Below are 144,179 nucleotides of genomic sequence, written 5' to 3' on the forward strand. Positions count from 1 at the left end.
ACCAGCGAGTAGTCTCCTGATATGAATCATCATTACCTGTTCTTTTGTTTTTCAGAGGTGGCCTCCACTAAAAAGCACTTCTATATCTGTACTGTATTTATATGTTTGTCTCTGCTTATTTATTTGTTGTTGTTTTTATTTTTACTGTGATGATGTGGAGTACTGCTGCTGCGCCACTACAATTTCCTTTTTAAGGATTTTTATATTACGCTGAATCTTGAATCAAATCGTTTACTTTGAGTCGTGTCGTGGTGCAGCTGTTACATGTTTCCTCGGGTAGTATTTAACTAGTAACGAAGTACTAGCGGGTTAAATCTGGTTAACGTCAATCACGTCCTCGTCCATGGTCACTGACCAGTTGTTCTTTAGATCTGTTCTCATGAGCATGCGTGGAAGTTTTGCAGATTAATGCCAGAGCAGAGACGATCCATCATTTTATCGGCATGCATTCGCAAAGTCTGTAGATTTTTTTTCTCGAAAAGAAAAGGGGCCAACAGTGACGCGAGCTGTGGAGATGTTGTGTATTATTAACGCCGCGCTGAAGCCAACGGGCTCTGGTAGTTAGGGTCGCTTCCCTCCGTGTGTGTGTGTGTGTGTGTGTGTGTGTGTGACTCTCCGCCCCTCTGCGCGGTGACTTTATGATAATAACATGGTAATGGCGAGGCTCAGCACCACGGACAGCTCCACAGCGTAGCCCCGCCCCTTCCAACCAATAGCCGCGTCCGCCTCCACTGAGCTGTGGATACAACAGAGGGAGCTCCAAAGAGCCTGTCCACCCAGAGAGGAGAGGAGCACTCCGGCTGAGATTGCTACTAACGGGGCTGCGGGCTGAACCTCACTTCCATGGGATAAAACCTGACTCTCGCCTTCAAAACCGTTAATTGTGCGTGTGTGTGCGCGCGTGCATCTCGGACTGAGATGCAGTTGTAGCGCGGCTGACATTATCGCCTCTTGCTTCACAGACACATATATTCAAACTTGGAGCCGTCTGGACGCTGAACAAGTTTTCTTTTTGTATTTACTTGAAATCCACTCGAGCCGTTTACTCGGAGCCCAAAACCCACGACAAGATGGGGAGCGAAAAGTACTTGCCGGAGCTTATGGCAGAGAAGGACACGCTGGATCCGTCTTTTCAGCACTCCCTGCGGCTACTGGATCAAGGTAAATGTCCGTGTTTAAATGCTGGAGTAAACACTTCAGGTGTGTGAAAGCTGTTGGAAGTGTGGCTCACAGCGTTCAGGTTTAACGCTCGGCGCTGGGCTGCAGGCTACGTGACACCACCAAGCCGCCTACTTTGAGTTATTTATATATATATATATACTGTATGTATATATATATGTGTGTATATATATATATATATATGAGGTTTGTGGGTCTACTCACAATTTCCTGTTTGTTAACAGTAAACTAGCGAAGTCCTTTCAGCATTATGGCTGTTGAGCTAAGTTGCTATGCAAAAGAGGTGCCTCAGCCTCCCTGTTACAGTGTAGAGATCAGTGAAACAGGACAGGTTAGGATGCACCTCCAGCCCAGAGGTTAACAACTTTTCATTTCAGATACACATGGATGCTGGCAGTCTGACTAGTGGGACTTCTACATTGGGTTCTCTTCTGTTTCTGACCTGGCTGTTTGTGAATAGAAGCAGCAGGGGAACATTCCAGCGTTGCAGGCTGCACTCACCTCTATCCCGTTCAGACACGTGTAAGCTGCGGTGCAAGTGTAGGAATAATCACTCTCTTATTGAAACGTACATGTGTTTCCCGCTTTGAAGAAGTGGATGTGACTGAAATGGAATTTTGAGCGGATGGAGAGGGAGAGGCAGAGGCAGCAGCACTCGCAGCCGCTTTAATTAATCCGTCGCGCAGCCTTCCGCTTTGAAGCTGTTGGAATTTTGTGAACAGTTCTTGAGACGTGGCCTCGTGCAGCTCATTGTGTGGGAAGTGCACTGTTTCAGCATCCAAGTGCATCCTTCAAGCACCACTCACGGGCTTTGTGAACAGTCTAGGAGGCTGTTGTTGGCTTTAAAGGTAACAGACTAAGAGGGCTGGTCTGTAAAGAGGTTTGTCTGTTTTTATTCTGACAGCTTTGTCTCTTCTCAAACTTAGGGAGCTCAAGTGGCTCCCTCAGAGTGAGGCATTATTTAATTATGTTTCACACAAAATGATTGTGTCCCCTTCTTAGTGTTTTCTCAGTTCTGTTATATGCTGGTGTGTAAAATGGCAGTTTCTGAAGCCAAATGATTTGTTTCGCCTGGCTACAGTCTAAAACACAAAGCATAAAATTTACAATGGTACATATATATAAAAAAAGAAAGTGACAAATTCTAATATTTGGATATTTTGGATTATTGATAAAGCATCAATTTCAGCTCTGCTTTATCAGGTTATTACAAATATAAATAAATCTAAATCTTGTGCATTTTAGCCACTTCAGTGCTTTTTGGAATCGTGTGAAAGAGTTTGGCACTCTGGATGTGACCTTAGATAGCCAGGTGACTAAAAAAAATCATAGGTTTATACTTCTGTAACTGCAGATAGAGGACTTTAATATAGTGGTGAGTTAAATGATGTGCTTCTAGACTGTCCTCTGTTCACTTACCGAATACCAGAGTAATGGATGTAATGACCCCGGCAATATCGCCTGCTGATTGGAGTTTGAAAGGACAGGCTCCGGCTAATGCATCCTTCTTTTTACTGAGCTGATTCACGTACAGTGAGGTAAATTCACTCCAGCGCGCGAGGCGGATAAGGCAGTATTTTTACTCAGCAGTTTTACATTTTCGGCCACTTTTGTTGCTTCAAATCTGGGTTATAGTTTCTTTTTCTTTTCTTTTGAGGACACACATTCCCCTCACTGAAAGAGAGAGGAAGCAGAGCGCTGAATGCTTAATGCCAGTCAAAAGACACCTACCAGCCAGTACCTTGACAGAGTCTCTCTCAAAGTCCTTGATCCACATGGCAGGTTCTGTGTAGAGTTATAGAAAATATTGTCTCCAAAAAGGAATGAAACTGATGGATAAGACAGGAAAGAGCCATGGAGTAAACGCTTCCACTACGTTGTGCGTTCACACTGTTTTCTGTTTTCCAACTTACTCAAGTTCCCAGCACGACACTTCCAATAAAAGTTAGTTTGTGATATTTCCAGTGAGGGCAAAGACTGCAGTTGGACACCATCGCTGTGCAGAATTAATCGTTGACATTTTATGGAGTAAGCATAACTCTGCGGTGCACAAAATTTGGCTGAAACAGTCTGCCTCAACTCCAAAACTGTAAATACTGTTATCTCCCCCTTACACAACAGATGGAACACGATGCAGCTTAATAGAGCACTTCTTCTGCCATCTTGCTGATGAGTTCTGGACTTGATTATGCAATTGGCAGGGGGATGAAGGGAACCAGAGTAACTGGAGTTACGGCGTGCGAACGGCGAATGTATGAGATTACTCCAGGTCTGCGGAGACTTCCATTCAGGAAAAATTAGGAGGGGTATTGTGTGGGAAGCTGGGGGACAGGGCGAGCTGCTTTGATAAGTTTGGGCCATTCACGGAGCTCTTCTCCCTCAAGGGCCGTATCTCTGCCCCTGTGACAAGCCTCATACAGTCAGCAGCAGGCACCATGAGCCTGAGGAATATCTTAAGCCAAAATAAGAGGCAAGCAGGACCAGCGGGCTACATGGAATGAAAAATCCTCAGCTGCATGCTAATGAGGAGCGTCCAGTTAAAAAAATAAAAATAAGACCCCCCTCTTGTGGCTTGAAGTGCATTTGTTATTTATAATAAATCACTTTTGCCTCCTTAGAAGACAAGTAGCACCTTTTTCTTGTGTATATTTAACGTTGTTTTGAGTATGTAAGTTCACTCGCAACCTTGGGAGCAACAGTTTGACGGAAAAGCAAACTTTCAAATTCAAGATGATTGGATGAAGTGGAACTTTCTTTGTTAGAGAATGAGATAATAAATATTCAGTCAGGCCCACTGCTCACCTTGCTCCCCGCTGTAAACAAGGCCTTTGTTGTTCCCTTCGTCAATGAAAAATGAAGAAAGCCAGTAAGCCATGCTAACAAGTCCTAACACCGGAGCATCTGAGGAGTAACCTGTGGAAAGAGTGAGGCCGTTTGCTGATTCTGTAAAATACCATAAGCTGTGTCTGCACAGCAGGCGTAGCATGCAGCGTCTGTGTCTACACAAGAGGCATTCAGGTGCAGTACTCAGAAGTGGGTCACCTGTGTTTTGGAAGTGCTCAGGGTCCAACATTTAATGTAGAAATGCCCATACACACAGGAACGTAGACGTGAAGTGTAAGAATACACTTGCGGCTACATTTAATCTGCAAAATTTGACCTGTCACAGCAGCACTTATGCTAATATTATAGTAAAGTGAACAATATAGTATAGGTTACATGGATTGTGTTTCAATTTATTGTAGTTATAGCTGAGGATGTATGTAAAATTTCCACAAAAAGTATTTTTTTGGGATTGATATATTTAGTTAAAGATTTCTTCATTTGTTTGGCTTCAAATATATTTCATTTAAAATGTCCTTTAAAGTGAAGAAAAACAGTTTGTTTGAGTTGAAAATGAGCAATAAACACTTTTTTTTTTCCTTCTGGTGGCGTCATCTTTGGTAATCTAAACCTCGAACTTGGAAAATGGAACTTGCGACCCCATGCTGACAGGCGCCGCGGTCGTACGCTGACGTCTCAAAATAAACTGCGAACGAAAATGCAACCCTGAGGAGTGGGAGTACAGAGGCAATGATACGATGACTCAAAGAAGTGTCTCAACTATCACAGCTGTACTAAAATATCTGGGGCAGATTTGTAAGCTAATTGCAAGTTACATGAAAGGAAAAAGCCATAAAGGCCTTAATGACATAACACATTAAAGGCAGGTTTTTCGCATGCAGTTGGCAGCGTGATTGATATTCTCGGCCACATTCCCTTTTAATATCGCATACATATCTTCGTCTTGGACTCGGCGTGAAGGCATTACTCTTTTCATCCATGCTTACCTCCGACAGTCTTGCACTTCCATCCATTGTTCTCACATTGTTCCCCCCTCTAATTATTTTTTTCCGTCAACTAATCACTGTCGTTTCTGCTTGAGACCTAAAAGTTAAGTTTGTGCGACGGATAAGCAGCGGACTCAATTACAGATTTGCTCATGATTTGTTTGATAATGCACTTTTAATGTATTTTCACTGTGACTCTTTACCCACTGATGTAAAAACATTTTTCGTGTCGCCGTCAGGATTGTGGATCATTAAAGTGGGGTTTGCTTTGATAGAGAGCGGGGCGATCCTTGTTTCCCGTGTCCAGTCATATGTCTGCGTTCACCAGATGTATTCTGTTTGTTCAGGATGTCGATGCAGAGCAGCGTGCAGCTCTGTCTGAATGTTTCAGGACCTCTGCCCCAGTTTGGACGTTGTACCCTCACTTCTGTACATAAGCTCCGCAACTAGTGCTTTTTAATTGGATATTGCACAGCATGAGTCCAGTACAATATTTGCATTACATTAACAGGCTCTGCTGGCTTAGCCGCAAACAATAACAACAGCGAAAAAAAGCAAATAATATACATTATTTACACAAATGCAGACATGATGCCCCATCGTTAATTCCGGCATCATCATGTTCACATCATCAACAGAAAAGGAGGGTATTTTTAGAAGCGCTCGAGTTTTGCCCCTGGTGAGAGCGGTTCCTGGGTTAGAATGCCCAGAAGTGAACGAAAATAAGCTTTGGCATGGGATCAAAGGCAGAGATATCGTTTTGTTGGGGAAACAGGGCCTGATGGCGATAATGATCTGTGGAACTGCGGCTGAGCCACACAGTGAGGTGGAGGTGGAGGCAGAGGTGGAGCCGCAGCCACAGCCACAGCCACAGCCACAGCTCTGAATCTGGCTGAGGCTGAGACCTGACTGGTGATATGACCCACAAATGTAGTGAACTTGCAAGTGAACTGCGAAAGGGTAGACCGGGGAGCTCCAGAAACTGACTTGGCATTCAGATAAGCAGCAGAAATCGGCCGAGCGGCGCTTGTAGCTGAGGTTTGTTTGGAGAGCTCTGTCTCCTGCTCCCACTGGAATCCAGGGGTGACATGTAGGCCAGGACTAACTCAGGCAGGCCCCAGCTATGACCCCCAACAGACAAGTCAGGCGGCTTCTTTGATTTTACTACTAATGTGGAGCGCGTGTTCTCACTCATTATGGCAGCAATAATGAGCTAATGGTTGCGTGATTACACTCTGTTCTCTCTCTCTCTCTCTCTCAGCCACACCACCAGGAAAGGCTTTAATACAGTTAAAATGTCAAAGCTGAAGTGTTGAGCCATCTGTGTGCTTCCTCATGTAAACAAACATACCCACACTAGTTATCAATAAAAACGAATCAAATGCGCAATAACAGCGCTGGATGAAAGCCATATGTGCTAGGGCTCTGGCTTCAACAGGATTAGCATAATTGAACAACGACTGGAAAATAGCCAAGGAACAGGAATACAATAAACACGTAGCCTGAAATGTACTGTGAGCATAAATAAAGCAGCTGTAATCAATAATTTTCTAAGAACATGGCTCTCGAATGCTATGGAAACAGAATATTATCGCTATTATGAATCGTTTAGCTCGATAGGTTGTTTTAGTGTCTCATCTGTCCTGGTTTTAAAACTTAATGAATTTGTTTCACTCTCATTGCGAAGGCCCTGTTTTTCAAACCGTTTCCCATAGTTTCATATTTTTCAGCCCAATGGCTTTGAAAAACCCACTGTACAGATGTTTTATTTGGGAAAAAGTAGTTCCACAAAGTTGAATATAGGAAAGCAACATGTCCATGAACGTTTAGACACAGTAGACTTGTTGGCTTTTCTAGAAGATGTCTCGCCACCCATCCAAGTAGATTCCTCATGAGCTGGTAGGTTTTTATTCGGAACATGTGTCGCCCACCTGACCAGACAGAGTTAGACCAGACCTGACCAGGCAGAGTTAGAGGGATTTGTAAATCAACCAAAGGGTACATTTTTGGGGGGTTCATTTTACTGATGTTGCTTTGAGTTTGCCATTTTTAATAAGTAGCCAGAACGGTAACAGTAGCTGATAACGTCAAACCCAAGTCTTCTCAGTGAAAGACATACATGTGTCTGAAGAAGATAGAAAACAAGTGTTCAAAAGTTAGCATTTAAAGCCAGACCAGATATTTCTTTCTTTCTTTTTACCTTCTCTGAAATGTTAAAGTGGGCAAGAGAGCTCTTTCTTGTGCTACTCCTGCCAGCAACTTCACGGTCAGCACTGCACAATACACCTAACATGAGAAAGCTGCACTAGTTGCAATGCTAAACCCTGACCTTGCTCTAAGTAAAACCTTTACATAATAACAATCATTTTGCTCATACTGCTGCTGTAGGCCGAGGAACCCATGTGACAGCCTCCATGGCAGCCGTGAGAGCCAACGGTGGGATAGTTGACAGTGACCAAAGAAAACCTCCAAAACTAGCTGACATCAGGCAGTAAAAAGTTTGAAAACATCGACAGAAGGCCAGCAATCACCGGCCAGGAAGCTAGAATTGTCAATGCAATAGTTCACTGACAGAGTGGTGTTCACTGCGGCTGTCACATACTGAGACACTGTTGCAGAATGCAGTTTTTCAGGCCTTGGTTGGGGGTGCTCCTAATGACTCAGGGCTCCATGCAGAGATTTACAGGAAGAGTTTTGTTTGTTTTCTCGAAATATCAAACCTCAACTTTTTTTCCAAATATCATGTTGGAATTGTTACTAAAAGTCAGAAGCATTTTGGCAGAAGCATTTAACAACACTGTGAGCATCATGCTCTGGTGTAAAGGAATTTCCAGGCTTGTTTTCTGTTAAGCTCATGCCAGAAGACAGCTCTTAATAATTATCCTCTCCAGCTGTTGGCTAGGTGGTCTTTCCTTTGCATCTCCATCATTTTCCGGGCCGTCCCGTCACCATATTGTAAAGCATACAGCCTCCACCTGGCGCCGAGCTCGCCCCGGGCTCAGCTTGTTTGATTTAACGTGGAGGCTGTCACATTTCCATGTTGAACACGCCGCTCCGGCATAAATTCTGTGTCCATTTTTCAAGTGGCGGCAAGAAACGTGCGCGTTTCCTCCTCCACTCTTATGCATACATCGCTGAGGGCCGGCCTCGAGCTGCCTGCTTGGACGGCTATCCCGGACCAGACTCAATTAAGGCGGTGAGCCGGGGCACCTTTAATAATGCAGACTGCACTTGTTTAGGCAGGAGTGTGCTGAAAGCTGATATTCCACCTCTCTGGTACGGAGATCATTTAGAGGAGGCGTGATGCGAGGTCTTTGGAGGCACTGGGTGGTAGAGGTCTTGTAACCATACAAGAGCAATGATATTAAATGAAAGACAAATTATCTTTATGCATTCTATACAAATCAGCCAGGACAGATAATCACAGGAGCTCATGTTATCACCTCAACAGTATAGGCACAATTTTGGCTCCCCTAAATAGCTTACGGGATCCATTAATCATCATTTTATTGGATGATAATTTGCTCCGCAGTGTTTCCCAAGACAGGATATAGACTGGCCAGGATTACGCTGGATTAGTTTGAAAAGCAGTGGAAACTCCCAGACTGTATCAATCTGTTTGCTGTGCCTGAGGCGGAGAAGACAAAAGGGAGACGGGGATATAAAAGAAAGAGAGGCTGGGAGTGGGTTGGCGGGGTCTCGACAGAACGCGACGAGTCTCTTTCCCCAGGGAAAGGTTATTTGTAAGGGGATTGTACCAAAGTCACTTACAAAAGGGAAAATGCAATTTGTGGATGGTGGTGGCCAAAAAAAAAAAACAGAAAAAGAAAAAAATGGATGAGTGGAATGGAGTTGAAATTGAAAAAAGTAGATGTGTTGGTGATAAAAAAAAGATCTCTGCTGGTGCTGTGTTTCATGACAAACTCATTTTCTATAGCTAAAACACAAGAAGCTAGAACGAGTGGCTCATCACAGCCGTGACTAAATGTTTTGTTGTTATTGATGTGATGAAAAATGTATATTTCTTCCCCACTTTTTAAACGGAACATGTAATTTCATTCAGCCGTGTCTTTTTATGATGAAAGTGTCTTGTGTTTGTGCGAGATCCAGCAGATAATCCGATGCGTTTAAAGCCCAGTTTCTTTTTCCCCACTCTAAAACTGCACTGTTAAAGTTTCTATTTGACTTTGGAGCTCCTTCTCTTTACTCTGGGTCCTTTCTGTGCCCCTGCCTTGCCTTGATCTCCCCGCGACAGCCAGCGCTTCCCTTTTCCTACTTCTTTATTTATGTCGTTTTGTGTGCCTGGCACCTCTATAGAGAGGATTGCACTGGATTAGCTTCTCCGCCTTCCCAACTGATCCGATCCATTTTGTGTAATCCAACTCAATTTAATTATGTTTATCGTTCCACCTCGCCGGTGCCGAGGAGCAGCAGCAGCACACCTCTACAGAGATAAGCCCGGGGACCTTGTGCCTCTTCGTTGGCAGAGCATCTGCCTGAGCCTGTTGCTTTATAAACAGATGGTGTAAGTCACCTACACTATCGGTAAATAGTGTTAGGTGCAATATTATGTTTTGGAGCACCTCTCTAACATCAGTGTGAGGTGTAAAAAATATCCGAGGTTGGAGATCATAACCTGTTTTTTTGTTGTGGTTGCTGTTGTACAGTTTAGCACGCTCTCCGCTCTCCGCCCCCCTCTGATATTGTGAGAATGAATGTGCCCACTATGCATATGGTCCCCTTTGCCCGTTCTGTGAGTCTAATCCTTAGTGTGGAATATCAAAGGCTCACAATAAAAGCCTAAAAATAGACTTGACCATGCTGAAAATCTTACTTTTCCCCTGAAAGGAGCAATTGTGCGGCGTGTTGAGCTGCAGCGACTCTGGGTACTCGTGCCCTTCGGCTACTATTTCTATACGGGCTTCCCATCCGGACTGAGACACTGAGTGTATTTGACTCTAATTAACAGCAAATGTTTCAGCCCAACAGGTCGCGGGGATGAAAGAAAAGACTCTACGTCGTCTGCAGCACCTCGGCACAGACGCGGGTTTAATACGCCGGGACCAATCTGTTATTTGACACTTGCTGTGTTGTCAGGAAAACACTTTGCTGTGTAATATCTTTTTTTTATTTTTTACTTAAAATTGAACTGAAATATTGCTCGAGCGCAGGCCATGAGGAAAACAGAAAACTCTGCAAGCCATACAAAGTCCAAAGCAATAAAAACAATAAAACGGGGCCAGATCACATCCTTCCGTCGCCCCGCATTTTGCGTTCGGCGTCGGTTTGATGTGATACAAAGAGGCAACATGTGTCCAAACGTCATCCTCCCCCCCATAAGTGGCTGTTAGCGGCATTCATCTCCGAAGCCGCGTTCGGTATCAAATGTCCTCCTCACCTTTTGAAAACAGATAAAGAAGGATAGGCTTTGTCGGCGGGCGGGCATGAATCTTTGATGAGCGAGGGCGGTGGGATATCAGTAAATGAAAGTTAAGTGCATTTTCTGGGTTTTTGGAGAAGGAAAAGTTAGCCTGGAATGAGAGAGGGGGAGGTTGGGTAGTGGGGGGGTAGGAGAGACGGAGGCTCATTTACCACCAGTGCCAAGAGACCTTTTCCTCATGTCCTGCTGGGCTGCTTGCTTCCCTGTGTCTCCCGTCTCTATTTTAGGAGCCTGATATTAAAGCCTAATTGTGTTCAGAGTTTTTAGGGACATCTCCCTTTTGTTTCCTGTGCTCCCCACTCTCTTTTTTTATTCTCTCACATGGCATGCCTGGAAAAATAAAAATAGAAAGCCCGGATTGCGGTTTGCGTTCCGAAAAGGCTTCTGTTGAACTGAATTATCTCACCTCCTTAGGTTGATTGGTACGGTGCGTGGACCAGCATGCAGCATGCACGCTGTTGTCTGTCAGCGCGTTAACATGTCACTACTGCTCCAGCTGGCTGCAAAGCATTCATTAAATGTTACAACGAAACCGTAAACAAAGGGTCAGCTCAGGCTATACGACCCTCATAACAAGCCCAGTTATCCACTCTCTCCTTGGTAATGAAATTGTCCTAGTTGCTGCTGTTTCTCTGACACCCCGGCTGACGGCTGGTGCCATTTGGCAGCACTTCTTGTTAAAGTTTGACCTAGGATTTGCCCAATAAGAGGCTTGTTAAAGTTTGACCTGGAAGCGGATCCCTGTCTATCCGCTTGTTAACTTTCTGTCTCCCTCGGTGGCCATCGTTAGTCCACCGGAGATGTTTGTAGCTTCTGTGGAGGTGTTTTCATCTGCAGCCCCAACAAAACAAAAGGCCTTGAAGTACACTGCGTGGGGTGCACGCCTCTCACAAGATTTTTAATTATACAAACCCTATTAAGAGGCACAGCTGAGGTCTTAACCATATAATTATCTTTCGCATTTGTATGGAGATTTATACAATTTTAATTTAAGAACTTAGCAATACTTGAGGAAATATGATTCTTTAAAAATAAGTATCCTATAATTGTTCCTGGACAATCAGTCAGCACTCAAGACTCAATAAAGAAGATTCTTCAGCCAAATCCACCCGGAGATGCTGCATTCTTGGCAAATTCTTGAATATTAAACTATTGTATTGTACATTGGTGACATGTTTTGGTGTATATTGGTATTGTGGTGAACCATTCAGTTTGGGACAAATACAAGTCATCAAACTGTGACTGCTGTTACGCTGCCTTAACAAGCCTCAGTTACAGTCAAAATAAATTGACGTAGTGATGATTTAACTCACCTGACTGATCAACTGTTTTAGCTTCAGCGTATGATCTTTGCTGCTACTAGCTAACATAAAAGAATAACAATTGCCACTTTCTCAGATGGTTCGATTTTCTTGTAGATAGCTAATCTTTTTTTTGCATCTACTTGTCATACTCTAGTGAGTTGAAGGAAAGGCCAAATTACCAAAGGTGGCTTCAAATCTGCTGAATAGTTTTACGTGGATAGTGTGGTTCATTGTTCAAAACCTCTGTGCATCAAAACCCCGGTGCCACAGAGGAATAACTGAAATCCACCTTTGTTTGCGCACACAATGTTACCATTGGAATGGGCCTATTTGTGTAATTTATTGTCAATAAGAAAAAGAAAGAATATCTCTATAGCTGCAATAACTGTTTTTCCGTGTGTGGCGCCTGTGCCAGTAAAACCTCCAGTCAGCACAGCTGCAGCTATTTAGCAGGCAGCTCATTCATTAGTGACGGGATCACAAGTATCACAGCTCAATTCTTTTCTGTCATATGTAATGCATCTCTGGCAAAGATGACTGTAATTACCGCGAGCATGCAGTCCACACAGCCGTCGCCTCCCGAGCTGGCGTGTCGATGGGAGGCTGCGAGAGGTGAATGGATAGAAATCAAGTTTATAGATCTGTGGTTCGGGCTCGCCCACCCCCCCTCACCCCACCTCCACCAGAGGGCCGGGCTTTTAATTGCTGTCTGACCAGGGCCTGTGTGAAGATGCGGCTCGTTGATATGAGAAGTAGGGGGAAGGAATGGTTTTCTTTCTCTGTGGTTGTTGTATTGACAGCTCCTCATCCTGGAGCAGCTGATAAGAACACAGGATCCAGGGGAGACGCGCAGAGGAGTGGATTGCATTTCAGGACTAGTGAGCCGCGCAAGTCATCGACAGTCGTGTCTGACGTCTGGAGGGCACAAAAGCAGCTCGAATCTCTCCCAGGATAACTGTATTATTGTTGAAGAAGTCCACAGCTGTGGGAGGAATGCCAGAGCAGGTGGCACGCATGAGCAAAGAGCGTGTAACCTTGTAGCATAAATGAAACACCTGCACGCACGAGGAGCATCGTATTCAAAATCAATGAGGGAAAGTGCATTGATTTACAAAACAAAACACAAACACTGGGGACCTTGCTGCATTCTTTATGTTAGGTCACAGTTTAGCCGCCTCTTTATTTCCCCGAGCTCTGATCAGACTCGTTTATATATAAACAATGGAGTATTTATGGGCCTGCGTGCAGAGCTTTTGTATCTGTTATACTGTAATTAACTTTTACAATGATCGAATATAATTAATTACTGTGTTAATTAAAGTTTTAGAGGCAGAAGCATGCAATCTTGGCATTTTTTATTTTTGTTTCCCTGCGACGTCATATCTCTTGTTGATTATATGTTGTGTTCAATCTGTGAATTTGTCTCCTGTGCCAAGAAAATTAGATATTCACAGTTTTGTTCTTTTCCGTGTGAGAAAGGCTCTGAAGCCGCCTTTAGAATATTTTAACACAGTATAATTAATTTACTGGTCTATTTTTAAAAACTATATGACATGAGCTGAAGAAAATGAAATTCCCTGCAAATTCAGCTGATCGGAGAGACGAACCCCTCGTGTGTGAGAGCGGGATCACATCACCGATCAATACGTGATGTGTAACAAAAGCCAAATATCGGGACACGTGGACACATGAACCTAACCCCGGTGCAAAGTGACATCACTCCAAACACTTGACTTATTGCTCCTTTTACTCCTCCTGAACTGTGCCTTTGAGGCCGGAGAATCTACAGCGCTGCAGGACAAATTGCGCTAGTATACGTGTCATAGATCTCACTGTCAGAAGTACATTACCCCCACTGAGCTCCTCGCGTCGCCCAGTGAGAGATAATTGCGACTCCTGCTGAGAGGGAAGAGTCCAATTTACAGGAGCCACCCAGCGTTCGTCACCAGCCGCTCAGCGGAAGCGCTTCCCCTCAGAGTTGATAATCCTGGGATCGTTCTTATGATGCTTTCCTTGTATCCTCTCTTCGTCTTTTGGTGGTTGTTACAGTTAGCTGCGGGGGCCCTTGGCAGATTTCCAGTTGATTTTCCCCCTCCGGGCTTTCAAATCTTGGTATGCTGAAAGTTAAGTCTGGTTCAAATGACAGTTACTACTGCTGTCTGGTTTGGTTTTGCTTCAATTATGAAGAAAAAATGCAAAACTTCTGCTTCGGCTTTTTTTCCTAATACACCTTCTTTTCTGCATTAATGAATAGCAGCAGTTCCTCTGAATAAGACTAGTAAATACTGGTGTGTTTTGAGGGTGAATTAAGCCAACAATAACTAACAATAACTGGCTTTGTCATTCTTAACCCCCTACTGAAGTATGTGGAACTGGATCTTAAATGCCTAAATCTTACCCACAGATTAATGACAATTGGTGTTCTTTGAACCTAGATATGCATATATTAAAATAACACACTGTTTCAAGCAGTAAAAAAGCCCACACACTCATGATGTTTCTTCTGCAATAATGAAACATGTGTTTTGAAATTTAGAATATTAAACATTTTTTGGGAATCATCATGTGAACATATATTGAGACACTTACAGGCTAGCGCAAAAAGCTCAATCGCACGCGGGAAACTCACCCCCATCTCGACTCGTGCTGCCAGAGACCTCTCTCCATTCGCTACTGTACATATCCACTGTAGCTGTGCTATTCAGTTCCAGTCTGCCAACTGTTCTCTCCATACAACGCAAATAACCCCTCTGGCAATCGGTAGTGTCTGCCTCATTATCATATTTATTTAAAGTATCGCATGACCCATTTCATTCCAACATCGGTTCCTCTCGTCATGATTGAGTAGTCCCATATTTAAGGGTAGTCTCCAGAGATGCTGCTGTGCATAATGGGAACGTTACCATTAAGCATAGTCAAGCATAGCCTTGTCCTTGTCATTAAAATGGAAAGAGAAACACTTCTTCTGTTCCTAACTAAGCATAGTTTTAGCTTTCAATTCCTGTGTCATTACAGATATGTAAAAAAAGATCTTCTTATGGATGGAAATCCAACCGAGACGATCAATGATCTGTCATGTAAGCAATAGGAGAAGAAATACACGTTTGTTCCTGGTGATATAGTATATAGAGTCCATGGTGAAAGGAAAGGGCTGCGGTGGCTCCCTTTGTAACGTGACCACTCTAATGGACCACATCTGATGAATGGGCATGATTGCGCCAATAATACGCGGAGAAGTCCGCCTGATTGCCAGGCATAAACATCAGCCCAAGCTTTAATGGTTGAATCTGTCACTGAACGTCAACGGGCTCGCACAAAACGACGCTGGCCTGCCCGTGGCTGGTAATGGCAGATAAATAGCAGGCTACCGGTCCACCTCTGATCGGAGTTATCGAATGGTTTCCCTTGGATGCGTTTGTCAGGTCCTGGCTGAGTCTTGGTTGCATTGATCCGCCCCGTGCAAATTTATGGTTATGTTTCTTCAATTTACACAAAGGCGGGGACGTTGTTGTTGTTGCCTCTGCTGGCATCAGTCACTGGCATCCTGCAGATGTGACTGCAGCAGTTCTTCTCAACCATCCCTCGATCCCAGAGGGTCGACCCCTCTCCTTTAGTGTCAATCTGAATGTCATGACTGTTATTCTTTGCATTTACTTGCCTCTCAATAACTGGTATCATCATCCTCTGATGCTTTAAATACTTCACATGCTGATGATATGACTGCTGTGGATGTTTAAAGCAAACCAGCCGATGTCAAGTATGTATTGTCCAGACTGTAAAGCTCCATTTGAGTCAGGGTCATGACTGTCTTATAAGAATGTCTTATAGATTTTTGGAGATCAAAGCTACAGTCCTTTCTCCGGAGTCGTAGCCTAACCCACTGGCCCTGCACTGTCAAACTGTAGCTTGAAATAGATTCAACCTCAGCAGAGGCTTTAGCCTTAGATTTAGCTCCCCTCTCAACCTGGCTACCCCCTCCCACCCTCTGTCCCAGCTCTGTCTGGTTTAGCTTCAGTGCACGGGGTTTCATTACCTCTGCCTTAGTCAAATGGCTGGGAGCTCTGGACTGATATTTCAACTGAGACATAATTAATGAGATGTGCAAGTCTGGTTCTCGCTCCTCTGAGCAAAGCACCGTGAGACGTCTGCTGGCTCTAAGAGCAGCAGGAAGAGGAGCCAGCTCTTTCTGCAGAGCCACGATAATAAGACATTTCATGTTTGTTCCTCGACACACGCTCAAAAACATGCTGACTGCACTTACATTGACTTTGCTACACTGACTCCGTATTACTGAACACAGTAGCTGCGCATGTTTAATGAGGACATCTATCGGTCTAGGGCCCTGGACTCATAGAATGAGATGAGATTGCCTTAAGCAGAGGCATTTTTAATGATGATCTGCTGTTGTACCGTCTGCTTATAAATGTGGAATCACATTCAAAAATCAAATTCCATTACCCAATGAAATGGTCAACCTATGCAGAGAAAGAATGGCATCATTAAGACCTGTTGTCTATAAAATAAACCAAGCTATTAGTCAAGCATAACAATCAGCACCACATATGAGTACTATGTGTAATGAGGGCTGTGGCATTGCAGTTTCATAAATTGGATCCATTTTCTCAAGTATGAGTTTGACCTGGTTGTCTTTGTCTTCTCTACAAGTAAACTGGATGTCTCTGGATCTTTGGGATTTCTCTGTTCGTTCTCTGTTCATCTGCTAATAGGGTGATAGTGAATTAAATATACAGCTTTTTGGTATAAACATTATCATTCCAGTGAACCTTAAAATTCTCTGTGTGTGGATTGAGCACTTGCCCCCTGCATCATTTCAGTAGAACGTTTCTCATCACTGCTTCAATGTTTTTGCACTCACAAGTCTGAATGTTTAAAATTGCTCTCAGATGTTCAGAGCCACGAACAAAAGCTGTGATACCTGGCATCGCGTTTCCCGAATTTAAAACCAGCCTCCGAGCTACCAGGTGGAAAAGGAGAGAAATAACCGTCAAATCCATGCTTTGACGATGGTGTTTTATTCTGTATACTAAGCGTTCTGGGTGTTTTGCTCGTGTTGTTGTTTCATCAGAAGCTCTGGAAAGCACAAAACACAAATACAACAGGGCCACTTTTTCACAGTGTGCAGCAACGCTAAAATCATTAGGAGCAGGATGCGGCGCGTCTTCGCAGAACAGTGTGTAACGACGGCTGTGGCACTGCATCGGAATGGAGTTTTATTTAGAACCTGGTCCTTGATCAACACTTTTCAATTTTACCACTTGACACAGTGGCTTCAAATGAGGGAACCTGACACAGAATTAACTTCCTCCAATTGCTTTCACACTCGTTTGCCGTCACTGCTTTTAAGGTGACTTCATTATTTTTGAATGGGTTAGATGTTTCAAATGCTAGGTGAGTGTTAATACGTGTTTTTTTAGAGTCTACTTGAAAAGGTTTTGCTGCTATGTTTTCGTTTCACGGTCCCCAACAGTCACACGCTGAACAACAAAAGACGCATGTATAACCTTTAGTTGCTGAGATTCCATCCTATTATCACCTGCCCACAGTTGGCGCGTATGTGCTTCACAGGCGCGTTTCACACCCAGACTTTCACAGCCGTCATTTAATGGAGCATTTTCACCGCCAACTCTTGTGCAAACTCACTTTCTATTATCTGCCAATGTTGCAGCACAACAGTCCAGATGATTTGATGCAGATTTAGAAATAGCCCATTAACCCTGGAAGGTGAAATTTAATCCTGACCGTCTCCAAGCGCTAACTCAGCCCTAAAATGCTTAAACTTGATGACAGCAGTGGACAGCTGCCTCCTATATTTTTCAACTTGGAGCTGCCATGCTAATGATGTGCAGTGGGTGGTGATGCACTGAGGCACTACACATGCCTCTGCCATGGTGTGAGAACGGGTTCTCACTTTCAGATGACATAAAGCCACGTCTACAGTGTGTAACACTGTGAACTGTCATCCTGAAGTGTATGCATACCCTTCACAGTCCCTTGTTTTTTTCTCCCCCCCTCATTTTCACCGCTGCCTTATTTGCTCATACGTCTCATGTCGCAGGACTGACATTGACAAGATTAGTGTCAGACAATATACCCAGAGCTAGAGTGCCAGCCTACAGCTCTAAGATGAAGGACACTGCAGGGAAGGATGCCTTTAACGGCAATGCACTTTGCACGCTCCGTAATTGGGAAACAAACCATGTTACTTCAGCTTTTCCTCCCCTTGAATTTTTACTCCTTGTTGTTTTCCCGGCTCGGGTTGCCTGACTGTAGCAGGATGTCAGCGGCTGACAACACGCAGTAAAATATGGTTAACATGTTTCATGTGACACTTCAATTTCCTCTCTGTCAATCAGTACAGCTGCTGTATCTCTCTTATTGCTCGGCTAGACTGACAGCTCATCATAGATCTGGTTCTCGCTTAGCTGCAGAAATGTACGATTGCACAAACAAGCCCATGTTGGAACCCATGCACATATGCAAGTAAGACCTACTTACACCTGCAGCATGTATGAACACATGCGACGCAAGTGAGATCTGAAAAAGTCATATAGGGGAGGAAGGTTTGATACTTTTATATTTTTTTAAAAAATATAACTTACACCCATCAGCCACAACATTAAAACCACTCACAGGAGAAGCATTAATCCCAAACTAAATGACTTGTTTGCAGGGCAAAAATGAGAGCAAGCCCACATGATTTATATCAACACAGCTGCTTCTAAACTATTGCGAAATTGCCCGAAAATTGATTTTGTTTACAGTAAATCCTGGGCACTAAGGTGATGGCTCCATGGCCCCCGTATGCCTGCTGTGGCCTCGGAGAGATTGTCATAAAAATGGTGCCTCCTGGAGAGACAGCCGGCGGCGTTGCTGAGTCGACAGCCCCGCTGTGTCCTAGAGTAGTCCATTAGCTCTACCTGCCCCTTTTCTCCACAGGATCCCCACAGCACTAAATGAAGCCAGGCATATTTTCATCTTCTTGACAGCCTGGCTGCGGCTGCAACCGCTGGGAGATGGAGGTCTGTGTCAGCCTGCACATTCTGCCGCATTTCTGTGGCAGGATTGGCCCAGATGCTGATGCACAGACAGCTGTATCACTCATGCAGGACTTACGTTTTTGTTGCTTCTTTAGAGACGCAGATTTTATAACATTGATATGTTTGATGCGCATCTCCCCACGGAGGTTCTATTCCATAGAATGTTTGCAAAGTATTATTCCCCAGAAGCCGGGGGAAGTGATCTGAAAGCAAAATTATGTTATTTGTCAAAATTCAGTTTAACAGGAGTTGCCAATCAACAGCAGTTACCTTCATTGCCTTCACTGTCATTACAAATGTCAAATTGAGCAAAAGGTTGCCGGTTTTTAAGCCCTACACCCTTGCTAGGAAATGAAAAGGGATAAAAAAAAAGTCACATCCCACTGTGCCAAGTTGTGCAAGTTAGCTAGTTAACCTCTAAGTTCAAATGGAGCGTACCAGCCTGGATCTGGTATCTAGGCAACATCAGAAAAACCTCGGTGGTACATGAGATAGTCACTGCACAAATCTACACTTGCACATATATTCTGAAACCACCTACAGTCTCTCTGACGAAGTGAATCTCAGTAATTGTGTGACTCCAGAGTAGAGCAGTGTAGAATGTGTTTTCATTAAAACAGAAAGCAGCTCCAGCAAAACAATCCTGATATGAATCACTTTTTGGAGCGCTTATTTCAATCACCAGTCTACCATAAAAAGTATCTGGTTCTTTGATACATTATTAAGGATACAAGCTCATGTTCATGAAAAATTCAGGGAACAATTTAACTAGGACTCCCACTACGCATCAAGAAAACATCAAATGCACTTAACTTCAAGTTTTGTCATGCGTCCCGCTAATTGTGAGACAAAGAGAAAAGTGAGTTTTCTTTATGTAGCATGAGTCAGTTAACAAACCAGCTGTTAACCAAAAAATTTCAAAGTGCTATCCTTCTTCATTTTTTCTTTCATCTGACTGGCCTCCTCTCCAAAGCAATGGGGACTGGGTATCATAAGTATTGTATGACTACATGTTTTTTATATATATATGTGTAAATAACATAAATCTTTAAAATTAGTATTTGTTACATTCTAATCAGTGCCAGATCTAGTTAACCTTACTGGCAATGATTGACTAGAACTGAAGAAGGGAGCAACCCACAGCAAGTACAGGGTAACTATGGTGAAAAAACGATAGTTATGGATGTAACTTGGGTTCGTGATTTCACTGTATCTGATCAAGGAGAATGGAACAGAACCCAGGACCAGATAAAGAAGAACTCCTTTGTTCAGAACAGGGATTAAAGTCTAAAAAGAAATTGCACAGATAACAAATAGTGTGTCTCTTTATCGTTGATGCAACGCTGAAATAAGAGGAGTGACTGAGGGCCTGTACGCAGCAGTCGTACGTAACAGGCACCCGCCAGCATTCATTTGAAGTGGTATAGCTAAAAACAAAGCTATAAAAGCAAGTCAGCTCTCTACCAGCCATTTAAAACTGAGGAAGCCACATGGATGAGAGGCGGCACATCTTCAAGAAAACGCAAACAATTCAAGTTGACTTTGTTTTAGCTTTGTTTTTAGAGACACGGGTTATGTCTCTTAGCCTGGAGTAGCAGGTTATTTGATTGGCCTCCAGAGCATAATCAGCTCCTAATGGAACAGCTCCAGACTGAGTTTCAGCTGAGGTTACATGTCTCTGCTGAATGCTCAATGTATTCTGAAAAAGTAAATAGTATACTACACTTAACACAGTTTCATACACTCCAGGTAAGAATGAAAAACCAAGTTGTATTTTTGTTTACAGTCTTTTACTACCATTTAACTTTCCTGCACATATAACCCCCAAACATTGCTCTTTTTTTTTCGTTTTTTTTCGTAGTCGTGCACTCACAGAGCTAACCAAGCCATCTGCCTGCCGAGTAGCTCTGCTGGTGAAAAATGTTTGCAGAACAAAAACTCCAATCTGTAGAATGAATGCTGCCCCATAATACCGGCTCTACCCTGGATATTTATGTGTATTTTGAAGCAGCAGATGCCAGGGCAGAGAGCTTTCGGTGGTGTGGAGGAGCTGGTGCTGCAGCCTAGTCTCGGTGGACTATACGGATAAAACCACCTACTCATGTAAGAGATGCATTTAAGTGTCTCTGTTTGCCAAAGTGACTAAGTGAGAAGGTGAATGTATGATATGATTTGAACGTGAGCAAGAAAGAGCCATACATTCACTCTTTGAAATGCAACACAGCCAGCCGCACCATTTTTGCTAATAGCTCTCCTGAAAATGTGTTGATTATCTTTCCCATATTGCATCTCCGTGCACAGCTATTACTTGCGATGTTTTGTGGAGGGGGTTATGAACGCACACAAACAGATCGGAGATGTATGGCGGCTACAGACGTTCACATCCACTGCGGGTTTCCACCCTCCATTCAAGCTCTCAGTCGGTGGAGCGAACGACTTGGAGCCGGGTGCTGCTGTTAAAGCCTTCTCCTCCTGCCACCGCTCCCCTGCTTCGTTCGGCTACAGCTTTAATTTTCTCCAGCGAGGCGCCGTCTGGAGTCACGGAAAAGTTAGCGCGGCCGAGAGGGCGCAGGTGCTGAGAGCCAAGGTGTCATCCACTCTGGTGTGTGGTCGATAATGAGACTGGGAGAGCGACATGAATAACTCCATGAACTCTTTTTCATTTCCTTAATCTCTGCCCACAGGCCAGTCCAGTAACACTGAGTCATTATTTTCCATCACTCGCTACTTGATCACACATATCACCTCCTATGGGGTGAAATGAAGGGAAGGAAAATCCACTGGCCCAAATGAAAAAAAAAAAAGGAGTAATTCAATATCTTTAATAAAGATGGTAAGCAGATCTTGTTAAGCTTCATGTTGGATGATTAATTGCATACTTCCTGGCAACCTCAAGCCCGCAAGCAACTTGTAACCTCAGGCTACCAGAGCACAGAGCATAAGCAGCACTTCATCCTCTTCAGGGTTTGACTGAGCACAATGAGCCTCACAAAGGCACATATTCTTTTTGACTTTTTTTTTTCTCATTTTCATCCCGCTGATCTGTCTCCCCATTGTGGTTCTCTGCGGTATCCCCTTTCATAAAATCCCAGGTTTGATGCGCTTCCCAGGGATCTGGTAAGTGCTTGGCGGCGCGCGCCGGGTGACTCAGCGAACAGGGAATCAGCAGGCCGACGCTATCGCTTCTACTGCGAGGGTCTGAAGCGAGGCTAAGCACTCACAATTGATTTAATCACTTAGAATGGGAGCAGAATGTAGGCAGGCTCTGTTCATGCCTCCCCCTGCTTTTAAAGGCTTGGACATGTACAGAAGGTTAATCAGATATGGTGACCCGCTGAAGATTGTGTTATCAAAGGAGCTAGGGTTGTTTTCAAAAAAGGGACTGCAGATTAATCAATCAATAACGCCACCCCTTGGGTCACCCCAACACATAAACTCCATTTGCTTTGAAATCCATGTCAACATGTGCTGTCAAAAATACAGAGTGATGTGAGAAATAGAAGTTAAAATGGTTGGTCTAAAGTGTCGGATATATTACTTTGTATACTTTGTATACTAGGAGTAATAAAATAACTGACTGACAAAAATGTCATCATCTGTAGAAAAACAACATATCCAACGACAACGTGCATACAGTGTGAAAGGTTTCTCTGGTGAACCTACTGAGAGTTATCACCTGAATCTTCATTTCTCTCAAGAGTTACACAGGTTTATCCTGAGCTTCTCCTCAGTGCTTAGCTGTACAGCCCATAAATATTTTGGACCACTCTCATAGCGTAGTTTTTATTCAGCTGGTTGTTTTCTGTGAAAAGGCTCTAAAAGCCCGTCACACTCCCTAGCAACAAACACAAAGAGACACAGTTAGACACTAGCTGGTGAGAAAAGTGGAGCATTTAGCAGTTAAATAGACATGTATTTTCTCTTAGGAGTTGGAGAGAAAGAGGGAGAGAGAACGTTGGCTTTCAATACTGAGAAGTCCAAATAAATGCTGAGTTTTCTTTAGAATTGCAAGATGGGTAGGTGAGCAACTGTTTGCTACATGGCCCCACAAATCATCACAGGTTTAAAGTAACATTAAGCAAAAATACCAAAAAAACAAACACATTTTTTTTTTTTGTCTCTATATTATATTTATTAAAGAGAAAAATCTTGATTTTGTTTTGTCTCTGTTTGAGAGATCAAATAAGCAATGCAACAAGATCCGGCAAACTGGGACGGCATTTGTGACCTATCCAAAGATAAGAAACAAAATGAATTTGTCAGAGCTGGAGCAGAAGAAGCACGACTTTACTACAGAGGTTGAGGCTGGACTGTTGGGCCATCAGAGCATGTTGCCTTTTTCATTTTCTTAAATCCTCTGACAACCAATCTTCCTTAACCTTAATAAAATGCACACTTTAACCCAAATCCAGTTTTGTGAGGCACACATTAACAGGTGGAACACGCTTGCAGGACATCTCTCCATACGATGTCTGCACGGTCATTCCAGCTCATAATCACAGGGTTCTATGTGGCATTCAGGAAACGTTCGTCTGGCTCAGGAGAGAACAATGACAAGAAAACTGAAAGTGACAAATAGGCCTCTTTTCGTACAGTTAAACCTATAATGAAAACGTATGGATATGTCATTATTTTTACCATAAAGCATTCCTGCTATGGTTAAATGCCATCTCATCTGAGCAGTGAGCTACAATTAACAGTGGCGGTGAAGTGGTTGACTGTTGTTGAGGTCTCCCTGGTCACAGTTTTAATGGACACTTCCTTTTTAGAGTATTCTACATTAAAAGGGTCTATTGCAGCCGTTATTTGAATGACATTACAAGCTATTTGTAGCCATAATTGTCTTAATTTTGTCTATTTGTCTTTATAGCTCAATGCACGATTTCTAGAGTCCTAAACAGCTGTTTTCTTTTTCTAAAGAAACTTTTTTTCACTTTTTTCTTTATTTTTTTAAATATTTGGGTAGCTACTGTGTAACGTTGGTATTTAACTGCAACTGCTATTGGATTTCAAGGCTTGATGAAGTAGTTGCGAAAATGTCAAGGGCTTTACTGAGGGCTGAGTTAGTACCTGTGTAACGTGGGGACGTCCCCTCGACATCGACACTATGAGAGGAAATGTGAAAGTGCCTGTGAGTGTGTTTAGTAGGGGGTTAATTTGCACTGCTTTGCTCTTGTACATTCCCATTACTCATTATTTATTTAGCCACAGTACACTCTTAAGCAGTGTGACCTTTAAGCTAAAGTCCTAAATTGCTTCCTTCATTCCAGGGGAGGCAGCGGTGATCCCTGGTGTCATAACCTGAAAAACCACATGCCAAGCTGCGGCAAAGTAGTCACTCCACTCAGAGCTGCACTGCAAATGACAATGAGGAAATATGTATGAAAACAATATGGGCTTCTTTCCCGGCAATTAGTCTTGACTGAATCGATGAACGGCTGGATTGTCTTGTTTTTCAGCACTGCTCTCGGTTCTTGGCGGATGATATTGGTATTGGTAGGCAAGTTATTTCTGCGAAAATGATATCAGATTTGTTTAGAAAATATCTTTTGCAGGGGTCTCTCAAATCTACTGCTTGTGGTAGAAATGTAGCCCCTCAGATTAAGTGGCTCAGCTGCATGTTCCCCTCCATCTTTGGAGACATTTCAATGACGATACAGGCTGAGACATTGTTAAAAGGGGAGGGGTGGCGGTGTCCGTTTACCCAGGAGAGAGCCGGTGTAATCCATCAGCCTGGCTGCTGCCCATTCAGCACTGCCGGCCCCAGCTGCCTACTGCTAACCACCCCTCCACCCCTCTTTCTCCGGCTTCCCTTCTTCACCCCTCGATCAACATCTCTCTCTCTGCCATTCTCTGCCCCGGTAGACTTGCAGTCTAGCGATGCAGCACACTAAAAGCTTCTCCAGATCATATAATTTATCTGATCATCTGCAGCTGACCTCACCACTAACAGACGCAGATTGAGAAAACATACAAATATTTAATGTTAAGTGATGCATTATTAGTGATGCAGGCAGGTTTGAAGAAGGTCTCAATATAATAGCAACAATGTGTGAAGACAATACCAAATAGAAATGAATGTGGTGGTTTCCCTACCTTGTCTGCCCATTTTCTATTGCCAACACTTTGTTCCTACTGTGGATAAATGAAAACGTCCACAAATGACTAAAACAAAGGCGGGGACATTCACTTTGAGGAGCTAGTGAATATTTAACTTAAATTTTAGACCTATGGTTCTGTCTGAAAGTCAGTGATGAAGCTAAACACATGGGCTAACACACATTTGGTGGGCTTTTACTTTTAACGGCACCATGGAAACCATGCAGGATTAACTCCAAATAAGATCATCATTACCTTTAAGAGGCACTTGACATTTTGAAATCTGGTGAGATTTTCTTTGTTTCTCAGAGTTCAGTCGAGGCTTACATCTATATGTGAGAAATAAAAATTAAGGAGGAGAAAATGTGTTTTTCCCCTTGTCCTGCTAACGCCTAAAGCTTACTAGCTCATCATGCATTACTTGGTTAATACAGCATGGCTGTCATGTCAGAGTCATGCGAGCTAATAGCAGGAAAACTCCAAACTTAGGTAGGTGTTTCAAGAATTAGCAGTTCAACAATGAGGTGAAAATATTGTAAAAATGTACAAGTTGATAGCCATCATAATAATATTTAAAATCTCACCGGTTTTAGTTGGAAGCCTAAGCAGAACCCAAAGCCAACTCTCCATATTTGCAAGTAAAACAAGCAAAATGAATTAAGCTACTGAACTACAGTAATTAGCATGAATGTAATTCCACTCCTGAATTAATGATTCATGGGCTAATGTTTAGCGTCTTAATTTGCTACTGCAAATTAAATCCGTATTTCCCCCCACCTCGGATGTAATCTCTTTGGTTTCATGGCCTGGTGAGAGTCTGCCACCCCAGCCCTCTGCTAAATTTAGCACCTGTGTGCCATTCTTAGTACTCTTAGTCTCAAAGTGAAAGGTGCACGGAAAAGTAAAAGTGAAGAATGCTTTCAGTGTGTGTGCCTGAAAATTAGAAAGCGGCGTGTATCAGTTTCTCGCCTATTGAAGGATATCGCTTACTGTAACCCTATATGTCGTCATGGGACACTGAGTAGGCGCTGAAGTACTTTTCGCTGTTGTCCAAACTGTGGCCAAGGCTGTGAGGAGAACATGCAAGCACTAATGTAGTGTTTTCCACAAAATCAGTTAAAATGGACCTAAATTGTAACTGTACCTGTACCTGCTGTATCTCCAGTAAGTCATCCCTGGATTTTCACGAGGTCAAGTCTCCTTGCAGGCTAATGATATGTGATTAAAAATATCTTACACAAGTCAACTTATTATAGTAGGGCCAAGAGAAATGACCGTATTGGATGTATTAATATTTGATCCTCGAGAAGTCATTTTAATCTCCTTTTGTAATTAAAGGTTTGACAGTCATGTAATGAAGGTCCAGCAAAAGAAATGTGGAAAATACGTCTCACATAACTATTTAATTAGTTCCTGGAGTCATTAGAGGATTTTTGCATATACATTGCTTTTAATTTTGAATAGTCATGAGGGACTGACATTGTGGGTCATCTCAAATCTGGAAAAGAAGAATCTAATTGTTTTGCTTTCTTTTAAATAGTGCGACCTGAATAATTAAGGAAAATGCAAATAAATCAATTCATATGTATTGATTCGCTGCAACGAAAACAACCTAACAGGCAGATGGATATGCATTTACTAGCTTACCGATCTTTCATCCTCCTCTGCACAAACTCCTGCAGCAGTCTCAGTAGGGACAAAGTGTCACAGGGCAACCGGAAAAGAAATGGAGTGTATTCAACAAACACAAAACAGAGCTGTTAGTTTTCCCTCCCCTGCTGAGCTGAGTTCATGGTCAAAGCATTTTCTTTCAGCGTAGCAGCTACCCACTGTAAGCTCGAGATTTGTCCCGCTGTGCATATAAGGTCTCGGATCGTGGTGTCTTAATGGCCAATGGCGTTTTGCATTTTCAGCCTTCATCCTGTGAGTAACATTAGAGCACGCTCCAGCAAAGAGCAACAAAAATAAAGAGTCCAAGGCCTTTGGATCCTTTGTCGCCTTAAAATGTTCTCATGGCCACAGAAAGCTAATCTCAGCGCAAAGTAAAGGTGTGACTCAGGTAAAGTAAATGCGGAAGGAAGAAATAAAATAAGGGCAAACAAGGGATTGAAGGACTTTTTTTCCCTTTGAGGAAAGGTCTCAGCACCTGGCCTAAGAAACTCTGTTAATGCAGTATAGAGTCACTGTTCTTTCTTCAGGGCCTCCTGAGACTCATTAGGACCACCCTCATAACTGTAAAATTCATTATGGAAACTCGAGCAGGAAGACCAGAACCTTTATAGGTATCTGTCTGACCCCGGCTTAATCAAGATGTTTTCTTTCTGATCTAATGTCTCATTCTTCATTGCTTACATGCTTCTCAGTCTGCAGCAGCCATTCTCTTTCCTCCAGAGGTCATTGTCAAGTAGACAGACGGCGCTAAGTGGTATCTAGTTTGGAGCAATTAGGAATTCTTCACGCCCCATTATGGTAAAAAAAAAAATAATAATAATTAATTAATTTAAAAAAATGCTATAATGTGTTAATGTCACAAGTGGTACTAAAATATCAATGGGACAATTGAACTTAACAGTAGTGCTAATAGCTGGTTTGGCTGGAAGACGTTAGTTAGTTTTCTAATATCAGCAATTTACTGAAAAACATTTGTTGAAAACCCGTGAATAATGAAGCCACATGCAGTCCATTAGCACTAAAAAGTAGCCGCAGTATAGCATTAAATTTCTAAAGAACTGCGCTTGAGCTACATTGGGAAGTCAAATAAAATGTAAACATCTCATCCCATCTCATCTTCTACTACCACTTTTCCTCACTAGGCTGCTGGGGGTTGCTGGAGCCTATCTCAGTTGTCATTGGGCGAGAGGTGGGGTACACCCCGGACATTTCTCCAGTCCATCACAGGGCTAACACACAGAGACAAACAACCACTCACACTCACACCTAGGGTCAGTTTATAGTCACCAATCAGCCTTACGATCATGTCTTTGGAGGTGGGAAGAACCCAGAGAAAACCCACACAGGGGGAACATGCAAACTCCACCCAGAAAGGCCCAAGCTGGAGCATCCCCACTTTGGTCCATTGCATTATGACAATATTTGATTAATTGGGACAAATAATTGTCCCAATTGATTTTTTCATTAAATTTTCAAATACTTGGATTTGGGTATTTGCTATAATCAAGTACAGACTTTGTAACATTACTTATTTCTTAAACCTCCTGATATCCTGTGATCCCGTGTTGCATTCTGATCTTCCTCGAAATTCCAAATGATGTCTCGTAGTGTAAGTTTTTCAGTTGTTTCCAAATGTTGTAGTGTGCTCAACGTTGAGATTAGGCCGACAAATGTCTGGGAAGCTTCTCCCCAAGTGTGTGATGCAACTTGATCGAAAAGCTGCAGTCTGAGCCCAGTTTCAGTCCAACCTCAGAGAGCTGCTAGCCTTTAAAAGACTGATCATTCTCAGCTTGCATCTGATCCAGATGGTGTTTTTTTTAGCAGAATAAAAAAAAATAGCTTCTCTAGACACAACTCTGCCTCGCTTAACTTGTTATCGCAACCAGCCTGCTAGCTACAGGCTAAACATCCACTGACTTTCCACTGAGCTGAAATCAAACACATTTCTTGAAGCTGTTGGCTTTTAATTCATGAATGAGCTTATGAGCAATTGTTGATGCAGCTTAAAGGAAAACAAGTGGGTTTACATTGCAGGCATATTGCTATCCCAGCTGGAGTCGGCATGCTGTCCTGCATATGTAAAGAATGCAGAATCATACAGTATTCATGTTCCACTTAAGGCTTTCAGACAGCAGCTGTTTCTGTTGATGCAGTAGGCACTGAGCGATGAGGGGTAGAACATCTCACTTTTTTTCATCACAGTACCATAACTACCAATTATAATATAAAGGTTGCAAACCAACCTTAAATAGCCGTATTCCACAAACCTCACATTGAATGGGTAGCTTGTGATTAGGATTATGGTCATTTTTTTCTTCTCAAACCAAAACTCCCTTGACAGCTTCAAGTCTCACGCAAAAAGTATACTTCTGCTACAGGAGACTGTACTGTATGCTGTAGCGTCGATCTAAAAACTAAATTAAGTAGCAGTTCCTTAAATGACTACTTGAGGTTAACCCATAGACACCCATGTTGAAATACTCAACAACTTTACAGCAAAAATAAATATATGAATAGATTGGTAAGGTTCTGGGCTGTGCATCTAATTTCCCAATTCATGACAACTGTAAGAACTGACAGTAATTTGTATGTAACCCACACACTGAAATGATATCAAGGCTGTATTTTATATTGTAGGCTAGTGGTTGGAAAAGCAGTCCAATCCCCTACGTCCATTACTGAGATGCCTTGAGTAACCATCTAACTTTGAAACAGCTCCCTTGGCGCCACAAACATGGCAGCCCACAGCTCTAATTGTAGACACTTCCATGTAAAGGAATGTCATTTCTGTTTAAATAAATCAATAACTAAAGATAAGCATCTTTTAAGGTGAGGGTCAATTTGAATGGTAGGTGGGCGCTGACTTCCTTTGTTAGTGGAATTAGCCACTAGCAAGATGGTGATAGCTAGTGTCAGCCACATTATGCCTCTTTAGGAATCCTGTGTGATCCTAGGTGATGCTGTTACCAAGATGGCGACTGTTGACACCAACAACATTGAGCTTCTTTAGGCATCTTATAGGCAATGTCACTGCCAAGATGGCGATGACTGACGCAAATCTCATTGTGCTTCCTTAGGAAGCCTAGGGGTGATGTCACAGAGGGGTTGCCACCTTTTCATGCAGTCAATACGACGGAGGTGCCCTTCACCAGAAATACAATAAACAACCTATGCACAGACTGTGATTTGTCCGATTTGTTGTAAATGTATTTCCTCGCCATCGTCTCTCATCGGCTTCGGCAGATGTACACACCATCTCCTCCAACATCTTCTTTCTTTTCCGTTGCACTTTTCGTCAGAAGTGACTGCTGTTCAATGTTAATTAGCTCCAACATGATCAGCTCAGCTCCACTCGCCGTGGTTGAGACCCAACAACAGTAGCACAGAAATCACATGACATGACAGGCTTTCCGGTGGCATAATTAACACACGAATGGTGCACTCGATCATTTAACACATGATGATATTAGCAACAGTGCTCATTTAACTTGCAGCTAAATACAGGATTGTTGCCTCTGGAAGTCGACTGATATGTTTGCAACTTTTGCAAAGTGAACAAATGTGAGATACTCTGTGCATCTGTGTGAGGTTGCTTCAAGATTCGTAGGCAGATTTAGTGAGACATTTTTATATCAACCACTGTTTTATTAAGTATTAGTAGTGTGTAATGGGTTTATATAAACTGGATAGACGCAGTGCACAGCACCTACTGTGTGATCATTTATTCACTGGAATCGACTACTAAACCCAAATACAAAACTGTCAGGTGATCTGTGGTAATAAAACAACGGAGGATATATTTGTAGAGCTGATCTGAGTCTTTGCCAGTCCCTCGCAGTTAATGCCAAACGCCGTCTCTGTCTCTGTGTAGAAGAGAGTGTGTCTCCGCTGGAGAACATCGAGTGCCGTGTTTCATTTGCAATATTGATCTTTTTTTCTTCTTGAATTGTTTGATGCTTACCACCGTGAACAGACGACAAACTGCAATCTAATTGATTTGGCTCAGTTAGGAACAGGGGTTGACTGAGCTGTTTGTTGCGATCAGAGGACAAACGATGCCAAGAGGCAACGTGTTAGCTCCGCGCCACGCAGGAAAATGTTGGAAAATAATTTGCCCATGATGATATCGTAAACACGCACTCTCCCTTTAATGCATCCCTAATGCTTGCTGACTTAGTGTGGAAATGAATTTCTCTATTTGCCAGAATCTCAGACGCAGTGTGTGTGAATCCAATGCTTTTAAGAGGCACTTACACGCTTTCAAGCATTTGTCTGCGGTGTTAATTGACACGCGATGAGTAATTGAAATAAAAAATGAAGGTGGTCTGGCGGTGATGAGTTACGATGATTCAGTGTCTTTTGATAATGCAGCCTGAGATGAGTCCCAGATAATGATGTACATTAAGCGGTGCAGTTTTATCCTCAAATCCCTTCTCTTCGGTCCGCCCGCCCTTTCACAGCCTAATGACAGTTTTATGGGAAACTTCATTAGGAAAAGGGATGTCGAAACCGATAAACATCAGCTTATAATTGTGGGATAAAGTGGCTGTGCTGGGCTTCCTACATGGTGGGGTCAATCAAAAATAATTTTTAAAAGGGTTTTGGGTGTGACCAGATGATTTATTGTTCATTTATCGTTAATTAATAGTTGTTTAAGTTGATAAATCTTTTTTGCCTCCCCGTTCATTCACGTTCTGTTGTACTCAGTGGTCTGCAGATAGCCTAATGAAGAGAAAGCATTACAGCCTCTGCTATTACTGCGGACTGCTAAACAAAGACAGTGATTCATCTGAGCTGTAATCTGAGCAGGGAACAGTGAGTGGGTGTCTCTTAGTGTTAGACTAACGTATTGGAATCATACAGAACCTTTATCACATCTGTCATGTGGGCCACCTTTGCTATAAGGGAGCTTCCCCGTGCCATGGTTCGTGGATACAGTGATCCTGCAGTGACTCTGCGTTCTCATTACTAGTGTATTTATTCACTTATTTGTTGTTTTTGTAAATGCATTCCTCCTTTGCCACCCTTATTTATCTCAGTTTCCCCTGTAGGTGCAAGGAGTCACCCTCCATTAGGCTGGTGTTATACTTCCAATTTATCAACATACACGCTGAACTACAACCTTCAAAATAAGCACAACTGTTGTGCTCCAGGTACACGGGAAGTTAATATTACCTGCCTAGAGTTACCTTACTTCACATCCTGATGTACGGCTCCCACTCTTTATCTGCTTAATTGCCTCTTGTGGACTTGTTAAAGCAGCCGGTACTCCGAACTAATTTAGGGTATGGATGGTAGTGATAATGCGTACACAATCGCACTGAGTGTAGATAGCAAGGATTTCAAAATGTTGCTCCTTAAAGGTGCCCTGAGGTGTTTTCTTGTAAACAAAGTTTCTGTTAACATTTAGCATTAATTCTTTAGAGTGTAGGTACATTACTAATTCAGATTCATCTTCTTTATACAAGCTGACTTGCAAAGAAGATACGTCTTTTAACATGCATGTGTATTCATTTTATTTGCCTCTGCTGGTACAACACTGCATTTCCTGTTGTGGGTTTTTTGCGTCCTACTGCATTAAATAAGCAAATTGGGGAACCACTCATACCCCCCAAAAAAAGAAAAAAAAACAAACAAACAAAAAACAGTGTAACTATTGTACCGTCTTGTTGCGTTGCTACAGAGGTCTGGGTTATAGTTAAAAGCTGTTCACCTTTGAGTGTAGCCAGGCTGAACGCAGAGGCTTATTTTGAATCTAAACTTAAGTCCAGCATGACTGGTTCTTGTTTATCCCCAAACTCTCCAGTCATCACATTATTTATGAACCAACACATACACCGATCAGTATTAATGATCAATGTTCTGCTGGGAAACTCCTGGACCTGGCATTCATGTGGATGTTACTTAGACATGTAGCACCCACCTAGACCAGACCAGACACCCCCACCCCATAGCAGTGACACTCCTTGATGGCAGCAGCCATCCCCAGCAGGATGCAGCTGGATGCTGACACAGACACACACACAACAACGGATTAGGAACAACTAAAAAAAAAACATGAAGAAAGCACAAGTGCCTGAGCTCCAAATTCACTAAATCCCAAAATGATCAAGTATCTGTGGGATGATCCACAGAGGCCCCTCCCCTCAACTCATAGGACCCAAAGGCCCATCATGATGTTAAGCCTACTCGATCTATGTAAGAGAGGTAAAAAATAAAATACAAAGAAAGAAAGAAAGAAAATCTCTTCTCTGTGGTCAACAAACCTGAACACTAATACAGGGCTGTGGTTTGGTGAAGATCTGGCCTCCTGCTACTTTTAGGACCGTGATATTTCCTAAGCTATTGTGTGAAGACAGAATATTTATGATGAGAAATTCATTGAATTATGTATGGTGGAATATCATTAACCTATATACAGTAGGCTGTTTGAGGATCAAACTCATTCCATATTCAGCATTTTTAGGTTACGGCTTTGAATGTTCTATAAATTTGCTTTGGAACTTACATCCGCTGTATAAAGCATGAACAGCAAGGTACAGGCTTTCAATAATGCAATAACAAATAGTTATTAGCCTTTTTTTCTTGTAATTTTTGATGCCAAGCTCAGAAGTATTTGTTTTTTATTGACATAAAGGCTCAGAAGCAGCTGTATCAGGCATAATGTCTGTTTATCATAAAAGTTTTGTGATAGGGAAACTTTTTCTTAGTCATTGTGTCCTGTGTGCCGCTGACATATTTATCATCAGAGGAGCAGGAGGTGGATCTCAGCATTCAGCCGGGTCATGGCTTAAAAGCGATGCCCACACAAAGGCATGCAGATTCTTTTATGTCTCAGGGTTGTCTGAACCTCCCTACATCTGCCTCCCTGGACTGCTCGGGGAAAACATAAAGGCTAATGTGTATTTAAAAAGCACAGTCATGAGAGATTTCACCGCAGCCTTTTCTTGTCTCTCTTTCTCTGGCTTATTCATGTTTAAAACTTTTTTTAAAGACAAAAAAAGAGTTATATGTGATGCTAAAAAAATAAATAAAAAAACATCAACAAAAAGTGAAACTTCTGCATCTACTATCTTGGAAAACTTCCATGCGTTACGCCCGGATAAGGGCAAATTTGTAAAGCAAAATCCTCCGGCGGGTTGAGAACACTCGGATAATCTCCCCATGAGCAAGTCTCTAAATGAACAGGTGCCCAGATAAACACGCCCTCCAACTATCCTAATGATAAACAAACACAGGCCGGAAGTATTGTATGCTGTCACACGAGTTGGAAGCCTGTGGCGATTCTGGCATCTACACGGCATTAAACAGGCCTTAAAAAACAAGCTCATGCACTTTGAACAACCCTGCCACCCAAGGGGATCTGGAGGGAACTTTAATGTTCTTAACACAACCATTTTAAATTGGTAACTCAGCCCAGGGGTGACAAGAGCATCCCTAAAGATTTTACCATGATCTTTGCAGTGAATATGTTCTTTTGTAACTCTTAAATGCTGCAGCCAGTTTCGGATTCGGATGATGCGCTAACATTCAGTTCCAGACAGAGTTTGGTTTCCAGAGATCCACAGTGGAGTGGAGTCTAGGACTGTCTGGGTGTATTTATGATGTTTCACAGGGCCGATACTGAAATGAAAGAGGCACCACTCGAGGGGCTCTCTGTCTTAATCCGTGGACATTATCTCTACACTGTAAGCAGGTCTTGGCTCGTTACCTCGCTGTAGAGAGCCAGGCTGGCAGGGTTGCAGGGAGAGAGCCAGAAAGGGAAAGAGGGAGGGCCCTGCCTGGCCGCCGAGAATGTAATCTCCAGATTAGGGGGCGAGACGAATTCCTGCTGCCAGCCTGACCTTGTCAAGGCAATGGAGGAGCCAGAGTGAAATTGAGATTTCAGGACAGGAGCAAGTCGGGGCATTTTTTTTTCTTTTTTTTTTTTTCTTTTCGTTAGCGTTTCTCTTTCAAGGGTCACAGCCCTGACACCATGATTCACGCAAAATGTGTGTGGTCACACTGGTAGCACACATGAAATGTGTGTGGGGCAAACTGTTTCTGGCAGCGACCATACTGCCTGAAATCCTCGGCAGTCAGTCAGTCTACTGGGGAGCTTTTATGGGACAAGCAGACAACAGAAAAAAATGACCAAATCACTGTGGTCTCTTGTAATTTACTGACACTGGGAACCAGCGGTGTGTTCTCATGTGTCAAGGCGGACACTTTTTTTCTAATCCAATGCTGCTTTGCAGGGCTGAAACAATTACTTGATTTTAAAAAAGATGATCGTGACTACGACTTCCAGTGCCAACACTAGTGACAGCCTTCCAAGTAGCTGTCTCTAATTTGTTTCCCGTGTTTTTATCCTATTTGATTTTTATATTTTTTTAATTGAATTTTTTTATCCTCTATTTACACACTTGTCATATATTGTACCTCAGCTTTATTTTATTTTTGTCCCCTTTGTTCACTATAGTTCCTCCTGTCTCTGTGTAATGATACTACTAGACACCATATTTGCTAAATGAAGTATCTACATATCTCTATCTATCAGTTCATGGTTTTCAATTGAAACAGCACAGCAACTATCTCCAAAAGCACTTATTGTATATCTTTGTGATTGTTCTAATAGAAAATATATAGATAGATCTTGCGACCATGATCTCTGTATCCAACCTGCAGGTAATGGGCACACCAACCCAATACCTGACTAATGGGAAAATGAATCGTCATCAGACATTTGTGAACTACTACCATTATCATACCAGTGATATGGGTCACCAGTGTTTAAGATCCCAGATTTAAAATCTGGACCTTGCCACAGAAAACACTGCAATCCTAAAGAGCTGCAACTGTATAACAGCTGCAATGTAGCAATGTTTTGATAAATAATGAACCTCTAATGCACTGTAAGTGAATTTAAAGCCCCCGAGAGTCCCTGTAGAACATGAAATAGCTTATTCTACAATTATTGATTGATTATTGATTAAAAGTTAATAAGCAATAAAACACATTCTATTCAATTCTCCTGCATCACCTGCTTGGTCTGTGACCCAAAGCTTATTGTGGCTGTGGTCAGTGAATACAGAATTTGAAATTTAAGGCTGCTTTCATAGCTAGTTTGTTAGAAAAGTCAGGGAACTAAGCTGAACTTTGATTGGCCTCTGTGCATGAACTAAATTGAGGTTAAACGCAACATTGCAAATCAGTAGAACAAGGTGTGAAAGTCTGCCACTGAGTCAATTGTAGCCACATTTGAACAAACCGTAAATTGGCCGTAGGTGTGAGTGTGAATGGTTGAGTGTGATAAACTGGAGACCTGTCCAGGGTGTAGTTAGGTGGATAGGCTCCAGCCCCCCGCAAACCTCTGGAGGACAAGCGGTTACAGAAGATGAGAGTGTCTAAGCTAAGCTCTAAAACTGATGCATTGAAATGCGTGATCTCATCCTTTTCTACTGAAGCTCCGTCACACAAACTGATAAGGAGAGGCACAGCAAAGCCACAAATAGAAACAACAGCTTAAACTCCTGTTCATGCTAGATCCCTTACAGTAAGGAGCTGAGGCTAAGGCTTCCATCTTGAATACCCGTCCATCCGATTTCAATTGCTGTAAATTTTTGAATGACTTCAGTGTGTCGTTTGATTACGTTTCTATTAGCATGTTCTTGTAGATAGAAACTAGGAAATGAGAAAAACAATGTTCCATTCCTGTTTGAGCATTGCATTCATTCGACCCGTAATTGGAAAACAACAAAATAATGACACTGTCTACGACTGATGGCGACATACACCGTCAGCTGCGCTAAGTAAGTGGCTGAAAGCCACCAATACACTGTGCTATTTATAAACGTATATATACATACTTTTTTATTGCTGGAGCAGAAGAAAACTGACTGACTGCCCATCTTCAATTCAATTATTTACGGAAGGAGGGGACAAGAACTAAGCTGTTTTTATGCAGGTGCATCCTGTCTGTGCTCTGGTGAAAGCCATAGTGGTATAAATGATAATAACACAAAGAAGAATAATTGTCAGTTTTGCTGGTATTTCACGATAAGGAACGAGAGCTGTATCGCCTAGAGATAACAAATATAACTCAACACATAACGTTTTACATCAAGCACAACAAAAGATACCAGTGTTGTCTAATTGAAATGTCAGATGTTTCTGCTCTTATTTGAGACCAAAGGATGCCTATTATTAGTATATAAAGGCTGATGTACCTCCAGCTAAAAGCTGTCTGTAAGAAGTGTACATTGCCCAGGGGCAACATAGTTAGATATATCCCTTTGTTAGCTGAATACCTAAAGTTTGAGGTGGCATGAACGGCTTTTTATGAACAATTTATTCCAAAGCACCAGTCAGTTCTGCTAAATTGAACCAAAATGTGGGGTTATGTACCTGGTTTCTGATTCATTGTTATTCCACTTTACCCTCATCCACAGCCTTCCCTTATAAGAACGTGTCATTAGATCCATAATTCAAAGTCTGCTTAGCGTTAATTCAAAGTTTAGGACACAAACTCGCGTAAGAATACCCTCGAACATCCAATGCCACCGTGAGCTCTCGGGTAATTAGTGTTAGAATCAGCGTATACACTAGGGAGAATGTACTTCTCATTATATGTGTTTGCAGTGAACTTTTGCTTCATACATATTGTTTACCAGAGTGGCGCCAATAAGGGCACCCACACTGTCTTATTAGAGAACTGCTGACCCGGTGCTGTTTTTCACGTTCAAATTAAACAAGCGCTGGATCTCACCACTTTCACGTTAATCAGGTAATCAGTTATGGGAAATGAAGCTAAAAGTATCAGAGAATTAAAAAGTAAACATTCCCATATATGTGTGTGTTTATATATATACAGAGTAAGGCTATTATTCTCAGTAGTGTTACCCGTTAATAGACTGACATTCTCGGCAATGCATTCATTCTAATGCGTATCAGCCCTTTCGCTTTCTGAATTTTGTGAAATCTGTCTAAATGTGGTGGGATGAAAAACGATTATTATTAACATTGTTATCATGCCCTTGCATTAACTAGCGAGCTCCAGTTGGAACTCAGCTAAGTTAAGCTTGCAGGCTGGGTGAAAGTGCTAGCTCAGCAACAACGAGCACACGAATAGACCAGTGTTTTTCAAAGAATACGGTTGTGACGGCTTCTATAAAACCCCCCCACCATATTTTACGATATGGTTGCTGGACAAAACTAACAAGTAAGATACACTGTTTTATTATGAAGGTTTTGGAAGAGCATTTGTGAACTAGCTAGCATCACAAGCTCTTTAAATATTAAAGCCAAATATAAATTAGGGATTCAGGGATTCTCTAATGCAGTCTCACTTTCTAGCATAGACTTTTGAAATACTTAATTGTATAAAAGAAATACGCATACATCAAAGTACCATCAAAACATTACATTTACAAAAGAAACAAACAAATGCACTGATTTTCATTTATTCTGTTTGCATTATGGGTCAAAATGGGGTACATTGTACACCGCTTGATTCTATTGGTTGTGAATTACCCTTTGTTTTGTCCAATTACAGCGGGGCTACAGCCGTTGTGCTGATTGTGTATTTATGATGTATCCCACCCCCCAGCATGAAACTGGTAGACTTAATGATCCAGTTGCCTCCATACCCAACTCCACTCTTCGGCACGCAGCTGAAGTCATGCATAATCCCACAAAATCTACCCAGCTTATGAATTTTAAATAGGAAGGCCTAAATCACAGAGCTGCTTTTAAGTGACTCCATTTCTAACAGGCAAAGCAGACAGCTGGGATGACGTCCCGTGGCGGGGTGTCATCGCCCGGGCGGATGCATTTTATAGACTGTAAATATATATTTAATTTGTGCAAAGGTTGTAAGATGTGACATGTTTCATGCAGAAGGAAAAAAACTCACTGACACGGAGAGCTCAGGGCAAACCAGATTCTGGATGGGGAGGGGAAAAAAATATCAAGCTGTTGGTGCTTTTTTTTTTTTTTTTTTTTTGCCATTTCAACTCTTTTTGTACTTCTGAACACTCCAAGTTAATTGCCAAGTTCTGGGAGCACCATTCAGCAACAGCGTTGACTTGTGAAGTTATGTGAGAAAATGAAAAGAATTTCACTTTTTAAGCCAATACGTGTCCACTGTGCTGGGAGCCATATGGAATGAATTAATAAAATATTGAATTTTGAAGACTTTCTTCAGTTATGACTCACTCTCCAGCCTAAGAGTTCTATTACCCTTTTGGCCTAAATATTGCAGAATACTGTTTGTATGTATATCCTGGTCCTTTGACAGGGGGAGGTTTAGTTTCATTCCTTCTCTTCACCAAGTACCATGAAGAAGCTGTAAATGCAACATATAGCGTTGTTAGTGCAGCTTCTTACTGTAGGTCAGCGATTACTGTATTGGTCATTAGGGTTGCTTAAAAGAAATTGTGAGTAATTCGTAACAACTCTGAACGACCACGCTCGAATGCTAGGCTGGGTGTACACAAAGGTGTGTTTAAATGAGAATCGGCTCCATGCAAAACATTTCCACTGGGATTCAAATCATTCCATCTCAGTCCATCTCCAGTTCAAAGTATGGGCAGATGGCCTCCCATTATTTATGAGCACTCTTTGGTATGGTGCAGAAATCTTATCCAAAAGCTGCCCCTTCGCTAAGGCGATGAATCAAAATCAAACCAAACCATTTCCATCTCCATAGCTAGTGTATTGCAGTCTTTTTGGACAGCAACGTTTATTCATTTTTGTCCTGGCAAGCCTCCCATGAAATTCCAACATTATCTTCTTTTAGACACTTTGACACCAACACTTGCAAGAGTTACCTGCAGATCGTTACTGTTAGTGTTTATTTCCTAGTTTAACCTGACATCTCGTTTATCAGTCCCACCAGTTTCCTGAAGTTTGATCAGAAAAAAACATGTAGATTTAGAGTTTTAAAACCAAAGAGTAAACTTTGAAAAGTTTTTTTGCTTTCTAACATGAAATGTGCCCAATGATTTAACTGGCTGCAGGGTGACGCAAAGGAACTTAATATGTTCTGCTCATGTCACGTTCATGTAAGTACAAACTCATTTAGACACTTACAGGTGCTGGCCAGTAAATTAGAATATCATCAAAAAGTTGAATTATTTCAGTAATTCCATTCAAAAGGTGAAACTTGTATACTGTATACTTTCCTTCCACACATAGTGATATATTTCAAGTGTTTATTCATTTTCATTTTTATTATTACAACTGACAGCTAATGAAAACACCAAATTCAGTATCTCAGAAAATTAGAATATTCTGAAAAGGCTCAATATAGAAGACACCTGGTGCCACACTAATCAGCTGATTAACTCAAAACACCTGCAAAGGCCTTTAAAAGGTTCCTCAGTCTTGTTCTGAAGGCTCCACAATCATGGGGAAGACTTCTGACTTAACAGTTGTCCAAAAGACGACCATTGACACCTTGTACAAGGAGGGCAAGACACAAAAGTTGATTGCTAAAGAAGCTGGCTGTTCGCAGAGCTCTGTGTCCAAGCACATTAACAGACAGGCGAAGGGACGGAAAAAATGTGGTAGAAAAAAGTGTACAAGCTCTAGGGATAACCGCACCCTGCAGAGAATTGTGACAACAAACCCATTCAAAAATGTGGGGGAGATCCACAAAGAGTGGACTGCAGCTGGAGTCAGCGCTTCAAGAACCACCACGAAGAGACGCATGAAAGACATGGGATTCAGCTGTCGCATTCCGTGTGTCAAGCCACTCTTGAACAAGAAACAGCGTAAGAAGCGTCTCGCCTGGGCCAAGGATAAAAAGGACTGGACTGCTGCTGAGTGGTCCAAAGTTATGTTTTCTGATGAAAGCAAATTTTGCATTTCCTTTGGAAATCAAGGACCCAGAGTCTGGAGGAAGAGCGGAGAAGCACAGAATCCACGTTGCATGAGATCCAGTGTAAAGTTTCCACCGTCAGTGATGGTGTGGGGTGCCATGTCATCTGCCGGTGTTGGCCCACTCTGTTTCCTGAGGTCCAAGGTCAATGCAGCTGTCTACCAGGAAGTTTTAGAGCACTTCATGCTTCCTGCTGCTGACCAACTTTATGGAGATGCAGATTTCACTTTTCAACAGGACTTGGCACCTGCACACAGTGCCAAAACCACCAGTACCTGGTTCAAGGACCATGGTATCCCTGTCCTTGATTGGCCAGCAAACTCGCCTGACCTTAACCCCATAGAAAATCTATGGGGTATTGTGAAGCGGAAGATGCAATGCGCTAGACCCAACAATGCAGAGGAGCTGAAGACGACTATCAGAGCAACCTGGGCTCTCATAACACCTGAGCAGTGCCACAGACTGATCGAGTCCATGCCACGCCGCATTAATGCAGTGACTGAGGCAAGGAGCCCCGACTAAGTATTGAGTGCTATACATGCGCATGCTTTTCATGTTCATTCTTTTCAGTTGGCCAACATTTCTAAAAAAAACATTTTTTTCATTGGCCTTTTCAATATTCTAATTTTTTGAGATGCCAAATTTGGAGTTTTCATTAGTTGTCACTTATAAATATCAAAATTAAAAGAAATAAACATTGGAAATGCATCGGTCTGTGTGCATTGCATGAATACAGTATACAAGTTTCACCTTTTGAATGGAATTACTGAAATAATTCAACTTTTTGATGATATTCTAATTTACTGGCCAGCACCTGTACACACCTTGAGTTCCTGCCTCAGTACAAGAATATTTTCTTGCTTCAGCTTCAGCCTCAACCTCTTAACCAGAAAAAAGAAATAAGCGTGTAAGTGCTTTTGACAGGGGGCTTTAAACTCCAAGGCATTTTACAGAACTGTATGATGCATGAGGTGGGTCGCTAACTCCCGTGTGGGGTTTCCTTGGTCCTTTTGCCGTGCCATTCTGTCTCCGAGGTGTCCTGCAGAGACTGTCTGTGACTCAAAACGCGCACCCTGACATGTTAATGTCCTTGAGATAAAAACAAACTCCTCTGATTTGTCTTGTCTATGGGCAATGAAAATAAAATATGACACTGGGTACACCAACGAAGAAGAATTACCAGACTTTCCAGAATTTCTTTGTCAATGACGTAGTGATAAACTGTAAAAAGAATGTGCAGGCCAGGCATGGCTTAAATAAGACTGGTTCCACTTGACATTTCCAAAGAAGGGTCTAATCATCTGCATTAAATCTCAAATTTGTGGATCGGAAGGTGCGATAAATGTAGCATGCATTCACTTTTTTTTAATTATTCAACTTACAATAATGACAGCAAAATGTCAATTTTATGAAAAGAAATTTTTTAATTGCAGGAATTGAGAGTGCAGATTCATTAATGGTTTGTGTTTTACAACAGCCAAATAGAAGTATGGGACTGTGATGGAGCTAGTGGGAAAGAAACACACGAGGTGCATTGTTCTCATGTCAGTGACGCATGTTTAGTCCCTGTCGTTTGAGCGCTTGCTAATGGCTCTATGGTTGGAGGTGTTCCTTGGGTCTCCTTGTCACATTTTCTCCCTCATAAACTGCGGCGATTACAAGATATCTGGGAGAGAACCAGTGGCTCATTTGAAGCTTCGGTTTTGACTGGTTATTACACCTGATGACTGATTGCCGTCTCCCTGACGGGGTTTGTTTTGACTTGAAATGCAAAATTTTCACACAAAAAAAAATCAAAAATAACTGTGAGGTTGAGAAGGAAAAAAAACATGTTGAAATGCCGTCGCAGTCCCAGCACACGGGAGCCTGAATGTTTTGAGGACAGCGCCTGGTGGAAGGAGGAAACTCCGTCTTGGCATGTTGCTAGGCGATGCATTAATATTAATGTTGTCTCTTCTCAGAACCTGTGCACTCCCTGCCACCCCTGGGATAAAACCGAAGCTTAGAGATATCTTCATCTCCCTGATACTTCTTTTATCCTTGTTAAAACTCATATCAAAGGTTTTAATTACATCCTGTTAATGTAATGCTGCAGAGCTTTGCTGAGAGATCACAATTGCATTTCGAGTTTCCAGTTTGCATTGCTGATACGCTCAGCTCGGGGTAATTGAAAAATAAAAGAGTTATATGTGCTCTCACGGTGTTTGAACCTGTTTGAGTTTATCATACTGGGGTCGAAGCAGAGCTTATTTTGTCTGAATCTAATCGCCATCGCATCGGAGCCAAACTGAAAAAGCTGAGGCTTCGCGATTGCTCTGCTTTTCCCACACGTATTAAAAATCATTTTGCACAGGAGAAATAAATCTGTGATAGAGTTCCCCTCCTGACTCACCCTTTCCCCTGCCGGGCTTTTAGCCTGAGTCTTTGTCTCAGACCTCACTGCACCTCTCTGCTGCCCTCTCCGCAAAACCATTTTCCTGGCACTGAAACACAGATGTTATCCATCTGATTAAACGTTCAAGGTTGCATCTCCAAATACATCAAAGTCTACCTCTCCCGAAAGAAGAAGCGTGACAGCCAGTATTTTCGGTCGCCGGGAGGAGCAAGCTCCAGTGTCCTTCCCTTCATTTATTTTCGAGGCACATGAAAGGGGCTGGAGCACATGACGTGTCTGCTCAAGTAAATCGGTGTCTCCGCTCAAATTACAAAGTATTAATGGTGGACGAGCCTCAGCCAATAGGTGAGGCGAGTGATGCTGGAGGGCGCTAACATTTTCTCAGTAAAAATTGTTTTGATAAGGTTCATTATCCGCACCCAAAAAAGGTTGAACAAATCTGCTCTACTCCAGAGAAGGGCTAAAATAATCGAAAATGAGAATAGGCCACGGCTGCCTAGTTTGGAGGGCTGGATTTTGGTGAAATGGAAAATACATTTGCAGCTTTCAATTCCAAACAAAGATCATTACAGTGATGGTCTTTCACTTACCATGACTAGTAAACTAAATGTGTTTTTAGGTTTTGTTTCTTTGTTGTGGACTGAATTGAATTTCCCCCCGACTGAAAAGCAAATGGGAGAAAAACAGAACAAATTAATTTTAGTTTAGTTTATTTCGAACATGTAAATAAAAGGCAAAAAAAGTAAATGAAAAAATAAATAAAACTAATAACAAACTAAATAAGCCATCCTCTACATGTCCCAAAAATAGTGGGAGGAAATATAATCTTATTTTATCCCACCCCTTCTTAATGATCAATAATATATGTATTATTTGCTTCCTGTCACTATAATATAATAATAATAATAATAATAACCTTTATTTTATACATATATGCATATATATATATATGCACACACACATACATACACATATAACATATACATCTGTGAAGGTTCTCAGACATCCAGGTCATGGTAATCCAAAAAAGCGTTGAATAAGGTCAGCTGGACTTGTAGAATTTCTTGAAGACGTTTCGCCAGTCATCCGAGTAGCTTCTTCAGAACTGAAGAAGCTACTCGGATGAGTTTACCAAAGATAACACAATACAAAAATAACAAAACTTAAAGAAATGAATAACAGTAAACACCCAGTGTTAGTCAAATACCCTCTTCATTTCTGGACCTTGTAAGAATCCTGTCTTTATATATATATATTTAAACTGCTTTATATTTGGACATTCTGTGAGCGTCCCCTTCAAGCTGTTCCATATTAAAACACTAGTTTAACATTTTGCCTTTTTGACCAAACATTGATAGCAAATTCATATCTTTCAGTTATTTTTAATGTCCTTTATCTGTTCAGATATCATTTAAAATTGCTTCAAATCCACAGTTTATATTCAGATATGTTGCTTTGCACAATCATGTGCTTTGCATAAAAATGTCATGAATTACTATAAAAAAGAGGTTTTCCATGTAGTTAGCCTGTCTTGCCACAAGGAGCAGCTTGCCTAGCTTGGCTGCTTCAAAAATACATCTACAGACAACTCAAGCTCTCGAACTGACATGACACTGGGTAGATTATCATCACATTTAGCTTCACAGGTTTCACATGTTTGGTGCCGCTGTTGTTGTCAAGAGATACACTCTAATCTGGGCTATGACCTTGGGTCCCACCAGTGACACAAGAGCAGCACATCGCTTAATATCTGTGAGTTCTGTTTTGAAGCATTCTTCCAAACCTAATTCAACCAACTCAAGAGTATTTAAAGATCAACATTAAAATAAACCAACTTAACCATTTATCTTCTAATTAACCATATTTAGCAACTTCCTCTCACATTTTAAATTACGTCCCTGTTTCTCTCAGTGAGGTTCAGAAGCATGTGGTTTCCAAACAGCCAATCAGAGAAGATCAAGGAAACATTCTCAGCATTTCCATGCAAAATTCCACACCACACACTGTTACTGACACATGATCCATCACTGGGGAAGTTATCTTCCTGCCTAGGATCCATAGGCGCTAACGCACAACTGACTCACGATGTCACATAGAGACAAAAGACTTTGAGATAAGTCAAGGCAGAACTTTATTAAACCCCAAGGAAATTCTTGTTTCTGGTATCTCAATGGTTTTACTCTTGTAGAAAAAAGATAGAGCAAGGCAACTGGACTTTGTTTCCCTGATAAACAAGGAGATTTCACCACCCATCCCAGCTGACCTAGAATCCTGTGCGGAAATATTGAGACTGCGTTCAAATTGATAGTGACGACATGCACCCGTACTACCGCGCTACCGTTAGAATCTTGTGCATTTGCTGCTCTTCCACTCATTACCTCTGCTCTCCCTTCTTTCCAGAGATCGAAAAAATTCAGAAAGACGAGGGGAAGGAGGAGGAGAAATTCATCGACGTCGTCATCAACAAGAACATGAAACTGGGCCAGAAAGTTTTAATACCAGTCAAGCAGTTTCCTAAAGTAAGTGCTACTAAAGTACCACCGCCAGAGAGTTCTCCGAGAATGTGATGTGCGCAGATAGAGAATTTTAGATATGTGTTATTTATAGATAATGAAGTCAACTACAGTAGTGCCGGTTTTGATTTAAATTCCTTCCAACAGCCACTTGACACTTTTTGTTGATGCTTTATGTTATTAGATGTAGCATATCCGGAAGACTGTGTTGAGGCTGAGAGGTGGCTGACAGAACTGGGGTAAAACTATGTTAGGAATGTTACTTCCTGTTTGAAGAATTGTTTAAGTTTTTCAAATGTTCCAGCTGTAATCCTCCTGCACTCCTCCCTTCTCTCTCACACACGCGCACCTCTCCGTTGCGCTGACCTTGGTCAAGGATGCTTTGATGTCCCGCTACATTAATTTGTCAATGAATATTTATGAATGTATGATTTAAGGGAATTTCCTGACAATGGATTTCTCATAATGCATGATAGATTCCAGTTTTTTTGCAAGCTCTAGGAGACATTTTTTTTTCTTTAAACATGAAACTGAACAGCTTTTATGGGGAGAGTGTAATTGCAATGTGACCGCAATAAGCGGTTTAGATTTCTGGGTTAAGTTGACGCAGAAGCTGCTGCGATCGTCCGCTTGGCAGCAGCATGTTTCCACTTCCGTATTTCAGCATCCTCTACATCTCTGCAATTTATGAATTGATTGTTTTGGATCAATAAAGACTGAACACGTTAAGAAAAGGCGAGAGATTCCGTCGCCATTGTTGAAAGTGAAGCAGAAAGTGGAAAGTGAAAAGGAAATATGAACAAAAATTAATCTCAATGGAGACATGTGCCGGCACATGTTTGTGTGGCAGACCGACTATGAGTGTAAAGTACGGCGTCTATGACCCATAGTACTTAAGCCTTACGTCATGTGTATAGAGTCCAAGATGATCGGATCCACAGTGACCTCCCTGTGGGTCGGTTTTGAGCAATAACACTGTTGTCACTTTTAAGAGCACTTCAGCCTCACTCGCAACGAGGAGCCTTCACCGGCACTGGTGTTTATTAGAGCCACAAGTTCAATACATCACAGGGATTTCCCACTGGGAGCTCGAAGGGGAGGCTGGTGTAAAAGTGAGAGGGCCGCACTTAGATGGGAGACATCACTCAAGTTTTCACCTCAGCCCACCAGGGAGTGAGGTGGGGTGGGGTGGGGTGGGTAGGACGGCAGTGACCTGCAGTACTCAGGCCGAGAGGACAGCGGGGAGGAAACGCTGAACCGACAGGTTTTAGTTTCTCTCCGAAAAGCTTTTTACGCTCAGTATCACAAGAGCCTTAATGACATTTCACAGTGAAATACGGTAATAATTCAATGTCAGTTTAACATGTCGGGTGCAAAAATCAGGTTTTACATTACTCAACACCTGGCTCCTTATTTGACTTTGATTGGTAGAAGTACCACAAAGCCGTTTCCTTACAAACACATCCTCGCTTAGTTCTCTTTAATGTAAAAAGTGTAAAAAGTAAAAACTTGTGATCTTGGAGAATGTGTGTGTGTGAAAGTGAAAAAAAAAGGTAAAATAGATACTTTATGTATCCAAAGGGAAATTCAGTGTCCAGTAGCTTCATCACACAGAAACAGATATGATGAAATAACAATAAAATATCTATTATTTTCATTTGGTATATTTTAGTTATGCATGATATACTGCGGAGGTGGCTGTTCCTCAGATAGACAAAGGGGTGTCAGACGGAAGGGGAGTGTGGGTGGTGAAAGTGTCCCTGCCTCCAAAGTCTGAAAAGTCCACTTGGAAAGCGAGCGAGTGTTTGTTTTTTTGTTTGTTTGTTTTTGTGCGGTTGTAGTGCACAGGCAGTGCACAGGACAGGATTTGTGCACACCGAGCACAAATGCCGCACGAGGTTGGTTCCTCGAGAAGACGGTTCTGTGCTCTCGTATCACGTACATGAATCATATCTGTGTGGGTTTTGATATTAATTAAACGCCATAAATTCTACTGTTTTTAATTAAGGTTGATGGAGTCTGTGAACCACGGGTGACCTCAAAGCTAAAACAGGAAAAATGTAGTAATAAGATTTAATTAGGTGTGAAAATTTAGCACTGGTAACCCAGAACACTTTTTGTTTTTTTTTTTTGTTTTTTCAGTTTGTTGATTAACCAGTCGATAGAATTTGACAAATCTATTGATAATCTATCTTTCTTTTTGTTTGAAAATCTAATTAAATTAATAACCACTGATTTGGCCACTGGATTTACATAAGAGTTTGAAGCCTCATTCCGATTAAATGTTAAATGTTAGCGTACGTAACAGTTTTACACAGATGTCTACATATCTTTGTACCTGTTGATCCTTAAGTTTATTCATAATTCTTGGTTTTGTGTAGATGCCTCGCTGTAACGCTCAAATACAAAGTAGTGCTGACAAGCGCTGTCTGACTACGTGTTATATATAGTATGAAATGGTGTTATTGAAAGATCTAATTAAATGAATAACTACTGATTTGGCTGGGTTTATATTTATAGGTGTTTGAAGCCTCGTTCCCAATGTAATGGTATGATATTCATGAAATGTTTAACTTGAAATCGGTCAAATATGACTCAAACACCACACCGCTAGCCTGTCAAATCACACCTTGTTGTAAGGCTGACATTAATTCTACAAAATATTGCTGACAAGTGCTGGTTAATTATCTGCTGCATATATTACGTACAATATGCAATGTCATCTGAAGCTGATGTGAGTCTCCCAGGTTCACAGCTAAACAGATTCGCTTTGACAGCTTTGATAAGTAGAGCCACTAATACGCTGTTTAGAGCTTCAACAAGCCACCGAAGGAAGACAAATTCAATTTGTTCTATCTGACAGGTAGCCGTGGCAAGAGTGATCGGTCTGACTTGAATGGGTTTTCTCCTGAGCCGTGAGCTTCACCTTTTGGCTTCTGGCATTGAAGTGGCACAACCATTTTCCAAATAGCCATTTAAGAGCATGTGCAGAGGAGTTGAATCCATCCTCTGAAAACATAGCTTTTTATCAAAGTGAAACGGGCAAGGACGCCGTGCTGCACGTTCTAGGCTGCTGACTCTCTGTGATAAAATATGGCTGTGTCACGACAATGATTTTGACATTAATTTTTCCCCTATCGATGATATCCTACTGATGGTGAGGTGTGTTGTGTAATGAACACTTAATGCCGTAGAGAAGCTGCCTTTTTTTTCTTTTATTGTGTCTTGCAATCCTGTATTTTACAGATGCAGTTTAAGTGACACCTTGCGTAGAAAAACAGAATCCAAGATTTTAATTCACAATTGAACCGGTATGAAACATAAAGTCACACCCACTCATGGACTAAAAATATCCCACCGTTTCAATGTTGGTGCACTAGCGCTATCAGCGCTCATCTGTGCGTTTGCTGGATCTGTGGGCTCTTTCTTAGAAAGCATCTGTTGGCGGAAAGCACCACAGGCTATTAGCGAGGCGTAAGGAGTCCCACTGGTTTATTTCCAGTTCAGACTGTGGCTTTTCTCTGCGCTGGGAGCGGTGATTTATCCTTCTTCTGTCCTGCTGTCCTCAGCACAATCACTCTGCACTGGCTCTCTGTGAGCACACCTTTTGCCAGATTCACAGAAATACATTCAGCCGATGATGACGAGATCTCCGATGTGTCCCGCTTTCCTGCAGCCGTCCCATTCAAGTTAAATGTGATGAATCATTCATCCTTTCTCTACCTCTACGCTATCATCTTACTAATCATCTGCATGACGTTGTGTTTGTTTGTTTAGGATGACACCCAGAATCTGACAATTATAATTCTGTCTGTCTTTCTTTTTTTTTTTTTTAAATTATAAAACATTTTCATAGTTTTTTTTTCTCCAACTGACACCACAGCTGAGGATCAGTGTGTGGACCTGTGAATACATACAGTAGCAGTGCAATCCTCTCACACAGACGGCCAACATGAAGCAGTACGGAAGCCCGGCCAGGTTTCTGTAAATCACGTAATCCCCCGCTAAAGCATGAGCAAAACCCTAAAGCATCAATCTCAGCAGAACTCAGCTGTATTTTGATATCTGATAAACGGCATGGATTACAGCTATTTGTTCAGTAAGACTCCTATGCTGGGGGATTGTCCATGTGAGGAGATGTGTGCAAATGTGCCGAGTGCACGGTGATGTGTTTAAATGTCTGGATTAAGACTTCTCCCTGACATTTACTGGCATTAATCAAACAAATACAAAACAAATCTGGATAATCTCTTTTTAAATAGTCAGGAACCCAAAATAGCTCCAAACAAATAGCATTACATCATGTCACTATATTATCTGTATTAAACATGAGAGTAAGTTAAAGCCATGACTGAATAAACTTGCTACACAGCCTCGGGGCAAAAACGAGGTGCTCTGTGCCGCTTAAATCCATCTCCCCTCTAACCTTGTGCTAAAATGAGTTTACTGTGGGAATGTGATCAGACAAATTCATTTAGGAATATTCCACTTAACCATAGCTAGCTGTAAACTGAACAGAGCCTCAAAATGTAGCCTTTAAAATTCTGTTCAATTACTGTTGACTACCTAGCTAGGATTTCATTATAGTGCATGTTTTGACTCATATAAGTAGATAAATAAATAAATAAAAACCTTGCACACAACTGGATGGTCCAACAATTGTTCAGAGCCATTGTTATAAACAAATTCAACATACTCTTCTGTCTCTCACGATAAAGCCCATCCAGACCGCTGCAGACTTTTTCCCCATGGGGCAACACCAGAGCAGCTTTCAACATCATTTAGGAACACATTATAGAAACATTCTCAAAATCTTCATTAGGTTGTTTTCTTCTATGTCACTCCAATGTGGTAGCAACAGAAGCATCGTTTAAACCATTTTGAATAAACTCATTGTCTTTCACTGAGCAAAAATCAATTGTGACAATTGTGGTGAATACTGACGTTAAGTATAGTGCGTTTGTTTTATCAGAAGTGTTTCTGGAGTTGATTCTAACCACAGTTAGGACTTATTGTCAGTGACCTAAGTACAACTTTTCTGGCCCTCCAACACCTTATAACTACCTGCAGATCTGTTTGAACTAATTTGAAGTAACAGGTATTTTTAGTCAAATTAATTTGACTAAAGGGGTCCCCCAAAGGCTCTGAGGATGAATTGTGTGAGAGGCAGACTTGCTCATTTTTAATGACTTGCTCACAGTTCTTCGCGGCAGTGGAGTAACAAGAGCCTGTGGAATGCTGATGAAATTCATTGTAGCTATGGTGGACTAAACAAAACAAAAACATGGCCATGTGAAGTTAGTGGGTCCCAAGCTGAACTGATCTTAATATTGAGGCACCCAATCCGACAAGGAAACATCATCCGGGATTTTGGATTTCTACCCCCAAATTCACCACACTACCTACACTTCACTACATTTACAGCCAGATGTAGCTGCGGCAGCATTGACAGAGAGCTCTACAGCTAGCTCTGTCCATACACTATCAACATTTTGGTGTTCTGCCTGTTTCACTCATTTGAGCTGGCAAATAGGCAAGAGGGTTACCTAGGCAACCAGAGGCTGGAACCTCCACTAGCAACCAAGTGTCAAGTTGGTTGTGGGTTTTATACTCAGCTTCTCAGATGTAATTTAGCTGTGATTACATGAATAGCATAAATAGTGTCTTCTAGTTCTTTGAAGTATTAGGTGTGTTGGCTGATGGGTTATATTTATTTAGACTGTGGAGTTTGACATAACTCATTTTTTTTTTCTTTTAAACTTTTGAAACATAAGTGAAAGCCCTAACAGCCATTACCATAAGTTGTTGTTGTGCTTTTGTGCTACACAGTTCCTTAGGTACACCTGTTCAACTCATTAACGCAAATACCTAACCGACTAATCACAATGGCTGCAGCTCAGCGCATTTAGGGATGTAGACATGGTCAAGGCAATCAGCTGAAGTTCAAACGAAGCCTCGGGATGCGTAAGAAAGGTGATTTAATTGACTTTGAACATGGCATGGTCGTTTGGTGCCAGGCGGACTGGTCTGAACATTTCAGAAACTGCTGATCTACTGGGATTTTAATTCAGAACCATCCCTAGGGTTTACAGAGAATGGTCTGAAAAAGAAAAAAATATCCAGTGAGCACCAGTTCAAGCGAATGTTTGAATCTATGCCACAAAGAATCAAAGCGGTTCTGAAGACAAAAGGGGGTCAAACATGGTATTAGCAAGTACTAATGGACTGGTCAATGAGTGCATTGCTATCTTCTCATTTGAGATGACTGTCAAATTGCCATGAATACATTTGTGCTTGTGGGGGGCCTTTAGCTATCTCAGATCCCCGGGGAAGTTTCTAGTTGGTAATCTACACCTTCATGCTTTTAGCGGCATGTATTTATATCTTTGATCTTTGATACTCCGCGCTTCTCCTCAGCCCTGACACCTTATTTCTGTAAAATGAATATTTGGACATTTTAAGCCATTATTACGAATAGTGGCGAGATCAGGGAAATCAGGGTAGAATATATTTAATAAAGAACCTGACTATCTGGCAGGAATTAACCCCTTCAGCTATGAGGGAGAATCATACGGTCTGTGCAATGCGTAGAACTTGAGAGATCAAATGACATCCCAAATTAAAAATAAAAGGATTGGTTAAGGACATGATTCCATATAAATGTTTTCACGTTTCCTGCTCATAAACTTTCTGTAAGATTTTCTGTAGAAACGAGTCGGTGCCCTACATTTGAATTCAAACCCAGGCAGCTGAGATATTTTTCATATTCACTCTCTGTTTAAACTGTCCACTACAGATGACTCTGTATCTAACTTAAAGAGGGCATTTATCCTTTCAGCTCGACAGAAAGTCAGAGTCCCCACTAACTGTGACCCCTTTTTAATAGAAATTAGATCGCTCTGCAAACTGGGTACATTTATTTCTGCATTCAGGTTTTTTTTTCATGGTCAGTCTGATATTTGTCTTCCTGTTGGTGTGCTTCTTTGTGCTCTCTGCCTGATGCACATGTATGCACAGTTGATATGGTTCATACGTTAGGATGCTAAAAGCAAGACAGCGATACTTAGTTCTTGATCAGAAAACAAGCCTTTCTGCTTGTTCAAGCGTTTTTACCCATCGGCGAGTACTCGGTTGGGAATCAGAGAGAACTGAGATGTCTACACAAACATCCCGGACGCGGTGCCCAACGCTCAACCTGTCAGAAGGATGGAACGTGTTCACTGAAAGCTGTGGTAATGCGGGGAGGGGAAGGGGGGTCGGCAAGCGTGCTCCCCAAATCATTGTTCAGGAGACGGCGCAGCTCAGCGATCAAAGCTCCATCCAGGTGGAAATGATGGATGTGGAGGACATCGGTTAAACGTAGCACATTTAAAACATTTCCTGACACCCTGATGTACTCTCTCCTTTGATGATTCTTGTGTAAACTCGAGACCATTAGAGGGAGGACGCATGTTATTTGCTTTGACAATTCATGAATTCAATTTTCCTGACTCAACAATTCATGTCCCGTTCAACATATTTGGAATTAATTAATGTGCAAATTACATTAGAGATATTGAAATCTTTCAAGTTACGGAAGAAGTCCTTAAATGGAATATACGATTCAGACATGCAAGTTAGCACCAGAGTTAGACACGCACTACATATTCATCATTCCAAGGTCAAAGCTTTTCACTTATTCCCATATGCAAGTGCGGCGTTGGAATTAGCACAGTGGGGCATGGTATTTACTTTGCGGCAAGTGCTCAATAGAGCCCTGTGTGATCACATTCAGTCACAGAACCCGGTGTAATTATAAAGGCTGAAGGAACATACTGTAGCTGAGAACTGCTGGAGTTCAGTCTGGCCAGGATAAAAACCCGACAGTCAGTTACAGCATTAGAGCGAATCACTAAAGCTCGCTTCTCAAATCCCTCACCCAGGAATTGGCAAGAGCCTCATAATAAGCACTCGCTTTCTGAACAAAAGGCAGCGAAGATATAGGTGAGGTGTAGAACAAAACTGTCTGTTTTTTTAAACCCCCTGCACGCTAATTGATGACCTAGATAGTGGAGGGAGACAGCAGTATAACTCACCGTTAAAGGAAAACATAGAGAGGGCGAGGAAAGCATCATTCCCCTTTTGTCTCTCTGACCATCTTCAGCGGCTGCTGGAATTGTGTTTTGCCCACGTTAAGGATGCACCGCTTTGATGGGTGTCTGTGCACAACGTGCCTTCACACTGCAATGCATATCATTTGTGTTTCTATGCGTAGAAAGTGGTGCCCTTGTGAAGTGATCTAACCCGGGAAGCCTTTGATGGACGGCCGTGCGCTAGAGGTGGTCGAGTTCAATGTTAACTCAAACAAGCACATTATGATAATATAGCACACTGAACATTTGTATTCAGCAGATCTAAAACACGTTTAGGGAAATGTCTTGAACTGATATCAGAAGATAAAGCAATGGGCTATTGTGACCTGAATTACCACGGAAATATGATAAATTGGTGCAATTGGTTTGGTGTGTACAAATATAATGGTGCTTTTTCTTTTGTACATATCACATTTGTAGTTATCTGAGCAGCTAAAATCCCCCAAGTAAATCCTGCATTGTGGGGAATGTAGGGGCTTGACTGAGTCCAAATATCTTGCGTGTCTTTATATCTTCATGAAAATGTCAGTTTTGTTTTCTTTAGGGACCCCTACAGAAATAAATTGCAATTTCAGCAATTGTTTTGAATCTAAACAGCAGTAGTTTGCCCATATCAAGTTCACAAATTTCAGAGTTGTGTGACTTGACCTTCTGTGAAGAACAGACGGGAACATGGTCATTCTTTAACTGCAACATCGGCCTACTTGATGATGCTCGTATTTTCTGGGATACCTTCTTACAACAAATATGAGGATTTGGATCTGTACTTGGTCAAATGATTATTTATTATTGTTTGGAGCAGTACTCAGGCAACAAGCCATGATGTTTCACAAGTCCATTAGAGCACAAACTGAAGTACAAACTTATGTATCATTAAGTTGGAGTGTCTACACAACACCCTGTACCATATGCTGTAAATACAAAGATTTTTATATTATCTTATCAGTGGGTCATCACTATTTGTTACCTTCATGACAGACAGTGACACAACAGAGATTTATTTGTATAAATATCTTGTAGGTTGCCACTTTAATTGCATGGGATTCCACAGAGACTTCCGAATATTGAAGGATGACGATGACTAAAGATTTTCAACTAATGCGCACAACATAATAACCTGTTTGCACTAATGATTTTCTTGTCTAGACAAGATGCATCTAACATTCTGTGCCCATGCTATTATGTTGCACTGTAAGATAATCAATTGCAAGAACAAAATATGGATCTCGTCCAAAGATCAGGACTTTGAGTGGTCTGCATGATTCTCACAGTTGATTTGTAAATTAAGACTGGCAACATATCTAACATGTTATTTGATAATATAGGCTTATTGCCAACATCCTCATGAACACTGTTTAGGGTGAGATGCTGTGTCCTTCCTCAGTCATTGACAGTTGCCATTTTAAAGCTCTCAGAAATGTTGTCTTTCTTCCATTTTGTCACTGGTTTCAGCCTGTTAGGGAACTTTCATACCTTCTTGGTGGAAGCTTTTGGTTCTATCTGCCTGAGAAGTAGAATACTGGCACAAGTAGCTAACAAAAGGTCAGGAAACGTCGTCACAGGCATTGTACAACCATAATTGGGAAAAATAAGGTAACCAACTTCGTCATAATTTGATATCTGTTATTACTCTGTTCTTCTAACTTCCGACACCGAACTTTGTTGCAATACCTTGTCATTTAATTTTAATGTTATGCTTACATTTCAATACGGACAATCGGCCAAATCATCTTCATGCAGTTTAATACCACTGCCGATGAAAAGGTAAGACATCTCAGAAATGCTTCCCAACAGATCTTATCGAGAGACGAAACGGGAAAAGCTGCAGATGTGTCTTCATTAGCCTCAGTCGCCCGGTTGAGGCGCGTGTGAGTCTTTGTTCGTTATCTCAAACAGGCAGATTCTGACTGATGCGCACTCTTTTTCTTTCTGTTGCAGTTTAACTTTGTCGGCAAACTCCTCGGGCCACGCGGGAACTCGTTAAAGAGACTACAAGAGGACACTCTCACAAAGATGTCAATTCTCGGAAAAGGATCCATGAGAGACAAAGAAAAGGTAGCCCTCCAGCCAGGTTTTTAACCTCCATATCATTTTGTCTTGCTCTGCTTCTTTTACTCTTTAACAAAATTTAAAGTGAAGCTGATCGACCCTTAGAGTTACGGTGCCAAGCTCCAGTGTAAATATAAATGTGTCAATCCCATGCTTTTTCATTACAGAAAATTTAGCTCGTCTGACCAAATAATAGAAAAATACTTTTCAAAGATTTTTGCCCTGTGATAGACCGGTGACAGGTCCAGGGTGTGCCGCCAGATGACAATAATTTTATTTTCCATATTTTGAAATGTGCAGACACTGAATGGTTTCTCTTGAGTCACTTAAATGGTGAACCATTATCAAAATTGGTTCTGATTAATTAGCTAATCATTCATCATTAAAATGCTTGTAATTGCGGAATTTTAATTAGCTGTTAAGTAGTTCTCATTTCTGTTTTGCTTCATTATTACTTGGGTGAAAGTGGTCAAAAAATGTGCTGTTAGTCTCAGGTCGTCCACTGACTCAGACAGAGCCTTTGACTGACGGCATTTGAGCCACGTAGCCTATATTAGAGAGTTGTAAAACAGCTAGATTCTGAAAGCAAATTTCAGAGTTTATGGAAATGTGAATGATCCCGGGGATCACCAAACACAGCTGACATATTTCAAAGCCTGTGCTGTCTCACAGTAAACACACACACAGACAAACAGGCAAAGAGTACACGAGGCGTCACTTTGTCTAGATTTATGGTATTGTTTTCACATAAATTCACTCGAGGTGAGAAAAAAAATGTTATCTGTAATGGTTTGAATGAAAGTTAATGTAAAAAAGGATGGGTTTTGTGAAGCGGTCCGGTCTGGTTTAATGACCTCTATCATCGGCGATCATGTCAGCACATAAAGAGAGGATATAAACAGCTCTAGCAGCGGATCTTTAGCTGCAGAATTGATTGCACTGTTTAGCCGGGAATAAATCCACTTCACTTGGCTCGTCTGAGTCTCTCCTCTCTCTCCGTTTGTCAGAGTTGATTTGTTGGTGGCGTTGATTCTCGCTATCATACAACACCTTCTTCTGATTACTGTGATCAATAGCGTTTGATGGTCGACTCTCGAGAACCCGGAGAAGAGATCTGTCATGGAGATGTGCTGACCTAAGCAGCCCTCAGCTGTCTGTGCAAACCCACTGCAGGATTTATGACTGACAGCTTTCTGTCGACTTCCTCTTTTCTTTTTTTTTTCACCCCTTAGGGGAGGATGAGGGATACGCCCCTACTACAGGACAAATAATTTATGTTCAGCTGCTTGCTGACCTTCTACTTTCAGGCCCAGGACCTGTGTCATTGTAGTTTTCTTCACCTGAAATTCTTTGTGTGGGTCATGTTGTCAAGTCACTGCAAAGCAAAAACCCAAAGGCTTTTTCAAGACAAGTGACAGCAAATCTGTCTTGTATGTGGAGTAGCACCAAGTGAAGCCTTGCTACTTCTAAGGACATGTTCCTATATATATTGATAAACTCCATGCTGTACTGACTGACAGGAAACGATTTAAAATAGAATATACACACTATTCCTCCACATATTCCTCCATCACAATGAATAGGTAACGACTGAACCCTGAAGGACCCAACTTCACCTTGAACCCCGAATCCGAATGGTCACTGTCCGGCCTAGTCCATAAAAATCACAACAAGAGGCTGACTGAATGACTAACGTACGCTCTATGTTACACTTAAGTACACATACGCAAACAAGACAGCCTGCTGTCTGTCACCTGTTACTAAATGAACACAACATAAATTAATTTGATGAATTTACTTACTCAATCCGGTCTCTGCAGAATATGTGGCCTCTTCCCAAACGGCAGATTCCTAATTTTGGCGGGAAACAACACACCGTCTTCTGCTTGTTTTATGGAGTTTGGCGGTGGCGCAATAGCGCCCCCTCTGAATGGAGGGCCACCTCCTGGCGCCCTTCCATTTCCAGTGGAGGCCAAATTAGATTAAATTACGTTTCAGTTCTCAACTAAATCATTTTCATTCAACGCATGAGAAATTCGTACATTCAACATTCTCTATAATCAATTGTTCCAAAAAAGGAATGTAAATGAATTGTGTTGCATCTATTAACTTTATTTTTGTAGATTCAAAGACCCGGTATTTCACATTTTTTCAGTGCAGTTGAAGACATTGGAAATGTAATTGTCGCCTTTCTACACTAAAACTGTACATTCTCCTTTAAGATCTTACACATAGTGGAGACATCTCAAGCGCTGTTATAGCTGCACAAATATTTGCTGCTGCAGGACCTTGATCTTGTGCTGACAAGAATGTGAGTGCGGAGAGGTTGAAAGGCACCCAGCTGCTGGAGTCTCTCCCCACCTGGTTATGGCACCTTGGTTGTCCTGCCGCTGTCAGAGCAGGATGATGTAAAGGCGCCCGTGTTCAGCGCCCTGCTCTCGTTAGCTCCATGATTAACTCATCCATTTTCCTCCCCGGGACCTGTACTCCCTCTTTAATTTTCTTGATAGACAAAACAATCCCGTTTTCTTTGTTTCGCTTTTAGTAAGTGCTGCGTCTGGCTTAATTCGCCAATGGAGCCGCTGCTCCATTTGCCATTTGAAAATCTAGGGGATGACTTTAAATTATATTAACAACTATATGAAATAGGGGAGATAACGTTGAGGTCCACAGTGTTTTGCAACAAATGATGCATTTTATAGCATTTACAGGCTTACAAAGCAATAATCTATTGACAGTTTCATTTGAATTAATGTCTGTTTGACTGCTCCTGATACAGTAATGTCCTATTAAATGTTCGTTGTAAAATTTGAAAATGACCTGCTATTGGAAATGTGCTGGATAAAAAGTACAGCTAAAGGTATTACATCAGGTATTATCCTGAGCCAAACACATATACGCACAACAATAGTCAAAGTGGTGTAATAAGAGATCTCCTGGAATGTCTGAGCTGTTAAGTGAGTCTTGGTTTGAGCTCGCATGGTACTAGGACTTTTCTTGCATACTGTGATGAAATCCCTCTAGTAAGTTTTAAATGCTTCTAAAGACTTATAACCATCATCAAGACTAAATGCATATGACATTGTCCACAAATTACTGACTAAAATCCTTAATAAGACAGAACATTCAAAAAGGTATAACATGGGATTTAAAGGGAACATATCATGGAAAATCACTTTATTTGGTTTTGAATATTACACATCCCAGGTGTGTCTAGACTAGTGATGTCTCATTTGAGCTTTTTTGCTCCCCATACTGATCCTTTAATATTGAGCATCTGTCCATCCCCTCTGACATATAATCTTAAATAAAGATAACTTTCCTCTCCAGGAGATTCACAAAGGTGTCTTATCGACAAGGTAGTCTCTGGATCATGTGTGCACCATGCGACTGTATAAGTACAATAAATACCACAGTCAAAGTTAATTTCGAGAGAGTAGCTGTGACTTGGCTCCAGAAGCTCCAACAGACGTTCTGGACGACAAAAATGGACTGGTACTTTTGTGTCTGTAGAAAAAAATCTTTTATTTTAAACACAGTCTATTGTGTTCTGTGATCACTTTTAGCAGGGGGCAAATAAACTGGTAGTATCATATAACGATCGTGTACTACCACCTAGCTAAACATCCGGACTTCATTAATTATAAATTTCAGTCTGACTGGATTTTCCTGAATAAGTTTGTCCACACACGGTGCACATGTTTGATCACGTGGTTCCTCTTCTTCTTTGATTTATTTATTTATTTATTTTTTGGTGGCTTTTAGCTAGCCAGTCCCCTGTAAAGCAGAATGAGAAGAAGATGTTGGAAGACATGGTACCAGTGACTGTATGGTACAGAGACCTAAGGAAAACAAAAAACTTCAACAGGCTTTGCTAAAGCTGGATCCGATGATTGGACGATTCATTCAGAATTGCAGCCCCTCACGATAGGAGATAAGCTCCGCCTCCAGCTAGTTTATATTTAATTTTTGTGTTTTCATTACCTGCCAGGACATTCATGACACGGACGAAACAGGCAGAGCTCTTTCCAGGACAAGGGTGCATGAGCAGCAGGGGCTCGTTTGCATTTAAAGCTACAGACACTGGAACGTTTCAAATTTAGTGGTAGAATGAATCATTTGTGCTGTCTTTTTAGATTAAACTTAAAAATTTCCTGCTCACAGTGCATGTGAGACTTAAACCTTTTTTTGCATGGGATAGTATTAGTATTACCTGGGGATGTAATATGATTTAGAAATTAACCTCCTACCTGGGTCAATAGTGGCGCATTCGTACAGGATTAGCGAACTCTTCTAGCGAACTCTTCTAGCATGCTATGAAAAGACAGTGCTGAATTTCCAATGTGTCTGCCAGTATTTGACTCAGCTCCACCTTCACCACTGAGATGAAGACATCAAAGCATCAGTAAATAAATTCAAAATGTCATATATTTCATCATCCAAGACTTTTCTCTTCTGATGGTTGTGAGCTAATTTTTTATTTATTTTTTTGTTTCTGTGCACGTGTCTCAGTGCAGCAACAACCGCTTGACTTTGCAACCAAACTGCTTTCATTTATAATTGCACAACCAGTCATAATATATCATTTTCAAGTGGGAAAGAGGCAGAAAAAAAGCAAGAAACTCTTTGAAAAAAACAACCTGAGATCAAAGAGATGCTAGTATTAACACAGAACCACTGTGTTTGGAGAAATGTGGTAGGTGATTTGTGGCGTCATTTCTTTGTTTCAAAAATACAGACATGACAGATTTGCATGGAATTGATTTAGTTACGAGGAGTCCCTATACATATACATGTGTAGTATGGGAACTATACATGGGACAACATTTTTTTTAAATATTACCTAAAAGAAACTTGTAATAAACAATGGTGCAGCTACTGAACATTGTATTATTCCATGTAAATAAAGTAGAATTGATTAATTTGAGATCAAATCTATCACCAGTCAAAGTAAAGTAAGTAAAATCTTCAAATCAGTTCTCTGCTAGTAGATGAAGTTCAGTCCATAGGTGGGATGTTCTTTCTGTTTTTGGTGTGGGTGAGAAGTCTTGCAGCTTATAGACTGATTTACTTAATGGAGCTACAAGTACACATGTTTGTCATGTTAAAATATGTTAAAAAAAAATCAGGTCTTTGTGTCTACAAGCCACTTGGCTTGTCAGAAACACAGATGAACGTGCCCAATAGAGCCACAATGCCTCACCTACTGTCATACACTCCCATATAGAATAATCGAATTTTACAGTTCCTGTTGTTAAATATTTCATTTGAATGTGAATTTCAATTTAACGCTTCAAGCTCGACATTATTCCTTACCAATAAGCTGCGGGTGCAGGAGCTCCTGCGTCCAGGGCGCCGTGGCCCCCTGTATCCAGGGTGTGCAGCTTTTCATAAGCAGATTTGCAGAGGGGGAAAAAAGCAAACAGAAGGAAGATGCTGCCAATAGATATGAAAAACAGACAGCTGTAATCTCCCGCCATGGGCTGCTTAGCTGCAATAGGACTGGATCAGGGACGCTTCTTATCAGCGCTGAGAGAAAGTCCTTCATGTGGTCATACATAGAGACTGGCTTAATACCAAATGAGATATCGGCTAGGTGACAATTTTCACATGTTAAATAGACCGCATAGATGGAAAAAGAACAGTTCTTAGATTGGAAGTCCTCAGGTGACACAGTCTGGCTACATTTTTCGTTAAAAAGCACAATGATTACTTTTCATGTATTTTGCCTCATGCAAATAGACCCAAGGAATACATGAAAGGGAAGAGGAGAGGCAGCTCTCGGAGCAGTTGTCTTTTTCCAACACCCTAGTCACACTCCCTGCTCCACACCGGCAGCTCCGGCAGCTCTGGTGCTATGCGCAAAGGAGTCCTCTGCTCGTAAAGCACAGATTTATGGGGGGGAATTAACATATCATTAACATACCACAGGCACTCTTAAAAGAAGGTTATTTATAATTAGGTGACATCAGAGACACTGGTTTGCGAGATGCTTGCGAGGGAGAAGGGAAAGAGGAAGGTGCCGTCATTGGAAAAGGCCCTAGAGAAGATGAAATTTTTTTGTTTCTTTTTTTTTTTTTTTTGCGGAAACTGGGACGCCGAACCTGTTGTTTCCTTTGTGTGATGTGGTGGGAGACATATGGGGTTTTCTTTTTTGCTGTTCCACTTCTCGCCATCAATAGCATTATACTGGCCTGCTTCTGTCTGGCCTGAATGGCCTGTGTAGCCCCTTTCTGTTTACACAGTACACTTTCCTGTTGCAGCCTAAATGCACAGAGCCTTTGCAGGTAAACCGAGAGCAGCTTTGGGCTGCACATAAGCCACTAAAAAAAAATAAAATAAAAATGTTGTAGCTTGGAGCATTGTTTAAAAAGCTAAGGACATCATGTGAAATCAAGTCTGAGACAGCAGCGGGTTTGAACGGACATGTTTGACCTGGCAAGATGACTGACATCTTGCAGCCCTTAAATATTTAGTAAAACGTCTTCCGTTTAATTATAAGGACACTATTTGAAAAGATGGATCTGCTCTGTATCCTATACCTTCATATAGAACTTATTTGGAGCAGTGATTACAACTGCAGTGGCTTTGTACTCCACTTGGGTAATACCTTTTGTGACTATTGGTAATTTAAATTTTTATAAACATTTGTAATCCCCAGATGATGAATCTTAGTGACTTCAATGATCTCCTGACTTTTCCTTTTAGCACGGCCTTGATTTTGTCTGAAATGTCTAGGTAGCATTATTGGAGAGATTGACAGGAAAATTCACAGTTAAGTGCATAAAATAGATCAGCAACTATTCAAATAGTCAAACTATTGTTTTAGCAATTTGTACGACCTTAATTACAGCTTCCAGCAAGCCCTCACAATCCTTTTGTGTCTCAGATGACAATTTATCAATTCTTTCAGTTTTTGTCCGAGAAAAAAAGGCTTGGCTGAGACATCATAACAGGTATTGTCCCCGTCAATTGGCAGATTAGTTAGTAATGAATGGTTATAGGCAGGCTTATCGTAATAGCTTGATTCCCTGGCTTTTCATCTAGTGCCATGTGCACATGAAAGTTACACTGGCTTAGAAAAAGAAAATGAAAAATATAATTTCCCTTCTATCTCAGCTGGGATACTCATTACAAACTGTTGTTGAAATCATTTATGAAAAAACAAAAACACAACAAAAATAAAAAATAAAAACAACCAGGTGTCTTTGTCAAGTGTTTTGTGCACACACAACAGCATGAACCTCAGTGTCTGCCGTTAAATCCTGCACGTCCGAATCTTAGTGTCTCACTTTCCGCACTGTGTGTTTGGCCGCACTCGTTCACAGTGAATGGAACGTAAATGGTAGATGGTTGAACCGTGTTGGATAGATTTGGGCACCAAGTGAAAACATCATGTGATGGGTTCAGATCGGCTGTTGCGTTCAGTGAGCACTCGGACCAAACCCATCGCTGAAACTAATTTTGATCTCAGCTACGCACCGTCCTTGACTGCTGAACCTCCAGTTGCTCCCAGTGTGTGTGTGAATGTGTGAGTGAATGAGTAGATCTGTAACTGTAAAGCGCGTTGAGTACCAATACGTAGAGAGGTGCTATGTAATAACAAGAGCATTTACCATTTGCAGTGTTTTAAAAGTGGAGACAGATGTTAGACGTTGTTCAGATCCCCGTACCAAACTCAACGCCAACAACTGAACAACAGTAAGGTTGTGTTCTTGCTAATGGATACTCCACTCTGCTATACTCTGCTTGAGCATCTTTACAATATCCCTGTAGGTTATTCATCAGGTTCAATTCCAGCAGTGAATTTGCACCTTTTAGTGAGTGGGTGAGGAAGTGACAGGGTTCTTATGGGATTATGACAGGGCAGATTAGACAACTAGATTTTTGTTGTTAGTTTTTGCATATATATTGCATATTAGTATTATAGTAGTAGTAGTCTTCTTTGTTTCTTTTCTTTTTTTTGTGTTAATTTGCAGCACTGGTAGGATGTGGCTGACATGGATACAACAATGCAAAGGAGGCCACCACATTATTTAGATAGTAATAGAATGCTGTCCTAGAGAAATCTATAATTTAATCTGTAACCTGTCAAGTAAAACTAAACCCTTCCCGTTTCTCCCAGAGTTGGCTAATTTATTTTAATGAGGTTACAGCAGTCGCACAGATGAGCTAAACTTCAACAATGAGAGCGGGCACTATAGAGAAGAATCTGCGCTTGTGCACTGCACGTCGTTTGTTATGAAGACAGGTAGCTGCGTGCGGATGAAGGCAATCAGTTAAACGTGACAGCCTCGGTAGAAAAGATTGTACAGAATGCCTGTTCGCGGAAAGTTTACAACAGCCCCGCATAAATATTTTCTGTGTGTAGTTTTGTAGCTGTGCAGCACGGGAACATCAAACCTCATTATGCTAACAGTTATGGAAAAACACCCCGCAGTAAAATCCTTGTCAAAATACAAAGGAATAAGATAAATGCTCCTCACTGTGACAGCTAACTCACACTCATTCCCTAGGCAAAGGATATACAGTACGATAACAAACCTTTCTTTTTCAACATATCAGGAGGAAGAGCTACGGCAGAGCGGCGAGGCCAAATATCACCACCTGAATGAAGACCTGCACGTCCTCATCGAGGTGTTCGCCCCGCCGGCTGAGGCCTACGCCAGGATGGGTCACGCTCTGGAGGAGATCAAGAAGTTTCTCATACCAGTATGTTCCCCTGCGCTCTCACTCACACACACTTCCTACGTTTTATTTTTTATTTTTTTCTCCGGGGGGGGGTCGGAGGGGTCTCTCTGCACGGGCCAAAACCCCCTTGGCGGCGGCAGCATGCAACATGGAGCTTATTTACTCTTCCTCCATTTATTATGGATGATCTCTCCAATGCTCAGAGCTACGATGATCTACATCTCATCATTAATTATCAGCGGAGCCCTCTAACAACCTCCTTCTCTGTTCACCTCCCCTCACTCTCGCCCTAAATCACATTTATTGATACAGCATGGACACATGACAATCATATCAGTCATTTTTTGATTAGAGGCCCATTTCCATATTAATTACATGTTTTAATTTGGCGGCTAAGAAAAGCCCAAACGACTGCGTGAGGAGATAAAGGGCGAACGGGGGTCCCAAGGATTTATCAGCGGGAGATCTGAAATGTTTTGCTGCCTCAGGAGCAGCGGTCACAGCAGTACTGTAAAGTACATTAATTAGATATTCCCGGGGCTGTAGCCCTGGAGATAAAGGACGTAATTTAATACAGTGTAATTGAAAGCTAGTCTATTGCCGTCCGCATGTGTGTGTGTGTGTGTGTGTGCGCGTTAACGTGATGCCTCTCTCTTTCTGTGTATGCAGGACTACAATGACGAGATCAGACAGGCCCAGCTGCAGGAGCTCACGTACCTGAACGGAGGCTCGGAGGATGCCAAGGTGCCATCGGTGAGGGGCAAGTCAGTCACCCGTGGAAGAGGGACACCTGTTCCAGGGCCTCCCAGGTAACCTGTTTCTAAATGTGTGTGTGCGGGTCTATGTGTGTGTGTGTGTGTGTGTGTGTGTGTGTGTGTGTGTGTGTGTGTGTGAGAGAGAGATGTCATGCTCTTGGGTCCAGCTGGGGAATAAGTATTATTTACAGTAAAGAAGCTATTTTTTTTTCTTCTGTAAACGGATGTGTACCGTATCCATTTTCACAATTAATAGTGTCATTTACAGTTATATTTACAGCCGCCAGTGTCTGGTACAATACCACATGTAATACCTAGCCTTTTTGTGCAGTTTTCCAAATAAAAGATATGTAGCTTTTCAAACATGGAGCTGTATTAATCCTTGATTTAGTCAAAGGCAGTGAGCTCACGGACCGATCCTCGACTGATCTGAGTAAAGGCATAAGGAGGACATGCAGTGTCATGCACATTTCCACGTCTGTATTTTTACTCTGGAGCTCATGACTACATTTACAAGTGAGGAATTTCATGTTGACTGACCTTATTTTTCCTTTTTCCATTTATTCAATTCATGTTTTATAACCGTAACCATTTATGACTTCTGACACCTTATCGGTATATAATGCGTCCCATGCTCCCGCTATGTGGAATCTCTCTGCGAAGAGTTCTATTGTTAATGCAACAGGAGAGCTGTTAAGGAAACCTTGTGGGAATGAAATGAATAAGACAACAGCAGGGGAAGAAGAAGGGATGAGGGTGGTATTGATGTAGCAGATACAGTATCCCTTTCGAGCTTTGAAGAATCTCATATGTTGGCTGTTAATTACTGCTCGATTATCTTTCACAGAGTCATAGATCGACATTAGTACTTTTTTCTCCCTTTTAGAGCTCAGTGCAGATGTCAGAACATGGTGCTGTATCTGAATCTGTTGAAGTTTATGCGAGACAGAGTTGAAATTTCCACCCACAACCTTCTTCTCTGAATCCATCCATGTTTGTTTCCCTGAGGTAAACCTTGGAGGGTAACCTAGGAGGTGCTTTTTTTCGTGTATCTTCATGTAGCCCTCCCTGGTGCCCACTCTGAAGAGGTCCTCCTCGGAGGGTGGTTTGTACATGGGGCAAGTGGTGTTGATGTGGTCAGTGGTCTGCTCAGGCTCCCCGTCAGGCCTGACTTCTTCTTGGATGAAGCGAAGCAGCCAACGCCAGTGAGGAGGCGCTTGAGGAGGGTCCATTGTTGGCGAGGTGGCTGTTCTCCGTCGACGTTGTCCCCAGGGCCTCGGGTGTATTTATGTGTGTGCGCCCATCTTGCTGATTCCCACTCCGGCTTCCAAGCTGCTGCCAGCCATGCCTGTGCAGACAAGTCCTCCGGTATGGAAGTGAGCAGCTCTTGGGGCGCCATCTTGAAGAAATGGTTTTAAACCTGCTTTGAGGGGCCGGCTGTGTTGTTGTGGCATGCAGGATGTGCCAGCGATGTTGTTCGGCTCTCCTTGCCAGGGTGAGGGTAGCTGCTGGGGCAATACCTATGAGGGCTAGTAGATAGAACACGGCGGTGGGAGTCAGGTGGTCGGTCATGATCCTGTGGCCACATCTACCTTCTTGTTGTGTGGGAGGAAAAAAAGAGTACCTTGGCAGTGCCTAGTAGGTAAAATAATTGAATAATATTAATCTGACTGCAGTTCGATGTTGCCTGTCAACAGAGACCATTGGCCGCTTCAAGCCATTTTCATATTACCCGTAACCTTACCAAGTAGTGTTGTTCACACAATCTTCACACAAAAACAGTCAGATGGATCGTTTTGGAAATCACTCACGTTAAGCCTACGTTGCCATTTTATACATGTTGCAATCATGAGATTTACTTTTTTAAAGCGATTCCAATAGTACATGGCAGTATCACAAAAGAGCACACCAGACGAAGGCTTCCTTTTTAGTGTGACAGGTTGTCTCTCCCTCTCTGTGGAGGCCATTTCACATATTTTACGAGAATGAATGGCAGCAAATAGTTTCTTCTGAAGGCAGAGAAATGAGCTCTGGTGTTTCTAGCTATGCCGACTGTGTGCAGATCTCAGCAGGAATTGTGAAGGGAGTAAAGCACATAAGATTGGCGTAAACTTAAGATCCAAAGCGCTGCTGCTTTATCATTTAAAGTCGCGCCGTGGAACTTTGCAAGTGGCCTGGGTATTCTCGTAATTCCCAGGCTGTTTCTCTCGACCTGGACAAGAGAGGAAGAAAATCTGAAGCTGGCCGTCAATAAAGCTCAATCACTCCACTCAAATTTTACCTTTGAAGAGTGAAGAAAATTTGTCGATCTGGTTCAAAAACAAATTTTAAAGATATTTGGGTAGCCATATACGTTTTTTTTTTTTTTTTCTTTAGGTGGAACCTTGCCCTCCAGATCATGAGTTTCAGAGTTTTTCTATTACTTTAATTAAGATTTCAGACCCGGAGGCCGTGGTAACAGCAACAGAAGTTTAATAAATCAGATCACACCAATCTCTTTGTGTGCAGTAAAACATTCACAATGTTCAGCTACTTTGTCAGAAGTACAACAGAAGAGTAACGGCTGTGTCTGTTCAGCGCACAGACGACCAGACAGACAGACGGACAGACAGACACAGTTACCTGGTTTAATAATGAAGCTGCCAATAACTGGATTCCATCATGCCTCAGGCAAGTGCGGTCTGATTTCAAGATAACACAAGGAGGGGTTTGCAATAGGAAGTTTTATACACAAGAGCTGCAGACGGTAAAGTTAGTGGTCTGGAGCCTGTAACTTACAGCTTATCTCTGACCGCTCTGGTGAAACCCCATCCGCTGTTATCAAATGCCAAAATGGTCAAGTTTTCTCTTGTGGGCGCTTTCTGTCTTTTGTTTGTCTCCGAGTGCTTCACCAAGATGAACTCACTGTATAGAGTTGGGAAATGTAAAGCATCAGCAACATCAGCAGCAGCAGCCATTTAATACAGCCGTAGCAGAGTGGGGTCATTGTTGAATTACGTTTGTGAATTTAACTTCTGTCTCCTGTACCATATATCATAGGATTATTAGAGCCTTTTACGTCCGCTTATAAACAGCCACCAGCAAATGGGTCTCATCATCTCATTCATGTCCTTTTGTATCATTTAACAAAAGATGGCAAATTGTCCAGTGCAGAGGACTATAAAAAACAATTAGAATCTAAATCACACTGTGGAAAGAGTGGCATTATGAGGCATTTTTGTAACAAAAGAGGCAGTTTATCAGCAGATAAGTTCAGCTCTTCCCTCGCTTGCCACTCGAGACCGCTAGAATTGCAGCAAGCTGTTGAACGTCCAGAAATACGTAATGGCACGATTTCAAATAGCTTCGGGTCTTGCGTATCTGCATTACCTGATGCCCCAGTCGAGCAATCCAGAACTGGACGAGCGCCAGAGCAAAGGAGTTTGGTGTATGTAAAAAAAAAGAAAAGAAGAAAAAAGAACATTTCAGATTTCATTTCAGCAGCAACTCGTGCTGCTGCCTGTTGACTCTTGAGAGTGCTGTGATTACATGAAGATAATCTATACAGATATAAACCTTCATCCTAAATCACCAAAGTAAAACTGAAACTACTAGTGGATATAACATATTGTAATAACAATATTCCATACACTTAACTCAGTTGACTGATTTTAAAGTAAAATCGATGGTCTGGTTGCACTGGTTGGACATTAAAAAAATAAATAAATAAATGAAAGAAACTAAAATTAAATGATTCCGATTGTGAAACAAGAAATTATTCTATACTATTATATTATTATAAACTACTGCTACTATTATATACTATTAACTATAACGGAGCTCAGTAAGTGACCACAAACTAGTAGTTTGATCTCTAATACATGCGGTGCAGTGCGGAACTATGCGCTTGCGTGAATGGAGGGTATATACACCGATCAAGCATAACATTATAACCACCTACAGGAGAAGTAAATGACACTGACCATCTTGTGACAATTCAGTGTTCTGCTGGGAAACGTGCGCTGGGCATAGCATTCATTCATGAGGATGAATGTGTTACCAAGACCAGACCAGACCAGACCAGACCAGACCAGACCAGACCAGACCAGACACCTCTACCACAAGGCAATGGCAGTTCCAAAATTCCCAAATCAACTACCTGCCCTGATTCAGTTGCTTGTAGGAGACGCAACTTCCGGCAAATATCTCAACCCCGACATTGTTAAACCAAACACATGATGGATGTTCCATGTGGCAGTGCTATGTGTTGACTAGTATTTGTCTGTGATTAAATAGACCAGGCTGGTGAGCATGCACCTTTACAAGAAGACCAACTGTTGTCAGCACCAACGTGCAATATACAGTGTGGCATCCATAAATATTAGCAAAGCAGAGCCACATTTGCATAAAGGCCTGTATATGCAAATCCAGTAGATGCTTGCACTAATCCCATCTCCACTGAGACCTCATGAGACAACAAATAAAAATACTCATGGCCATTAGACGACTTCAACGCCCTCTGCGTCAAAATTGTACTTTAAAAGAGGCTGTGTTGTTTGCATTTTGTGTTTATAAAAGCAAACGCACTTCTTTCATGAGATTTCGAGATAAACAAGGTCACAGGGAGAGGGTGTTTGTCTTGCTCTGAGTCAGAATATAATTGGCCGTGTTTTAAGTGACGCTGTAATTAGCATTTACCGTGCCTAATTCGGGTGTGATAAGACAGAAGTCCCACAGGCTCCTACACGGGAAGCCGCATGCAGTTCTCTGCATATTCACGCTCACATAAGTCCCATTTTGATCGATGCCGCCGCTCTGAATGGAGACTTAGTAACCGCTGTTCTGTCTTAAACAGGAGCTGTCGCTGAAAGAGAGTCCCTGCTCTTAAGATAAAAAAAAAAAACGAAAGAATTGCCTGTCTGCACTCGACTTGCCTCTGATTGAAGGCGGTCCAGTTTCTAACAAGTAAACACCCCCCGCTGCCCCCATTAGTCGGACAATTCCTTTTTTTTTTTTTTTTTTCCTTTTCCTGCCCTAAATCTGTGATGCTTTGCCACAGAAACATGGAAAGCTGCTGAGATGCTGAGAGGCATAAAATGAAAATGACCTGGAAAGGAAGCTTGGTGGTTTTCGGCTGCTGCTTCAAATCAGTTAACTGCTTTTAGAAGAAAGCTCAGTCGCTGTGAAAAGCCCATGCAACGCCGCACCAAACCGCAAGGTCACTCTGCCCATGATTTCCACCGGACCGGCTTAAATTTGCTTCCGTCTTGATTACATCGCAGGTTAGACTCCATCTTCTCTGTTAATTCATTTCCAGATGTCTCTACGCGGCAGCCCTTCTCACTCTCTTTTGCTGCAGAGCTTTGTGAAGGATATGTGTGTGCTTATAGAAATTCATCACACTCGGCAATATCTAAAACATTGATAGAGAAAATCTTGCTTTTGTGCCTGTGAATGTAGCAGCGAGGCTTTTCTTCGGTGATGAGCGTTTAAAATCTGACAAAAACACTTCACAAATCTTCATTCTCCTTTATAGACAGGAAAGCTATTCAGCCACAAGACATTCTGTGTTTTGAGTAATGGACATGACTCACTTTTTCTCGACTAGAGGAACTTGCCCTCCACCCTCTCTGTTCCTCTGCCTCCACCTACACGCATACCCTGCCTGCTGAATGTAACAGATCCTATGGTCGTAGTCAAGTCGACGTTGGAAACCACTAACTGGAATGGAAACGGATGAGACAGCTTGATAGCAAGCGTAACAAATTATAGCGGCTTATCATAAAGATGTACCATGCAACTCTTATTGATGCCATATGGTATGTTTCTTTGTAACAGTATATGTGAATGCCTTAAAGATCCTGTGAAGGTGGTGTGTACCGTGCATCAGTTCCATCCCCAGCTCTACACACATACATACTGTATTTCGCCCTGCGGTAATTCTCAGAATTTATTACATTCTCCCCCGTAAAAGTTAATAAGAACCACATATTAGATTCTCCTGCTCTTTCATCTAAACCTGGGCGGATGTTTGTCTCTCGTGCCAGGAGTCGCGGAGGGGTCCCTCCCCTGCATGCAGCCGTGCCCCGAGGAGCCGCTCCCAGAGGAGCCCCGCCCAGCCGGGCCCCGTCGTCCAGAGGGAGGGGGGTGCAGAGAGCCAGAGGTGCACCCCCGACCGCAGGTTACAGGCCGGCTCCTCCCATAGTCCAGGAAACGTACGGCGAATATGTGAGTATATTAAAACTGAAGTCACAACTGAGATCATGTGTACATATTGTATATGGTTCTTGTTGTCTATGATTTAAGGATTTTAGAAAATTAATGGGCAATTTGAATAAGTGATAAATGATTTAGGATTCTTAAATTGTAGAATTTGTGAAGTCGGACTGACTGGAACACTTTCTCTCCCTTATATGACTTTGGCACTGCTAGGCTTGTACACCAGTGATGAGTGGAGTATTGGACGTGCTGATGTTTGAAATGAACAATGACAGAGAAGGTTAGACAGTGCAAATAGGGGTGTGGAGGTGTCAGACTTAATTATAGCACACCAAAACTTGAGTGTTTTTCTGCGTCCCTAATGTTAAAAATGCTGCAGGATGCAGTTCCAATGAAGACTGCTGTTGAAGAAACCATGAATTCTTCCAGTTTAGACACAGACGGTGGTTAAAACATTTTTACTAGATAAAACAGACAAAAGACGAATCCAGAAATCTCAAGGAGCATGAAACAGGCTGGTGTGTTTCCGTCCTGGAGAACAAAGACCAAATATCGATACCTCCGACGCCGGATCTTTCTGCTCTAAAATCAATTTTCAAATCAAAATATCAATACTTTTGATACTTCAGTCATTTGAGGTAATGCATACCTTCAGTCACTCACTTAGCCCCAGTCTGTAGATACAATGGCAGAGCATAAACGGAGTCATGTGTGGAGCTATATGAGTTCCACAAACAGCCCCATTTTTCACTTATTTTACATGATTGTGTCTTTTTGTTTTTTCGGTTGTTGTATCGGCTTGACTGTACTGTAAAAAAACACGCATCTCAATATACTTCAGGGTTTAAAATAAATAAATGACTCTGATGTCTTTTATGAAGCTGTGCTTTGAAATACACTACTTTTTTTTTTAGATTTACCACATACATTAGGAGTATTTGCACAAAGTATCAGTATCAGACCGGTATCACTGATAACAGCCTGAACTTTACTCAGTGGTGGCTCAGAAAGGAAACTGGTGGTATCGGACATCACTACTTGCAAAGTAGGAAGGGAACACGGAGGCTGAATACAAGTGGAACAATGAGACGCAGGTGAGGTACATCAGAGCTAGGCGTACAATCAGGGGCAGGAACCACAAGGTGGCAGGAACGACAGAGAGTTTAGGGTTAGACTGAGTTCATTGTGAGCAGATGCAGCAGAGCTGGATGTGACGTCTTGTAGATACACAATGGAGGTGGACTTTTGTCTTCAAAACGACATTTAAAAAGTTCAACAGCACATTCTTATCTTCACTGGTGATGTCCTGGTTACCGTGGATCAGAAGTTTTCAAACTGTGAGGCGCTTCTCCCCAAGGGGGACTGAGAGAGTTGGAGGGAGAGGGGTGAGGCAGAGAATACTGAATAGTATGTTCATGCATGCTGGTGTTCTAAAAAAAAAAAAAACAAGTTTTTTGTGGTCTTCTGGTCTGGATGCTCACCAACTCAGTCACAGCTGCAGATGCAGTTCAGTAGCTGAAGGAGGAAAATGAGGGAGTTAAAATGGTCGTTTACTTCTCATCGCAGTTTGTGTCAAATATATCTCTGGATTCAGTGAAGTTCACACTTTCCGAGGATGTCGTCATTGTTTTCGTTTTGAGTAAGTGTCCATAAATCTACATAAAATATGAGAAAAACATGCTCCTATTTGCCCGACGGTAATCACGTCAGTTATTTTGAGTAATCTAGTGACAGCAGTTCATATATTAATTGGCAGATCACAAACAAGGATATATAATAACTATTTTGACTTTTTATCCTGAGACAAAAAAATAAAAAGTTGTAGGACTTAACTACTACCTTAGTGCACGCCATTTTATGACTACATGACTATTGCCTACGTGTGAGAAAATATCAAAAGTTCTCAAATGAACTGAATCTATTTAACATCTCTTTATAATTAACGATCTGATCGAATGTCTTTAAAATCAGCACTTTTGTGATAACAAAAACAAAGTGTAACATTTTCTAGAATCCATATTTCAGAAAAATGACAGGCAGAATATAGTTTGAATGATTCTGATCCAGTTCGTACCCTATCATTCCTCCCAGTGATTATTTCCTGGATAAAAAAGATACCCCCAGGCGGGCATCTTGAAAATTAGACTTAAGAGCCATAAATCGAATCTCTGCTCTTTAGAAAGCAGCTTTATCTGTAGGAGCTGAATTCAGCGTCTCATATATTAAGGTTTTTTGTTTCTGTACCATGAGACGAATTTGAGAGTGTGAATTTCCTATTGCCATTTTTTTGTGATATGGTCTTGTAGCTTACCAGTACAGTTTTATGGGAACCTGGTTGTAATATCAACACCTGCCAGAGATGAATATATTAGGCTTAAAGTCAGAGCCTTTTGTACATATGCCAAGAGAGTCTCCCGCCGCACTGTCAAGGCAAGTTCCCCTGAGACTCCAGCATCAACATTGCATATTTAGCAGGTAGAAGGAGAGAGGAGGTGGCCCACGTTGGAAAATTGCCCCGGCAGCCCATACCTAACCACATCTGACAGGTTTATTCAGAGGTTGCAATTCAAATGCGTGGAGGTCGTAGGGAATGACTCCTGGACCAGCTGTTTCCCATCATTGTCACAGTTGTAAACTGCATCCCCTCGACACCTGCACCTGTGTGTCTGGCTGGAAAAAAAAACAAGACCGCCAACATCTGCCACATGATAAATCTAACCACACCGCTGCAAATTAGAGACTGAATGAGCTGCTTTGTATTATCTAAATACATCACCATCCCAGGACAAGTGTTCTCCGCCGGGCTCTGACAAATAGGCTTGTGTATTCATCAATGAAATGACAAAGACATGTTCCTTGTTCACATTTGGTGGCTTCATTTGTCAGTTCTCAGCATAGTTCACGCGTGTGTTCCTGTAGTTCTGGTTTTGTCACACAGCATCGCCACGGGCTAAAACGCTTGTTCAGCTGGAGGCGTCTTCTTCTCCTTCTCCTCCTCTATTCACACACACACACAAAAAAAAAAAAAAAAAAAAAAACAGACCTCAGCTGCCTCTCGGCGACACATGGACATACAGTGTCTTTGGATGGTTTTAGGTTCCATAATCCACTTTTTGTTTAAGCTTGTTTGCATCGGTATCAAATTACTCTGAATCCAATTGTTACCAAATAAAATCACTAAAATAGAATTATCCCCTGATCCACTCTTGGCTGCCCCATCAGTCTTCAATGGTTAGTATGACTGCTGCCAAATCTCATTTTGTGTAATTCATTAGGCGCTTAGAGATCTCTGTCTTACCTGCTCCTTATCCCGTTTGGAGAAGAATTAAACATGATGTAATTCTCATTTTGGAAATGAGGATGCCTTACCTTATGTTTCTTCTGTAGTCTCGACATTGTCAGTATACAATAAGGGGATTTGACGATTGTCGTCAAAGTAGCAGAACCTCACTTTTAGGTAAGACTAGAGCTATATGCTTGGTTACTTTAGGTGAGAAGACAATGGAGTGTGCAATGCACGTGGGCTGGTATTGTTTATGTTAAATCCCCCAGATACAGCAATCAGCTCTGAGCATTGTGTGTCCTTTTGGACTGTTACGCCATAAAAATAAATCACCACCATCCCCCCCGGCACCTCTCTGCATGTCCAGTCGTGCTGAGAGCCAAGCACTGTTAATTGAATTGTGTTCTTTAACTCACTGTCCTTGTGGATCTTTTAATTTAAACTGGACGTAATGGTTGGGAGAAAAATCCAGATGGAGTAATAAATAAGCTGCACCTAGCAGGCAATGAAGATAAGATTCAAGCCCATTCACAGTCTGAGATATCTAATAATTGCAACAAAAATGTAATTATTTCCATACAAGTGATCCATTTTATTATTATTATTATTATTTATTATTATTATTAATAATAATAATAATAATAATAATAATAATATCATATATGCAGTTATAATTTGTCCTCCAGTCCTCTAGTTCCACATAGCAGTCTTCAACAGGGGGTATATATATATTTTTTTTATTTTTTTTATTTAAATATTAGCTCATAGGACTGCTTGCGTGTTTAGATTCTTCATCCCCAACACTCATGGAATAATTTGCATGAGAAATGGCTGATTTGTATTTTGACTCATAGCAAAAACATCCTTCCAAACATTTTGCACATTTTCTTTTTCTCCCACTAGCTGCTAACGTAGCTACTTTCAGGCCAAAAAAAAAACAGGAATGTCTGTCTTTGTGTTAGATCTGTAACAGCCTGACCCACATGACCCTGCACAAGATAAGCAAGTGTAGTCAAGTTGCCACGGAGGTACCAGTGATCAATGCATTTCACAGTGCAGATGTGCTTCTCTGCGGGGATAATTTATTAATGAATTCCTCTGATGATATTCGGCGGATCCTAGTAAAATGCATTTCAAACTGAACTAAGATCAAAAGCAAAGGTGTTAAAAAAGCAGAAGGGAAGACATTTGTCAAGCGTAGCACAGGCAACTCTCAACTTGATGCATGGGGCCAACTTTTTGGCATCCTCAATCTGATAGCGAGAGTAGTATTTCCACCCCTGCAGCAGAAATGCTCCAGCAAATTCCAGCCTGTTCAGCTTTCTGAAATATGCTGGCAGGAAGAGCCGAATAAATGACACGTAGCTACTTTGAGAAATTTTAGACCAAGACGGATGACTGAGGGTTGCAGCCGCTAGATTTTTTTCTGTTTGTTTTCTGTACAGCTGTATCACGGGGCCTTGTATCTTTTTATCGTTAAGAAGTAAAGAGCAGCGTGTGGCACAGCTGTAAGGAGGCGCGACATTTTTCACTGAACAGATGGTGTTGTAATTTAGTCATCGGGAAACAACAAGGCTTTTCTTCTTCTTCTCTTTCTTAATAAACGTTCTTTGGCATTTGTGACACCTTTCGGGTTCTAGCACTGGCAATGCAGCTTGATGCAGTGTTTGCCGAAGTTCATAATGTGAAGACAGTCTGTTGTTGAGCTCATTTAGATTTAGTAGGCTGCAGGCCATAGGGGACAAACCCAGCTCCTGAAAAGCCTGCTCTGGGTGTCAGTGGCAACCTATCTGTTACAGTGGTATTGTAGAGCACAGTGGAGCGCCTGTGATACTGCTGTTGTAACATGCAGTGCCAGACCCTCTGTTAGTCTTCAGTGGCCTCAGAGGCTAGTCCTTATCTTTTAACAACACGCCTCTCAGCTATCCACTGGCATACAAATGAAAGACTCACTTAGGGCCTGCCCTCCCTCCCCCCTTTGCTTCTACACCACCACCCTTCAACCTCTCACTGTCACACTAATCCTGTTTAGCGCTGGAAACACGGAACTGTTGCGGTATTATCATGCTGCTCCGCTCTCCAAGGTATTTTGAGTAAATGGTGAACCAGTACAAACACATCAGATATTCTAATAGCTTCGCTCACATCATCATTGCGGTCTGCCCTCCATTTTCAAACTGTTCTTTCCACATAACAGACACTGGAGAAACGAATCATTTTAAAAGTGCCAATGTGATTTATAAACCAGGCATGTTTCTCCTCTCAGCTCGCTGGTAACTCAATTATAGAGTGGCTGCTCTAATAAATGGCAATAACATGCCATTGTAAAAGTTTAATGTGGCCCTCAATACCAGCCACCGTTGTCCAATGTGAGTGGACAGCTTCTAGATAGTGTCACCAGTAAGATGAGAGGAGGACTTAACTGTAATGGCACAGGGCTTGTGCTGAAAACTAATTTAAGTGTCTGCCTGTCCTTCACTCAGGTCCGCCACCTTTTGTCAGACCAAGTACAAATACTAACATTTGGTTACATCAGCAACCAAGACTGACACTAGTACCTCATGCCCTGTCAATGTCTAACGTTGTCTCCAAGGTTTTTGGTTAATTCCTAAAACATTCATAATAATCCAAAATACTCCAGAATTCACCTTCTGCTTGATGAGAGACAATAGGATCAGCCCCTCTTTTCATAGTCCAGCTGAGCTGCACCTAAATATCTTCCAGGAGCTACGCAGACCCTAACACCGTAGCCTTCCCCATAAATGTAACATCTGAGGAGGTGTACGGTGACACAGATCGTAAACTTGGTAGTAGCGTATTTACGCTTCAGTATTTACGCCAGATGGAACAGGTTTGGAGATCTAAATATTTTTATGATATTGGTTTCATTATCCCACCCCTTCCCTTCTGGGAAGAGAGCTAGCTCGGACATCCAGCCGACTGAACGACAATTTATTGAACAAAGTAAAAAGGGCTAAGCTAATTTCTTGTTTTTGAAAGTCACGGGGTTGGTCAGCGGCAGCATGGAAGGGGGTGACTCCAGGATGCTGGAAAACACGAATGATGTGCGGCATACTGCCTACTGCTGGTGGCTAGGCTATTTAGCTGGTGTCTTCTTGTTGGTTGCTAGCTGGTAGCTGACTCCTAGCCTGCTGGTCACTTTTTCAGTTGGACTGGGCTTCTAAGTGTGTGTTCCATGTGTTTTGTCTGGGATTTTGGCACAAGAGATTATAATATCTTGTCCGGTGTAATAATGAACATCTATGTCACGCAGTACTTTAAATAAGCCTTGAGCCAAAAAATCTTGGTTAATAATCAGCTTACCTGCTTACCAACATCTACCCTCTTCTACTGTTTTTTTAGGGTTGGCTGTTATAGTCCCAGATTTTATGAATTAAAAAACTATTGTTGTTTCATAACTATTTTACAAGACGTAGATGAGCACAAAGCTCCCCAGTAGTCATTTAGGACTAAAGAAGCTACTTGGGTAAGTGCCAAAACATCTTATACCCTATAAAATCCTATAAATCTAGTTGTTTTCATTTTAGCTTTGTTTTTAGAACAGGTGAGCACAGTATTGGCTAGTGTATTGCCATCTCTAATTTAAGCTGGTTTATTTCTTTATGTATGTATTGCTTCAGAGTGGATTTATCATATTTATTAAGATTTTGGCATGCAAAATTTAAAATGTAATCAACATTTCTGTGAAATGTGCTGCATCCTACTTCACTCATATAAATACAGCCATCAACAGCATGGAATATGGAAATACCACAAGCGGCACTACCTCTACTCATAAACAATGCATTGCCGATCGCAAAAATACACCATCCCTTCATTTATATTCTCATTTCTGTCACTCACCCCCATGAAAGCTGAGAATTAGAATAATTAAAATTGGAGTTGCATATTTTAGTAGAGTTCTTCATTGCTGGTAGATATTAAAACATGTAAAACAGCTCAAACAGCTTGTTTAGACAGACGCTGAAGAAGCTCTCTGACAGAATTGTGACAATGCGTGAGAATGTGTACCAAGAAATATTTTTTAATGAACAATGCTGCGATATTTTAAATGAAGTAGTCCTCATAATTTCTTGGGGCACTAATGGGGACATCATTTCAGGCTCTCCGATATGAGCCCTCTGAATATCCAGCTGTAGACTAGTGCATTGGCATGTCTTAGATAGCTTGTGGACATGACTGAGCAGATAATTTGAATGCAGGTGGATGGTGTTTAGCGTCTCTATCCCTGGCTTCTGTCCACAAGTCAAAGAGTCCTTGAGTAAGACTTTAAACTGTTAAAGCTCCTGCTTTCACACAGTGACTTTCCATGGCACCACTGGGAAGTCAGTGTGTGTGTAAATGGAATGGAGCACCATTTCCCTTAATATTACACTTATCCAATGAGACAATTGTATAATCTCACTAATGCGTATGAGCTATACAGGGGCAATGGTTAGGACAATGCCAATATGATATCTGCTTCACCCTAACTAATGCAAAATGTCAAGATAAATTTGCTAAGTATTAATGTACTACAGTCATCTTATACAAATGTAGTACAGGGGTTTGACGAGAAGAGTTGACAAGAAGTTTAAAGGAGGTTTTTACAGTATATTTTCAGAATGCAATGAGAATAATGTACCGCAGACTTAGAACTGAGAACTAAACTATAACTTTTGTAAATATCCCCTGCTGCCTTCATAACACAGGGCTACATCAACTTCAATTATTATTTCTCATACTGGAGCAAATGGAATTCAAAATAGCCAATTTAAAAACAAATGGAAGAAGACATTTCCTTGGTTATAGGACCCCTGCTTGGTCTCAACAGTGAACAACAATAGAAAAAAGAAAAATATGTGACAGATCTGAAATACCATGTATTAAACTGTGATAAAAGTTCACGATATCACCACCCAAGGCTGTGAGACCGGCTACAGCCTACACAGCTCATTATTTTTAATTAGCTCCACCTCCACCTTCATGTTACCGCCGCTCTGTGTCATTAACCATTGAATACTCAGCCTTAAACACAATCGGATATCTAATATGGTGTTCATCACATCAACATATGTATCCTTGCAGAAGCACAGGCTCCAGACTTTGTTTATCTCTTTGTTAAGTTCATTTTCCATTAATAGTCCTAGAAACTAGAAACATGGGTTAGGGTGCTAATTGACTGTCTCACATGCCAGTTTTCATTTAATATACTGGAATTGCCTCTGAAAAAGGGTGTATAATGAGGGTCATTTTCTTTGGTGAAAGTGATCAAATGTAGCTAACTCACATAAAATGACTTCTTACTTGACAACTGCATTTACAACCATGGCTACATGATTTTACTTTTTGTGAGATACCACCCTACAATTGTTACTGTGTAAGACAGCGGGTAAAGTAAGTATTGAACCCATCACAATTTATATAGTAAACATATTTCTAGAAATTTTCACCAGGTGTTGGCAACAACCCAAGTAATCCATACATAGAAAGAAACCAAAACAAATAAGTTCAGAAATTAAGTTATGTATATAATAATGTAAAATGACAGATGGAAAAAGTATTGAGCACTTACAGAAAGGGAGGTGAAAAAAGGCATGGAAAGCCAAGACACTAGCTGATATCTATCAGTGATCAGAAAGCCATCCTGCCCCTTGTCAGTGCAAATGAATATCAGCTGGTTCAGTCCAAACTAATGTGTCCAAGACCTCAGCTGTGTGGGAACACTTCATATTTAGCAATGACAAGACAAAGGCAGCATGTTTAATAAATGCATAACAAGCATAACAAGAAATGTCACCTAAATGCTACAGGCTTGTCACCATTTTATTGTTTTACAATATAAAATAAAATAAAAAATAAAAAAATAAGACTAGAATAGCCAAGAGAGTTTGAGCTGAGTTAATATTTGTTAAAAACTGGACAAATGTTGTTCATCTGCTATTTAAATAGTAATTAAATATGTGCAACAGCGCTGTATGCCAGATCTGAAGAGAACGAATGTCTGAGGGCCTGTTCAGACCTCACATTAAGATCCGATCTGGGCGCTCCGATCATGTAAAGACAGGTGTAAACACATGTTGCATTAAAGTATCAATAATAACATATTCTGTTCTTGATATAACTTAATATAACTAAATCTATGCAAGAATTTACAAAAGGGTTTAATATGAGCACCCCAGTGAGATTCTGTGTTATTGACGCAGTCATGTTGATGTATGAGTAGCCCTGTGTGGTTAAATTACATATTTTCTCATTCGTTCCATAAGCTGTTGTCTTTATTTCCCTTTATTACCAGGGATGACAGTGCGAATAGAAACTTCCAGGGTTGGAGAACCATTAGACAGTAGCTGTTAAAATATTCTGCAGTGGCCCAGATGATGTCAGGGTTTATTTGCATACAGAGGATAAAACTGAGATCTGATCTGGAGACACGTTTGGAGACGCATGTTGATGTCAGGTCTGAATACACGTACTTAAAGCTGGTCACTTGCGATCGGGTGGCCCAGAGTGGATCTTGCGTGCAAGGTCTAAACAGGATGTGACAATGCTGGCGTACATCCTGTTTGCATCGCCCAGTCCCCACCACAGCAGCAATCCTCAGCTGAAGCTTTGAATATTCACTTCGGATTCCTTAAGGAAATTGTATGTGAAGTTCTGCAGATTATTTGGTTCAGTAATTTGATAACTGAGTTGGTATTTGTAGTTTCAGTGTTACCCAAACTCGAGGTCATGTTGTTGAGTTGTTCCGGGAGCTGAAGCCACTGAATAACTACACCAACTGCTCTGCTTACATGGCACGAGACGCCCTTTCATGGACAGAGATAATCCTGAAACACAAACACCATTATACAGCGTTATACCCCTGTAACACAAACACATAGACCCTCTATGTCTTATACTTATTGGTTCTCAAAGTGCTTTTCAGCTTTATCTAACTACTCGTTCACACAAGCACACACAAGAGTGTCAAGAAGTTCTGGGCTCAGTATCTTGCTCAAGGACTCCTCGCCATGTAAGGACCATCTACCCTACCTACACAGCCACCTTCAAATATCAGAGTTCATTTGGTATTAAGGTTCTGTCCGGTCAGTAACCCAAAACCAAAAATGGTTTTCGATGACACCAACACTGACAGAAGTCTAGAGCGGAGGACTGCTAGCAGAGATCCTTGTAATATTTAAGGACACATGCAGGTAGACATTGGTTTACGGGTGATATTCCAGGAGGCTTATCTCCCAACATCCATCTGTATATTTTCTGAGTGTTGTTGCCTTCTTCAGCTTGTTCCCTCCAGAAATCATGTTCAAAATGCTGTTTTGCCTGTTTGTCCCTTATAATTATTACCATTGTTTTGGTCCTATTTTCAGTGCGAATCAGAGTTGAAAAGTGCTTTGAATTGCCTTCCGTCTGACAAGATTGCACTGTCTTTTGAGAACGGCTGCCTCCGCTAGATTCAAAGGGAGTTTGTGGGGTTCAATATTGTTAAAAGTATAGCTGTTGACTAATGTCACTCCCTTGCATTAGCGTGGGGAATTGTTGACTTTGCAAAAGCTCTTGTAACTGCAGAATTACAAATGTCAGGAGGGATGTGACTTCCCCTTGAGCTACCGCTGGACAAATAGAAGAGAAGTGACTAAGACCTCCACTATTACCAACACAAACAACAATATCACAAACAAGCTTTGAAAATCCACCCAATGGGATGACCAGTGAGAGGCTTAAGCAGATTCCTGTGATGCAGATTCTTAAATTTCATCTGCTATAGTTTAGGAACTCACTTGTCTTCGCACCTTCAGCACTAAATCACATATTTTACCCAGAAACAAGGAAGTCTTCCTGCATCCGGGTCTGTGTTGAGAGTCACATGTGGTTCCCTCACTCATGTCTCTTCCTTTCTGGAGGATTAAAGATAAAAGAGTCGATTCTAATACTGCCATTTGCCAAATGCATGTTTCTAATCAGGAATTAAGGCCTTAATAATAACATGAGTGTGATGAGTATTTTCTTCTGGTGCTAAATCTTACAGACATTCGTTTTAAACATGCAAATAAGGGGCAGATGGAATTAGCCTAGGAGTATGTGGGGGATGAGAGATGTGTCGCAAGGGGTCGACGCCTTTTGTGGAACATAAGTCCCATTTATCCCAAATTAGGACGGGTGCCGCACTGGTTCGCTTTGATGTTCCTCTTGGCGGGGGCCTGGGTGGAGTGCAGAGGGGGCGAGGCGAGGCAGATTGCTGGAGCGCAAACAGATGTTCAAGGCTCATCCTTTGAGGTGGTGATGAAACGTAGCCACAGCGAGAGTCTTTACATCCCACTGTCAGTCACTTGACACAGAGACAAGGGCAGGGCTGCGGCTGTAACTCGAATGGAGCTCATATATGGGCAGCTGATGAAGCACTTTGACCCAAATGTATGCTAAGCTGAGGCTTCTACTGCATTGAAAAAAAAAATCCAAATACAAACTGGATAATACTAATTAAAACAGAATATCCACTATAGAAGTAGTGTGCATGCTGCAGCAATTATACACTAGACATGGAGTATGTTTTCTTAACTTTCTTAGCTTTTCAAAAGTCATAATGTTGTACTAGTTGTCACATCAACATCTTTTCAAAGTCAGAGTATGTGCTTGCTAGCCTTGTCTCCTCTAAACCTAACTGGGTCAATTTCTTTCTCTGTTTCTACAAGGAATACGACGACGGCTACGGAACAGCTTATGACGACCAGGGATATGAATCATACGACAACAACTACAGTAATCAAGGACAAAAGTAAGTTCTGCTTTTTTAAGTGTGTTGGCATATGTATTAACCTGCACTTGCCTTTGTTGTCCTGGTCGACTGTAGCAGAAAGCAGAAAGAGCACTGTTAGTCTGTATGTTTTGTTCACCGGTCCATCCACTCTGACATCCTCTCCTAGTGGACTTCACTATACTGTTTCTTATATTTGAAGACAAAATCCAGAGTCGACGTGTTGCGGGTGACTTAAGTCTAAATTAATGATTAAGTGATTAATGGCACGGAGTGTTTTACCATCTTTCATGTCACTGTTTTGGTCTTAAAGAAAACAACTTTCTTCACTCTCAAATCCTGAAATGCAGACAATGTTAATGATGTGCTCTCTAGTATATGGTAGTGGAGCAGTTGCAGAGCCACGCAAGTTTGTCAGGAGTTGGAAGAAAATTCTTCATAATGGAAAATTTCGCACTGTTTTTGCTGGATGTGTTAATTGCTTGCTATAGTTAGCACAGAAAGCAAGAAAAGTTGGGTTTTACACTTTACACACTAGTGTCAAGTTTCAACACCATTGGGAGTAGGTTAAAAGAACAGGAATACATTTCTGTAAAAGACCACACACAGACCTCAACAGCACTACAACCTAAATCCTTCAAAACTGCTATGAAGTTGAATCAACACCTAAACAACTGCCTGTAAAACTGAACGGTATAACATGCAGGTTGGATTTATTGTAGGACTGTTGCATTAGGACTAAAATGTAAATGTATCTAACATGCTGGCAACTGAGCGAACTTGGGGGAATAAATAACTTCGAAATTAAAACTGGGTTATCATGTTATCGTGCTCTTTCCTAGCGGAGGCAAAACATGAAAATGACAGTGTTGTAAACAGCGTGAGCGAGTGCACTGAATTAAAAAGTCCTTGAATATGCAGCGAGTTGTATTTGAAAGTATAAAATAAAATAAAAAAGCAAGTTTGTGAGCAGCATCTGAGGGCATTTAGCCTTGAGTAAATGTGATAGAGTTTGAGGTAACATTGAGATTCGGAAGTCTAGTGAGTTGAGCACAACTGGAATAATATTTCCGAGTTATTAGAAGTCATTTATGCAAATTTTTTTTGAAACTCAAAAGAACACTCGCTGTTAATGAAGTATTTTCTGAAGTGTGAAATGTTTTGACAGGCCCTTGAATGGTCCTTTAAGATTAAATCAGAAAAGCAGAATCTAGCTTAGCAAATTAAATGTCCCAGTTCTATAACAAAATAAATAAAGCTACTGTATCAGACAGGTATAGAAATTCTGAAGCTAATCTTTGATTCTGAAAATAAACCTCTCTCCACATATGATCACGATTCCCTCCATGGAATTAATTGCAGCTCACTGAGATAAACATGCTATCTTTGTTCTGATCACCCATAAAAATCCTGGGCTGAAGGTGTATTTTCCGCATCGTGTTCCCCATGTCGTTGCAGAATAAACAGTTTTAGTGGTACGCTGCTCCATTTAACTGAGGGTCCTGCGCAGCCAAATGCAGAATATTGATTTTCTTTTATCCAGGCAGCTATCAGACTCTCCAAGCCACGCAAGGTCAAAGGCTTTTCGCTTTGGTCCCCCACTGTATTTTATCAGCACACAATGCACTACATTTATGTATGTCTGCCTGTGCCACTTCAAAGAAAGAATGATTGTTGCCACATTTAGGGTGTCAAAAATGGGATCGAATCGGCAGCAGCTGGATGAAAAAAATGAAAACGCACGCACAGGAAAAAAAATAAAAAATAAAACATCATCTGTCCCCTGGCTTTTGTGAGCAGGGTGGTCGATGTTTTCTTTTGTAGAGGTGTCAGGATGTGTGTCACCCAGCCTTCATCCATCTTTTGTGCTATCTACTTTTTTTTTTTTCTCTCGGCCCAGATCACACACCCGCCCACACGCTCTTCTCCCTCTCTGACACGGCGTGGTTCGTATCGTGAAGTGTTGGCAGTTGGGCGCGCAGAGGTTTGCTGGAGGGAGCGCGGGTCCGCCTCGGGAATCCGCAGTTATTTGTTTTAAAAGCAGCCTCGTGAATAGCGGCGGGTTGCTTGGGTGCGCGGGCCGGCGACTGCACAGGAGAAAAATGGAGTGGAGGCTGGAGGCTGGGTGAACTCAAAGAGATTTTCATGCCTGTTATCTGGCGGGAGACCAAGCAGCTAATAAGGCCCGGACATAGAAAGCCTGTGCCTCCAGAGACAGCTGATTCACTTACTCCATCTCTTATTGGTGTGTTCAGTGTCCTGGATTCGGTTGGAAAGCCACTGTGACTGCAGGCGGACATTGTCCATGTATGCAACACAAGCTTGGTGCAGTATTTATGACCAACCTGGGATTGATCAAATTTTGAGTGTTTGTCAATATAGGATATGTTGTGTGGCATATGCTCTTTATGCTCTGTGTTTACTCCTGCAGGCTGTGAATTTACATCTACAGTATGTAGTTAATTATCAATATAAGATACGCTTTCATAACCTAAAAAATATATATAATTCCTATGTCTTAATTGCACAATATTGTTCCTCCGTAGCTTCCTCTTTGCAGTCCCAATCCTATTTAACTTTGTGATGGACAAAGGTGCATTATTTTCACCTCAAGCCGGAGGAAAGTCATAGCAGGTCCCAGCTGCGGCCTTGAGGAGAGAGAGAGTGTGTGTGTTTCTATGTGTGTATGTGGAACAAGAAGTCCTCCTAACAATGTTTCTCGCAGCCTAAGGAGCTCCCAGTCACCAATCTGAGCTCTGACTGCGTGGCAGGATTTCAGTTGCTGGAGGATAACAAGCTGAACAATTTACAGTCTCTGTCATGGTATTACCCCGATGGCTTATGCTAGAAACAGACCTGCCATTTGTGAACACGAAAAGAAAAGAAAGAGGAAGGTTTTTTTTTTAAAGACCTCTGCTCTTAAATCCATTGTGATACAGCATCACATGCTTCTTAATTAACTTGAAATATATTTCTGTGGTGAATGTGATGAATGCAGCCGCAGACACTGATCAGTTCTGAGCCTCTGCATCACATCATCAGTGAAATACCTCAGAATAAAAGGCGATCTTACTCACTTCTTCGATTGTTTCAGCAGAGTAGAAGTGCATTATTATATAACCCTCACAAAATAGAGAATTGCATCCCATTTTTCCTAAATTCTTTTCACTGTTGGTGATCCGAGCTCAGATTGTAGAGACTTGTCAGTGATTTCCTGTTCCTCTCAGTTAATTAGCAGTGATTCTGACAAAATCATGTCACTTCATCCTCTGACCATGTTTCCTTATTTTCAAATGTTCGGGATGAAATGTTCAATTGAACGTCTTTAATTGCAACCCCACTGCTAGTAATAATACACACAGATCAAAGTGCCTTCCAGACGTCTCTTTTATAATGGGTCTATGAGGTGCTCTTGTATCCAGCTGTCTTTATGCATCCATCTATTCATAACACGTTACCATCCGACTACAACCAGTCAGTTCACTATAAAACAATAAGTGGGTTGTATTCTGGCCGTCTCAATTCCAGAAAGTGTTAAGGTGATGTCATGGCATTGCTTTTTTTTTCTTTTTTATTTTTTTTGTAAAATAAGCAGTTCATTATCAAACATGACCTAGAAAATTACTTTTTTAATCTAAAAAACGTAAATGAGAGGTATGTTTCTGTTAAACTACCAATTACTTGTACCTGGTGCCTCAGGTCTTGGAATATGTCTTACAGTCGGAAAGTATGTACATCTTCCGCAGACATGGTGCCTACAGTAACCTTTCCATCTGTAAAAATGAATATCATATCTACAGTATGTTCTAACATTTTACAACTCTGACACTGCCCAACAGTGATAAAATCTTAACGTCCTGTGCTCCGCTCAACTTGTACAAAATGTTCTATCACACATTATGTCCGCAGAGGCACAAAACCCTGTAACCACTGACAAATGAAACAAGACAATCTGTGTAACCGTACTGTACACACTGTGTCATACAGAACAGCCAAACTGAGTCATTTAGACATAATTAAATTTGAAAGGCAAATAAGGCACGACCGTAAGACATGTGACTTCAGCTAAAAATCTGTTTTTAGACGCCCCAAAGACATTTCAGGACATTTACATCTTTCAAAAGAGAGCTGATGCCTGGGGGGGAGAGGGGCCGCAGACAACACTACCTCAGCGTGACAGCCGTGGCACTCGGTCCACAAGCTCACACATCACAGCCTCCTCTTTCCATGTTGATACACCTATCATCTTCACTGTGGAGAGGCAGCAGAGGGCTTTATCTCTAGAGAGTTATTGAAAGCAGAAGTGCTTAGCTACCAATCATGTTCTAAGGACAAGTAGGCTGGAGGTTGCTACTTGTGTTGAGAGCATCTTTAATTTTATTAGCAGACAGGAGGTGACGTCTCTTCAGGGAAATGAGAGGGACGACAGCTGTGACACAGCCCTGGCTGGACACTCGGAGAGGTCGCGGTGAGGTGATCTCTTGCAGCTCGGGTGCGATCAAAGCATTATTTCATATTTGACACCTCAGAGACTTCCTCTGGCTGACACCTCGCACCTTTCCTTGCACCTTGCTTTGGTACGGCACACTGTAGAATGGATCCTGGAAGCCTGCAGGCACAAGGATGGCTGTGTGACAGTGTTTTTTAAAGGGCAGATGTATCCCTGAGGAACCACAGTACGGCTTAGTACCAGGGACGGAACAGAGGAGAACAGTAGAGTAGCTGGACTTCTAATGGCAACGGGACTTGTAGAGTTCTCAAAACTTTCCATATCCAGCTGCCTTTTTTTAAACGCCTCTTGTATTACCGTGACCTGAATGACTGAGACCCTTCACAGACAACACATACTGATATAAAGATGCACTGCTAAGAGTGCAGGAACTGCTTGTTCAAATACCACCCCTGTGTCAAATACTAATGGTTTTAAACCATGGTAACTTCCTTTCCTTGACACATGCAATGTATAACACATGTTATAGAAGAACAACTTTAATGTCATTGTACAGACATTACAACAAAATTTTGCTTGGCAACAATCTCCGGTTGCAGGTTGATGTAAAGGTAATAATATATTAAATATAAATGTGTATAAATATAAAAAACTGATTATATAATCTCTGTCTGAAACAGGGGGAGTGGGTTAACGTTCCTTCAGCAGCCTTTTCACAGCCATGGGGAAAATAATGTGCTTGAGTTGCTGATCAGAGAGTGTCCTGGTGTCCCTACGGATGTTTGGGGCTCGAGTAGATCTTGTCCAGATGTAGAAGTTGGGAGCCTACAATCCACTCGGCTGTCTCGATGGCACACTGCAGCTGTTTTTTCTCTGATGCATCCGTGGGTTAGCACACTCTCTGTGGTGCAACAGTAAAAGTTTTTCAGTAGATTCGGAGGGAGTTCGTTTTTCCTCAGCCTTCTCAGAAAAAAAGAGACGCTTCTGGGCCTTTTTAATAATGTAGGTGGTGTTCACAGTCCAACCCAAGTCCTCTGAGATGTGCAGACTGAGGAACTTGACGTCTCTGACCCGCTCCACCACCTCTCCATTGATGTTAAGAACCACTGTCCTCAACCTCCTAAAATCAACAATGATTTCTTTGGTTTTTCTGGTGGGGTTGAGGTGGTTGTCACTGTACCAGGGCACTAGTCTCTGGACCCCCTCCCTGTATGGAGCCTGATTGCCTAAGCTGAGCAGTCCCACGATGGTTGTGTCATCAGCAAATTTGATGACGGTGTTAGCATCTTGGGTGGCGATGCAGTTGTGGGTGTGAAGAGGGCAGGACTCAGGACACAGCCCTGTGGTACTCCGGTGTTGAGGATGATGAAAAAGAAATGCAAGCATTAACTTTACTGCTAAAGAATATGATCATTTTGGTGGTGCATTACTTAGTCACAAAGCAAGGTAGTGGCTGTGAATACAAAGTATGGTTATGCTTAAGTCTTATTATTTTTTTTCTAGGGTGCTGGCAGTGTTAAGTTGTATGGTGGTCACCATGGCAGCCCGGCAGCTAAATAGTCAGAAATGGAGAGGCTAAAGCTTTTGCTAGGGGGGAAATGTGTGACAGTTCTGCTAGACAAGTGAACTAGTTCAGTAGACCAACGTGTTTACAGGCTGATGTTGTGCATGTGTGATATTCACCATGTTCAGATCAATTTTATTTATTTATGTTCACCATCTTAGTTCAGACCGTAGACTATAGAAAAAGGGATTCATTATCAATAACCCATCCATGCTTCTTCTAGATTCACTCATGTTTATTTAACGCGGTGCTCTCCTTTACATATACAATCTCCACCAGAGTATGCACTACACTCTATTTATTTATTTATTTCTCTACTTTCAATGGGGTGTGGCTTATGACCTATACAGCAGCCAGCAACCAGGGTGAGCTTTACGTGCATGTGGTTCACCTCTGAGGCACTGCCTTGGTATATGTTTTTTTTTTTACAGTCTGTAGTAATAATTTAGTTATTTGTACAAAACACAGCTCACACTGATAAGAATGTCATTAGTCCTGCAGGTATTATTATCATAAAGAAGAAAATGGAAAAAGGAATCACCAAACCAAAAATTAAACCTCACAGTAGCTGCAGATGCTAATCCTTCTTCTGATATCAGGATATTTCAGTCTGGACCGAGTTACAGACAAACCAATGGTGCCATTCCCAGGTGAATGCTGACAGCATAGCTGAAAATCAGACTCAGAATACTCAATTCATCCTTCAAGGAAATTGTATATTTGCTGAGACGGTTGAGAATAAAAGTAATAATAAGGTCCACATTTACTGGACATCTGTACATGCATGTGACAGTAGTTTGACCACAGTGAAAGTAAGCTGAGGAAGTTTTTTATTCCTGTTACAATACAGAATCTGGATAGCGATTTGTATTCTTGCACATGCCAAGTACATCCACACATATCACCAGTTACTTGAACTCTACTATAGACTTGGGTGACGCAACCGTTTGACCATATGGCCTTAGACATGGCTGGTTTGAGGTCTGCTTGTTGTGTCAGGGCCCTCAGGCAGATATATAGTAAAACAGAAGCACTGTTTAGTACACAAGTTTTTTTCTGTGTATTATTCTGTGTACAGATTGGCAATGTTAGCTGTCTGCACTCTGAAACCCCTGTGGTGGCTTCGCAGACACCGGGTGCCTAGATGTTGTTTTCAAGGTAGACATCTCGTCAAGATAAGTGACGGCCGCCGTGGTGGAAATTAGGCCATCTGAAAGGAAGGAGGTCAAGATTTACAGCACTGTCTGTCTCAAGAATAAGAACAATTCAATTAATTCAAATAAGACGTGAAGTAGTTCAGATATTCTCTAGTAGTTGCAATTTGACAGCCAAAATAAGCTGTATTTTAAAGGATACGGGAACTTGTCTGGACTTGAAGAGGCAGTGGTTTCCTTGAAGGAGGATTTCATGTAGTTTCCTAAAAAAAAAAAAAAAAAAAGTAAATGGTCCGCTGAAAACCAGAAAGAAGACTCATTTGGAAAGTCAAATCGTTGCCGTAGGCCGTTTTATTCCTCTTTGTGACTCTTCAGCAGGGGGTCAGCAGTGGAGATAGCTTTGCAATCAGCCACCACACTGAGCAATCACCAGTGTATCCATAACGAAGGTTTCCATTTGAAATTATGTGAGCTTCATTTCTTACAAAATGGAGAGAAGAAAAAAATCTGTGCTGCCTTTTCTCCTCCATCTATTTTCATTGTAATATTGTCTGTGGAAATCACTGAGCTTCTATAATCAGAACATTCCGTGTAGGGCATTTTTCATCAGCGTTTTACTTTTTGCACCTTGGGCCAGGAATGAATGGAAAACATGATTACACAAGAAGCATAAAAGAACATTTTTTTTTCTTTTTTTTTTTGCTTTAAGATTCACATTCATGATCAAGTGTGTGAGGCACAGGAAAATAGGTTAACAGAAGAAAGGCAGCTCTCTCCATGTCAGACCACTGCCATATTAGCCCTACAGTCCCTCGTAATGTCCTGCTAGATTCCCTCAAATTTATCACAGAAGACTGGAAGAGTAATGGCGATGTAAGAAAACAAAGTCCACTAGGGACGTGTACTACATCATTCAGATTTAACACCGCCATCTGTTTCAGGGTGCCCTGGAATGGCAACATCAGTACTTAAGATGAAGCATTTACAGAGATGACAGATGTGTTAGCGAGGCAGGCTCTTTACCTGTGGAAACACAGGCCTGGACTCAGACGTCTGATAAAAGAGACACAGTTATCTAATAGGTGTTGCGTTTGCCGCTCTTGATCCACGCTGGTTCTTCAGACAGATGTTTTGTTTATTTCTTGCCTTGGCCAGTGAAGTTTCGGGGAGACACAAAGCAGCGGACGGCGCGTGCTAATGAATGTCAAATCGGTGGCTGACCTATTTAGAGAGTCAAAGCACTTTCACACCTATGACAGGGTGATATCTCGAGCGAGATCCACCCCAGGCTCCTCGTCTCATGCTTGTGTGCACACAGCCAACGGTGCACGTCTGACTTGTATCAATGATGATAAATGTAGACTGCATGGATGGGAGGATTTCTGGCAAGCTGAATTTCGATGTGTCTGTAAAGCACATTTGCCATAAAAGATTTTGTAGCTGTTAGTCATGCTTTTGAAAATTTACGGCTCAAAAAAGTAACCAGTAAAACCAGGGAAGTACTTCCTGTTTGATGCTAAATCAGTCGCTTTACGTTAGCAGTCTTATAGCTAGTTAGCTTGCCCTTTTATAGCATCATTGGTTCATAAATATGTTCTATATGTATTCCACCTACATCTGCTGTAGCACAGGACATGATTGGAGGAATTCAGTCTTGCCAAACGCTGCTGTGCTTAACAGTAGGAAAACTCAGTATGCTAAATGTGCTGCAGGGCATCAGTCAATGGCAAATCTTTCGGCTTCCCAAAGCACAATTTAACCAGAATGTTTGACCTTCAGGATGCTTCTCAAGACTCTGGTCTCTGTAATTGAGAGGAGAAAGTAACTACGGAGAGAAGTTGTGTTGCAATATTGACAAAATGTCACCCCAGAAATTAGAGGCGCCTAACAGCCTCTGTTGCTCTCTTCTCCTTGGTACGAAGACAAGGTCTGCACTGGCAGCTCTCAACACAGCAGACTATTATTGGCCCTCTCTCTCCGCAATTAGCAACCGAGAGACATTAAGAGTTAAAGTGGGAAGAGGTTGTTGTTGTTGTTTTTTTGCCCTACCATTTTTGTGAGATACACAGTGAAAATACAGGAAACATGCTGACAGTCTTTACCATGTAAGAAAACTTTGGAAGTACTATAATGTTAGCAGTGCTGGACAGGACCCTAGTTTGTGGTATTTGGCAGTTTTTTATTGCTGAACCTGACATGAGTCATGCAGGAAAGCCCCAAATTACCTAGTATTTCACATAGCTCACAATATGTCTGCAAGCACCTGTGAATTGTGGCAAATTGATTTTCTGTCAGTCATAAAACTGATGTTTATTTCCAAGCCAGCCTCTCTGGAATACACCCCTGCGTTTTAGCATGGTGTGAAATCTAATTATTTAGTGTCCTGTCAGGTCTTGTCTCGGGGTACACAACGTGACGAGCCAAAACACGTATTCAGTTGTCACGTGCGTCTCCGTCTCCCCCTCGTCTCCCTCTCAGCGGTGTCAGGGATATTCCTGCCACTTGACATCCGTGGCAGATGCACGGTAGCACCTTGAGGGCTGACTGGAACGCTCAGCAGCTGGCCTCGCCTCTTTGGAGGGAGACTCCATTAGCCGAGGGGAACAGCCCTGTTTGCCTCTGCCGGCTCCGCATTGTTTGGAGCTGAATTATGAAGTGTGTAAAATTTATGCTAAGCCTGACTTAAGGCAAAAGTCTCTTTAGGGGGCTGTCTCATGTCTCATTGAGCCACTGTAGTGCTCTTAAAAATGAGTCTCCTCAATGTCCTCGGCTGGCCCATGTTGTCCGACCTTCTTGAAGACAATAAAAGAGCCAGTCAGACCATTGTGTGAAGAGTCTGTCAGAGCAAGGATCAGAGCAAAGTTGCATATTTGACCACAAAGAAGAAAGTTTGATACTTTATTTGGTGCGGCTCTAGATTTGACGTTTGTTTGGAGACTTACATATGTCCCCGATAAAATAAAAGAACACCTATTTTTATGTTAAAAGTCACTTCATGAAAATACACAAGAATTATAGCAAAGCAAATTTTCAATGTGGCCAACACCTTGGACACTCTGTAGGACATGCTAAACATACAGAAAATGTATCTTGGTCACGGTGTGAGCGCCACATTAATAACCTCCTGAGGCCTAGCGTCCTCATAGGAGGACATTAGTTTTCAGGTTTGTTGCAGCTTATTCATTTAGACCTGTTATCCTCATAAGGAGACACCTTTGTCTGTTATGCAGTGGTAGCGAAAGGTTAGTACACATGTTTATTTATGCTTATTAACTTTTCTAGTTTTATATAACATGCAAACAAATTCACAAGTACTCGTTTGAGGAAATTGGGATTCCATCATTTCCAATTTTGCTTTTGCATTAACATAAAGAGTTTTATATTTTAGTACACACTGGGAACTTAAATTGTAATATACATTGAAATAATCTCTGGGTGTATATATATATATACAGATTTTTATTTTTTATTTTAGAAGTTAGAAGAAGTATTAGAAGTGTTTAAAAAAATACTTCTTAGGTCCTACTAATGCCAAATACCTTAAGATCTTAATCTTATCTTAAATGCATTCCAAACAAATGCACCTCAGAAGGTTATATTCCATTGACAACCATCATATTAGCATAAGCAGAAATCAAACAAATTTCAACTTAATACATCAGGTTAAAACAGCCATTTTCACTCAAAAACATGTTGTTATCTACAACAACAACAAAAGAATAGGAAAAAATTGTTCCCTCATTTAAATAAATCACAAGAATGGATACAAAATTTTTTTCATTTAATATTATAAAGTATTTTAATTTCCATTTGTATCACAGAATGAAAAAGTATTTCCACAAATATTTTGTGTGTGCTAGAAGAGCTAGCAGGTTAGCTGGATGGATTTAATGTAATCTTCTCCAACATGAATACAAACTGTTTAATGTGCTGTATAATCCCAAAAGCATTCAGTCAGGAGAGGTGCTCTGTCATGTAAGGGTCAACCTGAATGTATAAAGAGAAAAGTTTAATTAAGTGAAGAATTAATCATTATTTTCACAATGGTCCGGCTTCTTTATGTGAAGCAGACACTGCTCAGTGAAAGCAGACTTAATAGCAGGCTGAATTTGTAGAAATTGATTTCCGGGAGTGCTGCAAACTGTGGTGTAATATGATAAAGGAGTGGACCGTCTCAGCCTCCTGGACCTTCGTTTGCCTTTTTAAGATCGCGCCACAAAAAAAAAAAAAAAAAAAAGCTGCTCCATTACAGTAACAGGAGTAAAATATAATGCGTTACTTCCACCCTCGTGTGTCATTGCTGTCACCTCTTTGCCCTCAGCAGCCAGACAGCCTTGACGTGGTGTGTTGGGGTTTTGGATGGTGCTTTGGGCTCTCTAATCTGGAGAGCAGAGAGGTGCTGCTGTCGCTGACAGACTGACTGACAGGCAGGCGGAGAGGACCCAGCTGTGATGGCTGGTGTCGGCTCAGTGGCAGCCTTATGATGAATTGCCTCTCCTGAATGATAGCGCTGTTACTGAATGATACTGACGCAGGATTGTTCTGTCAGCATCTCACCGGCGAGCGCAAATAAAGAAATAAATAAATAAGCCAGAAATGAACCGCTACGCAACCTGCCTCCCCATCTTTTTATTTTTCATTAAAGTTGCCATCTCTCATAGATCTCCATATGCAGCGATATGGAACTGGAAGTTTGTGCAGAGACACGGTGGAGAAAATTGCCTTGTAGAACCACAAATGCAGTCGAACTTTTGAGTGATTGAAAGCCACCCTGTTTGTTTTCTCACCTTTATTTTCAACCCAGCACATATATCTAGGAAAAAAAAACACTCCTTTTATTGTCACTGCATGGATTAGAAGTGATTGCACTTTGGCGTATGTGACTCTGATGTCCAATAATAGAAGTAAAGATAGGTTACACGTGTATTAATTGCAACTTGTTTGCGGCAAAATAGCTTATTTGTGTCTTATCCCATGTTTTTCTCTGGATTCTGATATTTACATTGTTGTTCTGTGTGTTTCCAGCTCAGATGACTACTATGAATACGGACACAGCGGGGAATCATATGATTCGTATGGTGAGTTGCGGGCCTCTCTTCCTCCAGTATTTATTGGGCCAGTAGACAGACCAATATCAATTTCTGACTCCGCTCCGCTCTGCCCTGCTCTGCTCTGCTGGCGTCATCTCAGTTGTCATAGCACCTGTCTAATTGTGTGCTCTCTTCAGCCGCATTCAAAATCAGCAGTTTAACGTGATTTATAACGTTCTCAGCTCATTTTGATAATTAGGTTGTGAATAATGACCCTCAAAATATAGAGTAGTCAAACCCCAACCCGTAAATAAGGTTCTAAATGTTTCCACATAAAATATTAACACTAGATGCTTTTTTTTTTTTTAGAGAAATACTCTTATTAGCGGGAACAAACATTTTAATACCTGACCATCTGCTTGAGTTGAATTTCAGTTCTGAATAAAAAATAACATGTCAGAAGCAGAAATGATGACAAGCTCATATCGGCGCTGCAGAAGCACTTTAGTAAAGCAGGAGGAAGGCATGAAAAAAAAATAATAATCTGATCGCTACCAACAACATCCTATAGGTCACAGTTTAATGCTTCAAGCCTATTTTCCTGCACTTAATGCGTGTAAAAATGGTATTTATACTTTGGCCTATGAGCGCCGTAGTGACCTACAGCTTAGTGCCTTCGCTGCTGCTTCCTTTTAAATCATGTAGCACTGCTTGTTAGTTTATTGTCGGTCTTTTAATGGGTGCAGACCTGACTGGTGTATAAACACAATGATTATGTGAGAGTGACGTTTTTATTCATTTATTTTTTTTATTTTTCGACAAAACTTATCGTTAACATCCTTGAGGCTGAGAAATCCAGTGGCTTCTCAACAGACTAAAAAATAAGCCTGCAAATATTTCTATTAATGTATTCTTACAGTGGGCATCGTTAACTTCTCCATGGTTATAGGTTTACAGGGCAGTCAGGTTTAACTCCCTCCCAAATAACATTCCTACATGACAAGTAAAGTAGTTTAACCCCCACCAAAATACACACAGAGCACCGACCCGCTTTGGTTTCACTTTAAAAGACTGTCCAACGAGGGCTGCGCGCGGCTCCGGTAGTCTCCAAGTTGCAAAACCAAGCTGCAAAACCAACTCCTCCGAGATAATGTTCAACAATCCTGTGTCACCTTCTGACGAGATACAGTACGAAGTGGGTCAAGGCCATGTCTGCTGCAGAGTGCCTTTGCATGATGGCAGCGCTAACACACAGCACCGTAGTGTGCAGCTGAAGGTTGATCCATCTTTTATAATGCATGTGTGGCCTTTGCATGAACTTGAAACTATGAGTTTGTGATAAATACCGCGTTTGTGGTGAGTGCAGTTTAATTCACACTCTATTATAGACTTTATAGATCGTGTTTGTGTTACTAAAACTTTAATGACTGCAAACAAATACCGTGATTCAGTAATTAAACTTTGAACGCTTCCTTAAGGTGGTCTTTTCCAAGAGAATGAATGCATAAAATGAGTTGGAAACACCTTATTTCATTTGTAAAAACCTTCACGAAGTGTTTTGACGTAGACTTTTCTGGTGCTTTTCCTTGGGGTGTTTCCTCAAGGACACTTAAGGTATGTGGCACGGACTGGCCATTGATCTGCTAACAAATTACTGACCATACATTATTGCATTTATTACATTCAGTGTTGGTGCAGGATAAAACATAGCCAATGCTAGATGACGACCAATTTCTCTCTATTTTCGTCATAAAAGCGTACCTATAGCTTATACCACCCTCTGATGACACTGTGCTGACTAGTTTATTCGTCCAATCTGCATTTCATATTTCAAAACTTGGCCTCACATTTGCCTTAAAGACTTTTACCTAAAATACATATAAGTAATCATTAGTGTAAAAATAGCCTTCATATGTTTTGCATCATAAACCCGACTGACGACCTGTATCCTTACTTTCTCTGCTTTGGAAGTGAGTCGAAGCCATTTAAAAGCTCCCCCAACTTTTTGTGACCGCACAAGTGGAAGAACTGAGCACATTCAGCTCATTAGTGTTCCCTACCTGCACATAGGATTTAAAAAAAAAAAAAAAAAAAGCCGCAGTGTGGGTCACACAGAAAAGAGAGCGGCAGTTCAAAAGAAACAGATAAACAGCGTTGATGTGCATCCTTGTTCTCAAAATACAAGGTTACCTTGGTGTGTTTCTTCAAAGTGACTGTCAGTGAAAGGGTGACAGGTTTAATTAAGGGGTATTGGCTATGTGCTGCCAACAGAGAGCCTGTACACAGGAAAAAAAAGCAATCCTTTGTGAGGCTGGGCTCGAGGGAAGTCTCTGCGCTGGCTGAAGATCAGACAAAGGGTGCCATCGATACTGGCACTTTCACATTGACAGTACCAGGGGGGGAACAGTGCTGATTTGGGCTAATGGTAATTGTGACCTTTTTGCTGGGAGCCACTAAACGGGTCCTTTTCAAGTAGCTATTTGATCCTCTCATTCAATTATCTGAGATGAATCCTTCCAGGTGGAAGTCAAGCTTCTTGGTGCGACTCACAGTCTGTATTCTCAGCTCGGCAGCGGCGCTTTTGTTTTGACGAGCGCCGTCGATAGCAACCACTCAACGCTCTCCCATTGCTCCGCTGCAATATTTCCATCGACGGGAGCATATTCACAGCATGGGGCTCGAAAGACTAACACGGGTTGTTATGATTGAATGATTTAAGCCAAACTCCTCTTTAATCACTCCCCGTCTGTTTCTTTTCTCTTCTCCTGCATCAGGTCAGGAAGAGTGGGCAAACAATCGCGGCAAGGCTCCGACGGCACGAACAACCAAGGGAGTGTACAGAGATCAGCCATACTCCAGATATTGAACTGTTTATACAACCTGCACCTGAGTCCTCATGGCTGTTTTCAACCCAAGTAATGGATTTTTTATGGACGCTCCCACCTTTTTAGAATTGAAAACTAAACCACAAAATAATTCAAATGAAACAGCGATAGCGAGAGTCAAAACAGGTTTTTCAGTCACGGAGTTCCGCCCCCCCCTCGATTATTAAAAAAAATACACCCACTGGAGAAAATGTGTAACACAATTTAGGTAATCTATCCTTTCCTCTGGGAGAAATCGAATGGACGTTAAGATTAAGAAAGACTCCATAGTACATTAAGTTACTCTCTCAGCTATGTGATTGTGAAGAATGACATTGTATCAAGCTATTTGACTTGGTAATGGTTAGTTCAATACAGTGGTTCTACACAGCTGCCAGTGCAACTTAATTTCTCCCCCCTCTATTCTTTAAACCTCTGACTGCGTGGTTGATCACTTTAAAATGTAGTAGCTTAGCTCTAGGAAAGTGCGGTACTGTAGATATTTCTTTCTGAGGGGTAATCGGTGAAGTTGTGTCCCTTGTAAATGAAACATTTACAAACTGAAAAAGAGAAAAGTCATACTGTATACATATTGTATTGCTGTTTCCTCTTCTTTTTGTAAAAACTAATAGTTGGTTAGTGTTAAAGGGCTTATAAAAGCATGGTGTGCAACTGTGGATATTGTCAGCTGTTTTATTCTGAAAAAGCCTGTGTAGTTGTGTTCATTGACTATGACCCCAAACATCCTCTTAAACACTTATAAATAGCGGCGCATACTTCATGTACACCCCGATACGAGCAGAGAAGCAGAACAGCTTTTGAATGTTTGTGATTTTTTTTTCTTCTTTTTCTCCTTTTTTTTTTTTAGATGCTCTAAATAAGTAACATCGATGTCACTTTCTGATTTAAAAACGAGATACTTTTCTGACATCACGCGCTGGAGAACTGGGCGTCATTTCCATCTAGAGATCTGTTCGACTATATTGATTCTGAGCTTATGTAAGCCCTTTAATATTTTCTTCTTTGTTGATGCTGAATAAACATTTTGAAAAAAACAAAACAAAACACTTGTGTCGAGGAGAATAATTACGGACTCGTGTAAAAAAAATGCTAATTTAAACTAACAAACCCAAATGAAATTTCTCTGTGTGCTTTGGAACATTTGTAGCAACCATGTGGAAGGAGTTAAACTGCAGTGATCATCATCGGAATAAATGCGAAATAAAGCAGCATATAAAAAAATTAAAAGTACGGAGCAAGACGGTGTTACCAAGCGGTGCAGATGTTTTGTCCTTGCGGATGGCCTTTGTAATCTGATAAGAGCGGGTTTCCTTTTGGGTGTGAGCGCTGTCTGGTGTGCTTTGTAGGAAATCCGCCCGAGTGAGATTTAGAGGATGCGGCGGCGGTGGCGTGGCTGCTTCTGAAACTATCTGCTCTGTTTGCTCGTATAATTCGTTGTGAGGCGAACGCCGACCGCGCCTAGCGTCCTCAGTAAACACTCATTAACTTTCTGGGTGTTTACCCTGACAGGAGAGGCCTCGTAGCGCCGTGACAAAAAGCTAGGGCCAGGTTCAGCTCAGCGCAGGGGGCTGGGTAGAGTTAAGGGCGGGAGTTGGGGAGGGGGGGAGTGGGTGGTGGTCAAGGTGGGGTTCTCTTCTCTCTCTCCCTCTCTCTCTCTCTCCCTTTCCTCTCTCTCCCTTTCTCTATCTCTTCTTGTTTTGCTCTCTCTGTTCTCCTCCGGTCATGTGACCCTCTCCCAGTCGTTTAAAGAGCCTGCCCGTTAAAGAGACCCTAAAATGACCCCCAGCTGACCTCCGCAGGGAGAGGATGGCAGTAGCTGTTTAAAAAGACCTCCATCCCACAAGGTAAACAAGCTGACCCAGTTTAACCTCTCCCCTAACGTAGTAACTCATAAACCCTCTCTAAACTTCAATGTAATATGCATTTCCTGTCTCTGTTAAGTCCGTAATCTAGCCACAAAGCTGGGAATAATTAGACATCTGTAACATAAAAAGAAAAAAGAAAGTAAAAAAAAGTTTGATAAATAGCAGTAATATTTCAAATGTGAAATAACTTGATCCTAAGACTTTGATAAAATATATACTCCTTTTATTAATAAATGAGCCATAAAATATGATGCGCCTTGACGTTTCATTTGATAATGTATGTGTTTCTGCTGTCAACTCAAATGGTCACAATGTTGTTTATATTCCTTTCTAGGTCAAAGTCCTGGCTACACAGAGCCCTCCATCCAATTGTCTCTCTGGTTCTGAAGGTATGTTGTTGGCTGTTAACACGATGGCTTAAAAACACTGAGATATAGACCCCTTTCATGGCCTACGTAACTGTGACGTCACGGCGTTAGCTGGACCCAGAACAGATGGAAGCTTGAGGCTAACACTGTCACTTTCAACTATGAAAATGTCATCTTGCTGTATTTTTTGGTGCTAATACCAACCAAAAAATCAAACTGAAATTACGTTAAGTTAATGCTCATTTAGGGGATTCTTGTTACATGTTGATGCTAATGCTAACCACTAGCTAACGCAACGTTAGTTGCGTGTTTCAGCGGTGTCCAAGCATAAGTTGCATTTACTACGTTACCACTTCCACTTGGTTCCACTTCTTGTAATATCTTTGGTGGAGAGGCTTCACTAGATAAAGACAGGCCAGACTTCATCCCCTCTGTGTCCTCCTTTGGTCAAATCATCCATCCAGTGAGTGAGAGTGTAAGGGTAGGTGAATGTTGTCTCATTAGTCAAACTCAACTTTTTAAAATAACACTCACGGTCTCTGCAATTGAAGAAAGACAGAAATGCTTTTGTTTTACTGATTGTTTTAGCCAATCAGTCACAAACTTTAGATTATTTTGTCCGATACATAAACAACTCTATTGCGCGGTTTGTGGTTGGATCTGGCCACTTTTTGGTGTTCTTGAAATGACTTCGCTCAAAGGATTCAGATACTTCATGTGACAGTTATTTTGAATTGACTGATTTTGGAAAGCGATGTGAGGCTTCTGGATTGTAGGATGATTTTGTCAGTGTTTACTTTTGAGTAACTGAACCACAGTCAAAGACGTTTGGGTCTTCTAGGTTGGATTCTTCAAAAGGTTCCAAGACAAAAAAGGCAGTAGCTTAAACTGTTATTTTGTTTGTAGTATAAATAGTACTGATCTACACAATGCGTTACCAACAGTTAAATGATAGTGAGTGTGATTACTTTGTAACTGTGAACAAGATCATACAGTATATTGGCCTATGGAGTCAAATAACAATAACAAAATACTATTTAATGAATCTGACTTCTACAGGAAAACGGAATAATTCCTTTTAATTTTCATATCAGTTTTATTTAATGGTGTATGTTAGGGTAAGGGTAAGATACAGACATGCTTCCAGATGAGTGTGACCCCTCAGTGAAATTCCCAAATGGTGGTCTAACCTGTCTGGATGTTGAGTTTCAAACCCTTAACCAGCGCAGTACCCTGCAGACCACACAGCCTTAGCGTGGCACATCAAGTATTAATGTGACTTTCAGGTGGCTTGGTGTTCTCTGGGTGGATCTCTGGACTGTTGCACCTGTCTGTAATCCACCTCAAGGGGATTGCAGTCCCGCTGGACCCTCTGCCTCTCTTTGTACCAGTGCAATTGGTGTGCAACACTCACTAGAACCACAAATCTGCTTCTGCCCTTTGAAAATGGAATTTGTGGAAAGTGGAAAACAAAAAGCGTGACTGATTGCATTAGTTCAAAACTCCTGAAGTATTCCCAAAAGAGAACACCTGTCTTTGCTGAGATTTTCCTTTTTTTTTGTTAAACCTTGTCCTTCTCTGTCTTCTTCTCTTCCTCAACAGACTTGACGAACAACAAACACGCTTTCCTCCAAACATTCAAGTCCACACAGTATCTGACAGAACCCCGGTGAAAATGGCCATCAGGCTTCACTGAGGATGCCCCCTCCCTACTCCCTCCTTGACCAAATAGTGAACTTATAAATTTTTCCATCCGGACTGAGGTGTATCCTTCAGGGGATGGGATGAGGAACCTGTTGAGATGCAGAAAATGGGAGGGGGCAGAAGACAATGCATGTATCACACTTCATCATTCAAAGGAGAGAGGAGAGAAAAACCCATCGGGCAAATGGAGTTCCTCACCCTCCGGGACGATCTGTCGGAAAATATTTCCTTCAGTGCTTCAGCAGCTCTGTATACATTTTACATACACACAGGAATGCTCTGAACTGACTGTGAACCTGACCAGCGTCTTTCTTGATTCAGCTTGTTAGAGGGGAAGTGTGTTCCTCTTACATTAGACATTAACAGTCACCTAGTTGGAAGGGTGAGTAAATAAATAATGAAGTGTGCTAAGGGAAAGACATCATAATTCGAGGAAAGACACTTTGTTGTTCTGCTCATTGCTCATTAATCTATATCCAATCCATTCCGATGAATAAATAATTCACTAAGTGCCTTGCTGTTGCATTATCGTGACAGTTTTAGATGCTGAGATTCATTGCCAAGTTAAAATATGGGTCAGTTCTTAATATAATGTAGCTATATTTTCCTCCTTTATGCATTTTTTTCTGTTTTTTTTTTTTTTTTGTATGCATTACCACATCACTGGAAAACACTACACAGCCTCACAGGAGTACAGTCTATTCCAGATGTATTGCTTAATCGGAATCGACTTCGGTGGATATTACAATTCCAAAATAGCTTTCTATCGGATAGAGAGTTTCGTTCTGTCGTGTGCATAAGTCCACATACGCTGATCTGTGCTCGGCACAGCCGTATGTCCTCAGTGGCAGACAATAGTTTTCCATTAGAGGAAGTGATTCTCTCCAGAGTCTCGGGCCAAGCCTCAGACAAAACACGGTGACCCAAAGCTCGCATCTCTCGGCTCTTGGAGTCAACTCTCATCACCTCCGGGGGCTGATTCCCACTCTGAAGTGGCTTAAAACGACAGGCTTATCTGTGGTAAGCTTGTCCAAGTTAATAAAGTAAGAGCAGCTTATTTGATTAAGAATGCATACAAAGGAGACTGTAGTGATCTGTCACGGGGAGACAAGTCAATTTCAACACAAGAATACAGATCAATGTGTCCTGAACGCTGAGTGCAGGAGGATCTGCAGGAAAAGCAGGAATGGCTTAAAGGGTGTTTTTTTCAATCACTTCCTTCCATGGGTGATGTGATCCTACAAGAACTCAGCATGTGTTGCCAAAGATTTAGCTATTTCAAATAAAACCTATTTGTATTTGTGTCCAAAGGTGTTCATCATGAATTTTGGTTGATTTGGTGAAACTGGTATTCATGTTTCATTGACCCTAGAACACTAATGTTATAAATAGTAACACCATCAGTAATGTTGGGTATATTTCACCTGATATAATATACTCAATAAAAAAAGTACAAACTGGTAAACTGAAGTACTTTTCTTTTAAATTACAAAATGCATTGTAAAACAAAAAAGGTATCACGGGGGTATATAAATTCTTAAAAACTTAGGGGGAAAAAATGGAAATCTTTAAGAAATAGATCTTTAAAAAAAGAAAGAAAAAAATATTATAGAGCTAGGAGCTTGAAACTCGGTCCACCTGTTCCTGGATAATGTGAGACTTGTCCAGTGAAGGCACAGTCTTCCTGCATCACTGACAACCACGTGAGAGACAGACAAAAGTTGACTATAAAAATATTTTTTACCAAATGAAATTCCATTAGAATTTGTCAGTAAATGATATTTATTCATAAGCATTAGACTAAATAAACCCATTACACACATTCCAGGACCACTTAGCTATTGATAGTATGGGAAAATAAATATGCAATTCTAGTGATTGCTGAAGTAAAACTAGCTTTGGTTATGTTTGATTCACTCGTTTGCGTGCCAAATTATCCAAGCCTGTGACTTGATGATAAAATATAAAACACGTCTGATGTAATACACAAACACTGGCGTCAGTTGAAAATCACCAATCAACACATACCTATAGAAAAAACAGGGATTGAAGCAGGAAAACACTCAAATCAGACACCAACAATGAAACTCATGTGGGAACAATCGCCCAAGTGAAAATCACCAATCAACGTTCGTGTTGTAGGGTTAAGAAGAAGTTATTGGCCCATTTACATCATTCAGTGAGCTACTATCATCTGACTTCAGTCTGCACACGTAACCCGGTTTATGTTGTACAACGTATGAGTATACGAACACCAGTGAAAGGAGTTATCTGGCGTGCAGCTCTTCATCCCACAGCTCACTTTGGCTGCTTGTTCTTTGTTCCATTACTCCCTGAAATACTTCAAACTGATTCCCTGTCAAAAAAAAAGATCATATTCTTTCCTGGACACATTCGTGATGAAATATAGCAGTGCTAAACTCATTGACAGGACATTGCATTTCATGTTTCATCTTGTGTTTTGCCAGTTAAATTTAGTTTAATGTGAAGGGGCAACAGGAGGAAATGTCCAAATTTGTAGGAAATGACATTAGCAGCAAAATAATACAGCAATTTTTTTCTGGGAATGTTGCTGCAAAGACCCAGCTTGTTAATAATTATCTAATAATATTGCAATATTTTAATCAGTGAACCATGAACCCAGTCATGAGATTTTAGTCAGTGTGGCTTAAAATGCAACGTCTTGTGTTTCTTTGCAACATCTGAATCGCAGCCCCCGCAGTAGCTAGCTACAAGGAGCTATAAGCCACTTCTCATAGCATGAATGGAAACGGACAGACACTTCAGACCTTGTAACAATATCTGCCTACCACCAGCCTTAAAGCCCTTTAGCCAATATGTTATATCTTGTTTCCCTCTTGCATGAAAAAAGGAAATTTCCCCAATCTATGGTGGTTATGAGTGGGCCTGATTCTCAGTCAGAGCCGGGAACATTCTGGAGCACCGATCATCTGTGAAGTAGATGAAACAATGTTTTTAGCATCTCATTTTAGGATTGTACTGTCTAAGAACAGGGCTGTTTCTTCTGCTAAGCTAAGCTAACCAGCAATTAGATCCAATTTGGAGTATCTTACTGACATAAGATTGGTATAAACACACATTTTCTTGGTCTGCGCTGAAAAGAGAAAGTTCAGAATTTCAAACATATCATATCATTGCATATTATTTACATGTACTTAAATGCAAATACAGCAAGTCTAACAGTCAATCACATCTGCTCTGGCTAAACCAAATAAAATAAAAAAAGCAGAGGCAGTTTGATTCCGTCAAGTGCGCTTGTCCACTAGTATTCCAGTTAATCGTGTTCAGGATCTAAAGCAGACGTCCCCGCCGTTTGTTCTGTAATTAACTGGAGGGCTCTTAATCTTACTGAGATTAAAACACCCCTGATCAATGTCGGAGTGTCCCTCTGTCTCCTCTGCAAGCCAGCGCTAATGCGGCCACAGGTCAGCGTGTGTCGCCTGCTAAATGGATGCTCAGACTGAGAGGGATCGATCATTACAGCCGGCCGGAGCGAACAGGAGGAATAACATGGAGAATGCTCGGCCGAGGGGACATATGCACAATTCATCTGTTTGTTATTCGTCTGGGAAATATCTTTTTTTTGTTTTTTCAATTAGCACTTCAGTCAAATATTAGAACAAGAGGTCAAAAAGACACGAAGGAAGGAGAAGTCGAAGAAAGGAAATAGACAGAACAAGTCAACTGAAGCATGGATCAATGAAGGTGAGGAGAAGAGGAATAAAAAGGTGAATACAAGGTGAACATTAACAATGAAAGGGAATGTCATTTTAAATGTGCAATGTCTTTGTAAAGAAAGTTGATTCATGTGTATGTAGTGTCAGTATACTCTGTGTACTTGTAATTGTTCATACTGTACATTCTGTTTCTGTGTGTGAATGTGCTGTCATGCATTAAACACTCCTGAGAACATGCTTCTCCTCTAGGTACGCTACCAGGTAATAAAGTTCTTTTCTCTTGATAAAAAAAGCATGATAAATATTCTTCCGCTTTGATATCACACTTCAAAGTCCGTGTGTCAGGCCGAGAAGCAAATCATGAAGGCGCCTCCACTGTCCTGTCTACTGAGGACTGACGCTCTTTTAATGAAACTAAATATAGTTAGCTCTGAGGTGGGGGTGGGGGGGCCTCAGCTTGGGATGAGTTTTGACAGTTGGCATGTTTTTCTAACATCAAAACCCCACGGCTGCAGGGTTATTATTTACCTTGATACGCCCTTGAAATAATAGTTGCAGATCAAATAAGTTTGTGTAGCAAAGGCTGTCTCCGTCTCCAGCCTCTTAAATATTGCATGTTCCTCTCCGCCGCTGCCTTTGGATGCATCTCTCTCCTCGTGTAAACGCTGCTGTTCTTTATTCTTTCGGCTTTTGCTTCTCTCTGCTCCCGTCCTCCGGGCCGTTCCACTTTGAAGTTGTCTCTCAGCCGTGTGAAATTTGAGATTAAAGTCCATCTGTCCGTGAGCCCCCCCACCATCAATACATACGCAGATATAAACAAAAACAGACAAAAAAAATACATATATGGTTGTTGCTTTATTTTATAGGTCGAAGGCAGCCATGACATGGCTGTTGAGCGAGTGCTTTCAGCCTCACTGGATCAATTACGCCTGACACAGACCATTGCAGACAATAAATATCTGATCAAATTTTTATTCATTCATCGGCGCAGTTAAAGCTGGAGGCAGCTGTGGCAAGGTTTTCAAACACAGGGCCTACAACAGTGCGCCTTGGGTTTGTGTGTGTTTATAGATTTCATGTGAGAACACCAGCCTGGAAGCTAGTCAAACACCCCTGCCCACAAATATTTTATAGCTGAATGTTGGTCTGGAGTCACTCCATTGGGAACTGATTATGCTCCGACCAGTCAGATCATTTTGTTATTTGGTTATAGATGGAGGAGTAACAGAGACGTATCTAAGCACCCTGGAATTGGTTACAGCAGCATAATGTTGCAGAATTCATTGCTCTGATTGGTTTTAGGACCATCCCATTTCTTCCTTTGTATCGGTTGATAACAAGCCTAGTAAACATGCTATCACTCTCGAATAAGGCTCAGGTAAGGCTACAGCCAGTTTAGTAAAGATATGTATTGTACAAGCGGCATCCTTTGGAATGGCAAAAAACGGCAGTTCATCGAGTGGCCACTTGAGGCAGGAGCAAATCCCTATAGACCCCCATGATAAAAAGCCCAGTTTACAGAATTATTTAATATGTTTTCTGTATAATTAATGGTGTTCCTGCTGTGAGCGGCGGCAGCCTGAGCTAACAATAACGGAGAGTTGGCTGGGCAGGTCTCAACATCGGCGTTGGCGTGGGGGTGGAGTAAAGCTAATCCAACATAATGACCACATGCTCCGCCCACTTCAGGCTTCATTTTCGAGGTTCAGAGTACGATGGGTGAAGTCATGATGGATTTGTCCATAGTATATACAGCCAATGGTGTTGTAGTGACTGTCCAAGACATTTCACATTGCTACTCGGATGAAACATCTTCAAGAAACTCAACAAGTCCCGTTGCCTTTCTTTAATGTTGTTGGATATGCCATGACTTGGACACCATACCCTCCAGTCCCACCTGTATTGTTTTATTCAGTTCTCATGCAGCAGCAAAGGAGCCCCCTGTAAACCACTGCAACAGAGCCAACAGATTAAAAGAATTGTCTCATGTTGTTTCATGCTGGAAGATGTGAGCAATATAAGCAGATGGAGTGAAATAACACAGAAATTGTGAGACTGCCAGCTCAGTTAGGGGGTATTGTGAAGACAGCACCATGAGGAAAAGCTAAATACCTATCACCTATAGTGCTTACCTTAACACCTATTTCCACTCACAACATTGACCTTCTAAATGACATTTGCCTCTTGTTTAGCTGAGCGTGGTTGGCATTTAAAGTGTCCTCCATCAGGTACTACACCTTAAGTCTGCCCAGAGACACGGTAAACAACAGAGTCACCCTCTCGTACAGTTTATTGTAATTAGGAAATGAAAGTCCATATATTCCTGCTTGCTACACTGTAATTTAAACGTACATCCTTTAATGGATAACACACTGGTAGGTTTAGCCCCGCAGTTACTGGTAAGGCCATGGTATGATCATTCTAAGACAGTTCTAAGGTGAAAAATAATTAGAAGGGGCGGTTGCCTGTCTTGCAGATGATTAGCAGCTCAGGAGGCAGAGGTCCTCCTCTTCACTGAGCCGCTGAAGAATGGTCCTTCCTCCTAATACATCACCTCATATAGAAGCTTAATCAGAATATATCATCAGACCTCAGAAACCATTTCTGGAAAAGAGGTGGATCAAAATCCATTAATTACTTCACCTCATTAGGGCCCTGATCCAACGATCCAACGTCAAAGAACTACTGGATACTGTAACATCAGCCATAACATTAAAACCACTGACGGGAGATATCAATAACATTAATCATCTTGTGACATTTCAGTGTTCTGCTAGGAAACCTTTGGACCTGGCATTTATTCAGGTGGTTGTTATTTAGACATGTGCCACCCATCTAGACCAGGCCAAGAACCCCCACCCCATAGCAATGACAACAACCATCCCCAGTAGGATGCATCTATCTATCTGTTGCCTTTATTGATCCACCATCAGGAAATACTTTTCCTGCAATTAACCCATCCATTCACAAACCACATACTTGCGTAAAGCGTATTCTTGGGGCAGTGCACATGAGCCCAGACCTGGGGGATGTGGTTGACTCTCAGCTTGGTGTGTCAGAGCCTTTATGGAAACTCAACTTACAATGCACAACATTCAACAAGATCCTGCGCAAGCCGAGTTCTGGGGAAAAAGTTTCATGATGCTGCCAGTTAATAAGAGGATGCAGCGTACACTTAATGTCTAAATGGCCTGGGCTGGTTTCAATTTGTGCTCAGATAGAGGCAGACAGACTACAAATCCTCAAGCATGATGCTTATCACTGTCCATCATTGCCTCATTGAAGAGCCGCCCTCTTAGCTTGGCAACCAATCCAAAAATGGCCCTATATGCCCTTTGAGACATCCTGCCTTATTACATTCCCAACTTTTTTTATTTCATTAAATGTTGAAATTAAACTGCTCAGAAGAATAAACAAATAAATCACAACTCACATTTTAATGCATATTCGACAAAAAATTAATAAAATAAAATAAATAAATAACAAGCCGTAACTGTCATTGCATTTTAAATAAAGTGTGTGAATTAGGGCATAAATTGGGGACATAGGGAGAAAACATAGGAGGATGTTGTCGAAAACACTAAATCTCAAACCACTGAAAAGTGATGTCTTTAAAAGCGGACAGTTGGTGGTAGCAGCTCCAGTGGCAGCAGTCATGACAGTAACAGAGAGGAGCCCGAACCCAGGACAGGAACAGAGATCCAAAAATATTCCCCAGAGGAGCAGAGGACAGGGAGGTTAGGACAAGCTTTGTTTGTGAGCAAAGGTTGCCCATTGTGACAACTACACTAATCAATAGTTTTGTTTTTTGCATTTTTATTTAAATGGTTTGTCCAGGATGAAGATGCAACATATTGATGTCCGCCTCGACAGAATGAAATGCATACTATTTGTGATACTCTGTTATAATGGCTGCTAAAATACTATATTAGAAACAAATAGGTTTTAAAGACAACCGTGTAGGAAGCACTTTGAGATGCAGCTTTTCATTATTGATTACCTGTCTCTTCCGTATATGTACATACAGTACAGTCTGTAGTTAAAAGAGGGGGGAGCTATAATGTAGTGGATGCTCCTACAATTTACATTTACAAATGCATTCTTGTAAATCCCTTTATTTATGACTTAGTAAATACACACTTAAAGCATCTCTAAATATTAAATACAAATGATTTAACCCCTCATCTGTACGTAATGTATAATCCAATTACAAAGAAGTGTACAGTAAAAAAAAAAAGAATCCGTGTATAGTTTTTCTCTGCCTGTGGTCAGCCTCTTCTGATTTTGTGTCAGGTTTTGGGGCAATCCCTAGGGCAGCAGGCTGACTGGTCTCAGTGTTAGTGTTACATCAGTGTTGGATGAGATGATGAAACCGCCTGCGCTCTTCTCCCCCTCTCTGCTCCCACAAAAAAAAAAAAGACAGAGACACAAACCTCCTGACCTCCGATACTGTCCATCTGTCAGACCTTTTTTTCCAGGACAGCATAGTAGCAGATTTCATGCGCTTTCATCCTTTTCTTCAGACTGACCTCCACGTTCTGTCATATATCCGTTTTTTATTTTTACTGTCAGTCTCTTTGGATAGCACGGGTCAGCTTGATATTGATGATTGGACTTCAACAAACGTTGACCTCTTACGAGCCAGGCAGTGTTTGTGTACTCTATTAAACATTCTCCTTTCAGGTTTTGTGATGCCTGACTACCGTGGGGCACCTTAACACTGAACGTCTGCATCTTCAGATATACACTGAGCAGTCGAATGTACTAAAAACACGTACTTCTGTATACAGTTAAATACAGTGTTGAGATACTTTTGTTTTTTTGCAAATACTCCACTATTTAAATAATTATTTAATTGTGGTTAGTACAATTAGCACCTGGTGTTTTCTTGTAAAGGTTTTCCCATCAAACCATGTGGTCTATCCTTGATGTGCTGAATGCATGTCCTTGCCTGTAAAACATTAGTAGAGTCAATTTCGTGAATGTCTTCAAACCTGGACAAAGTAGTTTTCTGCTTCACTGCCTTTGCTGGAAAGCTACTATATTTCTTGTTACTGTGTGTGAAACCACTGGCGAGTTTTGTACTGAACAAAAACCAACAGACAAGTGTATGCATTAGTTGCTCAGTTCACCAGGTGTCCCAGGACAACTTTTAATGATTGTGTCAGCTACCACAGCCACATTAGGTGTGGTGGTCATTATTGCTATGTTATTTGGGTTTACTTAACCTATGGCTAAAATTGCTAATATTAGACAACTGCTGGTTTTGGTCCAACTTAGAACACATGTCTTCATTTGAAAGGTTTAGACTAAACAATGTAAGGTTATTATTTTTTAAATGGTGGTGGCCATGAGCCACACATTCAAACATTCAATTGACAAAGCTATCTAGTGGTTACGATAATTCTAATGGAAGCCACATAAAAGACAAAGTAAAATATAAGTGGGCAGTGTAGAAGCTGCTGTGGGTGAAAGAGTCTGCAAATCATTGGCCAGAAGAATGGTATTCATTTGTTTGTCCCAACCAAGAGTCAGCATGTGATGCTTTTTCTTTGTTGACCCCGATCTTTCCCAAACCCCAAACAAATCTTTATAGTGTTGAATTATGAGGTTTGAGAAACAGTTTGTGAAAATATAGACAAAGACTGTCTGCTAGTATTCACTGGTTTTACATAGGATTGTTGCTGGCCTCTCAGTTATGCTGTGACCCCAGGCAGAAACCACCAAATTAAAGCAACAGGAAGAAAAATCCAATATATATTTCAGTATATGATCCACGTCCTGGCCTCCCCCACACACATACACAGTAGTGGTTGCATGCCTTCAGATTCCGACTGTGATGAAAGTCAAGTCGACACTGACTAGTTGCTGATTTACAACAATGAAATCCATATTCTTGACCTGAATACTGAGAACAGACACCTTATGTGCTACATGCTGTGAGCTGCAGATACGTATAGCCTGTATAAAAAGCAGGCTGCAACTCAGCAACGTCAGTAGTGTTTAATAGTACTCCACAGCATGTTGGAATGTGGGCTGGTGTAGCCAGGATTAAAAAATATTCAGGATTTCTCTAAAGCCTTTTATGTGTAATGCAGCTAAAGGTCTTTGATAATGTTGAACTTCTCCAGGAGCCTCCTTTTCTCTGTTCCCTCAGGGAGTTTAATGAAGTTGTTAATTGACTGCTGACATTGAGAGGATCTGGACCAGGGGTTGACAACCTTCAACATTCAAAGAGCCATTTGGACCCGTTTCCCACAGAAAAGAAAACACAGGGAGCCACAAATCCCCTTTGACATCTAAAATGAAGATAACACTGCATATATTGTTTTTACCACTATGCTAGGCCTATCTATATAAAACTACAGTGTGTTGCATTTATGAAATGAAAGAACTGCTACAGAGAAGAATTAGAATTTTATTTTAGGAAATAAAATAATATATATTTGAATTAAATACTCGATAGCAAGGAGTATGTAAGCTGCAATGTGCTGTGGGAGTTCAGTGTTTTTGGTTGATGTTACAACCATGAGTGTGAGAGGTGTGGCATTCAATGTCATTTAGTTGTTGTGTAGCTCTTGTTTGTTCACTATTGAGTGAATATTTGACGATATTTTTAGGCAGTTAGCAAGAAAAAGTGAACGACTTTGATCAGTGTCCTTGCTCTGCACTGCTCGCCACAGAGAGCCGCAGCAGAAGGACAAAAGAGCTGCATGCGGCTCCGAAGCGACGGGTTGCCAACCCCTGATCTGGACCATTCCTCTGCTAGCATTAGCTGAGGCCTTTTCAGGTGAGTGGGCATTGCAGTAGTACTCTCGGTGTGTTTCAGCACTAACTAACATAGTCTGTATGTCACTTTAGAATAGGCTTCATCTTAGGTGCAGTATTTCCGCACACATGACCTGCTGCTAGTTTGCTGTAACAACCCACTGTTTTATTATCGTCATGTGATCAGTGACTAGTCAACATGATGCTCAAAGTGGCATGGCAGAGCAGTGAAGTCGACAAAATGAGTATAGAGAGTGTCCATGAGCCGATGTGGCCAGAACCCCAGCGTCAGTCTATTTTTCTATACAAAGGATGCGCTTAAGCACAGGACTCACTGTTTGTCAAACATATTGTGGCACTATATATGTTTACACATATGTAGCTGAAGTGAAATATGAGCCATTATGCACTCTGTGCAGACAGCTGGTTGCTAGGGAATGATACAGAAGTATAACTGCTCTATCTGTGCAGACACCCTGCCTGAATAGAGTGGAAGCATGGTTTATGGATTGGCAGGATGGTGTCTTGCTCTTTTAAGTTGCATCTTAAGCATTTTTTTTTCCTTCAGTGTTTGCATGCAGGACAAGCAGATTTGTCTGTCTTGCAGATTTAAGCAGTGAAAATAATACAGATGTTTGCACAGGAAGTAAAATTTACACATATTATTTGCATAGCTTTGCATATTTAGGAAAAATAATACTTGTATATGCAGATTTTTAACCTCACAAGGGGTTTATGAGCTACATGCTGTATATTTAATCCATTTTTCAACCACATGTGAACCCTAAAAACTACAAAGGACTATATCTTTATTATCTGCTAATTAAAAGAGAAGAGCTTTTAGATTTAAAATAATCACACAATCCTTGCTTTATGCTTCCTTTACCTTCATAAAATTCATGCAAATGAAGAACTCTTCACATGGCTCTTATCCTGAGAGATCATTGCATGTTATGGTGGGTCAGATTTGGGGCAAACACAATGAGGTAATTTAGTTTTAGATTTAATTAAATGGCTCCATTTAGTGTATAGAGCTGTCTGAGTGGTCAGGTTGGCTGCTGTGTGTGGGGGAGTGGTGAGGTGACATTAATCAGCTGTAAGGAAGTCCCCCCCCCCCCCCTCCCTCCTCTCTCGTCTAGAAACAACTTTTTGATGGTAATTTGTCACATTGCCATGTGCACACATATCCCTGGGGAGAATGATACCAGGTCCTCCACCGCTCTACAGCCGTCCCCATTTAATAAATCACTTGGGGAAAATATCACATCTCTGGGGCGTCTTAGAAAAGAAATCCTCCCCTGGAGTTCCAGCGGGGTCACGTTTGTACAAGAGCTGGTGAGATTAGCATTTTTTTTATTTTTTTTATTTTTGTCTTTATCCAACCATTTCTTCACAGGGTACAAAGTTGGGCTTCTCCAAATGACTTCCTCTAACGATACTCGGGGGTACTCTCTACTTTTACTGTCTTTGTCGAAGCACAACTCTACCCTAAGTTCAGCCTTGCTTGTTTGTTTTTCCTCTGCCTTTCGAAGGACGCTGCGACAGCCTTTACATGCGTGCCCATGGAATAAAAGTCTTTCATTTTCCCAGAAATCATCTTCACTCCCAGTGGTATCCAGAACAACTGGAGACATCCTTATCACTGCGAACGGAAAGCACAAGAGCATTTTGAAACACTGGCATCGCTATGTGAACACAAGCTTCGACTATTTTACATTTTAAAAGAAGCTCAGGTTGTGATTGAAGAACACCGCAGGAGATGAGACAGAGGAGGTCGTCTTACTTTTTCTTCCTGCGTCTCTCATTTCTGCTGCTTTATTTTTTTTTGTTCTCCTCAAAATAACTCTTTCATATAATACCTAACATTCTCTGTGGTTGTCCTCCTGGCCTCTTCCTGCCAGTCACCATCTAGTCAAATCAATAGAAGACTCAAGTCCTTTCCAGGCTCTTTGTTAATTAAATGTAATGGCCATTAAGTGCTGGCCCCGTATAGGTCCTCATAACAGCCACTACTGTTATGGTTTCAACATGACACAGGCCAGAGGTGAATGGCAGATAAAGGTTAAATGCAGGGAAAAGAGATAAACTATGTGATAGCTGCAGTTTATTTATCACTTAGACTAATAATAAGACTAGCTCTCTAACAAATAATTTGGGGTATTACAAGATGGTAACAATTAGAACCTCACGTGGGCTCCATGCGGAGCTGTTCACTTGTCTCTGGTGCTGAAATGGAAAGTGTGTGATAACTTTATATATTATTTGCTGTGTATTGGGTGTGCACCGTTCACCCCATGAGCCGTGCATTATGTTTTTTTATTGTTTTCATTATTGTGACTTGTGTGTTTTTGTTGTGAGGGTAATGATTATGGTATTTCTGGATTTAAGATTTTCCTGCATGGGCCCACCAGAATGTCCAAACCAAAATCGCCACTGCACCTTCCTCAAATTGTAAAACAATTGACTCATCAGAAAATGGACATGGGTCTTCTGAGGGTGTCCTGTGGTGTCTGGTAACAGAATGTTGTTAGTGGGGGCCTTTGGGTGCTATGGGTTGAGATGAGGGACCTCTGGATCATCCCGCAGATACTTGTTTAGGATCTTGTGAATTTGTAGGCGTCAACATCAACACCTTGTGCTGTTCCTCATGTGTTTTTTGTGTTGTTCCTAAAGCATTTTTTGTGTGTGTCTGTGTCAGGCTGCATCCTGCTGGGGATGGCTGCTGCCATCAAGGAAGTGTCATTGCTATGGAGTGGGATTCCTGGTCTAGTCTAGTTGGGTGGTACATGTTTAAGGTTTCTCAGCAGAACATTGAATTTTCACAACATGGTCAATGTTATCTACTTGTCCTGTCAGTGGTAAACTGTTATGCCTGATCAGTGTATACCATGTATGTTGTAAGAACTTGTTGCTCCTGCTGCTCCTTTCTCTCTTTTAATCTTTTTTTCTCCATATGAGCTGGGTTCTGCTCAAGGATTTTGTAGCCACCATCACCTTACCACTTTGGGGGTTTCAGACTGATTCAGGTTGTGATAAGCGTCTTTGGTCACTATTATTATTGATGCTATATAAATAAAATTGAAAAAAATAAATAAATAAATTAAGACTGGAGCAGTAATCTGTTTACAATGAAGATGAACTACTCCTAAGAGCCAGTAATGTTATCTGATGAAACTGTTCTTGGAAGATATTGATTTCTGAACTAGCAGCAACAGCTAAGACAAACTATGGGCTACCACTAACACCTACTTCGCAGGCACAATCAGTAAAAATACCAAAACATACAAGCATTTGATAATTTTAGTCAAGCCTGTGGTTGACAAACAGCTTTATGGTACAGTGTTTACTGTACAGTGAGGATTTATTTTCAGTTCTGAAAGATGCTCAGTCTAAACAGCAAAAAAAGTGGTAAAAAGAAAATATGCAATGTGGAATATAAATTCTGGCTAGGGAATATGCTGTTATATGTAGGGTATTGTGCAGATTGTGATCCCGTCTAGATATACAGTAGGTTATTACATAGCAGCAGTGTGGTTACACTGTAAACTGCCTTGGTTGTGTGTCAGCAGACACTTTCTTGGGCTGATTTAGAGTCACCGCGACTCTGGAGTAGAAACTGTTTGGTCTGACAGTGTGGGTGATCTTGATTGTTCCCATAACATTCGATATTCTTGGTGAGCAATGAGGATGTGAGGATGCAAAAATATTGACGCATGTTTTCTCACCTTACAGATCAACATCGAGCCAACACAGGACACATATTATTCACTTTCCTTGTACATGGTAAACAGTCAACAACTCTTAGCTATGCTTTTGGTTTAAATGCTGGGGTGTTTTTGCTGTGTGAAAGACTTCCCCACATGCCTACGTCAGTTTTTAGCAGTATCTGAGTGGGTCAGAAGTTATTCAACAAAAAACAGTTTTTGTAGTTGGGAGAATCCCAGACATCATGTTTGCTACCGACAAATCCTGTCTAGCTTCAAAAACACAACATCGAATTTAAAGAAACATTTGGATGCGCAGCACGGCACAGCCAGGCTAATGGAGCAAGTCCTACCAGGCGGTGCAAAGCAGAGAGCTTCACCTAATGCAGGTCAGGAGGTCCCCTACCACCAAACTACAAAAGCTGGACTTTGGTGCAAAACCAGTGAGTTGGGGAGAGTTGAAGAAGTTGGTCGGGCAGTCCTATGTTGTAGAGGGAATGCTGTAAGTAACTTGTAATCTAACTTAAGTTACTAAGTTACTTTTTAAAAGGAGTAATCAGTAATCCGTAATTGGATTACTTTTTCAGGGTAACTGTGGCAACACTGCACATGGAGGGTTTTAACCATGGGTTCGTGAAATTCAATTTCAACAGACAGACAGTCGACAAAATTGGCTGGAAATCTCACATCAGTCATATTCATACTAAACTGTCAAAAAGTATTTTTGTCATATCCACTTTTTGAATTACAGGTGATCACTCCACATCTTATACTACCATTACCATATTTAATCTATTGTATAGATGTTTAGGGTAACACCTACATTAGTTCTATACAGCCATTGTTTATGCTACAGAAAAGAGTCATCAGAAAAATTGGTAACACTTTCTATGAAGGTTGTACTTATAATGCCCTATGAATGCACTCATAATATTTTATAAGGTGTCTATAAAGCATTATAATGGTCATTATTACCATCTATACATATTCACAAGTCGTTATAACCAACTTCATGATGCACTATGACAACTGGTTACGAATGATTATAATTTTAATCTGAATAGTGCATTATAAATATGTCAATATCTGCCTAGTCACTTGTTAATGTTATGATGCATCATAACTACTTTGCTTTGCTAAATGTGCATAGTGATGCATAATGAGTTTTGACTTCGCCTATAGTGCTTTATATCTGTAGTTATAAGTATATGTAATAAAGTTATAATAATGTATACATCTCCCTACAGCACACAGTCTAAACAGCTATGCAATTTCATAAGTGCCAATTGTCAGCGCTAAGTAAAGTGACAAGAATATGACACTATTATTAACAGACATAAGTTACTATGAGTAATTAAAAGGTGCAATGAACTAAGTCCTGAGTCTGGCATCTTTACCCCATATGCACAATGTTAATATCATAGGTGTTATTTGTCAGCTTTAGGTAAATTAGTGCAAATGAGGTGTTGTGGATATAAGACTATTATAAACAAATATGAGGCACAATGAAATGAGAGCCTGGACAGTAAAGACAAAAGGAATGCATTTAGTTCACTTTATTTTCATTTAAACCAACACACATAATCAGAATGATTATCAATGCTCTGAGCACATTACACAAACACATGAAACAGGCCACAAAAGTGGCACGGCGTGGTCCTAGAGATGTGGCTCTTAAAAGTGCCTTTGGGTTGGTGAGGTGATTCAGGGTCAGAGGTCAGGAGATGGTTTGACAGCAACTACAAGAAGAACAGAGGCAAATCTTTAGTGCTCTAGCTGGGTTTGCTTTTTTATGCAGAAAGGTTTGATTGAAAACACACAAGCAGATCACGTTTTTTTGTTTAAAGCAGCCTAATGAGACAGTATGTTACCGCATATCGTGCAGGCACCGCAGATTACCCGCAGGTGGCTTAAGCTAGCTAGACGAAAGTTACCAGACACGGCTATTTTTAACTCATAAATTAGATCGTTTTCATTATCTTGCGTTTAATGATTGAAACCATTCAAAACCATTGCATTAATATATAAACGATGTGCTTCATGTAAGCAAAGTAAGACATTAGTTCACAAAACACTAGCAGGACAGAGAGACGACCTACCTGTCCTGGAGAGGACTCAGCGGAGAAAGGAAAGAAAAGCCGCTTTACGATTAGTACATACAGTCAATGCTTTACGACAGTGGGAGGAGCTGGGGACGGAGGTGGGTGGGTGGGGTCTGAGGTCAGGGGTCATGGACTAAAGAATGACATTTCTACAATAATAATAATATAAATAAAAACGATATTAAAATAATATCTGATGGCATTCAATAAACGCGGACATTTCTAGCGACCATTTATAAAGAAGCGGTGTCACGGTGGATGTGAAACTGTCACGAAAATTAATCTATTGTTTGGTGCCTGCCGATTTTTCTCAAATTTTCATGCCGCTCGAAACGAATTTCAAACTGATGTATTTCAATTGGAAGTTATTTCGTGCTATGAGGACGACTGTCAATGTGACACTGCGCAATGAAGAGGTTTGATTTAATTTCATTTAGACTAGATTTGTAATGGTCTTATTTCGGTTTTTAATGTAACGTCAATTTTGCTGCAGGATTCGGCACTTTGAGATTCGAAAAAAAAAAATAATGGTTATTTGTTATATCGGTCTCTTATACAGGATCGCTAGAAATGTCCGCCTTTATTGAATGCCGTCAGATATTATTTTAATATCGTTTTTATTTATATTATTATTGTTGTAGAAATGTCAGTCTTTAGTCCATGACCCCTGACCTCAGACCCCACCCACCCACCTCCGTAGTACTGTATGTACTAGTCGTAAAGCGGTTCTTCTGCCCTTTTTCCGCTGAGTCCTCTCCAGGACAGGTAGGTCGTCTCTCTGTCCTGCTAATGTTTTGTGAACTAATGTCTTACTTTGCTTACATGAAGCATATCGTTTACATATTAAAGCAATGATTTTGAATGGTTTCAATCATTAAACGCAAGATAATGAAAACGATCTAATTTGTGAGTTAAAACTAGCCGTGTCTGGTAACTTTCGTGTAGCTAGCTTAAGCCATCTACGGGTAATCTGCGCTGCCTGCATGATATGCGGTAACATAATGTCTCATTACGCTGCTTTAAACAAAAAAACGTGATCTGCTTATGTGTTTTCAATCAAACCTTTCTGCATAAAAACCAACCCAGCTAGAGCACTAAAGATTTGCCTCTGTTCTTCTTGTAGTTGCTGTCAAACCATCTCCTGACCTCTGACCCTGAATCACCTCACCAACCCAAAGGCGATTTTAAGAGCCACATCTCTAGGACCACGCCGTGCCACTTTTGTGGCCTGTTTCATGTGTTTGTGTAATGTGCTCAGAACATTGATAATCTGATTATGTGTGTTGGTTTAAATGAAAATAAAGTGAACTAAATGCATTCCTTTTGTCTTTACTGTCCAGGCTCTCATTTCATTGTGCCTCATATTTGTTTATAATAGTCTTATATCCACAACACCTCATTTGCACTAATTTACCTAAAGCTGACAAATAACACCTATGATATTAACATTGTGCATATGGGGTAAAGATGCCAGACTCGGTACTTGGTTCATTGCACCTTTTAATTACTCATAGTAACTTATGTCTGTTAACAATAGTGTCATATTCTTGTCACTTTACTTAGCGCTGACAAATAGCACTTATGATATTGCATAGCTTTTTATGACTGTGTGCTGTAGAGAGATGTATACATTATTATAACTTTATTACATATACTTATAACTACAGATATAAAGCACTATAGGCGAAGTCAAAACTCATTATGCATCACTATGCACATTTAGCAAAGAAAAGTAGTTATGATGCATCATAACATTAACAAGTGACTAGGCAGATATTGACATATTTATAATGCACTATTCAGATTAAAATTATAATCATTCATAACCAGTTGTCATAATGCATCATGAAGTTGGTTATGACGACTTGTGAATATGTATAGATGGTAATAATGACCATTATAATGCTTTATAGACACCTTATAAAACATTATGAGTGCATTCATAGGGCATTATAAATACAACCTTCATAGAAAGTGTTACCGAAAAATTCACTACACCACTACACCTATGTCAATAGATTAGTGAAAAGGTTCTCTCTGTAAATCAGTTTTTTGGAAATTAAAAGTTTTCTCTACTCTATCTTTTGGTTATGACCTTCCGCATTATATATACTTCTCAAAAAACAATATTTTTTTAGCCTCTGGGGCGACGTTGGAGCGTGTTCCATCTGGCGTTGATGATAAAAAAGCTCAGCTAAAACAACACTGCTAATGTTACACAGCTGGTGAGGACGTTAATGTTATTTTCAGTCAAATTTCTCTCATGATGCTGTCAGAGCGGATGACTAAATTCCAGGACTGATGACTGTTCTGCACATATCCAAGTCGACACATACAAAATCCAGTATTTTGCTAAAGTGAGTGAATTAAACTCTGAATTGGTTTCTGCTCCATAGATAGAGAACACGTGTGCTACCTGCAGAGATGCTAATGCTAACGCAGGACAGCTGTAGTGCAAGGGCAGAACAATGGACTCGTAGTTGAACTGGGTAGAAAGTATGTTTCCTTTTTGTTGGCCACCATCATTCCATGTTACATATTATATATTAGCACAAACCCACATGATTATCCACAAGTTAGTTGTGGCAAGCAGCCTCATCTTTACCCAGATATATGGTAGTGCTATTCTTATCCAATGCTACGCTCACACTGCAGATGAGGGACACATTTTCCGTGGAAGCCAGCCATATGAAGCGACAGGCTGACATCAGACACTACATGATGGGCAAGACGAACGACGTGAGAGTTGAGTTGGCATCAACTTTTCTCTCTGCTCTCCTGACAGGGCAGCGCATGCATCATGGACTGCCATGTTATGCACTGCTCAATAAAATTAAAACAACAACTTGAAAAAACATCAGATTGAGATCAGAGATCAGATTGGCTGTGGAGTTTGGTGGAGCGGCTGTTGTGTCCAGTGGTGTATTCCGGAGGTCGGCTGCTGGCGCTGCAGAGCTGCATGGAGTGAGGCCTGCAATTCCCTATGAACTTCAGAAGAGGTGCTGCGGATGTCAGGTTGGAGTTGGGGGTGGAGGAGTGGAGAAGGAGTTTCAGGTTAGCTGTGCCATCTGTATTCACAGGAAATGTGAGGTAGAGTAGATGGACTGTGTACGCTTGATGAGACCCAGCGGGAGTGTGCCATAAGAAGTGCTTTGGAGACCTGGTTCATACCGACCACAGTACGTCTGTGTCTTTGGGACTCTATGGGTTGACACACCTACCGTTGGGCTATTTACATCCCACCCTCACCAGTGGACAACTCCGTGCACAAGCGAAACACCATGCGAAACACCATGCAACACGATCCAATGCCGCTGTTGCTATGCAACTGGCCAAACAACCACATCACCTTGGACACTGTTTTTGCCAACTACTTGCTAATTCTGTAAATTTGTTTATTTTGCTAGATAATAATTTTAATCTTATCGTATTTTATTAGATTTTTTTCTTGTGTTTACTTTTATGTGCAACAAAATGATTTCCCTCATGGAAGTCTGTCTAAGTCTAAGTCTGTATGCCTCCCCAGACCATTACTGACACAATACCAAAGTGGTTTTGCTGAACAATGTAACAGGCAGCTGATATGCCACCCAAGCCCACATGGCCCACTGGAGGATATCGGGGCCTCAGGCCACCCTCATGAAGCCTGTTTCTGAATGTTTGGTCGGACATTCACACCAGTGGCCTGCTGGAGGTTTTGTAGGGCTCTGGTAGTGCTCATCCTGTTCCTGGGGAGGAGCAGATACCAGTCTTGCTGATGAGTTGGGGAGCTTCTGTATATAATACATATAATATAAATAGATGGATATACAGTATTTGGTGGATACATAACAAACTTATTCAGACATAGGATGGTATCTCATCTGTCATACGTCACATAAAGGAAAAGGGCCGTGTAATATGTTGACTTTAAGTATCCTTCAGTTTTCGCGCACATAATGGTGATTGGACATACATTTTGTTCGTATTACGAACCATATATTTCTATGTTTCCTCCATGTTTTCCTGAGGCCGATGGTCTGAATGTGCCTTGTGACCCATTCCAAACACAAAACTTGGATTTTCTCAAAACGCAATTATTTTAATGCCAGAGAAACAATTGACTTCCCTCAAATGTAATTAAATGTGACAAAAAGAGCAAAATTGCAAACGAACAAAGCAGTGGAATGATTGGCAAGGGCTGAACCCAGAGAGAGCCCGCCCGGAGAGGTTTGCATCCACGACTGAATAGCAGCTGGTCTGGTGGAAGTTGATAGGACTACCATGACCATAGCCTCAGTCCTTAATGAAAGCTTTGTCTTCCTCACAGTATGTATGGGAAAAAGAGGGCTTCAGAGCAGATCACATTCAACTCCCCCTCTTCTGTTAAACCCAGAGAAGGAGCCAAATGCTTGGTGAATGTTTAAAAATACAAAATGAAAGGGACATTAAGTCATCTATTTAGAAGTCCGTCAGCAGGAGAAATTCCAACATCATCACCAGGTGTTTGGCACAGACCTCCCCACTCCTTTACAAGTCCCATTTTCACTATGTAGAGCAGCATGCTGGTTAATTAGAACAGGGATCCAACAGAAACGTCTGGTGAAGAGGAAACATGTTGCCGTGACAAATGCTGGAAGAACAATGCAGCTTTGTCTGCTTCACTATTTAACCTTTGCAGCCGACGTGTTTTGTTGATGACTTTTGGCTGCTTCTGGCCCCGTCCTGGCCAGTGGGGGACAGATTATGAATATTTTTGCATTAAGGGAATTAAATCCAGTTTTGCTTAGAAGCAACCATTTCTCAAACGCACCTCTCAGACTTCATTTAAGTGATCCAATGCGCACTAAACAGGCGTTTTAGAGCGGCTGATGGAAAGGCAAGCGTGCATTAGGCCGACTATATTTGGTGGCTGAGCAACGAGGCTACAAGCTGTCCTTCCCAGGCTACTTTCACACTGGGTAATTGACAGCACATATTCTCACTCCCTCGCACTGCCAGGCTGCTGGCCACAATTCAACATGGGAGATGCTCATTAACATAAGTTGGGAAGGTGCTGTCAGCCAAGTGTTCTGCTGTGAACATTTTGACATTATATAACATGAACATATCGATGTACATTTAGAGCACATAGTATGGATCAACATGACTGAATAGACTGATCCTGCTAGGTAGTGCTTCAAACTAGGTTTGAGTAAAATGTTACGATGCATCACAGTTTAAAAGGTGTTCATGGTACTTAGGAAACTACTAAAGCTGTAAAAAATAAATTAAAAAAATGTGGTGGAGTACAGCAGTGACAAACAAAGATGGTTGTCGGACATTTTCTGGCGTTTGCTTGCTGATGAGTGTCTGTCTGCCTTTAGGTTTGGCAGCGTGTATGACCCACAGGACACAGGACACAAAGGGAGGCAGAAAACAAAGAACTTTAATGAAAACGTACCAAAACTGGAACAAAATGTGCTGCAGGGTAGCCAGGGTATCCCAAAACAAGTGAAATCCAAAAACCAAAAAGATCCAAGATCCCCGGAAAACAGGGAATTACAAGGAACTGTACGAAAACACGATGGAACAAAAACATGGAGAACTCCACAGAGGTAATAGCAGAGACACCCTAACAAAGGGAAGGGCAGGATTTATATATATATTAACACAGACAGGCCGATGGAATATCAAGAGACGGGTGAAACCAGGGAGGGAAGGAGCAGGTAAGTGTAATCACCGGGGAAAGAACGGACAATGAGAAAAATCTATTACAAAATAAAACAGGAGACAAAAGGTGCCAAAATACAAGATCACAAAACCTCTTGGCTGCAGATGGACCCCTGTGTCCAACATTTAACAAGTACAGAATTTGAATAAAACATGACACAAACAAAAAAAAAAATAACACTGATATTGAGGCCAATGATGGCTTATACAAGCTAATTTTTTGAGCCTTTTTGTACTGTCGCTTACTTCTTATCTGTTAGCCTGACCACAGAGCTACATGCAACACTGCAGTTCCACAAAAGGCCACTTGAGGCTGCCTCCAAATCCGAGTTGATCGTTTTTTTGGTCTCTATAACTAATTTCCCCATCCATGTCAATTGTACAGTGGTGAATTTAAATGAAATGCATAGTTTAAACTCTGTCAATGCTTAGGTGTAAATAAGTGCGTGCCCTCACTGGGTTTCCAGCTGTCTGTATATAGGTGTCACTGGTCCACCTCAAGTCTATTCACACTCAGTCTCTTTGACAATTTTTGAAATCGCTGGGAGTCAGGGGGGACTTGAGCACTGATGCCAAGCCAAGATAGTGACCAGGTGAGCTTCAAAGTTGCTCCTCAGGAATCATGCAGGGAAAGTCAGTGGCAGGTGCCACCTGTGTCTCATCCCTCTCCCCAGAATCATATAGCCCTGTTTTTCCCTTTGTTTTCTGTCATGTCGTTTTTGCTGTCATGCCACGTTCCTGTCCTGCCATGTATTTGTCATCCTTCCATGTTCATGTTCATGTTCATATGATTGTTTTGTGATTTTCTCTATGTGTTTGGATACCTGCTGTCTCTGCAGCACTCTGTTTTTCTTGTTGTGATTGCCTCATCTCCTGGAGTCCTGCCACCGGCAAACCCTGACACTGGTGTATGTAAGAAACAGGTGGGAAACTGGCTAAAAGCTTGGCCAGTCATTGACTGTTTCAACTGCGGATGAACCACGTCCACTCACGCAAATAATGGACCACCATGAAGACAGTGTCAAGCTTTTGTGAACAGCAGTAAACAGCAGCATCCTTTCAACTGTGTGTGCAGATGAGATGGACATATTTTGAGGTTGTGTAGCTCTTCTCTCTCCAAACAACAAGCAACACTGGCAGCATATTGGTGATTTGATCATTAATCTGTGTAAATGAAGAAACAAGACTCCTCACGTGAATGTTTCCAGTTGGGATACATTTAAACTTCGGAGAAGAGAAATGAACAACCTTAACCATCTTGTAACAATTCAATCTTCTGCTGGGAAACTTTTGAACCTGGCATTCATTCATGTGGATGTTGCATAGACATGTAGCACCCACCTAGACCAGACCAGACCAGACACCCCCATTCAAACATGAAGAACAGCACAAGGTGTTGACCTGGCCTCCAAATTCACTAGATCCCAAACTGATCAAGTATCTGTGAGATGATCCACCATAGGACCCAAACACCCCCCATCAGTGTTACCAGACACCACAGGACACCCTCAGAAGGCCCATGTCCATTCTCTGATGAGTCCCAACTGTTTAAGAGGCACAAGGGAGACATGCACAATATTAGGAAGGTGGTCATAATGTTATGCCTGCTCGTTTTATATCCCTGTTTAAGTGCCTTAATCAAATATACAAAAGGCATTAAAGCCACTAGTTAATTTTTCCAAATGACTCCTTTTTTTTTCTTTAAATTGTGCTTTTTGCCACTGGTGCGTGCCTCTAAACCAAGGCAGATGATTTTTCTGTGCTATTACACGGCTAATACAGCAGACAGAAACATTCGTAAAAGGAAAAGAAAACTTTATTAAGATATTTCCCTGGAGCCAAGTGTGGCCTTGATTATCTAACGATGTTTTTTTTTTTTTTTTTTTTTGCCATTAAAAACAAAACAAACCTCAGTCCTGTTCCTGTTTGTGTTGCCTCATTGAGACAGCATGCCATTAGAAGCAGCGAAATGTGAAGTGTGTGTAGGCATGTGTGGAAATAAGAGCAAGACAGAGAGAACAGATTTGACCCTTTTTTCTTTTTTTTTTTTTTTTAACCGCCGACCACGCTACAAGCCCGAGTCGGTTGCCGTGGCGCCGTGAAATGAAAAAAGTTTGACAAGGGTGGCATACATTTTTAAAGTACTTATTGGCATTGCCTCAAAGGTAGCACCTCCTGCTGCCCTCCCCTTCAGCTGCTGTTCAGCCACATCAGTGTCAGGCCCCTGGCTCCCCGGAGGAGAGCTGCCGCGGTGGGCCGGCTGGGACTCGGGAGTCTAATTGGAGCCCGAGGATGCCTCCCTCCGCCGCTACAGCTGTGCCGCTGCTGGCTGATGGTAGGATCAAAACCCAGCGACTAGCCAGAGGTCAGGGGTCGCCGGGTGGCTGCTCAGCATGCGGGGCCAGAGGAAGACTTGGCTGTGACGGCAGGCGGATCAGGCAGCGTTATCCTGCAGTCTCCATGAACTCTGACTGCAGCCCTCAGTTGCTCAGTCTGTCTGTGCCGCTGAAAAGGAGGCAGAGATAAATGGAGATGATGAAGTTTGAAATCCTTCAGTGAAAGCAGCACAGAACTACAGATGACTCGTTCTTTTAAATTCTGCCTCCGTCTGAAGCCGCTACAGTAACTGTTCTATATGATCTACTCAAAGCAGGCTCTCATCTCCTGTGTTTGCCAGACAGCAGCAGCAGCTCCAAGTTTTTTTTTTTTTCAAAAAGGGACTGTGTGATCCTGATTACGCCACAACAGAAATACCTGCTAACTCTAAATGGAGTGAGGGACCGGGGGAATCTTCACTCTTTTCTTTCTTTTCATACTTCAGCTTCTGTTTTGGTTTACACATTAGTATGCTCATCTCAAATTTCTGGATATTGTGACAAGGTGAAAGGAGTCAAGTGGGATTAAATTTCAGCCTGAGGAGGATGTAATGTTAGGAACTGCAAAGTGCACATAGCGAATCGTCAGGGTGGATCTCACTTTCAGTCAAAACCTGAAAGCCTGGCCAACGTTACTGTAAATGAAACCCTCTAATTAGACCTTCACCTCGGAGAACTGGTTAGGGAGAAATTCATACTTGGTTACCTTGAGAGGATCAAAACAAATGCACATTTATCTATTGCTCTGCCTCCTCCTGGCTGCCTTTTATCATCACGGGGCACAACATGTTCCATAAAACCTCATCCCTATTTAATAGCTAGCTTTATCTTCCAATAGCTGCCACCAGAAACCATGGACTGCCTTTGTGTGCCATGGTGCTTTGTGTCAATTTTAGTTCATCATTATATATAAAAAAGGACTAGTCCGTCCTTCGGTGTGGCCATGGAGACATCTACGTTCACTGCTTTTAGAATGTGGTCGTGAGCACAGAGGGTCTATATTATATCTATAATATGCAATATTGAATTCATTAACTGTAGTTATGAACGTTTCATAAAAGGAAGTTAAAAAACACACTAAAATTTCCTTAAATTAAAATGCTCACATCCACGCTGCACTTACAGTGTATTCCTCAGAAAATAAAAATACTAACACAAACATGAGGAAGCTAAGCCTGTAGGAGATGGTACAACTGAATTATGTCGGTTAATCTGTGACTACCCGCTGGAAATGTTTTTTTTTTTTTTGTGACACGTGGCGGCATCCTGCTTATTAATGGGATTAATGCATGCCACCATTTTATTCACGCACCTTTTTTCTCTCTACTATACAGTTAAACGTCAAACAGATCATCCATTGATGCCCGAGTCCAAGCAGTACTGCACCATCTCATTTGTGTGCAGTGACTGTGACCTTGACAGTCAAACTGGCTGAGAACCCGCAACACGGGTCTGTTAACAGCCCATATGAACTGCATTATGGGGCGTTTCAACCGATATAAAGAAAAATGATACTTCTACACACCTCTGCACGAAACTGGATAGTCCTTAAACCAATTAGAGGCAGTTTATTGTTTCAAATAGTTTTTAAATTTCCAATACAATGTAGAAAGAGAAAAAGAAAATGTGGAGAAATAGGTAAAACAGACAAACTTTTTTTGTTTTGTTTGAGAATGTGTTGGAAATCTCTTACCAGGTTGTGTACAATTTTGAGTACAGTTTTATGTCCCAGAGCGCCAGGGGCCCGATGACATCAGATGCAGAGCCATTTTATTGTAAACAAATAAAATTCTGTGGCGCTCAGATAACATTTCCGTCACTTGCTGCGTTTCCATTATCACTAGAAATGTGCAAAACCCAAATATCCCAATAAAATCTGGTAATGGAAACACCTGTATTTCGAAAAAAAAAAACTCTCAAATATCACTAAAACACTTTCATGCTCTCATGAGGTGGTTTTACAGATGGATCAGTATAACAGTGTATCACAAAAGTGCAATGGAAACACTTTTGTCCTCCATCACCGCCATCAGTGGAGATGACGCAGGGCGTCATGTGACCTGTTCATTTGAAGTCCAACATCTTCACAGTGAAAACTCACATGATGAATATTTAAGAGAATTATGGGATATCGCAAGATGTCAAAATATTGTATCATAGATCACCTCTCAATGGAAATTCGTCAAAACTGAAATTTCAGAAATATATCGTATTTTGCGAAAAACTGCAATGGAAACGCAGCTAATGTTACTCTTCTGTCCATCTCCACGTAGAGCCCCCCCCCAATATTTCGCAGCTGGCAATATTAATGATTGTTCCACACTGCTCTTACATTTTAAAATATTTGGCAACGCTCAAGCAGTTGTAAACAATTCATTAAACTGTATGTTTTCTGACTGGTTTAATGGAAATGGACCAGCACATTTTTCAACAATCCATTATGGATGCATGGAATTCAGAACGGACCCAGATGTCTGTAGCTTTCTGGAGAGACATTGTAATTCCTACAAGAAGAAGACACGTGGTCAGTTAGCCTATTTTTCATCGAAGCACAACACTGCTTCTGTAGAACTGGTCAATAAAAATCAATATATATTTATATATATATACACACACAATGTACTGTAAACACACAGTATATCTATACAAAAATAAATGGCAGCGAGCCCAATATAGACCATCATCTCATTTCAATGCATTACAGATTGGATAACATGTTTTATGTATTGAGTGCTCTTTCAGTCCGTCTCAAGTCTGAGAGAGTGGACCAAACAGACTCAGTGGTGTAACATGTGGCTTGTTAATATGCTATTCATATGAGCTATAAAACTTGCATTAATATAAAATATAAATACAGTCCCGGCGTAATTGGGTGACAATTTCATGCTTCTTGCCGTATTGATTACTGGGTTTAGAGATAATGCCGGCGCTGGATCGATGCAGGCCAGCGATCACATACATCATAATCCTGCTCGGCTTTCACAAAGAAATATCTGTTGTTGTTTAGGACAATCAGACAGTTACTGGGAAACATCTGTCTTTATAACCAGCAGGAATCCAACCTTAACCAGCAATCAATGAGAAAATAAACCCGTTTGTGTCAGAATGAAATTAATTTATGGTCGTACTTAACAGTCAGCCAGTGTTTCCAAGCTGAGCCTTTTACTTACAGTGCACGATTATTACATTCACTTCATGCAAGGGAGCGGGCCGGGTGGGGTGGGCTGTGGGGGGTGATTTATTTTTGTTTATTCAAATAAACAGTGTCAGTGCAGTGGTCTATGACAAACGCTCAATTGAATTGCTATTGTGATAAACAAGTTTATGCTCAGACACCTTTTTTTTTTCCTTTCCTTTAAATGAGGCTGGGCAAACAAATAGCAAGTGTTGCAGGGAGTTCATTTCCATAGCAAAGGTGAGGATGAACTCAGCGTCACCCCGACAGCAGCTGCTTTCTCAGTCCCTTCTTTTCATGTGGGAAAATATATCAGCTTTAACACTGGAGATATCAAACAAACGGTCACTATTCCTGCACTGTAATTACACACACACTTCTAACAAGGTACACCTACAACAAATATCTCAGTGTGACATGTACCTCGCCCCCAATAGACAAATACTCTTTATAAAAGATTGTACCCTCCGAATCCTCTGCCATTTACATATTTTTCATTTACTTGCCAATTATGGGTTACACTTCTCCTGACCTGTGGGCAAAGCCTTTAAAGTCTGAAAAAATAAAAAATAAGAATCTCTCACGCTTCTTTTAATCTTCGCTATTTTTCGGTAAATTAAGGCCCAGCCAGAATGAATCAGGGATTAAACTAGCGAGCAGGAAACGGGAATTTTGCTCCGGGATGTTATCAACTCAACTCACTTGGGAAGCATGATTCATTTGCTTGCAGAGGAGTTGACACAGACCTCGCATCACAACCAGGTCCTTCCCTCCTCCTAAGTTCAACGGACCCTTTTCTCCTTAACTGTATTGTTCATTATTTAATAATAAAATGATTTTAAGACGGTGTGAGCGGAAGTTATGATGATGCTTGAGACATTTACAGGCCCTTGTTTGATCACACATCTTTGTGAATGTTCTTTATCAACAACTGAATTATCAAACTGTAAGAGCAGAACATGGAACACAACATAATGGCCACTGACAGGAGAAGTAAATAACACTGACCACTGCATGTTGAAACAGTCATATACTGAAAACGGTTTACGAACAACTCAAGAAGAAAAAAACATGAAGAACAGCACAAGGTGTTGACCTGGCCTCCACATTCACTGGATCCCAAACTGATCAAGTGTCTGTAGGAGGATTTACAGAGGCCCCTTCCCTCAACTCATAGAACCCAAAGACCCCACCTAACATTCTGTTTCCAGACCCCACAGGACACTTTCAGAAGACCCATGTCCATTCTCTGATGAGTCACAACTGTTTTGGAGGCACAATGGAGACCTACACAATATTAGGAAGGTGATCATAATATTGTGCCTGATTGGTGTAGAGAAGAAGGCTAATCCATGTCATAAATAAATGGCTGAATGAGATAGTTTCCTATCTGTACCTTGAAGAGATGTGTTACAACCTCTCTCAGATACTCCTTCCAGATATCTCAGTATCTGGTGTCCTATTCATCATATTAACGAAGAGTGTAAGCAATGTCGACATATGACCTAGCTCTAACGGTATTTGTGGTTTACATGTCTCCTTGACTCTGGTTCCACCTTGATCACACCTTCTTGGTCTCAACTCGGAAACTTAGCTTCTCACTCTGTATCTTTGTTTGAGTAGACCATACAATTTGATACCATTCTGAAATGATGTTCCTTGGGGGCAGAGGTCCACTGACTCCTCCAGGGGTCACAGCAATTCAGGCCCCACAGCTGTAGAATAATGTGGGCAAGGAAAGAAAAGTCAGATCAGGTAACCATGTCAACTCCTTTCTATCTTTACTTAAAACACTTTTCTGCTTTTAATTGAATTTTAACCAAGTTTGCGCAAGTGAACTTTGGATCGGAAAAATTCCAACTGTGAAAGCTGAGACGTTGTGGTCTATAGCCAATCTGGTGACATTAGGGTAATGTTACTTACAGCTTCTCCCAGGAAGGTTATTACTTCTACTGCTTTCGATTTTCTGACCATTTTATAGTTGAAATAAGTAAAGTTTTAGGCTTAGGTGTTAAAAGGTTAAGCAAGTTTATAAGTGTATTTTGTGTGCTTCATTGTTTTATGTTTGAAATGCAGATTTTGGATAAAAGACAAGTCACCTTACAAAGAATGTTTATTGTTAAGTTCTTTGTGAGGTGACTTGACTTTTTTTGTTTTTAAATGTTAACAGCGTTCATGTTGTAATGGAAAATAAAGGCTGGAGTTTCTTAAATACAACTTTGCATTCCTGTTCAAACTTTAACATCACACTTAACATTAACACATTAGTCCAGTTGTGTCCACATAGTTTTTGTCTTTCTTGTCTTACACCTGGAAGATATTACAATAGTTTTGTTTTTATTTCTCCTTCATCCACTTCCTAATCTAACACTAATGGAGAGGGGCATATGTATGAACCACAATGACTGTGTTAAATGATCCAATAAAATATGTAGGATTTGGAAACATGAGATTATGGACACTAACATCTGACTAAAAGATTAAAGTCAACAACTGCAGTAAGAACTAAACAATGTGATCATGAATTACATGTCTCGTTGCTGATTTCAATCATTTTATCCAGTAGACTTCAACCATTTGTAGTCAGTTCATTTTTATTTATTTTTTTTTTTTACTCAGCAGTCACATCTGGACTGAACACAGCTGCAGCGTTGGGTGCATTTCCAGACTGTCTTCGGCTCAGTTGTTAGCTTTTAATGAGGATGTGCGACACGATGAATCCCAAAGAGCTGACACCTCAGCTCTCAGTCACCTGCTAAATGAGCTCCGCTGCTAAAAGCTAACACACTAAGTCAGGCTATGTCTACATCATGCTGGCAAAATTTTAATAAGCCATTGACATGCTTTAACAAGCGTTTGACAGCAAGTCCTCCAACCCAAATGAGTGCGCTCCTACATTGCTTGAACCTGGATACTAATAGGTTGGAGATGCTGCACATTTGTCAAACTGGGTGAGTTTAGGGAAAAGACTGGGGTCTGGCTTAAAACACAGCAATAATGAAGACACAGTTAAGGTCAGGTTTGAAAGAAACGATTCATCGATTCATCCAGCCACCCCAACCTGAGCATACTTTGTGTCTTTCTGTTACACTTGTCGCTTACATTCTATACACTGTCAAGCTCAGACTTTTAAGGTAACTGTCTGCAATAGATTTTAAGTTTTGAAGGCTAACTCAAAATATTTAATTTTGAAGAAAACTTCACATAATTCCCGACTGTGCCACACCGATATCAAGTCAAAAAATTAAAAAGCATGAGAAAGATGGAGCGCAGGGACATGTTTAAGTCGAGCAACTCTTCTTATTCTCCTTTTTGCTTTAGAGAGAATTTTGTTTATGTGATTTTCTCAGATTTTCAGTTGATTTGTTGAGTTGCTCTGATTAAAGAGTCTGATATTTGACAGCTTTCTTCATTCTTTTACAAAGATATAAAATACATTTTTCATAATTAAATTCACAAATGTCCATCATAAGTCACCATTTTCACATGCACAAGTAGACAAAAGTTTCTACATCAGTATCAGTATGGGGATATCAGGCTTGGAATTACTTGGTACAAGTACAAGTACAAGTACATCCCTACTGGCAGGGCTACCAGCTTGGAATTAAACAGCTGTTGTGTTATACTTAGACCTTCTGTTGCCTCGTCCATCCATCTCAACCTCCTCCTTAAACAGAGCTTGTGTCTCTATTCCACCACCACTTCACTTTGTCCTTTGCCTTTATCGTTGTTACTGTTACTATCACAATGAAACTCTGACATCGGGTCACAATACGTGGCATACATATGATGATGTTCTCTGTGGTGTTTCTGTGAGTTAAATAACAACATCAAAACCTTCTTTTCCTACAGTTAGAAAGCCAGAGGCGACCACTGAAGAAGAAACTCATACTATGTTAAACACTTTGTTTCTTGGAGGCTGTTTACGTCACAGCTATCACAAGTCAAATCGCTCTGAAGGGTGCAATGAATATAGAGCCGTTAAAGAATCGCCGTGTGCCTTCTTCTTCCTCTTTGGGCTTGGTTCAAGAAAACAATGAAGTGCCAGTACTGTTTTCATACCCTTTCCATAAAGTTTGGCGCGAGTCAGCAGTTTCAGATTGACTTTCGCTGGAGGCCGAACAACTCAAGGTTTATGTTCTACAAGTTTAGCCAACTGTGAGGGGGCATCTCGTAGTCTGTGAATTTGTTACTGTGTGAAGTTCATTTTGAAGATGCTCATTTTTATAGTCATACTTTTTATCTTGACTCGTGTCGTGCTCTCTGGTATAGAAATGTCCAGCATACTTGTGATTCATATTTTGTGGATAGTGGCTTGGAGTTATTTAATCTGGCCGGAAAACACTAATGCATTCATGTCTAATTCCGATCTTTGGCACTAAGTCTATGTTTAAATAAGTGCCAGACACTAGATACCCATGCATGCTGACTAAGTGTTGATTCTCTCTTTTTTTTTTTTTTTTTTACATCCTACATTCTTCTTTCGTCCTTATTTACTGCGGTTCTTCTAGTAAAATTGCAATCTGTACAAAGCACCTCCACAGAAATCCACTCCTGCAAGGCACTTAATGACAGAGCAAGCAGACATCTGAGAGACGACATTATCATCCCGGAGGACGAAAACGCTATTATAAACTGATTAGGTGGAGGAGAGCTGGATGGAAATCACTCTTGAATCTTTTTTTAACCATTAATTAGTGGTTCTGTCAGTGCGGTTCATTCTGCAGGGATGACTAATGCGCAGAGCTCTCCCACTGCTCTTCATGACCAGTTGGTACATTGCTGTCACATTTGCATATGTAGCTCTGACAGCAAAGAAAAATCCCATTGCCTATTAATGTAGCTGGAGTTCTGCGCGTGGCCTGCGTATGCTAGTACAGACTCTGCACTCCTCTGTCTGAAACAGGATGACATAAAAGTAACAGGATAGTCGCCTTACATCAGTAATTGGTTGACTCTGACATGACTTACAGTGAGTCGTGCAAATGCCCCGGTGACAAAAAGCGTGAATATATCCATTTGCACCTTCACTACTACACTAAAACATGACAAGGGTTGCATCAAACACTACTCAGGTTTAATTCAAGGTTGGCATGCAATCTGTTTTATATCTTTTTATACAAATAAACATGTCCCTTTGGAGCCCACCACCTAAATAATGAGAGGGTTTGTCAAGAGGTGCTCGCAAGCTGAATCCCAATGACGATAATGCTTGAGCACTGCACCCTCACTGCTGGCCAGATATCTGACGTTGATTCTTTTTCACAGATAAGATCAGTGGATCCTTGTCTGATTTACTCTATGACTGCAGAGTGTTTTAATTAATATGTATTCTCTTTGCTTTGAAGACCCCTTAACACAAAAATCGTTTGCTTGTTTACTTGAGTGTTTGGCTCTACTTTGAAGTGTTTGCCTTTTTCAACTCAAAAGACTGTTTTCCATTCATCTTTTACAGAACAGATGTAGAAGTCAGTCATCTCGCCCCATGAGCCACAACATTAAAACCACTGACAATTCAATGTTCTGCTGGAAACCTGACCTGGCATTCATGTGGATGTTACTTAGACATGTAGCACCCACCTAGACCAGACACCCCCACCCCATAGCAATGACACTCCTTGACGGCAGCAGCCATCCCCAGCAGGATGCAGCCGGACACAGACACACACAAAAAAACAATTTAGGAACAACTCAAAAAACAAACAAACAAAAACACAAAGAACAGCACAATGTATTGACCTGGCCTCCAAATTCTCTAGATCCCAAACTGATTAAGTATCTGTGGGATGACCCACAGAGGCATGCACAACTTTTTTTGGAGGCGCACCCAAACTTACAAAATATTAGGAACGTGGTCATAATATTGTACCTGATCAGTGTAAGGCAGGGGTCGGCAACCCGCGGCTCCGGAGCCGCATGCGGCTCTTTCGTTCCTCTGTTGCGGCTCTCTGTGGCGAGCGGTGCGGAGCAAGGACGCTGATCAAAGCCGTTCACTTTTTTACGCTAACTGCCCCAGAATAGCGGCAACTAGTCACTCATCAGTGAACAAGCGAGAGCTACACAACAACTGAATGACACTGAATGCCACACCACACTCACGGTTGTAACATCAAACCAAAAAACACTGAACTCCCACAGTGCATTGCAGCACATTTACTAGTTGCTGTCGAGTATTTAATTCAAATGTATTTTTATTTTAGTGCGTTAGTTTTTTAAATATAATTCTAAATTTGAATTGATGTTAATCTATCAACATTAAAATAAAATGTATTTATTTTTTGTCGCTCAAAATATACGTCACAACTGCCGACGTGCGACACCCCCCGGCATGTCCAGCCCGCTATTATTGAACTTTTCGACCCCAGGTAAGCCAACCACGGATAAATCCCTGTTATGTTACATAAATGCAATTTCGTTTTCTCTGTAGCAGTTATTTCATTTCATAAATGAAACACACTATAGGCCTAACATAGAGGTGGAAACGATATATGCAGTGTTATCTTCATTTTAGATGTCAAAGGGGTTTTGTGGCTCCCAGTGTTTTCTTTTCTGTGGGAAATGGGTCCAAATGGCTCTTTGAGTGTTGAAGGTTGCCGACCCCTGGTGTAAGTAAATTACACCAGGGTGATGTAGAAACAGAAGTTTTTCAGTGAGAATCTGGGAACACGTGCCCCAGCCAAAGGCATGCTAAGGACACTGAGTGGCATTCATCTCGCTTTATCTGCTCCCCTTCCCTGCGCAATTTAGAGAGGAAAAACTGGCTTACTTGAGTTACATGCGGAGCAACAACATGTTGCCAAATGTTGGTCTCGTGTGACTAAGGTGGGAATAATTTACGTTTGGAGTGGTATCCAGAACTCACAGGCACAGGTTACGTTTTCAATTTGCCAGTGGCTGAACACACATTTGGTGCCAAAGACAGGGATTCGCAAATTAAACGCAGATTAAGCATCTTCAGTTGTTCTGTGATTCCAGGCCAGTATCCTTAATAATGAAAAGTAATTAACCTGCATTTTAGTTTAGCACTTGGGGCCTGTCCATGCCTGTAATTGTGGCTACAGCTGCTCCTTTTGTGTGCTGCATTTTCCTAAAATATTTAATGAGTGACACGATGCTGGGATATTGGGTAAATGGCTACTTATAGTTGATATGTTTCTTTGAGTGAAAAGTAAAATGCGATGAAAGTTGTTTTCTCTAGTGAGAAATTTATAGAACTATTTTTCTTTGTAGAAAATGTTAGCACATTTCATCTAATTGATGTGTTGAACCTTCTATTGATCTAATATAATCTAATCATTACTCACATCAGCAGCAAACTGCAGAGAAGTTTGAAGAAATAGGAGTTGGAGGAGACCAAAACTTAGCAAAAAGAGTACATTTATGTTTATTATATTTCTGGTGACCAGTTGAAGCAGAGTGTAAATCAAGAGGGACATCCAGACTACAAACATTATTCTCCAGTTTAGGCATCACTCTGACAGCAGTGACTCATGAGCAACTCTGCAAACTCTCAATTTATGTTCCTGCATTGCCTGTGGGCCTCGATGTCCACAACAGCCCCACCCGCGAGGCGAGAGTTGCAGCATCCCTCTTCCCATCCAACACAGGGACTGCTTTATTGCAAACCAGAGAGCTGTTTGAGGGTTTGCAGGCCGGTTGCCCATCACGACTCCGTGTGCTGGCTAAGACATTCCCGACACCCCAACAAATGAAACATGTTGCCTGAATCCTTACAGTGCTGCCTTGCACACGCTACCGGCATCAAATTCCAATGACACCTTTGGTTTAATATGTAAGGCATACACTGTAATACATCTGTGATGCTATGGTGGTAAAAGGAGATTTATGACACACAACAAGCTATTAAGGAGCTGTATGTGGTGGGGTAATCAGGGGGGGAAATGGGGTGGAAATTCTCTTCTTCATGCCACATTGATTCATCCTTCAGTGAGAGAAACCTCCCCATTATGCGCACCTCGTCTAAAAGGGCCCTAGGATGATCATAGCAGGCCCAGGCTATACTGATCCCAGGTCTGCTGTGAGGTCAGCAGAGGTCCTCCCTTGCAGCATCTGGTCTCTCAGGAGGATGCCACAACTGTTTGATGCATGCAGTGTTGATAAAATCGCCGCATGAGCAATGAGCGTAAGATGCCCAAATATGCATCTTGTCTCTGTGGGCAGAAGGAGGGAAATCCTTGTGATGGTTTCACATATGAAATATATTTTTTAAAGATGCTTTGTTCATTTCTTGATGGTACAACATGCCTGCCATTCATTGTTGAAGTGGATAGATTGTTCATTAATACCACTTTGTTTCCGCCAATACCTTTACACATGTGTCTGATTGAAAGACACTGGTAATCACAAGTTTCATATGTTTTTATTGTCAATGTTTTGGGGCCTGAAAATGAGCAGGAACTGGAACTGGAAATGATCGGTGTTCATTTCACTTTTCTTTCTATAAACTTTTCAATGTAATGATTTCACCTTCTTAATGCACATTTCCTATTTTTCACTCTCTTGCAATGTAATGATTGGGCATTACTTTTTTAGCAATTGTGAGAAATGTTGCCAGGAATTTAGAACAGAAAGTGTAGGACGCACAAAACAAATCAAGTGGGTTTGAGGTAGATGCGATGAAATTGCCCAGCCCACTTCATAAAACTGGAATGTGTTTAGAAAATGGTAGCGGTGTCACAAATCATGTCAAATTGCAGGTAATTTTAATGCTGAACAGCACTTTTGCATGCGGATAAACGGGATGCAAGTAGACCTATAGAATACAACCCCCCGCTGCAATTTTGTTTTCCTAATGGTTCGTGTATGCCACTTGAGCTGTCTGCGGGATGTATTGCAACTCCACAATGCATTATGGTCATTCTCCAGCCTGGGAAATTTTGGCAAAAATTGCCAATGCTTTAAAAGATCAGATGGGCACTTTGAGGGAGATGAGAGACTGTTATGGTATGATTTGTTATGTTACATTTTCACCAAAAAAAGATGACTTGGGCTATATAACATTACGTGATAATAATACAATATGATATAAATGAGCTTAAGTCTAGCAATTTCATGCTGGATGGCTATCCTATAGAACATACAGTATACTGATGGACAACATGTCTCCATTTACTCTGGCTTTGCAGCACTGAAGACAAACCATCTTGTGATGGTGGGGTCATTTACCAGGTTTTAGTTGTCCAGCAGGCTCCATATCACATACTCTTGCTTGCTAGCTGAAACAACATGGATTGACTAAGCAAACGAACTTACCAAATCACACAGTCATGTCAAGGAACTGTAAATTAAAGAATCAAATAGTCAATTGAAAGTTATCACTGAAATGAATACATTAACAGAAGAAGCAGTTGACAGTACTATGAAAGAAACCACATTTGGAAAACATCTGCAGTGTCCTCAGGGTTTATAACCTGAAACACAACCAGCATCCAGGGAGAGGCCGAGATATTTTGGCTTCACTTCTCAGCTGCTGTTATATTGTCCAATTCTCCAGTCCATCTATGGGCTACAGTACAGAAAGCTTTAAACTCATTTGGGTGACATGATGATGGAAGAGATATTTCTTTGGGTGAAAAATAAAGTAGTGTAAAAGCTGTTGCCCGTTGTGAGAAACCTACAGAACTTTTTTTTGTATTTCAGCTAATGGATGTGTTTTTCCAATGTAACTGGTTTTATTTACTCTCATTGCTCATGTCAGGTGTTTTCACTGAGACGCAATAATATCTTATACTGCTTAGCACCAAGCAAAATAGGAGTTGGAGGAGACCAAAACTTAGCAGGAAGGAGGATCAAATCTACGTATGTCTTAAACAATACGTATGTTTATTATATTATGTTCGTCAATTGAATCAGAATGTAAGTCAGATGTCAGACAGATTTTAGAGTAATCACCTCTCACCTACTGTCTAAACTGGAAAATAATGTTTTTAGTCCGACATAAATCCCAGTGACTCATAAGCGAGCCTGTGAACTCTCAATTTATGGTCCTGCATTGCCTGTGGGCCTCAGTGTCAACAACAGTCCCAGCTGAGAATTTTGAGGTGCAGCATTTAAACTCACATTAATAGTATAACAGCACTGCCTACGTCATATTCTGAGCAGTGTTTTTGTTGTAGACATCAGTTATGAAGTGCGACATACTCTTAAATGAGAATTAAGCTGATAAGCCACACCATTTTCAAGTTTGTCAAAGGAATAAAAATCACCTCAAGTTGCAAACACACAACTTGCACTGTGCATGATTTATCATTCTAGTCCTTGGTTCAGGTTCAGCCCTTAGCCTGGAAAGGAGCAGGATGTACTTTAGATGGGCTTAGACTCGAGGAGTTTTAAAATCCTGTGAAACTTTGAAATCAGAGGAGATATTCTTCTGTCTAATCTCAAACTTGCTTTATAATATTCGATGCATATAACAGTAAAACGCATGCTTGTAGGATATTATATCCATTATAATGCCACATGAAGGATTCATTAGTGCACCACTTTATGTGATCTCAATAGATATAAAGATGTACCTGAAACACAAGAACATGTTCTTGTGTTTCAGGTACATCTTTATACTGTATCTATTGCATGGTGAGCCGCGCCTGAATACACTCAACTCCCAACTCAATTCATTTGTCATGAATGAGCAAGAACACGGTGTAAATATTCATTTCTTCTGAAAACATTTTGACATTGAGTTCTATTGATATTGACAATTCGAAGCCAACCTGCAGTTATTGGCAATTCCACATTGGCTTCATTTTCTGGCCCCACAGGTTGCAGACTGGTCATCCCACAGGGAAGCCAATGTAAACAGGTGGTATAACAACATGCTGCATCTTCCAACTACTTTGTAGTGAGAAAAAAGATATTTGTGCTTCACTGAGAACCTCAAGAGAGATTCTTCAGTTTCTATCAACAGCACTAAGCTAACTGACATTAGCTCAAGGCTTAAAATGTTACCTTGTTAATAATACATCAACCTTTGTACTTTTGTCGACTCCAACAGACCTGCCTGAGGAGTCTGAACCATTTATTCCCCAGTGCTGTGTTGTTCTTCTCCTACAACTCACTAGTATTGCATGTGTCATCGGTACACCACACCATACCACTCTTTTCCCCGTCTGCTGCAAGACAAGATTTGGTAGGATAGGAAACACTTTCCCACGCGCGCTATTGAGAATGTTTTCCTGGGATATTCATTATCCAAGGAGCAGAGTCTTCATCGTTGTAAACAGTTTTTCATGTATAAGTGAAAGATACCCACAATTGTGTGTGTTGTCTATCAGTCATAGAGCCGTCCTCTCTCTTGTCAGCCTCTTGAGGCACTCAGAATCATTTTCTCTGACACTGAGCATTTTTCAAACTGTCTTATTGCGCTCATCATCGGCAGCTCTTGGCTGTTTGACAGATTGTTTCCCTGGTTCGTTTCTGTTGTAGAGACACTGAGAGACACTACAAATCTCTTTTTTTGTTGTTGTCATGAATTTACCTCCTCTTTTGCAATAAAACACATTCCCGGAGTCTTAGGGTGCTATTGCAAGTTAAACTGGGCTAACCAAACACCTGCTAATGCAACAAACTGTTCAAGACCTGTTCAAATGTAAGACAGGCCTACTTTTTCAGGCCTGATTTCTACATGGTGGTGATATGAGCGTGTATCACGACCTGGATGTGGTTGCAGACATTAAATTTAAACATGTCTTATGCCTGAAGGTTTACTACATAGTGCAACAGCTAGCAGAATCATATGCTATCATTCTTTTTTTGCTGCATTCTTTGTTGGTCTGGTTATGTGCGTATGGGTAATATTGTGGTAGTTTATAGGTGTAAAAAACAAGAGTGCTGTACGGCCAGACATAGACACGCAGAAGCTGAATAAAGTCCGAAATAACTTCATTTCAACTGCTGTTTCATATTTTCTGATAATGAATTATGCATAACATAAGATGTATCTTCACTTAGCCAATTTAGGAGTACAAATGTATGATGACAAAGAAAATATAGGTCTCTGCATGTACCGTACACATGCTTAAAAATAAAAAATATAAATAAAAAAGATCCTTCCTCCTACATGCATATGTGCACCTGGTGTATTCAGACATACAGTACATATACTGTTTATGTACGTGGGGCGATGTGGGATCTGTGCACAAATATAAACGTGTGGAGTATCTACACATTAGATCCAGAGCGGAAAAGACAAGTGGGTGTATAAACAGCATATGTGCTACATACAATTTGTGGCAATTGTAGTGGCAATCTTAAGCATTACACGAATTTGCCCGGCAGTAACAGTCTTAGAATGGCCTGAGAGCGTTTGGATTAAAACAGGAAGCTTGAAACTCATACGAGGTGCAGACCAACCAAGTGTTTATTCACTGATGTAAATCATTACAACAAGAAAGGGACATACAAGGCATAACAAAAGAAAACCATCACTAATGCATTTTGGTGGCCTGAGGTCTGGCTTGTAGTCAGTCAGTCATTCCCCCTCGTGTGGGTGCACCCTTTTATAAGGTGCTGCTAATTACACTTTACCACTGAACAGGTAGACTCATGCCCCAGATCCACCACACAAAATCATGGTAAATCACATAGATAAACAAATGGATATACTCACAATACCATTACTTTGTTAACCTGATTTAAAAAGCCTTACATAACATAATCTAACGTTCACTCATAGCCATTCTTTACAGTCTTCAAACATTTGCTATCCCCCTCTCCATAATGGTCTCTCCAAAGACCTTTAATAAGCTCCTCAGGCCTCTGGGGGGGCACTCTTTTAGCCCGAGGAGACACAGCAAAGGTGAGAAACATTATTCAACATAAAATTGCCTGCTAGAGATGGGCCAATGAAGCCTTGTGAAGCTTTTGGGCCTTCTCCCTGATTGTACTGAAATGAGATTCCAAGCCTCAAAGACTCAATTATAGCAGCCACAAACTTGCAAATGTTTCAACATCATGTCGATTCCAGTTCCAACAATAAAGTCAGTCTTAAGCAGCTGTGTCTTCATTCTGAGAACCACTGTCCACACTTGAAAGATTTGCAACATCTTGAAACGTCAGTTCGCTAGTAAAACTTTTGAATGTGTTGCTCTCTTACTATTTATTACTTGAAACATGGCTCAGATTTATTTGACAGGCTTTTGCTTTGGAGTGAGATCACGGGTATTTTAACGTCAGTGTCTTGGAAGTTCTTATGCAATGCTGTGAAGCCAGGAGGGCACACCGAGCAATTTGGGTCTCATAAGAATGAATGAAGGAGTGAAAAATGATTTGAATCGGCCAGTGATTCATTGTGACGTATGAGGCCACAAACATCTCTACACGGTGTTTCGAACCAGTCTGCTTCAGAAGAGTGAAACAGGCTACGGAGATTCAGTGTCAAACGTCCTGTATATTTCGCACTATACAGACCGATTGCCCCCGTAACTATCTACCCAAAAGAGACCAAAGAGTTGTACAGAGTAGCCAAGGCGCGTAAAACAATATAAAACATACAGACACATAAAACAGGGCTAACACAGAGACAAACAACCATGCACACTCACGCTCACAGGCTAATTTAGAATCACCGATTAACCTAACGAGCATTGGAGGGCATGTGGAAACCAGAGTACCTGCAGAAAACCCACGCAGACACAGGGAGAACATGCAAACTTCACCCACCCCGGACCTTCTACTAGATTACACTTTAAAAAAAAAAAAAGAGTAGCTCTTAAACTGAGTTGAACTGAGTCAATGAATAAAAATGAGTTTTAAGAACAGGCAAAAACAGGCACTGTCCGGGCCAGCCTAATATTCAGATGGAAACTGTACCACAGTTTGAGGGTTGCAGTCCAGAAAGGACGATCTCCCCTGCGCTTCAACCTTGTTCTATGGAAAACCAGAAGACAGGGGTCAGCTGATCTGGGCCAGACCTTTCACTAGTTTACAGTCCTTAAAGTGCGCTGGGAGCCAGTGAAGAGAGGCCACATACTCTTGTTTGCATGTTATTGTTAAACGATGCACCATAGTGTACTGCACCAACTGCACATTGTAGCCAGACCATTCAGTGACTTGCAAGGGGAAAACACTAACATCACTTTAAGCCATGTGCAGGTTTCTCTGTCTGTCTTGTGATGGACAGTCACCCTTGTCTTTAGTGTAGCCTCCGTTTAGGCTGTACATACTAATACTAATAAGTTTTTAATATTGCAGTGTTTCTGAAAATAACCCTAACCCTAACCCTTAGAACTGTATTTCAATGATGACTCTTGACCTGTTGTTGTGTAGCGTTTTCATTCTGAAGATATTCAGGCGATTTACACCCAAATTTAGTTAACTTTACAAAGGTGAAGCTTTTTTTATTAAGATTCTTGTCGCCGGATGAAGCTCTTACTGAGAAGCTGATTGTGAATTTAGCTCATTCCTTTTTTCACT

The 144,179-nt window shown here is 41.3% G+C and overlaps 1 protein-coding gene across 4 annotated transcripts; it reads left to right on the forward strand.

Annotated features, from left to right (window-relative positions):
* The first annotated feature begins 733 nt into the window (after window positions 1-733).
* khdrbs3 (KH domain containing, RNA binding, signal transduction associated 3) lies at window positions 734-102,891 on the forward strand. Of its 4 annotated transcripts, XR_007114227.1 has the most exons (12): window positions 734-1,161; window positions 45,238-45,356; window positions 55,421-55,537; window positions 64,097-64,243; window positions 64,892-65,031; window positions 71,004-71,184; window positions 83,152-83,234; window positions 95,407-95,459; window positions 98,186-98,326; window positions 99,144-99,274; window positions 100,496-100,550; window positions 102,132-102,891. XR_007114227.1 is itself a non-coding variant. In XM_047606035.1 (9 exons), the coding sequence occupies exons 1-9, from the start codon at window positions 1,071-1,073 to the stop codon at window positions 98,275-98,277; spliced, it is 1,023 nt and encodes a 340-aa protein (XP_047461991.1). In that variant the 5' UTR covers window positions 735-1,070; the 3' UTR covers window positions 98,278-99,340. The 4 variants fall into 4 exon arrangements, 1 of the variants encoding a protein (XP_047461991.1); XR_007114225.1 differs by having other exon boundaries at window positions 735-1,161; window positions 98,186-99,274; XR_007114226.1 differs by lacking the exon at window positions 99,144-99,274 and having other exon boundaries at window positions 735-1,161.
* Window positions 102,892-144,179: the final 41,288 nt, after the last annotated feature.

The sequence above is a fragment of the Mugil cephalus genome, chromosome 14 (assembly GCF_022458985.1).
Source record: "Mugil cephalus isolate CIBA_MC_2020 chromosome 14, CIBA_Mcephalus_1.1, whole genome shotgun sequence".
Classification (NCBI taxonomy): Eukaryota; Metazoa; Chordata; class Actinopteri; order Mugiliformes; family Mugilidae; genus Mugil; species Mugil cephalus.

Coding starts and splice junctions, on each gene's coding strand:
- khdrbs3 (XM_047606035.1), top strand. CDS start 1,071: ATGGGGAGCGAAAAGTACTTGCCGGAGCTTATGGCAGAGAAGGACACG. Junction 1,162..45,237: donor CCTGCGGCTACTGGATCAAG/GTAAATGTCCGT, acceptor CCTTCTTTCCAG/AGATCGAAAAAATTCAGAAA. Junction 83,235..95,406: donor TACAGTAATCAAGGACAAAA/GTAAGTTCTGCT, acceptor GTGTGTTTCCAG/CTCAGATGACTACTATGAAT.